The sequence below is a fragment of the Callionymus lyra genome, chromosome 1, assembly GCF_982586985.1.
Source record: "Callionymus lyra chromosome 1, fCalLyr1.hap1.1, whole genome shotgun sequence".
Lineage (NCBI taxonomy): Eukaryota > Metazoa > Chordata > Actinopteri > Syngnathiformes > Callionymidae > Callionymus > Callionymus lyra.
This window is the reverse complement of record NC_141818.1, coordinates 42,172,755-42,313,490: the sequence shown is the minus strand read 5'-3', so window position 1 is coordinate 42,313,490 and position 140,736 is coordinate 42,172,755. Positions and strand designations below refer to the sequence as shown.

Below are 140,736 nucleotides of genomic sequence, written 5' to 3'. Positions count from 1 at the left end.
TCTAACACCGTAGTCACCAGGTTGATAGTCAAAAATTGTTTGATTATAGTTGAAAGTTGTTTGTTTATAGTTGAACTTTTTTTTTTATAGTTGAAAATTGTTTGTTTATAGTTGAAAATTGTTTGTTTATCGTTGAAAATTGTTTTTTATAGTCAAAAATTGTTTGATTATAGTTGAACTTTTTTTTTTTTATAGTTGAAAATTGTTTGTTTATAGTTGAAAATTGTTTGTTTATAGTCGAAAATTGTTTGTTTATCGTTGAAAATTGTTTTTTATAGTCAAAAATTGTTTGATTATAGTTGAACTTTTTTTTTTTTATAGTTGAAAATTGTTTGTTTATAGTTGAACATTGTTTTTTTATAGTCAAAAATTGTTTGATTATAGTTAAAAGTTTCCTTGTTTATAGTTAATTTTTTTTTTTTTTTTCGTTGAGAATTGTTTTTAGTCGAAAATTGTTTGCTTACAGTTGAAAATTGTTTGTTTATCGTTGAATTTTTTTGTTTATAGTTGAAAATTGTTTGTTTATCGTTGAAAATGATTTGTTTATAGTTGAAAATTGTTTGTTTATTGTTGAAAATTGTTTGATTATAGTTGAAAATTGTTTGATTATAGTTGAAAATTGTTGGATTATAGTTGAAAATTGTTTGTTTATTGTCGAAAATTGTTTGATTATAGTTGAAAATTGTTTAATTATAGTTGAAAATTGTTTGTTTATTGTCGAAAATTGTTTGATTATAGTTGAAAATTGTTTGATTATAGTTGAAAATTATTGGATTATAGTTGAAAATTGTTTGTTTATTGTTGAAAATTGTTTGATTATAGTTGAAAATTGTTTGATTATAGTTGAAAATTGTTGGATTATAGTTGAAAATTGTTTGTTTATTGTCGAAAATTGTTTGATTATAGTTGAAAATTGTTTAATTATAGTTGAAAATTGTTTGTTTATTGTCGAAAATTGTTTGATTATAGTTGAAAATTGTTTGATTATAGTTGAAAATTATTGGATTATAGTTGAAAATTGTTTGTTTATTGTTGAAAATTGTTTGATTATAGTTGAAAATTGTTTGTTTATAGTTGAAAATTGTTTGTTTATTGTCGAAAATTGTTTGATTATAGTTGAAAGTGTCTTTGTTTATTGTTGAAAATTGTTTGATTATAGTTGAAAATTGTTGGATTATAGTTGAAAATTGTTTGATTATCGTTAAAAATAGTTGGATTATAGTTGAAAATTGTTGGATTATCGTTTTAAGATCATTATGTTTGATTGACGTCAGATGACAGTCGATGACGCTGAACGTTCAGAAACAAACTCATCATCTAAATATGGATCAAAGATCAGCTCAACATGTTCCAGAAGCAAAAACAAAACGTGTCGAGAACGTGGAGCAGATGTTTACTTTCTTGACTCTCAGTCCTCGTACGTCATCATTAATGCGCCGACAGGCAGAACAATCTGTTTCTTCTCTCTGACTTGATGAATCTGTGAAGAAGTCTGGAGTCAGCAGGAGGAAGAACTGCTGGGTAATCGACACGTTAAGATTCTGCTGCAGGACCTTTGAGCAACGCACTGAAGATTCCCTCCTTGTGTCTGTCAGGCCTGATCTCTTGAACCTCTCTTTTTCACTCCATCCTTCATCCCACTCTCCTCCTCCTCTTTCCTCCTCCTCCTCCTCCAGTGACCTCTGACCTCAGCGACTGTGGGATAAGTGGGAACCTGTTGCTGAAATATGTGAGAGCAACACGACTCATCAGACGCAGTGAAGCTACTTTGGACTGACGTCTGAGCAACGACACACTCGTGTTCACTCACTAAGATTGTTGGATAGTCGCTCAAAAAAGCAGCTTTTGTCAGTAAATGATTAAAAAAAGATTCCGTTTCAAGCACAGATCGAATACTCTCTGTGTTGAACAAGCTTTGTTGTCGTCCGGCGGCCTTAGAGTGTCGTTAGGTAAGGTAAGGTAGGTAAGTAAGTAAGTCATTTATATTTGTAGAGCACTTTTCCAGACCAAAAATACTGAATTAAAAAGCTTAAACACATTCATCTCTGGTTGAGTGGAGCAGTGAGGATGAAAAGCTGCAGCACTTTTGTATTGACAGAAAGAAAAAAAGTAATTTGAGGAACTACGTCTCAGCAGAGACTCTCTCACTGCACCTGAACTCACCATGTTGTATTGCACACAATTCAGCCTCAAAATAATACTGACAGAGTGTGATTGCTATTTTTAGGTAAGAGAAGAATTTTAGTTTTTAATTTGGAAAAAAACACACAAAAATGGAGGACACATTGTATCTTAAATATTGTATTTAATGTAACATTTACATTATTCTTTGAAATTTTTAACCAAATACATCTGGATCGTAACACATACTTTTACTCTTTTACGCTGCTATAATTTTTAAATATTTCTACAAATTCAATTGAGATGCTACCTGGAGAGAAAACACTGTCACATATCAACTGTTTGAAAATCTAATAATCAAATCTAAAATAGAAAAAACACAAAATCACTGAAATTGGAACAAATTAATAAAACAACAAAACTCATACAGTGTAATTCATGGAATGCATGCTGGCATTAGTAGATCTTTTGTGCTGTAAACTGATTCTATATTCTATGGTCACCACGTTTATAGTTGAAAATTGTTTGATTATAGTTGAAAATTGTTTGATTACAGTTGAAAATTGTTTGATTATAGTTGAAAATTGTTTGATTACAGTTGAAAATGTTTTGATTATAGTTGAAAATTGTTTGATTATAGTTGAAAATTGTTTGATTATAGTTGAAAATTGTTTGATTACAGTTGAAAATTGTTTGATTATAGTTGAAAATGTTTTGATTATAGTTGAAAATTGTTTGATTATAGTTGAAAATTGTTTGATTATAGTTGAAAATGTTTTGATTATAGTAGAAAATTGTTAGATTATAGTTGAAAATTGTTTGATTATAGTTGAAAATGCTTTGTTTATAGTGGAAAATTGTTTGATTATAGTTGACATTTTTTGATTATAGTTGTAAATGTTTTGATTATAGTTGAAAATTGTTTGATTATAGTTGAAAATCTTTTGATTATAGTTGAAAATTGTTAGATTATAGTTGAAAATTGTTTGATTACAGTTGAAAATCTTTTGATTATAGTTGAAAATTGTTAGATTATAGTTGAAAATTGTTTGATTACAGTTGAAAATCTTTTGAATATAGTTGAAAATTGTTAGATTATAGTTGAAAATTGTTAGATTATAGTTGAAAATTGTTTGATTATAGTTGGAAATGGTTTAATTATAGTTGAAAATTGTTGTGGAGAGCAAACACTTTAACACATCAAATTTTTGAAAATCTAATAATAATCCAATCTTAAACCATTGAAAAAAACCCACAAAATCACTAAAATGCAACAAATTAATAAAACAACAAACGCATACAGTTTAGTTCGTGCAATGCATGCTGGGATTCTCAGTTAGCCCTTATCATTGTTTCTGAGGAATTATAACAAAATAACTTAAATTGAGGAAAATACTTTTACTGTTGATTCATATCATGTGAATGATTTTCTTTTTTAATGATTGGAAATGAAAACGTCTCTTAAAAATCAATTAATTTGTTCACGTCTCTCAGATAAGATGAAGATTTAAAGATGTCGTATATTTTTAAATGTCAGACTCTGTCAATGAAAATTAAACTGAAAGAAACAGGTTTAAACTCCAGGGATATATTTTCCCGGTAAATCATTCTGCACACAGGTGTCCATGTGTATCGACTTCCTGACACACTGTCATGAGGAAATAGCACAATTTTACTCAATTCTGCCGACACACAAACACAGCAGCCAAAAGGAAGTGAAACACAATTTGAAGCCGATATTACTGCAGGAAACAAACGAGAACAAACTCGGCATGAGAGTCTGGAATCATGTTTTTTTTTCCAACAGAAATGTCGAGCGCTGGATCAGAGTTAAGAAGAAAAAATTGTCCACTCTAAAAATATAATTTTTAGTGTACATACTTTTGTTAATCTATTTTCTTTTAAACAAATGAAATAACTTAAAGTTCATCCAAAATTCACTCAATTTATACTCTCATGTCGACTAATGTTGGATTATTTTCAGAGTAATCTGTTCTTTTTGAGTTATAGAGAAAAATGTTTTTTTCTGTTAGATTAAAATTATTATACACTATATGTATACGCCATACTTACATTAATGCTAAAAGATAATCAAAATATAAAGTATAAATGACTCGCTTCATCTAAGAGCTTAAACGTTTGAATACACACTCACAATCAACTTTGCACTCAGACTGATTCACACTGTTTCGAGGCAAGAATCAGAATAAGAGATACGACACCGGTAAATAAATCTGTTTATCTGCAAATCACACCTTAAACCTCCAGCCGAGAACATTTGAATGATTAGATTACAAGAAAACAAATTAGGAAGTTCTCTCTACGGGAGATCGGGACACAGGGAACTTGAAAGAACCATTTGGCCGGAAAGGGACGACCTCCCGGACCGGAAATTTGCCTTAAATATAGCGATGTTTCTACAGATTGGGACCTTTTCTCCCGGGACTATTGACCTGTACAGTCGCCGGGACAAAGTGTTTAATTTAGCGACTGGAGCTCAGTTGTCTTCGTCTTCATCTTCGTCCAAAAAGACACTTCCACATACAACAACCAAATACTTCCGTACTGCTCGTCTGTAACATCCATCTAGGATTGAAGTCTCCACATGAGGAATTGTTCATGAAAAAACTTAAATAAGTTTGTATTTAAATTTTTTGTAGAATAGGCTAAAAGGCTACACACAAACACTAGTTTGCTACTGAACAACATATTTCAGATGCTTTATCACAACATGTTGTTCGGACAATTCAAAGAGCATAGAAAGTCTCATTATTTTTAGTTGACCATTTTTGGTTGTTTTGTTGGGAGTTTTTGTTGAACTCTTGATGAATGATTGATCAACAGAAGATGATTCAGTCAAGGAGGGTTTCTTCTGATGAGTCAATCTTTCTTCTGATGAGACTCGCGCCTGTCGAGTCTTTCTGGATTTAAAAAAGGATTGATTGATTGATTTTTTTTTTTGCAGAGTGGAGTCGGGTCTTTCGACTTGTGCGTCTGTTGGTGAAAATATAATCATTTAATATATAAGTATTTCAAAGAAACAATGTATAGTTAAAATGAGGTCTATGTTATTAAATCTATTTTAATTAAAAAAAAAAAAATATATATATATATACTTATATATATTTTAATTAAAACAGTACAATAGTAATAACGTTTTTTTGTAGTTGTTTTAACTACACCTTATTCTTAGTTAACTAATAACTCAAAACTATTGATATTTATTTATTTTTTATAATTCAACATTATTATTTATTTTTAAATCAAAATAATAATGTTTTTTAAATATTTTCTTTTGTTTTAACCAGGCCCTATTCTTAAGTAATCACTAAAATGTATACATCTATTCATATTTATTTATTTATAATTTCACAACAAGATGGTTGCGGGTTCACTTCCTGCTTGAGGAATCTTCCTGTGCTTGCGTAGGTTTACTCCGACTTCCTCCCACAGTCCAGAAACAAATGCACAGGAATCACTAGTAGAATTAACATGGACAACAACAGTATAATAACATATATAATTACATTGATCCTAATCATAATGTATGTAATATTGTGACATTATCCTTAGCATACCTTTCATATTTGTTTCATCTATCACTTCAAAATGTTTTTTATATATAGTAAAATATTCCTTCTAATAATGTCTGTCTATCTGGTCTGAGGTTTGAAAAACCAACCCCGTGAAAAAAGCTTGACAAATGAGCGATTTATGATCACTTTCATAGTGTAAACACATCATTCCTCTATAGACGTAATGCACTGTAGGAGCGATCGACACTGTACCAAGATGGCCGCCCTGTATACACACCGCTCTAGTGGGCGACAGCATATGTATATATGTCTATGGTGTTCTCGAGGTGCGTAACCCGCCGTGTCAGGTCGCCTGCTGCGAGTTCTGAGGAGGTTGCGGTCGTCCATCTTCAGTTGTATCGGGTCCAGCTTGGTGTCCAGGAGGTTAAACCATGTTTTAAAGTTGTTAGTTAGTTAGTTAGTTAGTGTTGCGCGATGTTCCTCCAGTAGCGCCGAAATAGCCTCCATGCTCACGCTAGCATCGTCCTTTTTGGATTTAGAAGCTTCAGAGATCGTAAAGTAAAAGGCGACATAAGTTATTACTTCTCAGTTAGCAGGAATTGATCAGGTTGGTTTTCTTTGACGATCACACGTGTCTCACACTCAAGCCGAAGTGAAAAGTCGTAATCGTGTCTGTTCTACTCGTGGCTACTTGGTTCCTCGGTGAAGACGACGTTGTTTATCTGATCCAAACACACAAACATTAGGGAAATGGAGCCATTACTTTGACTCACGCAGCTGTTTTTACCAACACACGCCGGTTTTATTGCGACCCCCGAAAGGCGTGCGCGGCGTCGAGACGCCGTTAAACACTGTTGCCGTGAGCTCCGGGCGCCGATTCCCATTTTCCTGCTGGCGTCTGAGCCGAGGACGAGTGGATCTCATTTGCCTAAATGGTGTCATCATCGGACCTCGCCGCGGTTCGCGCAGCCACTCGACGTGTTGTTTCCAGCGTCACACGCAGATTCTCACTGACGACACAAATAAACGCACATTTGTGTGACAACAAAGTGTGAGTCACCGGTGGATCAGTTGTCATTAGATCCTCCCACAGATTCAACCACTGTTACCCGATGAAATCACACAAACTGCCTTATTTGGTTCCATCCTCCGGAAACAATGCAGTGTATTTTTTTGCTTATATCTCCATCGATCTTGTGGAATTAATTCCCAAAAAATGTGTCAATTTCCTTAGTCTTCAGACCTGAGTCTTTGTTATTCTACGTCTTCAAAGTCTTTGTTATTCTCTCGGTGCTTCAGGGACTCAGCAACACTTGATGAGGTCTGGAGACGCTGATTGTGGGTCTGTACTTTGAGCGAGACCTTTACACTTGTTTTCATGTCTTCAGCCTCGGGCTCTTGTTTTCGCTCCAAATATTTGAAATATTAACATCAGGCCACACAGAGACATTCAGGCTTGATTGAGAACATAATGTTGAAGAGAAATTATTTTCTCTGAGAAACTCGGTCATCTTTGTGTGTGTGTGTGTTTGTGTTTCTACTTGACTTTTATTGTCGTCTTTAATCAGACAAAGTACTACAACATATAAACAAAGCAAAGTCTTGAGTAAATAATCAGACGTTCAAATTAGTTTTGATGAAAACTTATAGTTCACGAGTTTACATTTTTGAAATGTTTGGATCATGTTGGAAGGAAACTTGATTACACACATGAACACATGCCTTCAAACACAAACACACAAACAAACTTGTGAACACACTCACACCAACACACACATGCACACGCATACACAAACACACACATGCACATGTATGAACACATGTATATATGAGCACATATGCACATGCACGGATGTAAACAAACACACATGCACACGTATGAATACGCACACAAAAACATATATGAACACACACGTATGAACACACAAATTCACACACTTGCACACATATGAAAACACACACACATGTAAATGAACACATATGCACATCTACAGATGTGAACAAACACAAAAACACATACACACACACTTGAACACATATGAATACACACACACATGTACACAAACACACACACAAATGTATGAACACACACCGTAGCTTCATTATTATTCATTTCTATGGTATGTTCATGTAATTATTAGTAAACATTTTGAATGTTTATCTTTAGTTTCCCATCATTGTATCTTTCGTGCTCAGTGTAGTTCGGCTTCACTAACGTCAACATGCGTCAACATCGTCTCTCGACCTTCTAACTGGAAACAAAAGCGTTCATTGAGCCACGAACCACTAACTGATGTTTTGCAGGATCTGGATGATTAATGTGTTAACTTATTAATGGTTAAGAAGTATAAAGTAAGAATAATATTTTCTTCTGTGGTAAAAGGGCCCTTTCATATTGTTACTATTTCGACTTATTGTTGTGACTAACCTTGTTTTCTGACCATGAAAAACAAACATATTCTCCCAAAGTCAGAGTGATTTATGTAAATGAAGATATGTCAGCGTTATCTCTGCTGCCGGCGGATGTTTGTCGGACAGTCGGGGGTAAAACCACAATATAATAAAAAACACAATCTGGTTTCATCTCTGGACACAATAGAAAACCTTGAACTCTTTGTTTCGTAGCCTCAAGGTTTCAGATTCAAATGATCCGGTGGAAGTTTTCCTTTTCGCACCAACACGACTGAGACAAGATGTTTTTATTTGTGCGGAACATACAGTTTAATGAGTTTTCCTTGAAAACTGTTTATGTTTGTCATGAGATCATTGGTGGGTGTCATGTGATCATTGATGGGTGTCATGTGATCATTGATGGGTGTCATGTGATCATTGATGGGTGTCATGTGATCATTGATGGGTGTCATGTGATCATTGATGGGTGTCATGCGATCATTGGTGGGTGTCATGTGATCATTGGTGGGTGTCAAGTGATCATTGGTGGGTGTCATGCGATCATTGGTGGGTGTCATGTGATCATTGATGGGTTTCATGTGATCATTGATGGGTGTCATGCGATCATTGGTGGGTGTCATGCGATCATTGATGGGTGTCAAGTGATCATTGATGGGTGTCATGTGATCATTGATGGGTGTCATGCGATCATTGGTGGGTGTCATGTGATCATTGGTGGGTGTCAAGTGATCATTGGTGGGTGTCATGTGATCATTGATGGGTGTCATGCGATCATTGGTGGGTGTCATGTGATCATTGGTGGGTGTCAAGTGATCATTGGTGGGTGTCATGCGATCATTGGTGGGTGTCATGTGATCATTGATGGGTTTCATGTGATCATTGATGGGTGTCATGTGATCATTGGTGGGTGTCATGCGATCATTGATGGGTGTCATGCGATCATTGGTGGGTGTCATGTGATCATTGATGGGTGTCATGTGATCATTGATGGGTGTCATGTCATTATTGATGGGTGTCATGTGATTATTGATGGGTGTCATGTGATTATTGAAGGGTGTCATGTGATACTTGATGGGTATCATGTGATCGTTGATGGGTGTCATGTGATTTCTTATGGGTGTCACGTGACCATTGACGGGTGTCATGTGATCATTGATGGGTGTCATGTGATCATTGATGGTTATCATGTGTTCACTGACGGGTGTCATGTGATCATTGATGGGTGTCATGTGTTCACTGACGGGTGTCATGTGATCATTGACGGGTGTCATGTGATCATTTATGGGTGTCATGTGTTCACTGACGGGTGTCATGTGATCATTGACGGGTGTCATGTGATCATTGATGGGTGTCATGTGATCAATTATGTGTGTGTAGTTTCAAATGCATTTTATTTAAAATCTTCACACCACCAAAATGATTTTCATTTTAAACATGAAGAGGAAACACTGCCAACTAGTGGTGGGAGGATGTCACTTTTCTTGTCAACAAAATATTTAAACGTAAAAAATATCTGATTACAATGTTCATACTTCTTTACCATCTTTAAGTAACATCCATTATTTTACAACAGAAATCACGCAAAAGAACAATGACGTAAGAATATTAAAAACATCAATAAAAACTCAAGTTTTATTAAAAATGTTTTGACACATTAATGCATCTTATTCTGTCACATATTTTAACACCATGGTTTTAATTCTGAATTTAATTACCGTGGCGACAGTAGTTCGTTTATTGTTTTGTTGTTGAATATTTGAACACATTCCTGGTCATGTTTTTGTAAAATGGAGAAGTTGAAGACAATCAGACCTTCATTTATGTCCGAGTTACTTTGAAGAGTTTGTTTTCTGTCAGTTGAAGATCCTCCTCGAAGCTTCCCACTGATAACACACATATACACACATAAGAGTGAGACATGGTTTTCTCTTTTCTTTTTTTCCCATCGAGCTGCTGTTGTTGAGCTTCTACCCAGGAGGTGGAGAAGCATGAAACCTGCTTCGACGTTTGAGTTGACGGTTGTTTTCAGCCGCTCTGGAGTGCTCGACTGAGATGATCTTAATTAAACTCGGAAGCAGACGAGAATATTACACCGGCAGCGACGCTGTAAACTGTTGGATATTCTCGAGTGGTCGCTGAAGAATGTTGCGAGATACGAACACAGTCTGCTCATCATCATCTCTTTGTGACCGAGTGATGCTGGCAGCTCCTGTGTCAGCGGCACATTAATGACCTCCGTGTGGGAGACGCTGAATGTCACAGTAGATCTGCAGCCTCATGTCAACGACAGCGTGTCGCTATTTGCTCACAGAGTAAACAAGCTTGTGTACAGTCACACACACCGATAGAGCCGGTTCACCTTTTTGTGTCATGAAAAATATTGGTGTTCAATTTAAAAGGGAAAATTTTCAATATAATCTTACAAACAAAGATTATTGTAGGCTACATTTTGCAGGGTCAAAGTTATATAATATAATAAAATTGGACATATTTCTATACTTAATGAGTACTATATACTCATTCTGACTGACTAGTGTTATTAGTAGTAATTGTTAAGAATCTGTCGATACGATACATGCCACGTTACAGGGTCAACGTCACATATATCGCGATACCGTCGTAACAAGGATATATTTGTAGTATTGTCGAGTTCTTGACTCTGGTGTTTTGAAAGTGTAGTAACAAGTATATATGTGTAGTATTGTCCAGTACTTGACTCTGGTGTTGTGATAGTGTAGTAACAAGTATATATGTGTAGTATTGTCCAGTACTTGACTCTGGTGTTGTGATAGTGTAGTAGCAAGTATATATGTGTAGTATTGTCCAGTACTTGACTCTGGTGTTGTGATAGTGTAATAACAAGTATATATGTGTAGTATTGTCCAGTACTTGACTCTGGTGTTGTGATAGTGTAGTAACAAGTATATATGTGTAGTATTGTCCAGTACTTGACTCTGGTGTTGTGATAGTGTAGTAGCAAGTATATATGTGTAGTATTGTCCAGTACTTGACTCTGGTGTTGTGATAGTGTAATAACAAGGATATATGTGTAGTACTGTCGAGTACTTGACTCTGGTGTTGTGAAAGTGTAGTAACAAGTATATATGTGTAGTATTGTCAAGTGTCTTTGTCTTGACAAAGTCGTAACTGCTTTTATTTGTTTTCAAACCAAAATATAACCAAATATCAGCTTTCAAAGCTCCTGGACTCACCGTATCCTCCCGTCATTTCAAGATCTCATTCTTCCTTTAGCTGTGGAGGACTGCATTCTACAGGCTTAAGTTTAATTGCAACACAAAAATGAACATATTCTCTGAATATTTGAATGTAAATTGTAAATAAAAAATAAAAAAAATGTATTGAAATATAAACCATTAAAAAAATTATCAGATTCAGAAAAATGTATTGCCGGTGTTGGAATTTTTGTGGAGGCAACATATTATTTAATATTATTTCAATTATATGTTTCTCTTTTCCATCATCACAAACTTTTCCTTCTCTATAAAAAAACACTGCTTGATTTCAGTTCATATAAAATCTTTAATATCAACTTTTACACTCGCTCAGAAGTTTTCCAGGAGGAAACATTAGCGAGACAGAACTAATAACGTGGAGCTGTGAGGTTTTCCATTTGTCACCTGCAGATGATTTCATTACCTCAGGAGGCTTCGTTTGCTGCCACCAGCGTTCGTACTCGTGTGTTTGCTAGTGGGCACTTCAGCAGAAAAAGACACTTTTTTATTGACACAGTTTTATTATCATTTCAAAGCTTTATTAACAAAGGATACTTTGACTAACATTGTATTTGAATAATGGCCACTTAAACTCTTGACGATAATGAAGAAGAAAAAGCTCAGACATAACTTTAAAATATTACCTTTGAAGTTCGTAACATTCCAGCAAAAGTAATTATATCTTAAATGCTGATTTGTCAATCATCATCTGTTAGCACGTCATCTGTGAAAATACAACTGATAATTCTGTATTTAATCCTTTTCTTATACCTAAAACCTAAAAAAACAGACTTTTTCATGACTACTGTGATTTACATTCTTGACATTGGCTTTGAACCATTTGGCTTGTAGCACGATAAAACTGATTCATTCATTGAATGAATGAGACGGCAGCGTAAAGAACTGAATATATACAAGAAGTGGTCAAAAGCTTCAGAGGAAATAAGGATTTGAATCTTCATTGTATTGAATGTAAACACATTTGGGAATGGTGTAAATACAACAGCACATCATCAGCATAAGAAAACATGATGATGGAGAAGGATAAAGAAGTTGTGAAGTAGCATCAGTCGCCAAAGACGAGTGTCAACCATTGATCTGGAAAACTGACTCCACCCTGTTGTTGTTGGTGCGACTTCCTTGTTGTCGAGAGCACAAATGGTCGCGGCTCTGCTAGCATTTAGCTTCCCTAGCAATCAGCCTCTTGTAGATTAGATTAGATCAGACTGTTCAGGTAGGTTTATTTCTTTAGTTAGTTTAGTAGCTGTTTTACTGCCGTGTTACCTTTGGGGAAAACAATTTATTTAATTGGAAATGTATTTGATATAAATGATTCTCTTAGTTAGTTGTTTAGTGGACTAGCTCCGGCAGCTTGTGCTCTACTTCCTTCATCGAAAACCACAAGCTGCTAATTAAAACTGGTCTCCGATGATGATCCCTCGTTGCTCCGACCAGGAACTGCTGACATTTGCCTCGACTCACGAATGAAGGATTTGTATCTGATCGTTTAATTTGGCAGTTTCGATACGAGGAGGCTGAAGCGATCGGTACGTCTTTAACAGACAATAATAGACAACTCGTCAATAATACTTGTTTTTAATTAAAAACATTTTTTTTTATATTTTCAAAATTAATGTTGTTGTTTTTTTAACACAGAGTTTGATAAAGAGTCAATTTTTTTTTTTTCAAAATCAAAATGTTTTAATTCATTGTCTTTTTAATTCAATATATAAATGTTGGTATAATAGAGTCACCAGACATTACCAACAGAGTACAGAGCTTCTTAGTTAATGACATTTTACACTGAATCTAAAAGTCTGAGAAGGATAAAGGATATCGAATTAAAATAAATATTTTTTTAACTATTGGAAGTTCTATACCAGGGTCACAAAGTGCTTTAGTTCTATCCTTAAAAAACCCTTTTCATTGTATTTGAAATCCACTCCTTGTTCCTGACAATACAATAAAATATACAATGAATAATATTAGACTATATTTGTTTATTATTTTCCTCTCTGGCTGACCAGACGTTTGTCAGCGACTGTAAACTTGTCCATACAGTAGACGTCCGTCCAAACACACTGCCGGACAATTAAGTGCCGACCTTTGAGAAGTACAATTATCTCCAGTCCCCTTTGACCCCAGACTTCTGGGAATTATCCAAAGAAAACGGACGTAAGTGAAAGAGCTGCTTCTGACCGACAACAAGGAGCGATAATGACAGCCGGGGGTTAAAGGTCATTTGAAACACCGGGATCATCAGGATTCTTTCATCTTGAGAGAGACGTCCAGACTTTGATTTGGTCGTTAGAGGCTTCCTTACCTTTAATAGAAACGACAAGCACGGAGTCATTATTATTCACACTCACGTCACTGCGATAAACAGACGCCTCCTTGATAAGATGTCAGGAAGTTTATTAGATGTTAAGTATTTGAAATGGAGTGAAAGGATGATGTTATTCCATGTTAATCTTTGTATCCTTTTATTGTGTTATTTTCGTTGATTTATGTTCTTGATATTTGCACTTTGTCATCTCTTGCACTTTGTTTTTTTTTAACTATCGTCTGCTCTGAACTAGAAACCCTGTCTGTCTGTCTGTCTGTCTGTCTGTCTGTCTGTCTGTCTGTCTGTCTGTCTGTCTGTATGTCTGTACGTCTGTCTGTCTGTCTGTCTGTCTGTCTGTCTGTCTGTCTGTCTGTCTGTCTGTCTGTCTGTCTGTCTGTCTGTCTGTCTGTCTGTCTGTAAGTAAGTAAGTAAGTAAGGTCTGTCTGTCTGTATGTCTGTACATCTGTCTGTCTTTCTGTCTGTCTGTCTGTCTGTCTGTCTTTCTGTCTGCTGTCTGTATGTCTGTCTGTCTGAACGTCTTTCTGTCTGTCTGTCTGTCTGTCTGTCTGTCTGTCTGTATGTCTGTACGTCTGTCTGTCTGTCTGTCTGTCTGTCTTTCTGTCTGCTGTCTGTCTGTCTGTCTGTCTGTCTGTCTGAACGTCTTTCTGTCTGTCTGTCTGTCTGTCTGTCTGTCTGTCTGTCTGTCTGTCTGTCTGAACGTCTTTCTGTCTGTCTGTCTGTCTGTCTGTATGTCTGTACGTCTGTCTGTCTGTCTGTCTGTCTTTCTGTCTGCTGTCTGTCTGTCTGTCTGTCTGTCTGTCTGTCTGTCTGTCTGAACGTCTTTCTGTCTGTCTGTCTGTCTGTCTGTCTGTCTGTCTGTCTGTCTGTCTGTCTGTCTGAACGTCTTTCTGTCTGTCTGTCTGTCTGTCTGTCTGTCTGTCTGTCTGTCTGTCTGTATGTCTGCCTTATATTTTATTTTATAATTATATACATATATTTATCTTTGATATTTATGTTATGTATTACTTTGAGTGCATATATTATATATTTCTATGGATATTTCTGTAGAAATATTTTCTGCAAACTGAAGAATAATTAAGAAGGAAAGAAGTTGTTTTCAAACAACTGTATTATTTATTTTATTTCCTTTTTTATTTTGCTTTTATTTATTGGTATTTCTTTGTTTTCGTTAGTACATATTTTGAAGATGTTGGAAATCAATTAAATCTTTATAATTCAAGCCGCGTATTTTAGGATCAGACGTTCTTAACCATGAGAATTTCTTACCAGTGAAAAAGTTAGTTTGGTGCCAAAACTATGAGCCTGATGTTTACGAGGCAACAGTGATTCATCCCCTCGCTGCTCTGGTCAAGTACTCGCTGACCACATGGGAGGTCAGAGGTCACATCCAAACGGACCGTGTGTTATCTTAGCAGAGGTCCAAGCACTCTCCGTTATTATTAGACATGTTCGGAGGGAACGTTCGAAGCATAAATCACACGCGAAGAATTTCACTTCAACACGTTTCTACGGCCTCAAGCTCCGGCTCAGTCTGTTAGCATAAGAATTAGCTCCTCGTGCGTGACTTCGACTGCTTGGCTGCTGTTGATGTGACGTTTGTAACGTCTGTTCCAGCCCCGCACTAATCAGCTGACATCTGCTCCGTATGTCTGGAAATCCTTTAGCAACAAAGCCGAATAGGAAGACAGTTGGAGAGCCGGCGAAGATTACAAACTCATTTGTGTGGATAATAAAAAATGGCTGCTGTCGTCAGAAAGAAGGTGGCGGCGGCTCACTGGGGAAATTAACACAACCTGACGCTCAGGAACGCTTTCGTTGGGGACACAATCGTCTCTTGGACGACGATACTTCGCTGTCGGGAATGTTGACGACTTTTTTTCTGTGTCGATAAAACATCGCGTTTTGTTTTTTTAAATGAGGGATTGAACTCTCGAGGGAAGTCAGTCCAGCGTCATCGTCTGAAGATTTAATATGAAAGAAAACATTTTCTAAATGTTTCCTTTGGAATAAAACAAACATGTTTGATGAGAGCTGTTGAGACACATTATTTTAACACCTGTTCCTGTTTCAAATATGTGACAAAAACAGACAATTTTAGGAGTTAAGTAAGTTTTATATATAACAGACCAACAACAACAAAACTCATCAACTTTACTGACCAGTGGGACTCATCGGTTTATGTTTCCATCAAGAACTAAACTGCAGCCACACAAGAATCCCTTGTGTCCTTCACAGCTTTGTGTGTTTATGTATCTTGTGTGTGTGTTTGTGTGTGTCCTTCCCGCTTTGTGTCTGTTTATCCAATTGAAAAAAAAAGTATTTAGTGTTCGATGGATCTACTGAGTCCTTCAAGAAACATCTTAAGACATTTTTATTCAAGCCTTCCTGATTATCTGGGACTCCTGTGTTTGTCTTATGTGTTCTTGGCATTTTAAAGTATTTATTTTAACTGTGTATTGTTTTTGATTGTTAAAGCGCTTTGTGACCCTGGTCTAGAAAGGCGCCTTAGAAATAACCTTACTTACTTACTAACTTGCTTACAATGAGTTAGATGATCAGGCCTAGAGGCTAAATCTAGCGAAGAATATTAGCTCAAAACATGTGGCTAGAAACTGTTAGCGCGAAGAAGAAGCTAAACATCTGTGAGTTAGGAGGAAGATATAGAAACCTTTTGCCAAAACAATAGCTAGAAACCCTCAGCTAAGAAAATGAACTAGAATCCTGGAGCAAAGTAAATAAGCTAAAAGCTTGTAGTTCCTAAAATGAGCTAGAACAATTATTTAGTCACATGTAGCCAAGAAATTAGCTAGAAACCCAAAGCTAATAAAATTATCTGGAAAGTTATCTAGGAACACATAGCCAATAAAATCAGCTAAAAATAAATGTAGCTCAGAAAAATTAGCTGGAAACCTTTTGCTAAGATAGTCGCAAGAAACTTATCTTAAAACTAGCTGGAAACCAGTAGATAAGAAGATGATCTAGAAACCTGTTGCTAAAAAATAGCTACAAATCCGTAGCTAAGAAAGTTTACTGGAGGCCATTATATAACAAAAAGACCCAGAAACCTGAAGTGAAGTAAATGTATCAGAAACCTAAAGTTTATAGTCCATACACCTGGCAAGAAACTGAGGCTTATACAATTAGAATCAGCGACTAAAACTACTGTATTTTCTTCTGTAAGTTACAAACATTTTAAACCCTGTATGTAGGAATATACGATGTATCCATCACTGAAGACAGCTTTAAAAATTAAATGATAATAAAGTGGGTGATATGCGATGAAGATGATGATGGTCAACATTATTGAAATATCTTCAGTGTCATAAGAATATTGCAAGGTTGAATTCAACAAAGAAAAAGGTTGACAAATGTATTTTTTTTAACACTGAATTACCTTTTTAAATATTTGAAACAAGTAATTTGTAAATTCAAAGATAGAATTCGTTTTATTAAATAATTTAATTAATTCATTTTTTTATATTTTCAAAACTTCTTTTTTATATATATATATATATATATATATATATATATATATATATATATATATATATATATATATATATATATATCTTTAATATGGGTTTGATATTCTTATCGAATAATTCAAAGATAAAATTCATAAATTCAACTTTTTTTTCTTAATTCATAGTCTTTTAAATTCAATATAATATATAATGTTGTCATAATAGTGTCACCAGACCAAAAGAGTACCGAGGAAGTTTCAGCCAATCATGCGACGCGCAGACGATCACATGACAACATAGAAGCACTGAATCGTAAATTCAAATATTGTCCACAAAATGTGATCCTTGTTTTGACATCTAGGGTCTCAAATATCTTATACTGATACCTGTCGTCAGATCCATCTGTCTTATGATAGTTTACTGAAGCCACAATGTCCGTGTAGCTCCGCTGGTGAAGATACTCTTTGTTTGATGTTCTTGGAGGAAGTTTGACCTTGACTTTTGTGTACGTGGCTCGTTCCACGATATATCAAAGTATCTGCGATAATGTCAACACACAAACACACTCCAGTGTGGTGAAGCCACTGTAACGAGAAAACAAACTTACCGTGACTGTTGGAAGAAACTCCCCAAGTTTGACCGCACTTGACTGACAAGGGTTGTATGTTTTGTCAATGAGGTGAGAAACGTTCCCGGAACTCCGTAATCCTCCGTAATTCTCCCCCTTAAGCCCTATTTGCAAGAGATAACTATTACCTGAGTTTTAATCCTGTGTGAATGTCTGTAATGTAATAACTCAAATTACCGACTGTAATTCACCAAACACAGACGTTGGGTGATAATACTAGTCCCGTGTGAATCCAAATGTCTGCGTTTGTAATTCTGAATGCGGCATATTTGTCACTGTGACGGACTTCTAGGCCCTCGCCATTTAATATTTACTTCCGCCGTTTTATTTTGAAGGGGTTGAAAGGGAAGTTGATCGAGTTTGTTGTTGTTGGACGTGTGTTCCACATGACGAAAGTAAAGAAGATGCTGCACAGATACAAACTAAGTTCCAGCCTCGTTGTTTCCCACACGAATACACTCGGTTACACTACTGTAACAGACTGTGTCTCTTCTGTAAGAATAATGTTGGGGAAAATGTATTTGCTCGCTGTTGAGCGTCTGCACAAGTTGAGAAACGAAAGAAAATAAACATTTTATCTTCTCTTAACGAAGAACGCTTGTTTACACCAACTTTCTCGTTCAGTAATTGCTTTTTACATCTGTATCTCTAGGTAATGACAGTAAAAAATACTATTTTACAGACAACGCTGATACCGTGTGAACACCGAGGTCCAAAGGTAGTACTTATCCCGTGCGAATAGGGCTTTAGTAGTACGGTCTGGCCTCGATGAAGAAAATATTAGGTGAAAATGAGTTTCCTTGTTAATAATGTAAATCTTTCTCAAGGTTTCAGTATTTGAAAATGAGTGTTCTTCTCACATAAGTAGCTCGTATTGAAAATGTTATTCGTGTGGGTTTACGCCGGGTACTCTCACAGTCCAAAAGAATACAGAGGTTGATTGAGAATTCAAATCCTCTCCGTGGGTGTGAGAGATTTGAAAAATGGCAAAGAAAGGTCCATTTGGAATTGTGCAGTGAGATAATGACGGGTGTGGAACTCTCGCTCTGACAGAAAACCAAACCGAATATGTCGTTGTTCAGCGCGATGATGAAGATGTGATGAAGATCAGCGGTCCAGGAAAGAGAAGGTGTCGGAGAGGTGAGAACGAGACGCTGTGAGTTGCTAAAGAAGAACCTGCCTGGAATAGAAATGAAACGAAGACAAAAGGCTGTCAGGAGTTGTTACAGTGAAAGACAGAGACCTTTAGAGACAAACGTTATTTATCTTATCAACATTAGAGGCTGAGACGCTGCTGGAAATGAACACATTTTAAAACACAAAATCTGGATAATCATTAATGTCGCTCAAACTCTCAGATAGTTTTGCTTTAACCCAAACTTTTTTGTACCTTGGACTGTTAACATGTCAGGATTATATTGAGGGACCATCGTTCAGATAGAAACATGGAAAAATATAATAGCTTGACATGCAAAAAAACTACAATTAGGTGCAAAAACTTCTTACAATAACGCGTGTTTACATGAACCATGCTTCATAATAAAGTGTTTCATGAAAGATGCTTCTTTATACCGTGTTTTATGATACATGCTTCATGATACAGTGTTTCATGAAAGATGCTTCTTTATACCGTGTTTTATGATACATGCTTCATGATACAGTGTTTACATGAACCATGCTTCATAATAAGGTGTTTCATGAAAGATGCTTCTTTATACCGTGTTTTATGATACATGCTTCATGATACAGTGTTTCATGAAAGATGCTTCTTTATACCGTGTTTTATGATACATGCTACATGATACAGTGTTTCATGAAAGATGCTTCTTTATACCGTGTTTTATGATACATGCTTCATGATACAGTGTTTCATGAAAGATGCTTCTTTATACTGTATTTTATGATACATGCTTCATGATACAGTGTTTCATGAAAGATGCTTCTTTATACCGTGTTTTATGATACATGCTTCATGATACAGTGTTTCATGAACCATGCTTCATGATACAGTGTTTACATGAACCATGCTTCATAATAAAGTGTTTCATGAAAGATGCTTCTTTATACCGTGTTTTATGATACATGCTTTATGATACAGTGTTTCATGAAAGATGCTTCTTTATACCGTGTTTTATGATACATGCTTCATGATACAGTTTTTCATGAAAGATGCTTCTTTATACTGTATTTTATGATACATGCTTCATGATACAGTGTTTCATGAAAGATGCTTCTTTATACTGTATTTTATGATACATGCTTCATGATACAGTGTTTCATGAAAGATGCTTCTTTATACCATGTTTGATGATACATGCTTCATGATACAGTGTTTCATGAACCATGCTTCATGATACAGTGTTTACATGAACCATGCTTCATAATAAAGTGTTTCATGAAAGATGCTTCTCTATACCGTGTTTTATGATACATGCTACATGATACAGTGTTTCATATAAGATGTTTCTTTATACCGTGTTTTATGATACATGCTTCATGATACAGTGTTTCATGAAAGATGCTTCTTTATACTGTGTTTTATGATACATGCTTCATGATACAGTATTTCATGAAAGATGCTTCTTTATAACGTGTTTTATGATACATGCTTCATGATACAGTGTTTCATGAAAGATGCTTCTTTATACTGTGTTTTATGATACATGCTTCATGATACAGTGTTTCATGAAAGATGCTTCTTTATACCGTGTTTTATGATAAATGCTTCATGATACAGTGTTTCATGAAAGATGCTTCTTTATACCGTGTTTTATGATACATGCTTCATGATAAAGTGTTAACATGAACTGTGCTTCATGATTCAGTGTTTACATGAATCATGCTTCGGGATTTAAAGAAAAAGTTTTCATTCAAATTAAAGTTCAGTTTTAAGTCGACACAACACACTTTTCTTTCTTAAGTGTAAGTGTCAGATGTTTGTCCTTTGATCACTGATGTGATCTCATATTGTCTTACAAGTGTTTCTACAATCCCAATCGTAGCTGACTGTAACCTGCTGTTCTTCTGCCGCTTCTCTGCGTCTCCCAGTGTTTTGTTAGGAAGGTTTTCTTCTCCTTCAAACTTCTACTTTTATGTCAAATCAGTTAAAGTCAGATGACAGTTTTCTTGCCTCCTTCGATCCCTTCACAGGTTAAGAAACTATAATCAGATCCTTCCAAACACCAGATTGTAAATTGAATTCAATATTGAAGATTTTTAACTACGTCATCAAAGTGAAAAATAATCAAAAAATCTCTTGATTACATCATAATAACATACTTTTTTGGGTAAAGAATAATGACAAAAACCTGTTGTCAAGTTTACGTGAATCTCTTTTGTTTTCAGTTCATGAATTTCAGATTCACCTGTTGTTCCCGTGAGAGACCGCGACTGACGGACGACGTGACAAGAATCGTTGAACCTGAAGAGCTTTGAATTGGACCTCTGGTCACAGCTAGTCTACTCACGGGGATTTATTAATGGAAACCATATTTAAACATTTTTTTCTTATCAGGAGAATTTCAAAAAGAAGATGTAGCTGCTAAGCTAACGTACGTGTCCCAAACGTTTCAGAATGAATAGTTTTTACCATCAAGTCATTATAATTGAATAGTCAGTTTGAATCGTTTTTATTTCCAGTGATGTCCATTAAGCAGCATAAAAATAAAAGTATGTCTGCTTTATTTAATAGTTTTTCTGGTAAACAAAAATATATTGACGTCACTAGCAAGTGTCATTAACTTCCTGCTTCTCCAGGGACACTTCCATTATTATTATTTTTACTTTAAAAAGTGTTTGTTCCTCATGAAATACCTTCCTAGAAAATATATATATACAATTTGAAAAGAACATAAAAATGTCTTTAACTAGATGTTATGTGGGAAGAAATGGTTGATGAACAAACAGAGACGAATCAGAGTTCCTCGTGTGTTGAATGTCGTTGCTTGGTTTTAAAATATGTAAAACGCTTCATTACTGATTCCTGCGCCAGAGCGTTCTGTCACTGATGGCATCGTTAATCCAATCAAGTCACTGCACAAGAATTACCAGCAAAAGCAGAGATTTAAATTTCAAATGTTTCTTTCAAGCATTTGGATTAAAATACATTAAGTTCTTGTTCATCTTTATTTCAAGTAGTTGATTATTTTTTACAGTTTATTTAAGTATATCCAGTTTCTCTCAGTTCACATGTATTCATTAAATCAATATATTGATCATAATATTGTTTAAAATAATCTAAAATATGAAGTTTGATTCCATTTGAAGGATCAATATTTATTCCTAATACTTTAATATCAAATTATTATTCTCAGATAAAATCTATGTTGACAAAAATATTTTTAAATGCATAATAAAATGGAATTAAATGTAAAATTATGGAATTTTTATAGAATTTTCAAAAACATGTTAAATATATAATTATGTGGGACATTATGGCATTTTAATGGAATTTTTACATAAATAAATGATAATATATTAAATATAATGATGTGGAAAATAATGTTTTTTTTATGATGGAATTTGTAAATCCAGATAATAAATAAATAAATATTATTATGTGAAGATTTATGGATTAATAGGCATTTGAATTGGACTCCTGTCTGTAGGTCATTCTCAGTTATAGGCAAATAGTTTTTCAAATAGTCCATGAAAATAAATGTAGTATTTAAAAAGAATGTTGGTTTAAAAACATGTGTTGACGTCAGTGAAAAAAAACATTGAAAATAATGTAAAAAATGTAATGACATAGAATAGTTTAACTAAATAAACATACATAAATGTGCATTCTAATATAAGAGATAAAATACAAACATTTGAATCTTTTCCTTTGATATGGAGAAAGACTTGAATAAAGATGTATCATCATCGCTCTTTTTCTTTCTTTAAAACCATTAAAAAAACAACAAGATCTCGTTGAGGCAGATGAACAAAGATGTGTCGCACAACTTGCCTGGAGGAGGATTCCGCAGACCTACCTGCAGTGACAGATGGTTTCCATGACAATGATGCACTTTGTGGTATAAATGCAGCTTGAGAACGTGCTCTTAAATATTCCTCCCACCTCCAGGCAGTGAACGCACCGTCCATGCTTTTATCACTCGCTCAGGCGGATGCGAGACTTTTAATTTGCAGTCATAATTGATCGGGCCGACTTCCAAGCATCTGCTTAACAGATGTTTCGTCTTGAGGCATTTTATTCTCACTTTGTCACGTCTGGTTTTCCCTCGTCGTGGTCAAACTATTGTTTACTTTCATGCCACACATCAAAATACAAGTTACATACTCTCAACCTTGAGAGGGTTTGAGGTTTATCTGTAGATTTGAGGAAATTTAAAGTGAAAATAGTAGGTCGTTTTTTTACTAAGGTTGTTCCCCAGGGCTCTGTCTTTGGGCCTTTTTTCCCCTCATCTCATCACTTCCACTCCACAACAGTCCACTCTAGTAAGAGTCTTTAAAAATGCTTTCTTGATAAAACTACAATATTTTCTTTAACCGGAATTAGTACAGAATCTTTGTCCGGAAAAATCCTCATGACAATTAGGGGCCACTTGATGCTAGAGTTAGCTTAGGTTAGGGACTACTAACCTTTTCTTGTCTCAGAGCTAATAAAAGAACTACAGAAAGATGACCTCTTTTTATTAATAATGATGGTATGTGATGATGATTGTTTATCAGGGTCCACACCTTTACTTTTACATTAAATTTGAACCAAGACATTCTGAGCATTGCTATTCATAGAACATGCCTTGAGGGTACCATTAGTGGTCCCTGTGGGGCACCCAGGTGCCCAAGGGCACAACAATCGGGTCCTTAAAAATGACATAATAAGATAGGTAGATAAAACTTGATCCGTCTGGAGGTCTCCTCCAGTAAATTATTTAAATAACATTAACATATAACATTGATAATTGTCAGACGATATGGATGTTGACACAAAGCAAATGAAAATATTATTATGTGGCAAATGATGGCCTTGTTATGGATGTCTTAAATTCATATTAAAATATGATTACATTGAGAATTGTGGGTTAACAGACGTTCAATTCGGACAAGACCATATATTTTTTATTTAATTCGTATTATCCTGTAAACAAATTCCTGTGTCGTGTTTACAACACCAGTAAGTAAAAGTTTCTGATTCTGGTTTTACATCATTTCCTGTTTCTTTTTCAAAAAACACTGGCTTTATATTTTATAATGTTGCTCATAATTGATATTAAACATAGGAAGAGACACAATATTTATCCCAAATGGACTATTTTGCCGCTAGTTGACTTCCTAACGATCACCTGAGAACAAACACATACGCCGATGTTTGCTGTTTCTATGGCAACACAAGTGTCAGCGAGGGTTTATGGTTCCGTGATTCCTAATCTTCCACGTCACGAGAACCAGGCTGAATGATGCTGATGATTATGGTGTTCCTGTAACGGCAGGCAGTTACAGTGGCGCTCTGCTCATCTCAGCATCAAACCTTCAGAACACAACATCTCTGAGTTTGTCTTGATGCTTCCATCTTTCTCCAACAACCATCGTGTGAGTCGTGAACACATGAAGTTATTTCTACACAAATGCTCCAGAGCTTTTGTGGCAACAAACATCTTTTTATTGTCTGGAACTCTTGTTAGAGCAAAGTTTTGTGATGTTTTGTCCCTAGCAAACTCGACCCGGAGGAAATAATCGGTCCCTTTATTTCCTGTTTTGACTGTCCCTTTCATACTTTCTTGTTATTATTACAAACCCCATGTACAAACAAAATACCCAGAACTCCCAGTAATCCAGGACATTAACCATTTTATGATTCCCTTTGAAAACTTAAAAATTGTTACAAAAGAAAAATGTAACACAATTTGGTTCACGAGTTCATTGTTTGTGCAGAAATATTGTCCAGGAAATGTTTCCATAACCATTGCTAGAAACCATTCCATTCAAATGGCCTTAGAATTGTTTTAAATTTTAATTATAGGTGATGTGAGCTACACAAAATGTGTGTCCCAGGATCAGGAGGTGCCTTTTGTCAGGCGGTCCCTTACTTTCAGACCATCTATGGCAAGTTTCTGGACTGTATCTAGGAGATCTTTGCCTTTCGTCTTGACCTGAGCGAAGCAGAACCTAAAAGCAGTTCAGACAGAAAACAAATAGTTCATAGAAGTTCAATATACATTAAAGTAAGAATTAAAAATAAACATGTGAGTCCAATAACTCTAAGTGCAAAATCTAAAGTTTACTAAACTGGGAGGAAAGAAGGAACTACTGAGGGATTCTGGGCAAGAGATATGTATCACGATACAGAGTAAACGATACAATGTATAGTGATAGTGTAGTAAAAAGGATATATTTGTAGTATAGTCCAGTACTTGACTCTGATGTTGTGATGGTGTAGTAACAAGGATATATGTGTAGTATTGTCCAGTACTGGACGCTGGTGTTGTGATAGTGTAGTAACAAGGATATATGTGTAGTATTGTCGAGTACTTGACTCTGGTGTTGTGATAGTGTAGTAACAAGTATATATGTGTAGTATTGTCCAGTACTTGACTCTGGCGTTGTGATACTGTAGTAAACAGTATATATGTGTAGTATTGTCGAGTACTTGACTCTGGTCTTGTGATAGTGTAGTAAAAAGTATATATGTGTAGTATTGTCCAGTACTTGACTCTGGCGTTGTGATACTGTAGTAAAAAGTATATATGTGTAGTATTGTCGAGTACTTGACTCTGGTGTTGTGATAGTGTAGTAAAAAGTATATATGTGTAGTATTGTCCAGTACTAGACTCTGGTGTTGTGATAGTGTAGTAACAAGTATATATGTGTAGTATTGTCGAGTACTTGACTCTGGTTTTGTGATAGTGTAGTAAAAAGTATATATGTGTAGTATTGTCCAGTACTTGACTCTGGTGTTGTGATAGTGTAGTAACAAGTATATATATGTAGTATTGTCGAGTACTTGACTCTGGTGTTGCTGAATTTACAGACCACATGACTCTTGACGAAGTCGTTACTGCTTTAATTTGTTTTAAAACCAAAATATGTCCAAACAACAACTGTATCCTCTCGTCCTCAGTCATCACTATATCCTCTCGTCCTCAGTCATCACTGTATCCTCTCGTCATCAGTCATCACTGTATCCTCTCATCCTCATTCATCAATAATTATCAAATATAACATTTAAAAAAGCATATAAACAATTGACGCAACACTGTTTAATATGATAACGTTATCAAAAAAATATAGCAATGTTTAAGGGTGTCAATATTTTCATATATCCTATCATCCAGTGATTTGTTTTTTCCACGCATCATATTTTAAAAGCGGCTATAATCGACTGTATCCTCTCGTCCTCAGTCATTAGCAGTCATTATAAGTATGTAATGACTGCTGCCTTCTAGCGGTCGGAAGTTTAATAGGATCACAACAATGAACAAATCCCTTGAATATTTTTACGTTAATCTTAAATGTAAAAATGAATGATTTCATTTTATTCACACTTGGTTGGAATATAAAACATAAAAACAATAGAAATAAAATTAATCACAATATTAACGTGTATCAATATTTTCATATTTGATGAAACAATTATTTAGGATGTGATTGGATAAAACTTTTAAATGAATAGAAACATATGTAAAGAGAAAAAAGAGATTGAAATATATTTTTTTGAAGCTGAAACGTGTTTCATCAGTGAAAGGTTCACACTCATCATGGACATGGACAGAAATGAAGCCATAATGGAAAAAAGAAGAAGATGGAGAGTTGAGGGAAATGAAAAAGAAAAAACCCATCAGGTGTAGTTTCATTGAGCCGGAGACAGAAACGAGAGTGAAAAGTAAAAATGTTTTGGACGAATTTCTCCCTCATTGGTGTCGTCATGTAACCAGACTCTCCTCAGCGAGAGTGAAGCAGCCGACGATGATTTACCCGAGTAAACAGAGTGAGATTAATGGAGTGTAATAACACACTAGGGTCTGCTGCGGTGGAGACACTGTCAATGAGGAAGTTATGAATGTTTCACAAGGTGCAGACTGAGTTCATCCCTCCATCCCTGCTGCGATCAGAAAACTCAGAAAGAATCTTTATTTTAGGTGTCGTGTTGTCACACACTGGATGTGATCAGTTTACTCCTTCAGCAAATGATGTGTTGTTCAAATACTTCGCCCCACACAGTCAACCTGCTCCCACTCGTGTCACCGGGAGACGCTCGCTTGCCAAACAAAGCCGCCATCACCTCTGGAGTAGCTGTTTGTGGGTCAATAGGTCCAACTACACAAGCCTACTCTTCGTGTTTTGCTGCTGTTGGAACGTAACAAAACAATTTTGGAGTTTGGAAAAGTGCATCAGTGAGTCACTACTTCAACTGATTCATGCATCGAATGAATTATTCCATTCCCAATTTCATTTACAATTGGAAAACTAAAACAGTACAGTTTGTTTATAACAGGGGTTACGTCCTGATCACCCCCCAAACGCCTCCCCCTGCTATGCCGCCCAGCCATCCAGCCAATCACATCTGTGGATCACTTTTAAAATAACTGCTTTTATTTTATTTGGAACCAAAATATGTCCAAACATCAGCTTTAAAAGCTGCTGGTGTCACTGTATCCTCTTGTCCTCAGTCAACGCCAGAATCTTATTCTTCCTATAGCTGCAGAGGACATAATACAGCAGTAATACAGCAGGATTAAATATTTACCTTTTCAGCCGAGGCAACCATTCAAATAAAATGTAACACTCAAGTAAAGTGCTTTTCTCAGGTGTTTTGATTAAATAAAAATGGATATGATTAAGTAATTGACACAAAATATTTATTAAACCATTTTTTCAACCATTATAATCACCAATATCTGATATTTTGTTTGTAAGCTTACTTTTGATATTTTGTTTTTTAATTAAGACTTTTTCAAGTTACCAAGAATTGTCGCTAACATTTTAATTGTTTAGTAAAAACATCTTCACGTGGCAAAATTGTAACAAGGGAAAAGAGGAGCGCCGGCGTTGCAGTAACACTTTACAAGCACAGGGTGGAGCCAGAAACAACATTTTTAATCGTACGTTCTGTGGCTTTAACATCTTTAGTTATTTTTGATTTTAAAAAATAACAAAAAAAAAAGTTTTTGTTGGTTAATAACAAGTTATTATATTGTATTTAAATGAAATCATCACTTGTTAATAAAATGTGGCATCAATTTGCATTTTAAAGTTTCCTTATTTAGTTTATTTTATTAAATATTCTATGGCTGGTTCAGGTTGATAAAAAGGGAAATGTTAGGGTTAATTTGTTTTAAAAAATTGAATTGTAATGGTGTACGTTACGAGTTGAGGTTAGTGGCAGATTTCGAAAATAAATTATATATTAATAATACAATTAATAAATTAAAAAAAAATGGAAAATTAAAAGAAGAAATTAAAAGAATAGTCAAAAGATTTTAAGCAATTTAAAAACAATTTTTATGGTTTATTTTTTGAACAGAGGTAAAAAGCTAGGGTTATATTTAAAAATAAAATAAAATAAAAATAAATAAGAATGTTAAAACATTCAATTCAATAAATGAATTAACATTTTTAAGAAATGTAATTTGTCGTGGTATAGGGTTAGTGTTCGGACTAGATTGAAAAATGTGATTCAACATTTTAAAGAACGTTAAGAATTTAAATAAATGAATGTTTATTATAGCATAGGGTAAGAATTAAAGCCAGGGTTAGGGTTAAAAAATAGTCCAAAATAAATTAAATTATTTATCTTAACTCAATATTTCACCTTATCTTTACCGCACTTATCTTAAATGCTAACTCCCTTTCTCATGGTTTACCATTTATCTTAGAGGGGGAAGTGAGTTGTTAAGATGAGGGAAAAAAACTATAAAATTAGTTATACAAGAGCTGAACGTCACAAATCTATAAATACCACAAGTTTTTCATCTTATTACGACGATATGATCGGATTTTTCCAGCAGCAAACTTTCAATCAACGTAAAATTTCCACCTGACTGACTGTAGGTGGCGCTTGAACGGACGACTCATCAGGAGCATCTTTAGCCGTGAAATATTATTGAAATCCTTCATCCTTCAAAAGCCAATATTCAAGCTCCAGAGAGCTGCCGATGCCATTTAAAAAAAAAAATCGAAATTCCTGCAGACGTTTGAAAGCAACAGTCAAACAGCCGCAATGAACTTAAACATCACAACTTTAGAGTTTTGTCTTCACTGTAAAACTTAAAAGGAGGTTTTTTCTCCAAGAAATATGTCAATATTTCAAACAAATTATTTTCCGCTAAATTGTTTAGTAATTGACACTTAACAACAATTTCAACTTTTATAATCTCTATTATTTTATATTTAATTTGGAATCTTATTTTTTATATTTTGTTTTTTTATTTGGACTTTTTGAAGTGACCAAGATTTGTCGTTTTGTAAACACATGTGCAAAGATTGTAACAGGAAGAAAAAGGAGCACTGACATTGCAGTAACACTTTACGAACACAAGGAGGAGCCAGAAACAACATTTTAAATCGTACTTAACGTGGCTTTAACATTTTAAAATACATTTGAGTTGTGTTTGAATCTGGACATTTAAAAACAAATGTTGCATCATTTTATTTTGTAATAATAAGATTAGTTTATAATCGATAATCAGTCCTGAATCAAATAATAATAATAATAAGATGAAGTCAGATTGACAGTCACAGTTTTCACTGTTTGTCCTCAGAATAATTTCCCTCAAACAAATTGAAAAGACGAGAGTGAAGATGTGTTTTGCTGAGCATGACTGGCAGGTGTGTGTTCACAGCAGAATCAACTCATGCATAATTGAACATGCAGAGCGACGCAGATGGTGGAGGAAGAAGTAAATCCTCCCTTTTCCATCGACTGTTGTTTTGTCAAACGTGTCAGATTTGAGATTATCTTCAGGAGGAATCGTCAAGTCATCATTTTTGACTACAACTGACAACATTTAAATGAATTAAATTAATTACTTCTTGTCAATCAACAATTAGACATATAACAATTTTTCTTTTTTTTCTGAATCAGGGATCATAACTTGCATCGCTGGGGAAACTTTGTCATGCTTCAGTTTAATAATGAAACTAAATGTGTGGTCATGCCGGGTCATGCCAGGTCATGCCGGGTCGTCCCGGAGCACGAGTAGAAACTCAAACATGGACCAGGATGTTGTGACGAGAGTTAATCCGAAGATCCAAGAAGTCTCCTGTCTACTCAGTGTACAGGTGAAACCTCTTTGAAACTCAAAGGAGGGTTAGATGTTCCTGAGAACGTTGTGAGCAAACAACATTTCCTCCTGTCACAGACGTGGAGGGAGGCGGGACTAGTGGCGGTTGAGTTTGATTGACGTCTCACCATCTAATTGTTTTTTATTAAGATGTGCCTCAGGTTCACCTCTGTATATGTATTTATGGAAGCCAGGGAGGTCGGTCACTTGTTTAAGCGCTTTGTGACCCTGGTCTCGAAAAGCGCTATATAAATAAATATTACTTACTTACTTACTTACTTTGACCCACAGACAATACAAGGGTTAATAATCCCAACAACCAGATCGACCAAAAATGTTGAAGGGTGCATAAGTATTAAGTAGTTCTAGTAGTAGTAAGTATTCCAGATAAAAAGCAGCTTCCATGCTGTAAATTCATTAAATTATTAAATTGTCCTGTTTCTGAGAGAAAGAATGTTTATGGAAGTATAGAAGTTTTTAACGTTTTAAATGTTAGAAAACTTTGATTCGTCTGTTATGAATATTTCTACCTTCAAACAAGTGTTTAGAGTAAACCGGAAAACTCTTTCATCACCGGAACGACAATATTTTTGCGGATTTGAGTCACTGAAAGATCAACCTATGGTTTTGAAAAGAATAAAATAACAGTGAAGAATTAGACTTTAACTTTTTGTACTGAAGTAGAAAAAAAAATACACAAATAAACATTCAAATACAAAACATAAATCAAAACTCATGCACACATTTTAAATTCAATATAAACGCTTAAGAAAAAAACATATATTTCTTTATATATAAAAAGTTATTCACGGATATATAAGGTATAAGGTAATTCATCCCTATATTCTGACACAGGAGGTCAGAGGTCAGAGGTAAGAGGTCGTCTGATTGGCTCTTCAACACGACGCGGAACAAAATGTCGTCTATATTTATCTAATAATGTATCATCACAGACGTTATTGTCACTGAAAGCTGTAGAAAGTGTTGTTGCCGGAGTAATTCTGTTGTGCTCTCCATTAACCTGCTGCTATTTCAGGAGCTACTGGACAAACACGAGCAGAAATAGAAGTTGAACGGATGTAAAAAGGGCCTCACAAGTCCTAATGGCTGGTTATTGATGTGTCGCTCCATTATTCTCTCCATCATCTGCTCGTGTGTTTGTTCACTGATAATGGTGTCGTTGTGCGATTGTTTTATCCTCGACCCTGAGCTGTCTCGTCCAAAACAAATACTTACAGAGACTTGTGTGAAGACGACAAACGAGTGAAAACTAAATTATTGTAAACTGAGATGAGGAAATACTTCATTCATGTAATGCCTTCGATCTTGATGTCCTATCGTGTTGCACCAAGAGAAACAGTTTTATTATTACATCCAACAGGTCATAAACAAACACTAATATGAGTTTGTAAAGAGTGTGTTGATACGCGATACAACGGTGCAATATAAAGTGATATATAGTGATAGTGTAGTAACAAGGATATATGTGTAGTATTGTCGAGTACTTCACTCTGGTGTTGTGATAGTGTAGTAACAAGGATATATGTGTAGTATTGTCGAGTACTTGACTCTGGTGTTGTGATAGTGTAGTAACAAGTATATATGTGTATAATTGTCGAGTATGCTGCCATCTAGAGGCCGGAAGTTTGATTGCAACACAATCATGAATAAAGGTGTGAATATTTACTTGTCAATAAAAAAAAATAAAAAAAAGAACACACACACACGCACACACACATTAGGTGCATGTGTAGGTGGGTGTGTTTTATGAGTGTGTGCGTGTGTAATCTGTGTAGGTGCCTGTGTAGGTGAGTGTGTGTGCGTTTGTGTGTAATGCGTGTAGGTACATGTGTAGGTGCGTGTGTAGGTGAGTGTGTTTCATGAGCGTTTGTGGGTGTTTGTAATCTGTGTAAGTGTGTGTGTAGCTGTGTGTGTTTCATGAGTGTGTTTGTGTGTTTGTAATCTGTGTAAGTGCGTTTGTAGGTGTGTGTTTGTTTCATGAGTGTGTGCGTGTGTTTGTAATCTGTGTAAGTGCGTTTGTAGGTGTGTGTTTGTTTCATGAGTGTGTGTGTGTGTGTTTGTAATCTGTGTAGGTGCGTGGGTAGGTGAGTGTGTTTCATCAGTGTGTGCGTGTGAGTGTAATGTGTGTAGGTACATGTGTAGGTGCGTGTGTAGGTGAGTGCGTTTCATGAGTGTGTGCGTGTGAGTGTAATGTGTGTAGGTACGTGTGTAGGTGAGTGTGTTTCATGAGTGTGTGCGTGTGAGTGTAATGTGTGTAGGTACATGTGTAGGTGCGTGTGTAGGTGAGTGCGTTTCATCAGTGTGTGCGTGTGAGTGTAATGTGTGTAGGTACGTGTGTAGGTGAGTGTGTTTCATGAGTGTGTACGTGTGAGTGTAATGTGTGTAGGTACATGTGTAGGTGCGTGTGTAGGTGAGTGTGTTTCATGAGTGTGTGCGTGTGAGTGTAAAGTGTGTAGGTACGTGTGTAGGTACGTGTGTAGGTGAGTGTGTTTCATGAGTGTGTGCGTGTGAGTGTAATGTGTGTAGGTACGTGTGTAGGTGAGTGTGTTTCATGAGTGTGTGCGTGTGAGTGTAATGTGTGTAGGTACGTGTGTAGGTGAGTGTGTTTCATTAGTGTGTACATGTGAGTGTAATGTGTGTAGGTACGTGTGTAGGTGAGTGTGTTTCATGAGTGTGTGCGTGTGAGTGTAATGTGTGTAGGTACGTGTGTAGGTGAGTGTGTTTCATGAGTGTGTACGTGTGAGTGTAATGTGTGTAGGTACGTGTGTAGGTGAGTGTGTTTCATGAGTGTGTGCGTGTGAGTGTAATGTGTGTAGGTACGTGTGTAGGTGAGTGTGTTTCATGAGTGTGTGCGTGTGAGTGTAATGTGTGTAGGTACATGTGTAGGTGAGTGTGTTTCATGAGTGAGTTTCATGAGTGTGTTTCATGAGTGTGTGCGTGTAATCTGTGCAGGTACGTGTGTAGGTGAGTGTGTTTCATGAGTGTGTTTCATGAGTGTGTGCGTGTAATCTGTGCAGGTGTGTGTGTCTGTGTGTTGAGTGACAGCAGTGTCGGGGGGGAACAGCTCACGGCTGCATGTTAAGAAGCAAGAGTGAGTCCCGGGAGTGAAGCTGCAGGTCGAACATAACGAACAAGTAAATGAAGTGAACATCATTAGTTGAAGCAACAACTTCAAACCTTCATGTTGTCACCACATGAATGCTAAGTAAATATATATTAAAAAAAACATTAATTTGAAGAATATGGTTGTTTTATTTGTTGTTGTTCTTGAGAATCCTAACAAGTCAATTTCGACCGTGTTCACTCCACAAACACTTGACGAGACCAAACTAGAGTTCACAGTCACTCCACTAGATGACAGCTTGCAACACAATGTTTAGGTTTTTAGGATTTTTTTTCAAGGTTTTTAGGGTTTTTTTAACGCAGAAAAATCTTCGATTGTATTAAAATCATATTTTTTGTCCACATTTGTTTATAAATAAAAAGAAAAGAAAAGAAAAATTACATTAAATCATGAATATCGTTGAATTAAATTAAAGGTATTTTGTTTTATTCGTTATTGTTTTCATTATTTACATATTTAATTTCATGTTGCCTTCACAAAACATTTGTTTCACAAAAAACATTTTAAAGATTTTTATGTCTAAATCTTCTCACGGTTATCTGGAACTGACTTTAAAGCAAACATCGCTCACAAAAATAAACTGTTGTTTTAGGGTTAAGGTAAGGTAAGGTAATACTTTATTGCTGGTTAAAGCTCTTTTTGTGGTCTTTGGTTCAAATCCCAGCCAGAGAAAAAACTATTATTGTAAAAGTTTTACGATTTCTGACATCATGATTATCTGTTCTCTTACTTGCCTCCGCTCTTTATATGGATTAACAAAATCCCTTATTCTGTGTAATCCCAGGTTTACGAGGGATTAATGCTCCTCGATTTGTTCGCTAAAGGGCAGCGTCTGCACCAGATTTCCTTGGAATCTTGTAAAAGTGGGAACAATCTGTTCTCTGCAGGGACTGAGACAAAAATAATCCACTTCCTGCACAACTTTAATAGAAATGTATATAAAAAGAGTCTGTTTTTATATTAATGTTGAGGCTACAGATGACAGAGGTCAAAGGTCATCTCATCTTTCATTTAACTCTATTAAAATTTAAAAATATTCAATTTACAACATTTATTTTTTGAGTTTTTTGGGGATTTGAATATCAAACTTTAATTATTCTTTACTTGCCTGTGAATATATATATACTTGCCTTCTTTATCATCCACTTCTCTGGGAAAAGTTTCTTGGTACAGAAATATTTTCTTCTCGCCGGAGGCGCTCTGAGGCAGTGGTGACCTCTGACCTCAGGTTCAGCAGGAGCCTGACAGGAAGATGTTTCCTGCCGCTGTAGTTTGACGAGCCTGCAACAGACTTTAAGAATCAATCATGAAGCGATCGACTCTTTGATCGCAGCACGGGTTCGACGTCTCTGTGAGACGAGGGACGACCTGCGACTTCCTGTGTCTCACTTCCTGGTTTACGCCAGACAATTAACTCCAGCATCGTGTCGACATGTGCCCGAAAAAAGAAAAAAAAAGAAAAAAAATATATATATACATATACATATATATATATATATGTATATATATATATATAATTATCGCATATATATCAATGAACTCAGTCTTTAACTTCAGGTGCAATGAAAAATTCACATTAAAGCATTTGTTGATCTGAGCCAGTTGATCTGAGTCTTTTATTCTCTTTAGTCGGTTAATATGTGTCGGTTAATCTGAGTCTCTTGATCTGAGTCAGTTTACCTGAGTCAGTTGATTTTAGTCAGTTTACCTGAGTCAGTTGATTTTAGTCAGTTTACCTGAGTCAGTTGATATAAATCAGTTAATATGAGTCCGTTGATTTTAGTCAGGCAATCTGTGTCGGTTAATCTGAGTCAGTTAGTTATATAGATAGATAAACTTTATTGAGTTTATCTAACAGTTGATCTCGTCGTCACTAAAAGTCAATAACAAGGTTTGTGAAGGCATTGTTCAGACTCAAGGTCGAGTCGACACTGGAGACACAGAGAGAAAAAGGTTCACAAAGATTTATCTGAACAAAAGACCAACACAAAAGATTTGTTCTTTTTTCTCCTGCACATGTTTGACAAGATCTTTATGTTATAATAACCATATCGTGTTGTTTTGTGTTCAAATACATCTTTACACTCAACAAAATAATTGTGCGTAAATCATTCATGTTTAGTTGAAAAAAAAAACCAGTCGGTCAAGAAAACATCGTCCAGAACTGAAATAGTCTCTGGAACTTTTTCAGTTTCAGAAAAACACATTAACGTCAACCGTAAATGCTAAGTTAGCATTAAACTTCTACAATTATTCTTACAACAATATTCAAGAACACAAACTCCTTTTCTTCACTGTTTAAATGTATATATTGACTTTTTTGATGTACTTGTTTAAAGTGTTTAAATGTTCAGTTGTGAGGAACTTTCTGGACGTTTAATCTGCGTCAATAGAAACAGATTAAACGCTGAATTAATTCAATTTCCACGGAATTCCACTTTATCTTTCATTAAGGACAAAAATGCTTCAGTTTTGAGGGCGTTTTATATTTAAATAAAAAGAACAAAACAAGAGTTTTCAACTGTTTCTCAGACACATCATTTCATTTATTTCAGACAGAAAACCTTTTATTCTACACATTTCATACAAAAATGTTCCATATTACAAATAAAAATGAACATTTGACCATTCTTTAACAGCTTTTCTGTTTCAGTTCACTTTATTATTTTTACATTATTTTTTAAAACAAAACGAATCAATTCAATAAATAATTCGGTGAACAAATGATGTTTGTCCGATATATTTTATTATTTTGATAAACTGAAATAATTGCAAATACTGTCAAAGTAAAATCAATATCAAGTCTGGTGTTGATTCTTCATCAATAACGTCAAATTTTCAAAGATTCTAACCTAGAAAGAAACGTTGCTTGAGCAACAGCGTCTCCTGTTGGACAAACATTGAATTACATTCATCAGAACGTAAATGTTTTTATTTTCTTTTATATATTTTAAGGATATATAAATTAGTTTTGTTGTGAAATTGACCAGGAATGACTCGATGTCCTATTTCTAAATGTCTAAACACTTTTAAACCATCTTTTGAAGATTTTTTTGTTTAAGTTGAGTTAATGTATTCAACTATTGAGCTAATTTTTATCTCACTAATATTTGTAACGGTACTGAGGATAATCTGCAAATATTTAATGGTTGCACTGGTGTGTTGTGATAACAAAATAGCAAAATCAAGAGAAGAGAAGAGACGTCCAAGGATGAACAACATCAACACACACAGGTATCCAGACATACCCGAGGCAGCCAACCAGACTGAAGAACCAATAAAAAGAAAGTCTTCAAGGAATATAAAGTCACCCGATAGACTAATTGAACAAATGTAAACGTTATATTTGTTGATTATAAAGTTATAATGTTAAAGTTAAATAATACTTATTTAAGGGGAATATCTTAATGATAATATTTTTTTGAATGCAAATACTGCAAGTCATTTTAAGTTAATTATTTGGATTTAATATTGTTCATGTAAAATAAGTTATTTAAGAAAAAAATTGACCGTTAAGACATAAAATGAACTTAAACAATTGAAAAGCAAATCAGCCCGCCACTTTTTGAAGCAGCCAATCAGAATATGGCAACCAGGCACTGGCCAGAGCAGCAGCACGACTATAAGAATGTCCGCAGAGCTGAAGCCGGACACTCGGTATCGACCCTCGTCATCATGCCTGAACCAGCCAAGCCTGCGCCCAAAAAGGGCTCCAAGAAAGCCGTGACCAAGACCGCCGTCAAAGGAGGCAAAAAGAGGAGGAAGTCCAGGAAGGAGAGTTACGCCATCTACGTGTACAAGGTGCTCAAGCAGGTCCACCCCGACACCGGCATCTCCTCCAAGGCCATGGGCATCATGAACTCGTTCGTCAACGACATCTTTGAGCGCATCGCCGGAGAAGCTTCTCGCTTGGCTCACTACAACAAGCGCTCCACCATCTCTTCCCGGGAGATCCAGACCGCTGTGCGTCTGCTGCTGCCCGGTGAGCTGGCCAAGCACGCCGTGTCTGAAGGCACCAAAGCCGTCACCAAGTACACCAGCTCCAAGTAAACCTCGCTGCTACAACCCAACGGTTCTTTTCAGAGCCACTCACTGCATCTCATGAGCCCCGTCTGTGTCCAAATATTACTCAGCAACGTGTTCATGATCTATAATATACAATTTTTACCAAAAATAATGTCCTTTTGTGCAACATTAACGGACATGAAGTTTATTAATGAATATATTTGACCCAAAGCAAACGTGAAGTCCTCGTCCGTTATGTCCCTAATTAAATCCATGATCACGCCAGTCTCAGATACATCGCTTTGTCTATTAGGATCTGATAAGGTCGTATTTATTTATGTATCTCCTGAAATTACACTTATTTTAACTTATTTAACAAAATATACGTTTCTCTCTGAAGCTCTTTGACCGTGTGACAGTGCAATATGAATAGAATTTAATATTGTTACTTACACTTTACTCTCCTGTCACAACAAACCAAATTGGATATCAATTCAACTAAACTCTCATTTTCGAAAACACGTAGTAGCAGAGACATTTATTTGAAAAACTGTAGTTATGCCTCAACAACTAAACCATTCAATCAGCCAGCAATCAATTTTTAAACTCATTATAAAATCATTATTAGTTATAATACTAATAATGCTGTTATGAGTTTAAAAATTGATTCTGTAATACTACTTATAGTATGTGATGTGTGTTCTTTTTGTTATTATGAAGCTAATTTTCTTAGACGTATAATCTATAATTGATATGAATGTGAATTAAATGATTTCACTTCTAATAAATCTGAAGTTGATAAATAATTTAAAACATCTTAAAAACGGTCATTGTTACGGTTGAGCTGAGGCCTGAAACCAGTGACGTCATTACATGTTTTGCGCACTTTTGTAAACCACGCCCCCTGTTTTCGATAACGTCCGCTCGGTTTAAATAAGTCCAGCGGCTTCACTGCCGTCTAACATACACAGTTTGAACACTCGAACTACTACGATGTCTGGACGAGGCAAGGGCGGCAAAGGACTGGGAAAAGGAGGCGCCAAGCGTCATCGCAAGGTTCTCCGCGACAACATCCAGGGAATCACCAAACCCGCGATCCGCCGTCTGGCTCGCCGCGGTGGAGTGAAGCGTATCTCCGGCCTGATCTACGAGGAGACTCGTGGTGTGTTGAAGGTGTTCCTGGAGAATGTCATCCGTGACGCCGTCACCTACACCGAGCACGCTAAGAGGAAGACCGTGACCGCCATGGATGTGGTCTACGCTCTGAAGAGACAAGGTCGCACTCTGTACGGCTTTGGCGGTTAAACATCAGCGACAACCTAATGACACAAAGGCTCTTTTAAGAGCCACACACTCCCTTTAAAGAGATCAATCCATTTATCCTCGTTTCAGTTTGTCGATCTCAATCCATTGTGTGATTGAATGAACAAACACTGACTTACCAGTTTTATACAACTTTCATATAGTTTTCAGATCAATGATTCTGGGAATATTGGTTTCACAATCGGTCTGATAAATGATGACCCATCATGTGATCAGTCATTATAGAACGTTTTATTTATTCCAACAGACCACAACAAAATTATTTTTCCACAACTTCATTCAGAAAAAAAATTCCCTCTATTTGAAATGATACATATACATTACTATCGTGAACCATATTCACAATCATTATGGAATCTAAACATAAAAAAGCACATTTCAACTCAACCTTGAACAGGGAGTTGATTAAAACTAAAACTAATCAGATCTAACTAACTTAACCCAAACCTTTATTTAAAATGTATCAAAAAACGATCACTAAATCACTCCCACAAGAATAGAATACAGCCTTTTTGTTGTTTGTATATTTATATGTTCACATTCCGTCAAACACAATGTCATTGAATTATTTATAAAATCTTAAATCTTTTTTTTTACGATGACAAACTTACTTTCTTACAATTACAAAACTTTGACCAAAAAAAATGTAAGAAAGTGTAGTATTTGAACCTTTCAGAAGCTGATGTCACTTGGTTTTTTGTTTGATATAATAGTGTCAATATATCTGTCTTATTGGTGATATTTTTTTCCACTAATAAATTAGTTAATATGTAGAGTTTTGTGTATCTGTTCCAATGTTTTTGTTTTTTTAAATCATTTTCCACAATTTCATTAAGAAAAAAATACATTCTGTTCTCGGTTTGAATGAATACAAATACATGCGATATTATGAACGTGATTCACAAATAACACAAGTTGATTGAAATTAATTAAATGGATCTAAGTGTCAAGTACGTGGTTGTAACATGAACCTTTATTTAAAATGAACAATAATTAACACACAAACAATTTTGCAAGAATAGAAGATACAGTTTCTTTGTTATATCAGTGCATTCACATTATATGTATTTTAATTATATTTTATAAACGTGGTTTTACTATGACCAACTTAGTTTCTTACAATTACAAAGCTTTGACAAACCAAACAAATTCCAGTCAAACTCCTGAACTTTTTAAGAGCTTAATGTCTTCTGTTTTTATATTCTTGTGTGTGAATATATTTGGCTTGATTGAGTGTTTTCACTAATGTAAATATGTACAGTTGTATATATTTGTTTTTATGTTGTGTTTACTGATATTAAATTCATTTGGAAAGAATTCAAGGAATGAATGCGTTTAAAACCGGATTCCTCCAATCAGTAGCGACGTTATGTTCCTGTAGGGGGCAGGCGTGCACAAGTGACCAATCAGGCGAGGAAGAAGGACAAGGCGTCTTAGTGAGGCGCGAGCTCCTGACTGTTTAAAAGAGGAGCCAACGCTGCTCTCGCTCACACTTCTCTGTCGAGGAACACAACTCTACTACAATGGCAAGAACCAAGCAGACCGCTCGTAAGTCCACCGGAGGAAAAGCTCCCAGGAAGCAGCTGGCCACCAAGGCTGCCCGTAAAAGCGCCCCGGCCACCGGCGGTGTGAAGAAGCCTCACCGTTACAGGCCCGGCACCGTCGCCCTGAGAGAGATCCGTCGCTACCAGAAGTCCACCGAGCTGCTGATCCGCAAGCTTCCTTTCCAGCGTCTGGTCCGTGAGATCGCTCAGGACTTCAAGACCGACCTGCGCTTCCAGAGCTCCGCCGTCATGGCTCTGCAGGAGTCCAGCGAGGCCTACCTGGTGGGTCTGTTCGAGGACACCAACCTGTGCGCCATCCACGCCAAGAGAGTCACCATCATGCCCAAAGACATCCAGCTGGCTCGACGCATCCGCGGGGAGAGAGCTTGAAGCAGCACCTCCGTCACAACGGCTCTTTTCAGAGCCTCACACATGTAATAACGAGCTCATGGTTTATCACGTTACTCACGGACTTCATTTACCATCAAAACTTGATTCATATTCGATCTTAAATATCTGTTTTGTATAGATCGTAGGATCTGAACATTAAAGCACAATCAATATTTGGGCTTCAATCAGTTCATATCGAGTAAAAGTCTTCATAAGACTCACATCTACAGGACATTGACCTCATGCTGATTGCTGACCCTTCACTATCACCTACTCTGTGCATAAACTCGTCCTGAAAACCTGCAGTAGATTCAATTGAATCACTTGAGCAGAATGTATGTTGCAACAGTAGAACATTTCATCAAACTTGTAGTAGATGCTACAAAACACCAGTATAAAGTGTATATATCAACTTTTTCAAAGGTTGAAATGATCCAAGACTGCTTCAAACATCAACTTTTGTTTCGTCTTGTTCACATTAAAGTCTAACTCATGCAGCTTTGCATTGGCAAGCACCCGACATGTCCTGCTACAACATTCTCACAACACATACAATACGCTCCAGTAGAAGAACTCACATTTCTCTGATTCTTTAAATCTCTTCACTGGCTGCCAGTTTCTTTTAGAATCTATTAAAAAATTCTGGTTCTTCCTTTCAGATCTATTCATGGTCAGACCTTCCATCAGTAATCTGGTCCAGCTCGGGCTCTGAGGTCAGTCTGTTAGCACTGAAGGCTTCAAGAAATATTTTGAATTAAACTGTAATATCATGTGAGAATCCAATATTTTTTATTTTATTTGTATTTTCTTGACTATAATAAGTTAACATGTGTTCAGTGATCTAACATCACATTTGAGAACATTTAACTAGCGAAATACAAGTGACAAAACTACTTCAGGCACCATAGAATGGCTGCTTTGGTGTTTGATTCTGTTTTTCTTATTGTTTATTTTGTGTTTTCTGTTTTTTTTGTTTACACAAGGCAGTTTATACCATCAGTCCGTCTATCTATCTAAGGTCTGAGACTGATGAACAGGCAAATGACTTAGTTTAATAAAATGTTTGATATATCGAGTATCAGTGTTAATACTTGTGACATCTAATTATTACTTAGAGTCAAAAGTTGTATTTACTATTTAGCAAACATATGTCGTGTAGTCGAGCAGCGAGTGAGTCCAGTATCATCAAGCGGCGCCTGTAAGTGTGTGTTTGATACTTGAATCAAACGTCAAATGTTTCCACATACGTGGAGAAAAGTCACATTAAAGACATTTAGATGTGAGACAAGAAGACGATTCTACCTTAAAAACATGGTTTGAAGACGTTTTTATTCATTTTACAACTTTTATAGGAGAAAAACGAGGAAGAAATCTGCGAGCACGAGCGCTGACGACAGCAAAGAGGTGAAGTTATGACGATTCACAGCAAATATTGAGAATCTAGTTAAAGTTTTCGTGTGTTAAACGTGGAAATAAACATGTCAGCTTTCACTCTTGTTCAGTAAAATAATGATTTATTTGATCCATGTTGTTGTTTTTCAGCTTGAAAGTCGAAGAGAAAACACAAGAGAGCAGCAGTGAGACGCTGCTCGCTGGAGCTGCAGCCGCCTTCACTCTCCACGGTTCTCATGCTGACTTTAAATGCATCCCATTCCCCGCGCATGTCAGTCTAGTCTGACCCGCGTTAGATTGAGAATCTGAGATCATGGCAGAAGTCGCTCCAGCTCCCGCCGCCGCTCCGGCCAAAGCCGCCAAGAAGAAGAAGACGACGAGCAAGCCCGCCAAGTCTGGACCCCCCGTCAGCGAGCTGGTCGTCAACGCTGTGTCCGCCTCCCAGGAGCGCAGCGGAGTCTCTCTGGCCGCCATCAAGAAGGCTCTCGCCGCCGCTGGATACGATGTGGAGAAGAACAACGTCCGCGTCAAGACCGCCGTTAAGAAGCTGGTCGTCGCAGGAACTCTCGTCCAGACCAAGGGCAGCGGAGCTTCCGGCTCCTTCAAGCTGAGCAAGAAAGAAGCTCCTAAGGTCAAGAAAGCTGCACCTAAAGCCAAGAAACCCGCAGCAGCCGCTAAGAAACCAGCAGCGGCCAAGAAGGCCAAGACCGCCGTGAAGAAGACAGCAGCCGCCAAGAAGTCACCGAAGAAGGCGGCAAAGAAGCCAGCGGCGAAGAAAGCAGCAGCCAAGAGTCCCAAGAAGGCCGCAAAGAAGGTGGTCGCTAAGAGCCCCAAGAAGGTGGCGGCGAAGAAGAAGCCAGCGCTCAAGAAATCTCCCGCCAAGAAGGTCGTTAAACCCAAGGTCAAGAAAGCAGCTCCTAAGAAGAAGTAGACGCTCAAGTCTCTGCTGCCATTAAAGGCTCTTTTCAGAGCCACTCAACTCCTCTACAGAGCACCTGTCACTCAACTCCTCTACAGAGCACCTGTCACTCAACTCCTCTACAGAGCAACTGTCACTCAACATACAACATGAAACACGCTGTCAATCACTATTATTCACTGACGTGTGACATGAGTTTAGACTCACGTTCACATGTTGAGTCTTATTTTTACCTTCTCTGAATACATTGATCATTAAATATCAAATCCTACAAAAATGCATGTTTTATATTATAATTATGTATTTATATATATTAGGTAAATGGTGGATTAGAACATATTTAACAGTAAAAAAAAAAAAAAAAAAACATGTCTGTATATATATAGTTAAGAAATCGAACCTTTATAAAGTTATGTAAAATTTACAAAAATCATTATATATATATTTGCTAAAAGGATCATTCATATTTTAGAGTAAAAAGAGATGTATATATATATATAGTTGAATCAAACCTATGTATATTCTTTGCACATTTATTTTTTTTAAATATGTTTATTGAGATGTTAAAAGGAGATTAATTTATATCTGGTGGTAAAAATAAATATCAGAAATGCAAAAAAAACACTAAATGCATAAACTATCAAAACATCAAGTTAAATATAACATGTTACTGTTTTGTGATAAGTTTGATCTATTTTAATGTTACATTTATCAGAATATCCTCATAACACGATTATTGACGTCTAGATTCTATATAAGCAGCTGATGCTCGAGAAAGTGTTTCTCATCTTCATCTTGAAATATAACACTTTTACATTTACGATAAATCTTCGGATTGATCAGTTTATACATGTGTGTGATCAATAAAAACATACAAACGGTCAGTTAGAGCTCATGTGTGACCACGCCCCTCTAAGCGACCCCTCCACAAACTCAGCCTTTCATTGGAGGAGAGGTTAAAGAGTAGGAAAGAACCGCCCTCCACTCACTGATATATAAAGAGAATGTCCGCTTTTCACCAACACATTTCGAACGTTCTTCGACAGTATCCACAATCATGAGCGGCAGAGGCAAAACCGGAGGCAAGTCCCGCGCTAAGGCCAAGTCCCGTTCTTCCAGAGCTGGACTCCAGTTCCCAGTCGGTCGTGTCCACAGACTGCTGAGGAAGGGAAACTACGCTCAGCGTGTCGGCGCTGGTGCTCCCGTCTACCTGGCAGCTGTGCTGGAGTATCTGACCGCTGAGATCCTGGAGTTGGCTGGAAACGCCGCCCGCGACAACAAGAAGACCAGAATCATCCCGCGTCACCTGCAGCTGGCTGTCCGCAACGACGAGGAGCTCAACAAGCTGCTCGGAGGAGTGACCATCGCTCAGGGTGGAGTGTTGCCCAACATCCAGGCAGTCCTGCTGCCCAAGAAGACCGAGAAGGTTGCCAAGAAATAAGTGCAACAACATCCTTGTAACTCAACGGTTCTTTTCAGAGCCACACACGTCAACTATAGAGTCAGTCGTTGTTCGTAACATTTATTTTAGTTAGTGATTTAACGAACTTTAACCACTTCATGGTCAAAGACCAATTTTCCTCTAAAATCCATTATCGATGAACTGCTAGTCCAGCAACATTGTATCGTGTTTAGGACACGAATAAAAACAGTTTAATACTCCGAAACATGGTTCTCATTTCTTTATGAAGCGGTTTATTTACACGGTTCAAACTATATTATAGGACATATTTAAGTGAGATGAAAAGTATGGTGGATCAGAATCTACTGATGGTTCCACACACACTGTTCAGGAGAGAAATCCTTCTAGGCTGTTGCTCCTAAGCTTTGGAACGATCTCGGTGTTTGATGATCTACTGACTCCTTCAAGAAACATCTTAAGACGTTTTCTTTATTTTTCTGGAACTCCTGTTATCAGTTTTATCTTGACCTTTACTGAATACTGCTTTGATTGTTTTAGCGCTTGTGACCCTGGCCTGGAAAAGCGCTATACAAATAAAAAGGACTTATATCAACCACAATTCAATCATTAGTAAAGACTAATATAAATGTATTTATTTTGTGTTATATTTATTTTCCTAATGTGTTCTCTTTACTGCCAGGCCACTCGATCCACAAAAAAATAATTATAATGCATTGATTTGCATAATCTGAGGCAGTTAAGGAGAACAATTATAACACTATCTTTTAAAAATAGATTAATCTGGATGTGTCACTCAACTCCTCTACAGAGCAACTGTCACTCAACATACATGACACACGCTGTTGATAACGTTCATTATTTATTGAAGCTAAGTTTAGACTAAACTCCATCTGTTGATCTATTTTGACCTATATTGACAGAACTAAAAACACGGATCATTAAATATGAAATAATAAAAACATCGTGTGTGTTCGGATCAACTGTAAAGTTCTGGTGGTTCAGTGATCTGGTTACGATTAAGTTACTTGACAGTTAGATTCAATTAGTTTCGTTTTATCAACTCCCTCTTAAAGTTGAAATGCGTTGTGCCATTCGTCATTAATCAACCAGTTAATGTGTTTAGTAGCCCGGACGATTCACAACCGTAATGTACATATCAATTCAAATTGAGAACATGAACTGAATGAAATTGTGGGGAAAAAAAACAAAAAAAAAAACAGTCGAAAACCATAGTAAAAACATTGCATCGTTTCTAAAACATAGGATTCCAACGTGGCCTTGATATGTACTGGACAACATGGACTGCAAATTTAACTTGAGGGTTTCACTGAAGGGTCATCTCGCTTATCAGACTGAATGTGAAGCTGAACAAATTGCTCAAAATTCCCCGAAGTATTGATCTGAAATTATAACTATTGAATGATTGTAGAAGTTTGTTCAGTTGCATTCCATCCCACATTTGACATGTCAGCGATACGAGGAAACACGGACTCATCTTTAAAGGGAGTGTGTGGCTCTTAAAAGAGCCTTTGTGTCATTAGGTTGTCGCTGATGTTTAACCTCCAAAGCCGTACAGAGTGCGACCTTGTCTCTTCAGAGCGTAGACCACATCCATGGCGGTCACGGTCTTCCTCTTAGCGTGCTCGGTGTAGGTGACGGCGTCACGGATGACATTCTCCAGGAACACCTTCAACACACCACGAGTCTCCTCGTAGATCAGGCCGGAGATACGCTTCACTCCACCGCGGCGAGCCAGACGACGGATCGCGGGTTTGGTGATTCCCTGGATGTTGTCGCGGAGAACCTTGCGATGACGCTTGGCGCCTCCTTTTCCCAGTCCTTTGCCGCCCTTGCCTCGTCCAGACATCCTTGTAGTTCGAGAGTTCAAACTGTGTATGTTAGACGGCAGTGAAGCCGCTTTATTTATTTCAACTGGGCGGACGTTATCGAAAACAGGGGGCGTGGTTTAGAAAAGTGCGCAAAACATGTAATGACGTCACTTGTTTCAGGCCTCAGCTCAACCGTAACAATGACCGTTTTTAAGATGTTTTATATTATTTATCAACTTCAGACTCACATTTTTAGAAGTGAAATCATTTAATTCACATTCATATCAATAATATATTATACGTCTATAAGAAAATTAACTTCATGAACGTATAAAGAACACAGTTCATTTACTATAAGTGCTGTTATAATCAGTTTAAAAAATACAATATTAGATATTACCCTATTATGAAGGACCATAATGCATCTTGTTTTCATTGAAACGTTAATAAATTGGTTTTTTTTTTTTTTTTTTAGAATCCCTTATTAGTCCCGCGAGGGGAAATTCAACCATTCACACATACTGATGGGAGTAGGCTGCACACTTGCGCCAAGTTCACCATCAGGAGCAATCAGGGTGAAGTGTCTTGCTCAGGGACACAACGACACAAGCTTGTCTGGAGCTGGGATTGAACCTGCAACCTTTTGGACTGCAGGCAACCACTCTACCATCTGAGCTATGTTGAGGCATAACTACGGATTTTCAAATAAATGTCTCCGCTCCTACGTGTTTTCGAAAATGAGTTCAGATGAATTTATATTTAATTTAATTTGTTTATTTTTTTGTTGTGACAGAGTAAAGTGCAGGGAAGAAGAAATAGTTTAATTCTATTCATAGTGTTTGTCATACATGCTACAACATAGATGCATTTTTTTTTGGTCAATCATGTTATAATGAGTGTCTTATCAGGAGATACAAAAATAAACACCTTTTCGGATCCTAACGGACCAAGCTATGCATCTAAAGAGACTTTTGGAACTGGTCGTGATCATTGATTTAATTTGGGACGTAACGGACAAGGACTTGACTGGTTGCGGATCAAACATTTCATAATCAAATTTAACTTAACATTAACTTCAGGTCCGTTAATGTAGCTGTAAAAGTACATGTGGTAGAATGTACCTTTATTTATTATTTACACAAACGAAAGCTCATGAGATGCAGTGAGTGGCTCTGAAAAGAACCGTTGGGTTGTAGCAGCGAGGTTTACTTGGAGCTGGTGTACTTGGTGACGGCTTTGGTGCCTTCAGACACGGCGTGCTTGGCCAGCTCACCGGGCAGCAGCAGACGCACAGCGGTCTGGATCTCCCGGGAAGAGATGGTGGAGCGCTTGTTGTAGTGAGCCAAGCGAGAAGCTTCTCCGGCGATGCGCTCAAAGATGTCGTTGACGAACGAGTTCATGATGCCCATGGCCTTGGAGGAGATGCCGGTGTCGGGGTGGACCTGCTTGAGCACCTTGTACACGTAGATGGCGTAACTCTCCTTCCTGGACTTCCTCCTTTTCTTGCCGCTTTTGGCGGCGGTCTTGGTCACCGCTTTCTTGGAGCCCTTCTTGGGCGCAGGCTTGGCTGGTTCAGGCATGATGACGAGGGTCGATACCGAGTGTCCGGATCCAGCTCTGCGGACATTCTTATAGTCGTGCTGCTGCTCTGGCCAGTAGGTGGTTGCCCTACTCTGATTGGCTGCTTTAAAAAGTGGCGGGCTGATTTTCTTCTCTTTGTTTGAGTACATTTTATGTCTTAACGGTTCAATTAGGTTGCGTTTAAGTAACATTATTTATATTTCACGAGCGTGTATGAACACATTTATGATTATTTATATTTCACGTGTGTATGAACACATAAATGATTATTTATATTTCACACATGTATAAACACATGAATGATTATTTATATTTCACAAGTGTATGAATATATAAATGATTATTTATATTTCACAAGCAGGTAGGAAAACATAAATGATTATATTTTACGAGCGTGTATGAACACATCAATTATTATATTTCACAAGCGTGTATGAACACATAAATTATTTATATTTCACAAGCATGCATGAACACATAAATTATTATTTATATTTCACAAGCATGTATGAAAACATAAGTGATATGTTGTCTCGCTAATATCACTGGATCTGCTTATATATGGAAATGAACACATCAAGATTAGATTAATCTATTTTTAAAATATATCATCTAATAATTGTTCTCCTTAACAGCCTCAGATTATGCAAATCAACGCATTATAAAATTGTATATTTTTTGTTGATCGAGTGGCAAAGAGGACACATTAGGAAAATAAACTATACAAATACATTTATATTAATGTTCACTAATTAATGATTCGTGGATGATCCACCATGTAGTTCATCTCATTTAAAATGTCCTATAATATCGTTTTGAACAGTGTTAATAAAACCCTCCATAAAGAAATGAGAACAGTATTTGAGAATCATAATGAATTGATGAAACCGAGTTTTTATTCGTGTCCTAAACACGATACAATGCTGCTGGACACTGGTCTGGCATGCGCGTGCGCATGTTTTTTTGGTATGCGCGTGCGCATGTTTGTAACGTGTACTTATGCATTAATGTGTATGTCACTAGTGTGTGCGCATGTGTCAGTGACACTGGTCTGGCAGTTAATAATCATGGATTTAAAATGTGTTAAAAATGACTGACTGACTCTATAGTTGACGTGTGTGGCTCTGAAAAGAACCGTTGAGTTTCAAGGATGTTGTTGCACTTATTTCTTGGCAACCTTCTCGGTCTTCTTGGGCAGCAGGACTGCCTGGATGTTGGGCAACACTCCACCCTGAGCGATGGTCACTCCTCCGAGCAGCTTGTTGAGCTCCTCGTCGTTGCGGACAGCCAGCTGCAGGTGACGCGGGATGATTCTGGTCTTCTTGTTGTCGCGGGCGGCGTTTCCAGCCAACTCCAGGATCTCAGCGGTCAGATACTCCAGCACAGCTGCCAGGTAGACGGGAGCACCAGCGCCGACACGCTGAGCGTAGTTTCCCTTCCTCAGCAGTCTGTGGACACGACCGACTGGGAACTGGAGTCCAGCTCTGGAAGAACGGGACTTGGCCTTAGCGCGGGACTTGCCTCCGGTTTTGCCTCTGCCGCTCATGATTGATACTGACGAAGAAAGTACGAAATGTGTTGGTGAAAAGCGGACATTCTCTTTATATATCAGTGAGTGGAGGGCGGTTCTTTCCTACTCTTTAACCTCTCCTCCAATGAAAGGCTGAGTTTGTGGAGGGGTCGCTTAGAGGGGCGTGGTCACACATGGGCTCTAACTGACCGTTTGTATGTTTTTATTGATCACACACATGTATAAACTGATCAATCCGAAGATTTATCGTAAATGTAAAAGTGTTATATTTCAAGATGAAGATGAGAAACACTTTCTCGAGCATCAGCTGCTTATATAGAATCTAGACGTCAATAATCGTGTTATGAGGATATTCTGATAAATGTAACATTAAAATAGATCAAACTTATCACAAAACAGTAACATGTTATATTTAACTTGATGTTTTGATAGTTTATGCATTCAGTGTTTTTTTGCATTTCTCATGTTTATTTTTACCACCAGATATAAATGAATCTCCTTTTAACATCTCAATAAACATATTTGTCAAACATAAATAGGAATATACATAGGTTTGATTCAACTATATATATATATACATCTCTTTTTACTCTAAAATATGAATGATCCTTTTAGCAAATATATATATAATGATTTTTGTAATTTTTACATAGGTTCGATTTCTTAACTATATACTGTATATACACACTTTTTTTTTTATTACTGTAAATATGTTCTAATCCACCATTTAGCTAATATATATATATATATATGAATACATAATTATAATTTGAAACATGTATTTTTGAAGGATTTGATATTTAATGATCAATGTATTCAGATCAATAAAGTAAGTAAAAATAAGACTTTACATGTGAACGTGAGTCTAAACTCATGTCACATGTAAGTGAATAATAGTTATTGACAGCGTGTGTCATGTTGTATGTTGAGTGACAGGTGCTCTGTAGAGTTGAGTGATAGGTGCTCTGTAGAGGAGTTGAGTGACAGTTGCTCTGTAGAGGAGTTGAGTGACAGGTGCTCTGTAGAGGAGTTGAGTGACAGGTGCTCTGTAGAGGAGTTGAGTGGCTCTGAAAAGAGCCTTTAATGGCAGCAGAGACTTGAGCGTCTACTTCTTCTTAGGAGCTGCTTTCTTGACCTTGGGTTTAACGACCTTCTTGGCGGGAGATTTCTTGACCGCTGGCTTCTTCTTCGCCGCCACCTTCTTGGGGCTCTTAGCTACCACCTTCTTTGCGGCATTCTTGGGACTCTTGGCTGCTGCTTTCTTCGCCGCTGGCTTCTTTGCCGCCTTCTTCGGTGACTTCTTGGCGGCTGCTGTCTTCTTCACGGCGGTCTTGGCCTTCTTGGCCGCTGCTGGTTTCTTAGCGGCTGCTGCGGGTTTCTTGGCTTTAGGTGCAACTTTCTTGACCTTAGGAGCTTCTTTCTTGCTCAGCTTGAAGGAGCCGGAAGCTCCGCTGCCCTTGGTCTGGACGAGAGTTCCTGCGACGACCAGCTTCTTCACGGCGGTCTTGACGCGGACGTTGTTCTTCTCCACATCGTATCCAGCGGCGGCGAGAGCCTTCTTGATGGCGGCCAGAGAGACTCCGCTGCGCTCCTGGGAGGCGGACACAGCGTTGACGACCAGCTCGCTGACGGGGGGTCCAGACTTGGCGGGCTTGCTCGTCGTCTTCTTCTTCTTGGCGGCTTTGGCCGGAGCGGCGGCGGGAGCTGGAGCGACTTCTGCCATGATCTCAGATTCTCAATCTAACGCGGGTCAGACTAGACTGACATGCGCGGGGAATGGGATGCATTTAAAGTCAGCATGAGAACCGTGGAGAGTGAAGGCGGCTGCAGCTCCAGCGAGCAGCGTCTCACTGCTGCTCTCTTGTGTTTTCTCTTCGACTTTCAAGCTGAAAAACAACAACATGAATCAAATAAATCATTATTTTACTGAACAAGAGTGAAAGCTGACATGTTTATTTCCACGTTTAACACACGAAAACTTTAAATAGATTCGCAATATTTGCTGTGAATCGTCATAACTTCACCTCTTTGCTGTCGTCAGCGCTCGTACTCGCAGATTTATTCCTCGTTTTTCTCCTATAAAAGTTGTAAAATGAATAAAAACGTCTTCAAACCATGTTTTTAAGGTAGAAACGTCTTCTTGTCTCACATCTAAATGTCTTTAATGTGACTTTTCTCCACGTATGTGGAAACATTTGACGTTTGATTCAAGTATCAAACACACTTACAGGCGCCGCTTGATGTCACTGGACTCACTCGCTGCTCGACTACACGACATATGTTTGCTAAATACAAAATAGAACGTTTCACTTAAAGTAATAATTAGATGTCACAAGTATTACACTGATGCTCGACATATCAAACATTTTATTGAACTAAGTAATTTGGCTGTATGTCTGTCTCAGACCTTAGATAGATAGACAGATATACGGCATAAACGGCCTTTCCGTAATCAAAAATATTCATCTTGCATGAAATCAATATTCAAAATACAAAGTGTATTAACAAAAGGAATCATCACTACAAGGACGTCTGGTTAAAACATGTATTCTAATAATCAATATCAATAATTCAATGTAGTTTCTTGCTGCTTTTATTTTCATAGATATATTTGTCTTTCTTGGACATTTAAAAATCTTAACCACTCTGACACTGATAGTCTGGAAGTTTGATTTTTACAGCCATAAAAATGTAGAGTATTTAAAAAAAAAACTATAAAAGTGATATTAGATCAATGAACACAGGTGACTAATTGATTTTATAGTCAAGTAAATAAACATTTGTACATTATTAAATAACCAAAGATACGTATGTGAAACTGAAGGTAAGATCTAACTTTGTTCTGTTCACTAGGACTGGAATGTCAACTATATTCCACATAAAATAGTTTTTTAATCATCAAGACTTATTTGAGGATCTATTGTTGGTTCAAAATGTACGTCTGTTTTTTCCTATTTAATACTTCTTTTGACTAGATTTATCAAGTGTATCTATAGTAACAGCAAGAAAACAAAAAAAGACAAAAATACTTAGATGTCATCACTGGAAGGACTTGTAGTTTAAACTTCCAATAATCCAAAAAGAGTTCAACAAAGAGGAACTTTTATTTCCAGTGTTGTAAACATTACAAGGAATAGTTTGTCTCGTTAGTACAGAATAAAATAATGAAACAAGAAAAGACACAAAATAAACAATAGAAAAACAGAAACAAGCACCAAGACATTCTACAGTGCTTTAAGTTGTTCTATGCAACTTTTATTTTGATGGTTAAATGATCTCAAAAGCCTCAGATGTGATGTTAGATCAATGAACACATGTTATCTTGACGTGTTGATAAGAGTCAAGTAAACAAAAAACAAACTATTAAATATGTGACTAAAGATCTATTTCTTGAAGCCTTCAGTGCTGACCTTGGTTCACACAAAGAACATGCATGTGTTGTGAGAATGTTGTAGCAGGACATGTCGGGTGCTTGCCAATGCAGAGCTGCATGAGTTAGACTTACTGTGAACAAGACTAAACAAAAGTTGATGTTTGAAGCTCTGTCTTGCATCATTTCACCAACATTTGAATATGCAACATAAATTCTGCTCAGGTTATAAATTTGAATCTACTGCAGGTTTTAAGGAAGAGTTTATGCACAGAGTAGGTGATAGTGAAGGGTCAGCATGAGGTCAATGTCCTGTTGATGTGTCATGAAATCTTTTCGCTGCGGAACGGAAAAATTTAGAAAAAGCTTCTTTCCTAACCATCAGACTGCTAATGAATTAAAATATGACTTGAGTCATGAAATATTAAAAAGAATATGTATTTATTCCATTTATAACATATTAGCACTATTGCCAACATTTGCATTTATACTCAAGTACTTATATGCAATGTAATTTGTTTTCTGTTTATACTTTAATGCACCTTATATATTGATTGAGTGATATTTTGATGTTCAGATCCCACCATCTACAGAAATGTAAATATTTTCGATCAAACATGAATCATGTTTTGATGGTAAATGAAGTCCGTGAGTAACGCGTGTTAAACCATGAGCTCGTTATTACATGTGTGAGGCTCTGAAAAGAGCCGTTGTTGTGACGGAGGTGCTGCTTCAAGCTCTCTCCCCGCGGATGCGTCGAGCCAGCTGGATGTCTTTGGGCATGATGGTGACTCTCTTGGCGTGGATGGCGCACAGGTTGGTGTCCTCGAACAGACCCACCAGGTAGGCCTCGCTGGACTCCTGCAGAGCCATGACGGCGGAGCTCTGGAAGCGCAGGTCGGTCTTGAAGTCCTGAGCGATCTCACGGACCAGACGCTGGAAAGGAAGCTTGCGGATCAGCAGCTCGGTGGACTTCTGGTAGCGACGGATCTCTCTCAGGGCGACGGTGCCGGGCCTGTAACGGTGAGGCTTCTTGACGCCGCCGGTGGCCGGGGCGCTTTTACGGGCAGCCTTGGTGGCCAGCTGCTTCCTGGGAGCTTTTCCTCCGGTGGACTTACGAGCGGTCTGCTTGGTTCTTGCCATTGTAGTAGAGTTGTGTTCCTCAACAGAGAAGTGTGAGCGAGAGCAGCGTTGGCTCCTCTTTTAAACAGTCAGGAGCTCGCGCGTCACTGAGATCAAAAGATCCTTCTTCCTCGCCTGATTGGTCACTTGTGCACGCCTGCCCCCTACAGGAACATAACGTCGCTACTGATTTACTGAGGAATCCGATTTGACACGCATTCATTCTTTAAATAATTTTCAAGTGAATTATATATCAGCAAACACAACATAAAAACAAATATATACAACTGTACATATTTACATCAAAACACTCAATCAAGCCAAATATATTCACACACAAGAATATAAAAAAGTAAGTTTGTCATATTAAAAAAAAAGGTTTAAGAAATAATTCATTGCCATTGTGGTGGAAGAATGTGAATATATAAATATACAAAACATGTCAGTATTCTATTCTTGTGGGAGTTCTGAATAACTTACAGGTTACTGGTTTTTAGTGATAGTTCATTTTAAATAAAGGTCTGGTTCAAGTTACAAACGACAAGCACAAGCTTGACAGATCAGATTTGTTTTAGTCCCAGTTTTATTTCAATCAACTTCCTGTTGAAGGTTAATTTAAAATGTGCTTTTTGTGTCGCTAATTAACCAGTTAATGTTTAGATTCACAATTGTAATGGACATGTTTCATTTCAAATCAAGAACATGTTTTATGAAAGTTGTGGAACAATTTCCAAAATTCAGTCGAAACCCATATACAACCCTTGCATTGTTTCTGATACATCCAGAAATTAATTCAACGTGGCCTTAACATGTACTGGACTAAATTAAAGCTTGTATAATTATGACGGATCACCTGATGGGTCATCGTTTATCAGACTAAATGTGAAACTGGACAAATGCACAAAAATTCCCGGTATTCATATGAAACCTTTTAATCATTGTATTGAACAGTTTGTTCATTTTCATTCCATCCTATGTTAGACATATGGTCACAGAGAGAAACGAGGAAAGATGGATTGATCTCTTTAAAGGGAGTGAGTGGCTCTTAAAAGAGCCTTTGTGTCATTAGGTTGTCGCTGATGTTTAACCTCCAAAGCCGTACAGAGTGCGACCTTGTCTCTTCAGAGCGTAGACCACATCCATGGCGGTCACGGTCTTCCGCTTAGCGTGCTCGGTGTAGGTGACGGCGTCACGGATGACATTCTCCAAGAACACCTTCAACACACCACGAGTCTCCTCGTAGATCAGGCCGGAGATACGCTTCACTCCACCGCGGCGAGCCAGACGGCGGATCGCGGGTTTGGTGATTCCCTGGATGTTGTCGCGGAGAACCTTGCGATGACGCTTGGCGCCTCCTTTTCCCAGTCCTTTGCCGCCCTTGCCTCGTCCAGACATCGTAGTAGTTCGAGAGTTCAATCTGCGAATGATCAGAATAAGTGAAGCCGCTTGATTTATTTCAACTGGGCGGACGTTATCGAAGACAGGGGGAGTGGTTTAAAAAAAACGAGCAAAACATGTAATGACGTCACTCGTTTCAGGCCTCAGCTCAGTCGTAAGAAAATTAACTTCATAAAAGTAAAAAGAACACACGACACTTACTATAAGTGCTGTTATAATCCCTTTAAAAATTAAATTATATTTTACCCTATTATGAATAACCATCATGCATCTTGTTATAATTTAAAACCTTAATAAATAATTAACGAAAATAAATGGTTTTTAAATAAATGTCTCCGCTACTACGTGTTTTCGAAAATGAGAGCTTAGTTGAATTTATATGTCATAGATAGTAAAGTGTCGGTAACAATGCATTTTATTCATATTTCACTTTTTTTTTTACTTACAAAACTTCAACATCATTTTTTTTAACCTCTTCAAAACTCCAACATTAAATTTTTTTTTTTTTTACCTCTTCAAAACTCCAACATTAAAATATTCCTTTTTTTTACCTCTTCAAAACTTCCACATTGTCAAGTCCACCTCTTGTTCAGGTTCCAAAGGACACAAGGACATCTCAAATGTACAACTCCATCACTTGTTTTTCTTTCGAATTCTCAGTAATTAGGTTGTAAACCTTTAAAGACAGAAACACAACATTTTAATTATCAATTTAAATTAAACATTCTAAATTCATTTTAAATTAACTTAAACATTCAAACATTTTAAATGTATTTAAACATTGGAATATTTAAAATGAATAAATAAGGACTAAATTCTTCCACTACTACTAATTCCACTACTACTTTCACAACTACTAATTCCTCTACTACTTCCACTACTACTACTTATTCCTCTACCGCTTCTATTACTAATTTCACTACTACTTCCAATACTACTAATTCCACTACTACTTCCAAAATTACTAATTCTGCTTCTACTACTTCCACAACTACTAATTCCACTACTACTTCCACAACTACTTCAACTACTACTTCCACTACTATCAATTGTGTGAATGCTGGGAAGTATTTCTTGCATTTTCTTCTGGAAATGCACTCTTTCTAGTTTATCTTAAGTTTGTGGTCGTGGCATTTTTAGATAAAACACTTTTAGCTCTGGCTGTTATTTAATGTCAATTAATTCGCATATTCCCATTAATTCATAAGATGCAAGGACCAGCTAAAAGTGGCGCAGCTTTGTGTTTCATGTCATAATAACCTCAGGAGAGAAGCTATTTTAGACAGAAAAGCTTTTTGTTCTTCTCTGTGTCTCTTATCGCTTTTTGTAGAGCTTAATATTGTTTAATGTATTTGGGTTAACTTTTTAATTTGATGTGAAAAACGATTGCACTGATTTTGATTTGATTGTATGAATTAATAGTTAGAAAATACACACTTCAATGATCTTTTAATGGCAACTAATGAGATAACCCAACTTTCCTGACTCACTCACGTGTCTCAAATGTTTAAGTCTTCCTCTCCAAGATTCAGTAAGACCCTCATCCCGATGATTTGTAGTTATAACTTTGTAAAGTTCTTCCCCCGTCTGAAATCTGGTTGAACGAGAGGTTACGAGAGCAGACTCCATTATGACGTAATAATGGCTTCACTCCTCCTCCAGCCAGCTGTAATCTTGCCCCGCTTTGATTATACAACGAGTCCCTTGGAGGTGGAGACTAAGACTTGATTAAACACTGTGACAAACCTCGGCGATTGACCAATCACAGCAGAGTGGGTGTGGTTATGGTAAACAATTTTTATTCTGCAGAAAACGTGTTTTTTCAGTGGGCGGGGCTTATGCACATTTTCTAATGTAAATATTTAAATGAAAAGAGAGTTTTTACAAACAGACACTGATGAAAAAAATAGAGGTCCAAGATCTATTTAATACACACTTAAATTAAGTATTAGTTGACCTTTAATATTGATGCAGACACAAAACATTCAAAGTTGGAGTCTGAGTTGAAAAAAATGATTTTATTAATTTAATTACATCTCCAGAAAAAACACTGTCTCGTACAAGCCTTGTGGTCAACCCTCTTGGGCCAATCCTGCTGCAAACTCCACAAGTGTGCGTGTTGGTCTCCCAGACATGCCCTTCCTCAGATATGGGATCTCATCTTTGTTGCTCATCACTCCAGCGATATCCAGATGAGCCCAATGAGGGGACGTGACAAACTCTCTTAGAAATGCGGCCGCAGTGCACGCCCCGCCAGACCTGGAGGAAAAAAAAAAAAAAAACGAAAAAAATCATACGAAAAGATGCATGAAATATTCCACCTTCTGCGGCGATACGCACCTGCTGTACTTGCCAACGTTGTTGAGGTCAGCCAGCGCGCTGTCTTTCACCTGTTGGCTGTAGTGTTGGAACAGAGGCATCCTCCAAACTCTGTCACCCGTGACAACGCTGGCCTAACACACAAGATTAGTCACGGCATGAGGCTGCGGTGATGATGATGAAATTGTTACCTTCTGGAGCTGCCCCCACAGCCAATCAGAATTAGTGAAGACCCCCGTTGCTGCCGAGCCCAGAGCGACATCCATCGCACCTTCACAACAAATAAATCACGTTAATTATTTCTTCACTTTTGTGGTATTGTTAAGTGAGACATATCAGAGTTGACGTGTTTTAAAAAAAACACCTGTTAAAGTGGCGACGTTGACGATCGCTCTGGGGTTAAAGGTGTGTCCGTAACAGAGAGCGTCGGCCAGGATGAGTCGACCCTCTGCGTCTGTGTTGTCCACCTGTTAGTAAACATCACACTTAAGTTGGTATTTTTGTGCTTCGGTCTTTTTACACGTTTCTGGGACATTTTCAAATCTTTCCACACGTAACACATCCATCCAAAAAGAAAAAAGACAGACTGATATTTCTCTCATAACTCCTGTTCAAGACGATTGTTGAATAAATAAAAAAAACTTTCCTGGCCAGCAGCTTGGACTAACTTCATAAAATAAAGTTTTACACTAGTGTTTAAGACTATCAAGAACTCATACGTCGATACAATGAGCCCATGTTAATTTTATTACAAGCGTTTAATACTTCATTACATGTGTATTTATGGATGAAAAGACAAATGTTTATCTGACCTGGATGGTTTTTCCATTCTTGGCTGTGACAACATCCCCTGGCTTGGTAGCTTTTCCACTCGGCATGTTCTCACAAAGTGGTGCCAGACCTGTGGGAGGCAATGACACAACTAGCTGCTGAAAACATGAATTAAAAAAACTAAATTAAAAAAACTTTGCTATTTATTCTTACTCAGGGTTGATCTAATCCATATCGTACTCATTTGATGTGGCTGGCAATAGATACAGTATAGTAATACAGTATAAATATAATAGTAATATTAGTGATAGTGACAGTCATTTAAAGTTAACCACAGCTGTGGATGGAAAGTTATTGATTGAAAGATAGGAAAAAAGCTTTTTTAAAGAACGTATGTGCTTTGAAAATACAAATGCTTGGTTTAAATGAATAAATGAAACTGGTGGTGCATCAAAAATCTCTTGAGTTACCAATAATATTGACGGGTAGTTTCAGAGCAGCTGCCGTGACGATGGACGCGCAGACAGTGGCGGCGCCGCCCATATCTGCTCGCATCGCATCCATAGACCCAGATGGCTTCAGAGAAATTCCTCCGCTGGAAAAACAGACGTTTTCACGCTTAGATCTTTTCAGGAGTCGTGTCATTTGTTCGGGACCGTCTACCTGTCGAAGGTGACGCCTTTGCCGACCAACAACAGCGGCGCCTGCGTGCTGTCAGGGGAGCCGTTGTAATGCATCTCCAGGAGAAGAGGGGGCTCTTCAGAACCTCTCGACACACTGAGGAAGGCCCCCATGTTTTGATCTTCTATCCAGGCCTGGGATCTGAAGGGACATCGAAATTTCAATGAAATTTTCCGCTTAAATATGATGAAATGTCTCTCCTTTTCAAACAAACCTCTTATGAAGGACAACCCTTTGAGAAAGATGAGCCAATTTATCCTCAATTATGCTGGCGAAAGTAGTCGGTGTGATGTGATTGGCCGGGGCTTCCATCAGTAGACGTGCCAGGTTCTGGCCTTCAGCATACTGCACTCCTTTCTCCCAGGCGGGTAAGTTAGCGCTGGCAGCAGAGACACACCAGAAGGCGTTACTTAATTGGAACACGTGACCTAAAATCAAGTTCTGCAGCCAATCTGTCAAATACCTTCCGTGTGGCTCGATGGTAACTTTGTTTTTTTTCTTGGATTTTAATTGGTCGTAGTAAAACAGACCCAAAAGTGCGCCCTCTGCAGCCGACTGGGCGTCACCGCAGCCGTCCACCTCCACATGGGTCACGTCCAAGTCCTGAAGCTGTCTGCAGCCGACTGTGAAACCAAGACCACGATGTCAGAACACGAGAGGCCAGATTGTATCACTTTTATTGAACATTTGTATTGTACAGTAAAAGTCACGTTTATATCTTGCGCAACAGATTTATTTAATTTTCACTCAAATATTACTATTCTGTCCAATAAAAAGAACTTGAACATGAACATTTGCACTAGGTGTATTTAATATATATGTTTAGCAAATTGTATTTCAAATGCTGCTTGTATTCATGTGAAAAAGAAAACTTTAGAAATTCTGTGTTGTGCTTTATTGTCAAATGTAAGGATTAATAAATTCTAAATTGTATATAAAAAAAATGTGCAACACAGCCAACAAACAAAAGGCTTTTTTATTTTTTATTTTATTAAATGGACCTGGAAACAACTGAGCATCACTCAGCTACTCACATTTCCTATACTAGAAGCCTGCTTTCATTTAATGGAATACAAGATTGAGAAATTAAAAGTGGAAAGTAAACGTATAAATACCGGCAAAACTGAGCCATTCAAAGGTTCTGGACTTAACTAAAGCTAAATTGAAAGCAACATTTACCTGAAACTGCGTGTCTTACGTTCTCCTTACAGGTGTCCCAGCTCTCTGCTCCACACACACCAGGGCTCTTCTTGTCTAGACCGACCACAGCAACACAAGGGAACTCCTGGGAACGATGAACACAGTAGTAGTCAAGTTATGTTCAACATGCTCTGTTGACAAACTACTCTCTTTACCTCGTGGAGTCCATAAAACACTCTGCTCTTGCCTTTCTTGAGGGTAGGACCAGAGCTGGAAACCAAATGAGTGTGTTAAAAATATTTTTTCCAAGGATCTATCTGAGAACACTAGAGACGTGATGGTTTCGGTCGGTAGACTCGCGGTCCGTGCAGTTGTCAGATGGAGTTGCTTCGTCAAAACTAAACAGTGTCCTGTCAATCAATGTCGTCGGGATGAGTCCGTAGATCATCTCCTTTTGGAGTGTCAAAGGGCAAAATTAATCTGGACAAGATTAAAAAGCATTGGCCTGGAAATTGACATAAAAAGGAGCACCGTAATGTACGGAGTCTTTGAGAACATGCCACAAGAACAAAAAGATTTGTATTGGTTCATAATTTGTATTGTTGCATGATGGTTATTCAAAATAAGGTAGTATCAATTGAAAAACAAATTTTAACAGAACTCAAAGGACAATGGACATGAGTGGAAACAAGTGTAGACAGTGGAGTATTTTAACTTTTTAGAATTGGATGTTAAATTTGTGTGTTTTAGTAATGTATTTACTGAATTGTAAACGCTTTTTGGCTTTTTTGGACATGTTGATTATGTAAAGTTTTATGACGTTGCTGTGTTTGTTATGACTATGTAATATAAAATTAAATTCAATAAAGAAATGTAAAAAGCGAAACCAAATGACATTTAAAAGTTGTTTAAAAAAAATGCATTATAACTTCTAATTTACATCGCGCAGTGACATTTAAAAACGATGTAGGTTCGTAAGCATGAGAAGACATGGACCAGATGGCAGGAGAAGAAGAGCTTGTCGGTGAAAAAATCAATTAAACAGTAAAACTCACATCCGCAGAAGCTCAGACAGTTTTCCAGAAACCGAACGATCAAAAGCATCCGCATCTTCAGTCAGATGATGTCCGCCTTCCTTCTCGAAAACTCCCAGCACTAAGCCCTGCAGAAAAAAAGGAAAGATGCAAAACACGAGTAATAAACCTGAGATCTAAACATGAACTTTCAAAACACGTACTTTGCTTCTTGTCCGCTGACTTGTTGAAAACGTCCTCCTCGCAGCCACAGCTGCAGCTCGACTTGCGAGAAACATGGTCATTCTTACGTCATACAAGAAGTACAAAAAATGAAGCCAGATTTTTAAAACAACTACTCAAAGGTCGTTCACGTGAATGGAGGATGCGAGCTAAAACAGGCGAGGAATGTGACGTCAATAAAAAGCGACGACTGCGATAACAGTAGTCGCCGCCAGGTGTCTCCCATTTTGTACTGTTTTTGTTTTAATTTATGAAAACGTCATTTATTAAAGTCATTTAAATCATTGTTGACTAAATCTTCAAATGTGGCTAAGACTTAAGAAGGTATCATAATTATCCAATTTAACCAGTTTTGTTCATGTATTTGTATCACAAACGTTAAAGGTACATTAACTCATTTAATAAATATTTAATATCAATTGAAAGAAGAATAGAAATATTAGGTTGCTATGAAGAATAGAAATGGAAAATTACAATTCACATGTTATTAAACGAAAAGGTGTGTAAATGTGTAAATATTCAAGTTGACTTTCCTGCCATTCATACAATGTAGGATTTATTAAAAATAAACATAGTTATAAACAAATTTAAAAGTTATGGTGAATACACTTGAATAGGCCTACATTTATCACCTTCATAATAAATAAATAAATACAATTATATATGTACACAATCAGGCCAGTATACATTAAATATTTACAGAAAAAACCTAATGTACAGCAATATATGATGATGTAACAACAACAGTTTGTTATTTACATTCTGAATGTTTAAAATAACATGGCAGGAACTAGAAGAGCTCCTGTTACTATATACAAACATATTAACAAAAAACATATGGCATTCAATAAAGTTTCCTCAATAAAGCAGGTCCAGAGCAGAGATGGTTGGTTCTTCAGGCATCTTCACCTCGGGTTTGGGCAGTTTAATTCGGCTCATTGCGACGACTCCGCACACAACAAAGTGAGTCCCAATGCTGCACACACCGAGCCAAAAAGACCAATCCAGTTTATCGTCCATGACCATGAGGACGAAGAGGTTCTCTCGATAGTTGGCCACTCGCTCGGTCAAGCTGTGGTGTCTCATTGCTGCCAGGAAGCTCAGCACGCCCAGTGAACCGAACACAGCTGAAGACAGAAGAAGTCACAGACCACTGTATTGAGATAATTGTCAAGTTAACATTTGAGTTACTACACTTATCCAAAAAAAACATTTATTATTTATTTGTGATTATAATTCTTATAGGTGTTACTTCTTTGTTTACATACCAGCAATTAAGTTCCACAGGTATATTCCTTTAGGTCCTTTGATGCTCTGGTATGGAACCTTGCGAGCATTATAAATGCAGAAAGACAAACTGACCACAGCAAAGCCGACTGCCACCAGCAGGAAGAGAATCACCATCATATGAAGACCGCCATTTATTGTGTTCACCAGCTTTGGGAAAACTGAGGACAGATATCACAAATACTTTTACAAATACTCTAGACTTCTGGGAATATAAGATTTTTTTAACGATTAAACACTTTTTAAAAAATCAAATTAAATCAAACACATACTGACATTAATGAAATATATAATAACAATCTAAAATAATTTATTTCTTTAATAAAACTTGTTTTGTTTATTTGTTGCAAGACTTGACATTTAATAAGAAAATGAGTTTCAGCGATGAGTGACTGATTTATAAAATCACCAAGTGCTAAACTAGACCAGGGTCACAAAGCGCTTTAACAATCAAGAACAATACACACTTAAAACTATATACTATATAAAACAATAGATTGAATTTAATATTTAAACAAAACAACAAATTCCTAAACAATTAAGTGCGTATTTCCAGAAACGTTAAAAAAGTTTTAATTATAAAATGTTGGATCTTTATGCTAAACATACTGATAATAATGCTCTAAACAAAAGTGTTATAGATATACATTTTTGACACATATTCTAAAAATGCTAATTCAAATGGAGTTTAATTTGTTTATACCCATTTAACAAATGTATATTAATGATACAATACAGTTACGAAGTAACACTAGAATGTATAAGAATTGTGGAAAGAGTAATAACACAAATAAAATTGAAGTATTCTTACTGTAAATTTTGGATCTTCTGTCTCCCAGTCCGCACCTCTTGGTTTTCCCACCCTGAAACAAACCGTAGTAAATGTGCCCGATAAACTTGTCCATCTCTGGGCTGGAAGCATTCACGATCTCTGCCCCAGTTTTACACAAGATCCTGCCAGTGACCCAGCGCTCTGTGGACAGAGCCACGACCAGAAGAACCAGGGATCCAATACAGAGCAAAGAGGCCAATGAGAACGTAAAACGTTTCCAAATTGAAGGCATGTTATGAACCCATGGTGACCCGGGACAGGTAACACGACGCCGGACAGCAGCCGCGGATCAACTCTGGTACAAATCATCAGCTAAATAGTTGAAAAAAAGAAAGAAAAGTAATCATAACCCAAGTCTTTTACAAGCTCTGTCACGGTAGTGTTTCCTGTGCGAGCCACTAGGAAACTGAATCCACAGTGTCAGGGAGCTCTAGAAACTCTATCCGAGTCCTGCTGTCAACCTGACTTGTCCCCTTTATTATTGACAACATTCAGCGTGGCCTTTGAAGTTTATAGTACTATAATTGGTGACCTATAGACTCGCGTAAAACCAGTCAAGTGGAGTGAACAGAGTCGTCACAGTGAAAGATGAGCAACATTGCATTTTTAAAGGTCAATGCATAGTTTAATATCACTAATTCACTTTAGCATAAGGTCCTGTTAGCAGATATATATTTAAAAAAAAAATAGAAAGGCACTTTACAAATGACTAATACTTACTTACTTAACTTACTACTGACTCCTTTAAGAAACATTTTTATTTGTTCAGGCTTTTCCTTGATTTTCTGGAACTCCTGTTGTGTTATCAGTTTTATCTTGACCTTTAAAGTATATAGTTTATTGAGTATTGTTTGATTGTTTAAGCGCTTTGTGACCCTGGTCTGGAAAAGCGCTATACAAATAAAAATGACTTACTTACTTACTTACTTACTTACAAGGTGACAAGGCAGATGTACTAAATCTGCATGAGTTCATTTTCTCCACAGAGGATGGATGGACTATGCATAAGGGATTTGGTTGAAGAGCTCAGTCAACAGGAAGAAACTATATTAACCTTTTACGTCCTCTATATATTAAGGTGTAATACAGTAGGGTATTTCACTACACAGCAGAATTTGATCTTCAAATTAAACGTTTGCAAATGAATAGGTCACAGACGAGGAATAAGCCATCGCTTCAGCAGTTATACAACAGTTTAGAAAGCGTTTTGAAATACCTAAACGCTTAAAATAAATGGATATTTTTTTATTAAAAAATGTTTTTTAGGGCAGCTCTACTACATTTAATTTCTAACAATATCTGTGACAACACCATATTTGAAGATTATAAAAAGTAGTGTTGTTTTTGCCTGTTATAAAAATTATATTATATGTAGATATATTTGTGTAACCATGTGTCGTCTCTCGCTGAAACACTACACCGTACGTGGTGACCTGCGTGATGACGTCACAGCGTGACGCGCGTCTCCCCGGCAGCAGCTGAGAGACCGTTAGGCGAAGATGGCGGACTCGCTGTCAACAGGCCTGAGCGAGGAGAAGGAGAAGGAGAAGGAAGACGGGGAGAGACAGCGGCACGCAGCCGATGCACAGAGAACTATGAACAGGGAAGGACTCACCGAGACGCTGGGCTTCAATGACAAGAAAGGCAACACAAAAGGAGGGAAACGAAACCTGTCAGGTGTTTGGCTAGCTTTGTTGTGTCAGTCCTGCACCGTCGATACAATGTTGTTTTTTTAAACGTTCCTGCACTTTAGCTCCCCTGTACCCCACGGATCGTGACGTGTGTCTCATGTCACGACTTGCAATGCAATATATAAGTTGATAAAACACCTGGACGAATGGAAAACCTTTGGCTAGATGTGGCTAACTGCTAATATTTACCTACTTACCAAGATTCGCTAAAATAAAGCTCCAGTGTGTGTTACTGGTTTATATGTTGTTTCAATGCACTTATAGGCTTATTTTATGTATTTACACTATTATGTAAAATTACGCTGACTTTATTTGCTTCAACGTCTCTAAGTGGTTTTGCAAATAATCCCCAATAAACTGTGATCAGGTTCAGTTTATTTTAAAAGGACAATTTGCAGGTTGGTTTAGGAATGATTGACTTCGTCCTAAATCCTTATTCTGCACACATATAGTTTATATATAAGATAATAAATCTAACTATTAGAAATAAATGCCATTAGAGTCTTCCATAATCCAATATATGATGTGTTACTGCCATATTATATGCTGAGCCGACCAGCCATCACTACCAACCAATACCTTAAAATCAATCGCATCCTCTAATAATCTTCGCATACATTATATCTGTAACTCATTTTCGTGTTTCCTGCCTTAATCCGTAGATCTATCCCTTATACGGTTCATTACTACTGAGCTCACACGGGGGTATTTTCTGGAGCACAATGAAGCCAAGTACACGGAGCGCAGAGAGAGAGTCTACACGTGTCTTCGAATTCCCAAGGAGCTGGAAAAGGCAAGTGAAAAGTTGTAGACATTGTAAACGAGTGTATGTGTTTGACGGTTTATTCCATCTTTCTTCTGTCCTTCTCCATATAGTTGATGACGTTTGGCTTCTTCTTGTGTCTGGACGCGTTTCTCTATGTGTTTACACTGCTGCCTCTCAGAGTGCTGCTTGCCCTTTTAAGGCTTTTTACCTTGCCATGTTGTGGCCTCAGGTGAGACCGTTGGCCTTGTTTCTTTGCCACACTTGTCTAATCTTGACTTTTAACTATATTTCATAACTTGTTCACTTATGACCCCTGTATGTCCAATCCATAGCTCATGTACGTGAGGTGATTCCTAAATAACATGCTTATCTTTGTACCTCGTGTGTTTATGACGAACACAACAGAAGTTAAATCTAATTAAACAAAAAACTAAAACGGATCAATAGCCAATAAATATTCTTATGGAACACACTATTTATTGTTCATTTCGCCTTGGATTTGTGTTTCAGCGACTCTCGTCTGCTTCAGCCAGCTCAGGTGTGTGATGTGCTCAAAGGTTTCATCATGGTTCTTTGTTACGCCATGATGTGTTATGTGGACTACGCCATGATGTACCATCTCATCAGAGGACAGTCTGTCATCAAACTCTATATCATTTACAACATGTTGGAGGTAACCATGTGACGCCCAATTACTTCAATTTTGTTGCAATCTTTCTTTCTTTTTTAACAATACTGTATGTGTCTTCCTGGTGTTTAGGTAGCAGATCGTCTTTTCTCATCGTTTGGTCAGGACATCCTGGATGCTTTGTACTGGACGGCTACAGAGCCCAAAGAAAAAAAGAGGGCTCACATCGGAGTGATCCCTCACTTCCTTATGGCTGTTTTATACGTCTGTATCCTTACCAATATAAATGGGAACAAAATGATGTGATAAAATTATAAATGCATGTTTTTTTGCAATTCAGAGACTAAAAAATATTTATCTACAACTCGATGTTAAAACATTTTTACTTCAATATTATATATTCTGTGTCCAATATCTTTTAAGGTTGATTTCCTTTTGCTCACTGGTGACATCTAGTGTTCAAAGATACGCATAACGCAGAGATCGACTTTCGACTTGTATGTTTACATTTAATATTAATAATTATAAGCTGTTTTTAGTAACAGTAAATTGCATATTTAATCAAATTATCATTATCTTGATTTATATTGATAATACATATATACTATACTGATTCACTGTTAATGTTCTCACCTGTACTGCAATTAAGTTGAATGTCTTTTAACCAAATTAACTTTCTCAGAATTGCTAGATTAGTTTAAGATAAGACTCCATCAGACTCAAACTGATTTTGTTTGGGAAAAAAAAGAAGTTCTATTTATAAATGAAGGGTCTCCTATAAACAATGACCATTATTATAGTTGCTGTCGATATTAGTTCTTTGTTAGGTGGATTTGAGCAACTTTCCCTCAGTAAGGGATGCAGTGGCTCAATAATAAAAGGAAATAGGAATATTGACAGTTGGCATAATGTTTTAATTAAAGCAAACCTAAACACCAATCTTCTTCCTAAACGTCGCTGTCGCCAGTCCTCCATGCCATCCTCATCATGGTTCAAGCCACGACTCTCAACGTTGCTTTTAACTCCCACAACAAGTCTCTTCTCACCATCATGATGTCAAACAATGTGAGTGCTATTGAATGCACATTTAAATGCGGCATTCACCAAGTTTTGCTTCTCTTGCAGTTCGTGGAGATCAAAGGAAGCGTCTTCAAGAAGTTTGAAAAGAATAATCTTTTCCAAATGTCAAACAGTGGTAGGTAGCAAGCAAGATGTTTGTTTCTGATGACAAGAAAGATCATTTTGACAGTATTAATTTAGAGTTATAATACTAATAAGACCCTTTTTCGTTAAAAATACATATATACAATATATATATATATATATATATATATATATATATACTGTATATATTATATATATATATATATACTGATGTGTGTAAAGGAATGTATATTACTAAAGAATACAAGTTGTAATTAGCTATTTCGGTTTGTCGTCGATATATGGTTTGTATTACATATATTTCTAACCTTAGGAAAATTATGTCACAACACGATCTGGAGTTTATAATCCATGTGTTTTTGTCTTCTCGTTTAAGACTATTGTAACAGTTTATTTTGGTGTCTAAACAAGAAGGAGTTGTCTCGCCTTCAGTTAATATAAAACTCTGTAGCGAGAATTCTGACTCGCTCTAGTAGAAGAACCTATCCTAACCTTTGGAACGATCTTCCTCTCCCTCTGTGTTTGATGATCTACTGACTCCTTCAAGAAACATTTTAAGACATTCTTATTTGTAAGTAAGTAAGTAATCTATATTTATAAGGCGTTTTTCTAGACCAGGGTCACAAAGCGCTTAAACAATCCAAACAATACTCAAAAATGCAGGCTTTTCCCTGATTGTCTGGGACTTCTGTGTTTGTCTTATGTGTCTTTACCTTTTAAAGTTTATATTTTAAGTGTGTATTGTTTTTGATTATTAAAGAGCTTTGTGACCCTGGTCTAGAAAGGTGTTTTAAAAGCAACCTTTACTTACTAACTATTTTTTTATGATGTCATTTTAATCTACTATCAACATGGTTAGTTTATGTGGCAGTTTAGAGTATTTTCTGGTAAACCTGTCATTTAGTGAGGTGAATATAAGAGCAGACCAGGCTGCGAGGAGAAAGTAGGTTAATCCTGGATTGATTTTCTTGCTTCTCACAGACATAAAAGAGAGGTTCACCAACTACATCCTCCTGCTCATCGTTTGTCTCCGAAACATGGAACAGTTCTCATGGAACCCAGGTAACTCGCTTACTATACGTGCTGGCAAACGTGCCCGTCCTTGTACTCGCTAAACATTTTGCTTTTGAGGTCATTCTGTCGCTTTATTGGCTTACAAGAAACGCACAAGCCAATTATGTGACGAGATCAGCATCGTGAATGTGCAATGTTTTTGATCCCACGTTCCACGCAAAGTGCGGAGTTACATTTTCCATATTGTGTTAGCGACTGCACAAGTCACAGAACAAAATTGAACCTATACATGGCTGCAATACTTAAATACACATACGTCTATAATGAAGCAATTCCCATCCGTATTGAATTAATTTCAATATACATCTACTATTAGGTTATTGAAAGATGAATTGTGGACAAAGTTTGAACACAATAATAATACTAACATGTTAAATTCACAACAAACAACATTAAATTAGTATCTATTGTTTATGGCTTTAAATATATTGTGGGCTGCGTAAAATGAGGGTAGGCTTTATTTGACCCAAGAGTTTGACACGTGTGTTTGTTGTTCGATTACAAACACGATTGCTACTATTTTGTCCTGCAGACCACTTGTGGGTGCTGTTTCCTGACGTCGTCATGGTGATGGCAGCTGAAGTCACGGTGGACGTTGTCAAGCATGCGTTCATCACCAAATTCAATGACATCAGCGCCGATGTGAGTACTGAAATACCTTTGATACTGGACTCTGCTTTATAGTGTTTTTGTTTTTTTTAATGTATTTTTCCCCTGCACACCGTTTCTCTCTCCCTGTTTAATTCCCCTCGCCAGCCATCGCTTATGTAATGGATCTAAAACAACAGGAAGAGATTAACCCATTTATCTCTACAGTGTCAAACCTAATCAATCACACCTTCAGTACTAGTCGGGACTGTGAGTGGATCTTCTTTGGGGGAGTAAATCCCAAGAGAGGAGTTTATGTGGACCACTCCTATTCTAATAAATGTTATAAATGACACTTTTATGCGTTGTATTCTGGATTAAACGATACAATCCTCAGCTCTTGGAATGACATTCCTAAGACGTTTTTTTCCTGGTGTCCATGTTCTCACCTGATCTGATCGTCTGATCATCTCCCTTTATGGACGGATTCTTGTGTCACTGTGTTCACTTTGTGAACGGATAAAGTAAAAACTTATAAGTTCTGTTATGACTTTATTGTTCACCTTCCGCTTTGTTTGTAATTTTTGTTAATATTTCTTTATAAGTTATTTACTATTTATGTATTTATAATATGTGTCTTGTTAATACGCATGTCTAATCCTTTCCTACTGTAAAACTAATGTAACAACACAAATGGATCCTTTGGAGTCCTATTAGCAGAAGATTTTATATTTGATTCAACACTTGGAAACAAATGCTCAGCGGTTTTATTTCTCATACTGCATTTTGTTAACATTTTAAAGAAACAAAAAGTTTTACTTATTTTGTGCCTGCCACTCAAACTATGTGATTTTTACAGGTCTATGGTGAATATAAGGCAAGCCTGGCCTTCGACCTTGTCAGCAGTCGACAGAAGAATGTAAGTTTCCATCCTTATATTGTCAAAATGCTTCTTATTTGATTTTGAAAAGTTAATTAAGGAAAATAAGTCCAAAGACCTTGCATTGGTCTAGAAGTAACCAAAGCACATATTTTATGTAGATGGTGTTTTGTTGTGAATAACCATATTTCAAGACCCGTGCGGGACTAAATAAAATAAAATAAATAAAGTGGCTGTAATATTTGTTTTTAATGGATGCAAACATGAATTAGTTCCACGTGACACTACCTTGAAAACACAATATATTATGATAAATGTTAGTTCTAAATACAAAGTTTGCATGTTTGAATGTTTTTTTGTTTCTGGCAATTACTATTATCTCTGTATATTCCTCTAAATTATGTTAAAAGGTAATAGTTTGTTTTAGTAACCCTGCATTTCACTACAGCATTACTAAGTAGTTCTAAGAGTTTGTAAATCATCCTGATGATGTTGCTTTTTGTCATCTTCTCCAGGCGTATACTGACTACAGTGACTCTGTGTCCAGAAGGATGGGCTTCATCCCTCTTCCTTTGGCGCTGTTGGTCAGTTTCTCTCCGTCATTTCGTGTTTCTTAATGTCTCGACCCACTTTGAACGTCTGTGTTTGTAGTTGATCAGAGTTGTGACCAGCTCGGTGAAGATCCAGGGTTCCCTCTCTTTCATTTGTGTCCTGATGTTCTACCTGGGGTACGTGTCCGGTTTGGCGACAGTTCTTTTCACACCTAAACATGAACGATAAAGCTTTTTTTCTTTGTGTGTTTCTGAACAGGATGATCACTTTAAAGGTTCTCAACAGCATAGTTTTGTTGGGAACGTCTTGCAAGTTCGTCAAAGAAGCCAACATGGAAGAGAAGCTGTTCGAGCCGCCGCCCTCGGCCACTTCCAGCCGAGTAAACTCCAGAGCTCACCGGACTAAACACATCGTGACGCAGCAAGGTATCACCGACTCCCGCTTTCCCTTGGAATAATCCTTCATTTGTATCCGTCCTCAACCGTGCCTTTTGTCTCTACAGAACCCACTTGTGATAAGTCTGGATCATCACCGTCAACCAACGTTCTCCCGACAAAGGTGGCAGAGAACTCGGCGCCCACACTGCCGACAAGTGACTCGGACACATTTCTAACTACACCCGATGAGGACGAAGAAAAGATCATAAACACTGACACGGGACTAGAGGAGGAAGGACTCCTGCATAGGCCTGTGAAAAAAGACTTGCTGGAAATTGACCGTTTTACCATATGTGGCAACAGGATCGACTGAAGCCCGCCGCAACTCATTTCGAAGTTTCAGGGATCAGACAAGAGCCGCGGAGCAGCTTCGAGCCGCCCCCCCAAAACCTCGCCACGTTTAATCACGAGTATTTATTAATTTATAAGTGACCAAACCAGCAGATGTGAGGCCACATCCGACGCGCCGGCTGGTCCAAAACTTGAGAAGCAAGTGGACTTGAAGTCAGGATCTTGACCTGCAGAGCCTGGCCAAAAGCACTGAGCACATAAATCTGCTCCGGAACAATCCACGAGATGTGCAGCTGGACTGTGTGTGTTTGGTACAATCCTCATCATGTGTTTTTAACCTGAAGACTTTTTTTTTTTTTTTTATAAAACTGGTGATTTTCTAAATATTTAAAATGATTTTTTTTATTACATATTTTAGGATGTTTTTCTAAAACACATTCTACAGACCAACATATGTCTAATTTAAAAGTGTGTTCAGTTACTGATGGTGTCTTCAGTGCAGGACATGAAACTTCACTGATGGTGTTAATATGATGATTCCCACTATGACACTTTATTATATGATGGAAGGTTGAATAACAAGCCATTTAAATAATGTTTACCCTTTAAATTTGTAAGATGAGGCATTTAAGTGTTTTTATCTGGGCATTAATTTTACACACGGGCATTATTCCGTCTTTTTGTTTCAGAGTCACATTGACGCCCGTGTTCTCAAAAAGAATTAACATCTTAAATTATCAAGATTATAGAGAACTTGCTCACAAGCCAAAGGCCTATTTTAACTGCTTCTTTTTCTGATAAATGCCTCTTTTTTATGCTCTCAAGGTCAAATTACTTCATTTTAATGTCAACGTCAAGTCGCCTCACCATGTCCTGGTTGCTACAAGCGTCACCACAAAATACTGAAATGAAAATGCATTTTACATGTCAGTCTTTGTAAAATAAAATATCCTTAGAATATAACGCGTACTTAAAATTTGGGAACCAATTAAAACTTATAAGTATGTGTTGTAAAAAAAAAAAAGAAGCATCAAAGCGATTCGTGGAAAGGCAACGTTAAATGTGTCCGGTCCTTGTGGAGGCCAATTTATTTGTTGGAGGTTTTTACTTGTTGAACAGTTTAGATGCAGCTTGTTTCTTGAATGTTTGATAAATCGTTGCACATAAAATGGATCGAAACTATCGGATTAATTGTTTTTGTTTTTCATGTTTTAAGCTTTGTTTCTTCTTTCCAAAGGAGAATAAAACGAGATTTTGTTTTTTAATTTCTTGTAGTGTGTATTGTTCCGTCCTCGCCAACCAGAAAATCGTATTCACACGTGTCGTAAACTCGTTATGCACCACATAAACCTAACATCTAGGTAAGTGCATTTGATGTGTATCATTTAAAGAAGTCCCACAATGCATTGCAAATACTGAAGCACCTAAAAGTAGCAATGGTATGATGAAGCTTCATGAAGCAGTGTCATGTTGTTTAGAGGTCAGTAGGTGGCGCCATCAGTTTAAAATTGATGTTTCATTAGAACAGTTGTTTAAAACAAAGGAAAATGGTGCAGAGACTGCCATCTAGTGGACTCTGAAAATAATGGCACTGCTTCATGATGCTTCATCAGACCTGATGACTAAAAATAGTGACAATACAATGGATTTCGATGTGTATTTATATAACCTTCAGGACTCTGAGCAAAGATTGACTGCAACTATTACCTGAATAATTAGTTTATCCTATTTTGGAATTTGGTATCAGGAATTGATGGGTATGTTTTGCATCATAATTTTTTTAACTGTAATTTTTGTTTTGTTTGTTTATGGTCATTTTAGACATGATTATCTTAAGTAAGTGATTTATTACGTTTTTTCTTTTCTAGTTGCAGATTTTTCATTTAAAAAATCACAAACATTCTATTTTCTTTTTAAGGAGCGCATGTTTCGACTTGGAAGGGGTTTTTCTATCAATCTCCAGGAGGGTGTACGATTTCTAATAAACATTTAAATTAAATTATTGCTTTAAAATGGACGATGACAGTCATCCTCTGAACACTGTCATCAGTGAGCAGAGAAGCAGAATGAGTGCACGAATGCTCCTACCCAGGTGCAAAACAAATAGACTCAGGGACTCATTCATTCCTCGGGCTATTAAATTGTACAATTCTGAGTTCGGGGGCAGGAGTGGAGTGAGAGTATCTGGATGTTCTGTTCTATGTTAGTCTTTGTATCCTTTGTCTTTGTTGTTTTTCTTTCTTTAGACTTAGATTGTGTCATCTTGTTCTTTCTCTTTATGTTCTTCTTCTTATTTATTTTTTTATGTATTATTTTTTATTGTTTATGAAAAATTGCTGGCTATTGGAGAAAAAAAAACAATTTTTTTTACCTCAAAAATGCTAAAGATTAGTATTGACTGTGGAGGTTCAGGTGAGTTCGAAGTTGTTGCCTTTAAAGCCTCGTGCGCGAGCCGCTTCTTCCCGCGTGCACGCGAGATTATCAGCCCGCGGGCGAGAGTGATCCAGCAGCGGAGAGTCCTTCACCTCGAGCCGGCTGAGAAAGACCTGAACCCCCCTCGGATAATGTCCTCGAATCGTCGAGCACCGCGGGACTAACCAATATTTTTTCGCTTTGGATGTAACTTCTGCCAGTGTTGAGTCAAGAAGGACAGGTGTCTCTCCATCCCATCATACTCCTCGCAGTCCTTTTTTTATTATCCAGAACCCGGACTTCTTTCCTGAGCCATGTTGTGGACACGGTGGCTTGTCCTGGGCTTCTTCTGGGGGGCTGCTGGCGGCGAGCAACAGCCGGAGAAGAGGGACTTCAGCCCGGCTGATGTCGCCCAGAGACAGCGGTCCCCTCCGCCGGTACCGCCGCTGGATTTTGGGTTCGTGCCCTCGGCCGTTTATTCCACCCATGCCTACCACGAACCGGGCGGGATTGGGATCCTTTTCCACATGGTCCACGCTTTTCTGTACCTGGTTCAGCCGCACTCGTTCCCTAAAGGTCAGTCTTTCATTCACCATCTTTAGTTTGATAATTCCTTCCAAATCTGATCATAAAGTTTGTCAAATAAAAATGTAACTAAAAAGGAAATCAGGTTTATTCTATTCTGATACTTATTAATACTCTTTAATAAAGCGTAATATTGTCATATTAATCCAAAAATCTTGTTTACAAATTAAGTTTCAAACCAATAATTCATAGTAAAACAAAAACTATCATATTGCTATCATTGCAACGTTTAATGACCTGAAAACGAAATGTGAAATGCAACATATACTAAAATAACTGCTTTCAGTTTTTTGTTATATATATTCTCATATGTATATATATATATTCATTAAAAAAAGAAAAGAATGAATTATTAATGATATTTAGTTTACATAATATCTCTGATATTAGCTTTAAAACATTATTAATTATTATTTGGTTTATTTTCCCCTAATATGTTGTTAATTGTCTAATAATAAAAAAAGTATTAATATAAATAAACATTAAACTTATTTCCTTGTGATATTTCTATTTATAAACCTATAAAAAGCTTTGAAATATCTACATTTCACGATCCAGCCTAAGAATAGCTTCTAAGCTCCGGCGCCAACCGAAACATTTCAAGTCTTATTAAAGGTTCAGGTTCGTTGGCCTCCGCCGGCATGCTTTATGTCACAGGTAAACAACAAAGTCCACAGCAATGTTCAAAGTTACTCTCGGTTGACAAGTGGGTTTGTCAACATGGATTTGGCATCACATGATCACCACATGATGTCATTTGTGAACCCAATTAATGGACCGTTTTAGTAATCTTGATACTTATATCCTGACCTAAGAAGATGCCATTTAAGGAACATGTATTGTGGATGTTAAGTTTTAAAAGAGACACTTCCATTTGTTCGGCCCCTGACCATGAGTGCTCTACTATTTTGCCCCTTAAATATTTGAGTTCCATTACAGGCATTTACAGTTGTTTTTCGTCGTAAATGTATTTTCTTTCAAGAACCTTAAGAGGCTGCGTTAAAGTGGCCCTTCCTTATTTGTCAATGGACGATTACTGCAGCATCATTGAGAGCCTGGTAGTAGTGGAAAAGCTCCCTGCGATGAGTTAACTTGGTTTAAGTTTGTTGCCTGGATGTTAACTATGATTGGTCACGTTGGAGGATGACATGGTAAAATAGGATTGAAGGTTTAACGTTGCTGCCATTTTGGTGACCAGGGTTAGAGCCACTGGCTGGCTAATCAATTAGCAGATCAGCGATAAGAAGAGGCTTTCTCAGTCACCTGCATCACCGAGTAAGACCTTAATCCAACGGACCATATGCTGCGACCACAGGCTCTCTGTTGACTGTCAACCACTCATAGCTGGACGCCTGCAAGTGACATCATAGATGTTGAGGAACCGCTGTGAAATAGCTGCGAAAACATACGATATTTTATAGATGTAAAAAATGTGATTGATATTAAGGAACTTAACACTTGTGTTATCTTTGAGTCAAGTTGACCCGGAGGCCCAAAAAACAAATGTTTGTAGTATCCCTTGTGTTTACTCTGTGTCTAAGTAAACGACCTAGAGCATCTGGGTCACCTTGACCCGGAGATAACACAAGGGTAAATTTCTCGTTTTGTTCTTTAGATATCAAGAACAAGTATTACTACTCTTTAGTTTAATTAACCAAAGTGTGGTACTTTATTTATCTATAACTGGTGTAACAAATATTTTTATATTTTTTCTTTCTATAATAGTTAATCAATAATATTAAGAAATAAAAAATATTTAAAAAAATTTCATTGCAAAATCTAGCAACAATATGGCCACTTTCACAACAACAACACCAACACATTCTCCTTAAAATTGTTTTGAATATACTTTAATATTTATAACACTTCATAACACTTCTTTTGTGCTGGTCATTATTTGAGTTTCATTTTTGTCTGTAAAACAGCATTGAGTGAAAATGAACCAAAGCTGAAAAATTATACTAGATATACATAGTATGTGTTATATCCAGGGTCACAAAGCGCTTTAACAATCAAAACAATACTCAAAACAGTACATACTTCAAAGATCAAGACAACACCGAGAACAACACAGGAGTTCGAGAAATTCAAGGAAAAGCCTGCACAAATAGAAACGTCTTAAGATGTTTCTTAAAGGAGTCAGTAGACTCCATCAAGCGCAAAGAGAGAGGAAGATTGTTCCAAAGCTTAGGAGCAACAGCCTGAAAAGATTTCTCTCCTCTGGTCCTGAGCCGTGTGCGTGGGGTCTCGAAAAGCGCTATATAAATATATATTACTTACTTACTTACTTACTTATATAGTTTTCTTTTTGTTAGAATTGATCTCATAAGATTGGTATAAAAAAAAGATGCTGTTCAGGAAACTGTATCAAAGTGAAGGTGTCAGTATCAGTACCAGGATTTAAAAGTTATAAATATATATAGCTCTATTTGTATCTTGGCAACGGCTAAAATGGGCTGGTTGGTTATTTGTATCTCAATTAAATACATTTCTTACATGAAGCAGCTGCCAAGACAAGAGGTAGAAAAAAAAATTCTATAGAGAAAGATTGATTGGTTATCAGAGAAATAAATATACCAAATAAAAAATCAATAATCTTTGTTAAATATCAGTTTAATAACCCCCAGATGTTCAATGTTATTGTTTTTTAATTGTTATTGCTGTAGAAGACCCCTCAACTCCCTTATAACTATGTATGTACAAACATAAGATACATCTTCCGCACATTCTCCTTGTGTGTGTGTGTGTGTGTGTGTGTGTGTGTGTGTGTGTGTGTGTGTGTGTGTGTGTGTGTGTGTGTGTGTGTGTGTGTGTGTGTGTGTGTGTGTGTGTGTGTGTGTGTGTGTCTTATCTTCTAGTAAATCATGCTTCTGGGATTCACCTTCGACCCCTGCTCTTCTTTTTTAAATGACATCGTATGTGGCTTGTTTTGAGAGATACTATGTCAAGTTAAAGATACAGTAAGTTCTAATGATTAATGATTAAAGAATAAAGTAGATCAAAAACCCAGACAAGAACACAGATTTAAAATCAACACAAATAATAAACTCTTCTGGACTTTAATTCTTAATATGGAGAGAAAACTGTAAACCCTAAAACTACCCCCTATTTTCATGATGATCACACCAAATGAAATATAATGTTTTAAGTGTTAGTAGATGTAAACACAAGGGAAAAACGCTTTTAAAACTATTTGTGATTCAATGTTATTGTTGTTTACTGTGAATAATATGCTTTCAGACATCCTTATATTAACAAATCATCTGAATTGGCACTGTTTTGTTTATGTTTATTGTAAAAATTAAACTCTTAAACCATGTTCCAAATGTTGTCTTCCTCTCCAATACTCCGATTCAGTTAGTCCCTCATCATGACCATGTTTTGAACTTATTACTTTATAAAGTTCCCCCCCGTCTGAAATCTGGGCGAACGAGAGGTTACGAGAGCGGAGTCCATTATGAAGAAATAATGGCTTCACTCCTCCTCCAGCCAGCTGTAATCACGCCCCGCTTTGTTTACAAAACGAGTCCCTTTGGAGGTGGAGACTTCCTGGACTGATATACTGATGAGTACCATTGAGGTCCAATATCAATTTAAAGTGATAGTTCACCCAGAAATCTAAATGTCACTCATTTTCTACTCACCCTCATGTCGATTTAGAGTTGGGATTATTATTGTTAGAGTAATCTGTTCCTTTTCAAAGTGATAGACAAAAATGTTTGTTAATTTTAATGTAGGGAATGGAGCTCAGTTGTCTATGTCTTCATCTTCGTCCAAAAATACACTTAAAAAACATCCAAATACCTCCAGACTGCTCGTCTGTAACGTTAATCTAGTACTGAAGCCTCATTTAGACACAGTGCAAGTGTCAGTTGGCATTCGCAAGATTTAGGCTGATAGCCTAGAAGCTAATGTAGCAGCTAATCTAGCAGCTAGCCTAGCATCTAATGTAGCAGCTATCCTAGCAGCTAATCTATCAGATAGCCTAGCAGCTAATGTAACAGCTGATCTAGAAGATAATGTAGCAGCTAATCTAGCAGCTATCTTCGCATCTAATGTAGCAGCTATCCTAGCAGCTAATCTATCAGATACCCCAGCAGCTAATCTAGCAACTAGCCTAGCATCCAATGTAGCATCTATTAAAGCAGCTAATCTAGCAGTTTCTTCTAAAAACAAGCTAGAAATCTAGTCTTATTAAAGTTTTTTCATAACAATTCCTCACATAATACAAGAACAACGTTACAGACAAGCAACACAGAGGTATTTGTATGTTTGTTAATTCAATTTAAATGTATTTAATTTTTGCATTTATTTAATATTAATTTTGGAGGAGGATCAAGAAAACAAAACCTGCTAATCACATTATTTAAAGGGACATTTTTGTCTGTAACTCTAAAAAAAAAACAGATTACTCTGAAAATAATCCCAACCGTCGACATGAGGGTGAGGAGAACATGAGTGAACTTTGGGTGAACTATCACTTGAAAAAACACTGAAATAAACACATTAGATGCTGTCGGTTTAGCACCTGTTTTGGACCTATATTACTGATCTGCAGGAAAGCTTGGGAATCCTTTAAAGGAAATTAAATATCATTGTACCAAAATAATGACATTTTCAATAAATATTTTAATTTAAGATAAGGTTGGTTTTAAAAAACGAAAACCTTTAGAATGCTTGTTTTCAGCTTTTAACACAAAACAATCTTTAAAGTAAATCATGTGAATGAACTGAAAAACTTTAAGAAAACAAAATAGGTTATGTTCATGTATATATAATGACCTGTAAGACGCCAGTATTTAAGATAAGATAAGAGGCAGATATTATGGATGTCAACAATAACCGTTAAATAAATAAAGTAAAGGAATTAGTATGGTGAAGAAGGACAAACACAGAGATGGTAAAGATAATCTGAGCCTCAAACAATGAAAGTGCAATCTTGTTTGGCCCCCAGCGTGGACGGCATAAAAGTTTGTGGCCCCTTGTCAGATTAAGTTTGACAGAAATGTACCTATATGACTAATAGAAAAGACAGATTATTTTAAAATGTAATGGTTTTTTTTGGTACAAAATAGAGAAATGTTTTTCTAATAAGTATTTGTATTTTGAGAATTTCTCTTTACTTGATGACGATTAACTCAGCGAAATTTCCAATGTATTATAAAATATCCCAATAATTACTTGATGTATATTATTGTATGGATATGACATGAATATTGTGTTGAACTAGATGTCACCAAATCTTTAAGAGACCTTTAACTGAAGCTTGTCGCGCTGAAGAAATATTTGATTTTTTTTTTTCTCAGGGTTTTCTTATCCGTCCAAGACAGCCAGGGTAGATTAGAGGATTAGCATCTACAGCGGGAATGCTAGCATAAACAGCTACATACTACAGATGGCACTAAGCGAACAGAAAAAAACAAAAATCTGGGTCATCAGTCTTACATTGTTTTCTTTACTCAGTTTTCTTCTTAAAATAAAAATAAATAAATAAACACAACTATGTTCATAGTTAATGTTAAATATTGAATTCTAGTAAATTCCTTTCAGTAGGATTATTCCGTTAAACTACATGATGCAATGAAAGACAATAATTATTAGCAGTGGTTGTGTCACTTGATGTTGCTTTTTTCAATTGACAGAGAGTTTCTTCTGAAGAGTGGCTTTAAGTTCAGAAAGAAAAAGGGACATTTCCTTAATCCTCTTAGTTGTTTGACTCCAGCTTACACAGGTTGTGCAACTTTCCTTAGCTCCTGACGAGAAATCTGTAATACTGGCCGAAGACAATCCTCAAAGTGGTTGTGGGAAATCCCTTTTTTAAAGAAGTAAAGAAATCAAAAACAGTGTTAATTATTGATGGCTGTGATAAGATAAAAAAAAATATGAAGTCCTCGACTGTTAAAAAAGAGACATATAAAATTGAGACATTTCTCCCTTTTTCCAATAATAAAAGAAATAGATTTACAACATTATTTAATTTTTTAATTTTTAGCCATTTAAATTCAACATAATATTACATTTTTTAATATCATTATGATATGTTATGGTGGTATCCACATTTTATACGTCACTTCAAACGGGGAAAAATATCTGTCTAAATGTAATATTTTTATTATATATATATAAATGAGTATATATAAAACTTATTCATTTCCTTTTTGTTTTGTTTTATTACAATAAATATCTCATTTTGTTAAAAGGCATAGCTTTTTTATAATAGCTTATTTAAAACAAAGTAATTTAACCTTTCAATATACAAATTACTGTTTAAGTTATACAACAAATTAAATTAAACATTCCAATGTAGAAACTCTTAAATATAACATTCAGAGATTATTTCAATGCTTGAAAAAAATGTCAATAAAAAAAAAAAAAAATGTTAAACTCCACCATTTAATATTCACATGGCACTGATATACCTCCATACATATACAGCTTGACCAGTTTTTATCTTGAACCCCTGCTGATGCATAACATCTGACAGCACGACAGTCATATTAGCTCTGGTTCAACCTCTGGATACCAATATAGTCAAATGTTTTTTTTCTCCTCCATTCCTTGAGTTTGACACATAAGGTCTACACCACTGGAGAAACATCAAAGTATTGATAATCAACTTAACAATATAACAGTATCTATTGAATTCCATGTTCGTAAGTGAAGATGTGTTAAGGTCGTTTACTAGTTAACACCTATTTCGGTTGAAAGCATCTGAGGTGATGGATGGGTTGCGTAAGGTCTCGACTGTAATCGGCTCTCGAATTGGATCGTGCTCACCTTTATTTACACACCACAACAGCGAGGTTGTAGGTTCTGGTCTCCACTGTCGACTATTAAGGACTATGTAAGAGAATCAACACTCAATCGGGAAAACTATTAACCAAATAAATTAGAATGTTCAGTTTGGATCATCGAGGTCTCGTTGTGGTAACGTCAGTCCATACCCTTACGTTCGTAGTGTCCACCTACTGGGTCACTGAACTAAGCTGTCTAAGCTTAGCAGCCCCCTCTGGCTTATGCTAGCTAAGTAGCCGGGCAACAGCAGGTGGTCCTGGCACAACAACTCCCAACGCGCAAATTTGCTGCATCTGCAAAATGACCTGATACTCTCGCCCGACAGTCATCGAACACTATAAACACCGAGAGTCGGCGTCAGTCGTCCTCGTGTTGAGGGATTTGTTCACGATATTCCGTCGTCGCTCGCCGTATCCTGGTTCACCTTCCGCCATGTTACTGTCTCGCAGATTTTTTATACACACAATCATTCTTTTATTCTGTAGTGCCATGTTGTGTTTACAATACTGGCAAAACAAGTTTCTGATTCTGAGACTGCATTATTAAATATACCGTAGTTCCTTCTCAGTTTTTATAACATTGATTTATTTAAACAGCAGATAAACTTCAACACAACCACATAACCTAATGGGAAGTTTTAATTTCCACACCACAACAAAACAGTGAACTCCCATGATGCCTTTCCAAAGACTGCTTTATTTAGTGAATGCTGGTTCAAATTCTAAGTCTGTGTTGCTAAAGAGAGGTGATTGGTTGGCTGGGCGGCAAAGCATTTGGGCTTCTTTTTAGTTCAGCGTTACTGGGAGGGTTGTGGAGGGAATGTTGAGTTCATAAGATCAAATAAATTAATTTTAAAAAGTGTCAAATTAAAATAATTAGCAGGTTTTGTTAAATGTTCTTTTATGTATATGTCAAAAATGAAGTGTAAGCATTTGTTTAATATATTATAATCCAGGAAGCAGCTGGACTTTTAAGACTTTCTTTTTAACTCATTGAACCACAGCTTATGTTTTACTGTCTTGTTTGTCAAAGTCACCAAATAGGATGATATATTTGGATGATTTGGAAGATTGTTTTGATGATTCTCCTGAAAGACAAACACATGGAGGTAGAAGTATTCTGGAAAATACCTTTAATGACAACAGTGGGTGTGTTGAAGGAGCACAAGACGTAGACATCCGCGACTGTTAATCGTGGAAAGTGAAATGATTGTGCTACTTGTGAGATTAAATAAAGAGAAAGGGTGCGCTAGAGAGCCAGGATATCTTTTATATCACATGCATGTTGTAAGTGTGACCCTTACGCCCAGTCAGCTTTTTTTTAAATTCCTTTCCACTTAATATAGATTCATAATTTCTCGTAACATTTCCAGTTGAAAAATAATACATTCATAAAATGTAACTAATATGATCTTTTTGGGAATATACAAATAAGATTAAACAGTTTATATAAACTGTTGTAATGTTAAATAAATAAATAAGACAAGTTGTGTGTATATATATCCACTGTTGTGGCTCTTTCCATTAAGGAATGACTTCTTTTCTTTTTTTGGTTTTAAAATACAGATTTAATCGTGAAGGTGATTCAACAAAACATGGGCGGGATCAAGATTGAAGAATGGAAAAAGGTATGTTGAAATGTAGGCCCCACTCACTCAGGAGGGAAAAGGAAACGATGCATCACAATATTATACAAAAAAAGATTACAAGAATACTAGAACAACCTTAAATGGTTTTAAGCAATTTAAAGTTATGATTTTTTGCTTTTTTTAAATGTGATTTTTGTTATTGTGAGTAACCTGTACCCTGTACGTTGAGTAAAAATAGAAAGTACAGATGGATAGTAAAGTCATTTTTGTTTAGCTTCAAATTATAGTACTGTAATAAATAGGTTGGAATATATATCGATATGGCAATATATTGCAATATTCTTTTCCACAATACTGAGTTTATATTGAACTGCACTGTACGAAATGTTATTTTTACGTGCAAATTATATTTTATGTATTACCTTTTATGATTTAAAGTTCAATAATGTGTGTATAAAATAAGATAATTCCATTTCTTTATTGACAATTAACATGCAAAGAATGCAGCGGCCATTATGTCGTCTACAGCTAAAGAAAACATGAAAATCTTGCAATGACTGAGGACGAGAGGATACAGTCAACTGTTTCATCTCTTGGACATGTTTTATTTTCATGAAAAATGAAACTTCTTTGAATTCTGCAACACCAGAGAAAAGCACTCAAACAATACTACAAATACATCCTTGTTCTTACAGTATTGCATTATATCGCTTTATATCACAATATATCGTATCGATATATTATCATCATCATATATCTGTACACACCTCTAATAATAAATGTATATTGTAAACTTAAATAAGTTGCTTTTGACACTTCAATAACACCATTTTTATTTTCTACATTCCAATAAAGAATGAGTTTTAGTTACATGTGATTGTTTTTCCTGATTTAAATTGATGTACGTTTGTGTATTATTGTATTTTTTGTGTAATTGCAGCCAGAAAACGTCGTCCTGCTGCTACAGGTACATGCCCCCGAAAAAATTCTTATGAAATCATTAAAAAAAAAAACGGCGAAATAATTTGAAATGATGTTCCATGAAGGGGATCTACTACCAGGCTGGATTCCTGTTCTGCTCCACGATTGGTATCCTGTTCGTGGTTCTGACCCCCATCATCGGTACTTGTTTCTGTGTGTGCCGATGCTGCGAGAACTGTGGCGGGGAGATGCATCAGAGGCAGAGGAAGAACGCCGACTGTCAGCGAGGGTTCTACACCGCCTCGCTTGTCGCCACATCCATCCTTATAATGTAGGTCAACATTTATTTTAGGATATACATTGGTTTTTTTTTTTAATGTATAATAAAAGACTGTCACGTGTAGTAGGAGGTAAATGGCACTTCTTATTAACATTTATTCATCTTTATAAATGTGCAGTTTTGGCGTTGTTATCTCCTACGCTGCCAATCATAACGTCACCGGTCACATCAAAAACACCCGTCGGTTAATCAACACCAACATGAGAGACCTGAGGATGTTCGCCAACAACACTCCGGCGGTAAAAATCACTCTCATAAGATTTAATCATCATTTTAATGTTGCAAATACTTGCTTTTTCCCGCAGCAAATTGAGTTCATGACGGCACAATACACAACTGCCAAAAACAAGTTCCTGTCAGACCTCGATAGTAAGTGGAAATACTTGATTATATTTTAGGTTTTATGCCAACTATCTTCGAATTAAGACCAAGAGAAAATGATGTTTTCGCGACAGATATCGGTCCTCTGCTGGGTGGAAGGATTCACAGTCAGCTTGAAAAAGAAGTCGTTCCCTCGCTGGACACGGCTCTCCGGATGGCTGGAGGTAAAAGACATTTTATGATGTGAATATTTAGAATGAATTAAGTCTTAAACAACCTATTATATTTGTGCTAGTGGAAATAGATTTACAACAAATATATTTGTGGACATTTTGGAATTGTGATTCTCTGAATTCTCTGGAAAAAAAGGGAAATGAAAACTTTTTTTAAATTCAAATGTAAAAAGAAGAAGTAAAAAAAAAGGCCACAAAAGAAAAGTATAGCTTCCGCAAGACTGCAGTACTATGTGAACACTAATAAATGTACGGAAATATGAACATTTCTGAGATGTTAAGTATTAGAAATGAACAAAAATGCAGAAAAAACAAGTTTAATTTCCTAAACTGTTGAAATTATTCAATACATTTCGATTTAAAGATTATAAAAATGCCAAAAAGAACTAAAGTTCATGCCATGGTGAACTCAAAGAAATGTTGAAAATGTGATTTTCACTCTTCATTTGCCACCAGGTGTACTAAAGGTATTATTACCAAACAGAAGGCTTTAGTCTGATTGTGATATTGTACTCTCATCAAATGTATTTATTTGAAGCCTCTGTGAGGTTGTTGACAATTGAACCGTCCGGGTCACATAAAAATAATTTGGCAAGTTTGACACATGTGTGACTCACAACCAATAAATGTTATTATTTTTACTTCCTAACTCAGCTAAAGTCGAGAGCGCCGTCAAAGGTAATTCCACGATTGTGATGTTGTCGTCGTGGTTCAGGTGTTGTTGTGTGAAGTGAATACGTTTGTTGGTGTTTCTGTGACGCGTCTTCATGTGTAGAGCAACTTTTCTATGAAGCTTTACATCTTCGCTCGTAGCTATGCGGGAGACCAAGGAGGCGCTGGAGAACGTCAGCTCCTCCCTGCACTCGCTTCAGGAAGGAACGGCGAGGATTCAAGCCAGTCTGTCCGGAGAGAGAGCGTCTCTGTCCAACACGCTCTCCGATCCCGCCTGCACCAACGGAGCCGTGTCCCCCACCTGCAGCGCCATCCGGTCCACGCTATCCCAGCTCAGAATTAATGCAGATTACTCCACGGTATTGACCAAAAAAAAAAACATTAGTAACTGATTGAAGTGTAACTGACTTCCTGTCCGTCAGCTGTCTGGTGTGGGTCACTCCCTGGCGAATGTACAGACGGTCCTGAAAACTGACCTCACCAACATTGTTCAAAAGGTCAGTATTATCGCAGGATAATCCCATTGACATCAGGAATGTTTCTCTTGATCCTCTTGTCGTCCAACAGGGCTACGCTTCCTTCAACGACACGCCCAAACTGGTCAAAGACCAAACCAGAAACATTGTCACAGGTGAAAAACAACGAAACACACTCAAATGTGTGACTCATTTTTTAAAAATATCAATCTTCTCCCGTTTTCTTCCTAATGCCACCGCAGCTCTTCCACGTAGGTCTTTCGTCTACTTTCATCCACGACGACCACCTTCCACACGGTTCTTCTCTCTGACTCTGACTTTTATTTTGAAGGAGTGAAAAGCATGCTGGATAAAATAAGCGCAGAAATATACACCTTTTCAAAAATGTTCCCCGTGGAGGCGTCGTTGGCAAATTTCACAATTTTCCTGAACGATGGGCAGAAGAATATCGAGGCGTACTACCCGCAGATGGACCAGATGGACTTCTACAGGTTAGAATGCATCATGGGAGAAAAAACAAAAGTATTTCAAATCCTGGGAATAGACTTAAAGTTATCATTCATAGCATATATTTCTTAAATATTACAATCTCTTTGTGTTTGTGTCGTTCGTGCAGGTGGATCGCATGTGTGGCGGTGCTCTGCGTGGTCGTCCTCATCGTGGCCTTCAACCTGCTGGGACTTTTGTGCGGAACCTGCGGGTTCGACAAACAGGCCACGCCCACAACACGCGGCTGTTTGTCGAACACTGGTGGGAACCTCCTCATGGCGTAAGAGAACCTTTTTCAAACATTCTAGCTCATTATTTTGTGCTGTTTTGCTTGTTGATCAATTTAAATTATTTTTTGATTTCTAACAAATCTAATCTGTCAATTAAAGTGTTAGATTTTATACAAATACCAGGATTATAATCTTTGTATTTTGTATTTAAACTTTTTTTTTTCCCATATTTTAAAATGTTTCAGTCGCACTAATCTTTTGTTTTTCTTTAACTCTTTTAATCATATTTTTCTCAACCATTTCGTCTTCTAATCCCTCATATATTTTGCCAACATTATATTTTTAGAAGGTGACGTGTTCACGTTGGGGCGAAGTTCAATTTCCTCAGGGGCCACAATTTATACAGTGGCTGTTGTAAGGGGCCATCGAGCAAAAAATAAAGTATAATATTAAGTATAAAATCAAGATAAATCAGCTTCAATTATTATTTTATTGTGTCCAGTATTATTTTATTTAAAAATCTGATATAAAAACCCTTTTTAAGAATATTCTTAAATATTTTTGTTTCTCACAATAATGAAAAAAGTGCCAAAATAAAAGCCCTATAATCATATTTAGATTCTAGTAGTAAACAAGTCTAAGGTGGCAAATGTATTGATTGATTCACAGCGACAGAGACTCTTTTATTGCTGATAAATGTTAAAATAAAAAAACATTGACGCTCTTTTAAAGCGTGATGTTCTCATTCATTCTTTTACTACTCATTATATCCTTCACTTTAAAGTCAACCCTCAACTTTCTTTCAGGGGCGTTGGCTTCTCTTTCCTCTTCGGCTGGATCCTGATGGCCATCGTCACCGCTCTGTTTGTTGCCGGGGGAAACGTGGAGAAGCTTGTGTGCGAACCGCTAGCAAACAGACAACTCTTCAAGGTCTGAGAACATCTGAGAAATTTTGTCCCAAATCTATTGATCCATCTACCTGGGCTGGGTCGTGGGGGCAGCAGATAGATCTCAATCTATCCCTCACTCTTGAGCAAGACCCCCAGTTGTTGAACTCCCCCAGAAACAATAACAGCTTATTTAAGTACATTGTTTTGCTCTAATTTATGCCTGTTATTGCTTTGATAGATCATTGATACACCGTTTTTAGTCCACCCGTCCAAGAAGAACTTCCTTCCTGGAATGTTGTTCCAAAATCCAAACATTGACTTGACGATAGGAAGCATGTACAGGTACGTCTCTAACACACACCTTCCTTTTTTTGTGACTTTTTTAAGCCTTTGTTTTTGTCGTGGAGTCCATTTTATGGAAGTATATCAGTGCCATCAGAATAATAAATGGTTGAATTTGACATTTCACTTGTTGAGACATTTTATCTGTGTTTTTTCTAAGCATTCAATTATTGTTTTTAATAATTGAGTTCAATATTTCTCTATATCAAATGGTTGTTGTTTTTTTTAAATAAAATTAATATTTAAAAAACGAATATTTTAAAGAGTTTGATGTTCTGATTCGAATGATTATACGTAAGATACATTTTATAAATTAAATATTCTTTCATTAATATCCATTTAAATACAATATAAAAAATATTGTATTTTTAATTATTAAAATTCTTAAAGTCAATGATTTAAAAATTGAATCCAATGCTTAAACATTTCAAATGTTGAATTAAACCATTCTATTTCAGCTAAAAGTGATGTTTTACAAAAGATTTTCACTGAATAAATAACATTTAAATACCATACCAAGTTGATTAAAAACATGGAACTGTTTGTCACTTCTAGAGAGTGCTATGAGAACAACGGCCTCTATCACGCTCTGCAGCTGGAAACAATGTTCAACATCAACACGTTCCTCAACAGGACTGTGGTCAGTTCTGTTTATTTGAAAAATCATCGCGCGACGACGATCATCAGATGATATGTGGTGTTTGATTTCAGTACAACAAGGACGTGGCCAAAGTGTTGGAAGGCGTGCAGGTGAGCTTGCGAGACATTACACTACTGGAGCAAGCTGGCAGAGACAACCTGGTCAACTTTGCTAACTCGGGGATCGGCTCCATCGACTACGATGCGTACCTGGCCGAGGTAGGTCTGGCGTTAAAAGCTTAACCACGAAATACTAGCTTATTCTGAACTATGACTCCACATCTGTTGACTGTATTTGCTTTAACTTACTCTGAATGTCTATCTTCAGGTAAATAAGGGGGTCACGCTGGTGGATCTTCTGACCTTTTCTGCTGATTTGGAGAATCAGGCCGACCAGCTGGTGAGTTACTTTTAAAAATATTTGTATGAGAAAACATCAAGACATAAGAAAAAAAAAGAAGAGATTATTTATATTGAAAGCAAGAATGTCCAGATATGTTAACAGGAAACCATGTGTGTCTTTTCAGCCCCGCGGCGCTCTGGAAAACGCTCTGAAAGGCCACGCCAGCAGCATCAGACAAATCCACAGAGATCTGGTGGTTCCCATGGAGCAGACATTGGTATTTTTTTACGCGTACATTTGCATGTTTATTTTATTTTATATTGGACTAACAATTTCACAATCATTACACTTTATTACCAGAACCTTCTCTCACAATCCTTTTATTCTTCCTTCCTTATCTGAACCAGAGATATGTCAAAGCCAGGGTAAGATGATTGTAGTGATGTTCAGCTTTCTTTTCTGGTCCGTGTGGTGCCGTCATGTGATGTTTCGTCATGTGATGTTTCGTCATGTGATGTATTGTCATGTGATGTATTGTCATGTGATGTATTGTCATGTGATGTATTGTCATGTGATGTATTGTCATGTGATGTATTGTCATGTGATGCATTGTCATGTGATGCATTGTCATGCGATGCATTGTCATGCGACATATCATCATGCGATGTATCATCATGCGACGTATCGTCATGCGACGTATCGTCATGCGACGTATCGTCATGCGCCATATCGTATTGCGACGTATCGTCATGCCACGTATCGTCATGCCACGTATCGTCATGCCACGTATCGTCATGCGACGTATCGTCATGCAACGTTTCGTCATGCAACGTTTCGTCATGCAACGTTTCGTCATGCAACGTTTCGTTATGCAGTGTCATGTCATGCGACGTATGGTCATGCCACATATCATCATGCGACGTATCGTCATGCGCCATATCGTTTTGTGACGTATCGTCATGCCACGTATCGTCCTGCAAAGTATCGTCATGCAACGTTTCGTCATGCGACGTATCGTCATGTGATGTATCGTGATGCGACGTATCATCATGCAGTGTCATGTCATACGACGTATTGGCATGCGGCGTATCGGCATGCGGCGTATCGTCATGCAACGTATTGTCATGCGTCGTATCGTCATGCGGCTTATCGTCATGTGACGTATCGTCATGCGACGTATCGGCATGCAACGTATCGTATTGCGACGTATCGATTGCGACGTATCGTATTGCAACGAATCGTCATGCGCCGTATCGTATTGCGACGTATCTTCATGCCACGTATCGTCATGCGATGTATTGTCATACAGTGTCATGTCATGCGACGTATCGTCATGCAACGTATTGTCATGCGTCGTATCGTCATGCGGCTTATCGTCACGTGACGTATCGTCATGTGACGTATCGTCATGCGACGTATCGGCATGCAACGTATCGTATTGCGACGTATCGTATTGCAACGTATCGTCATGCGCCGTATCGTATTGCGACGTATCTTCATGCCACGTATCGTCATGCGATGTATCGTCATGCAGTGTCATGTCATGCGACGTATCGTCATGCGACGTATCGACATGCGATGTATCGTCATGCGATGTATCGTGATGCGACGTATCATCATGCAGTGTCATGTCATGCGACGTATCGTCATACGACGTATCGTCATGCCACGTATCGTCATGCCACGTATCGTCATGCCACGTATCGTCATGCCACGTATCGTCATGCAACGTTTCGTCATGCAACGTTTCGTCATGCAACGTTTCGTTATGCAGTGTCATGTCATGCGACGTATGGTCATGCCACATATCATCATGCGACGTATCGTCATGCGCCATATCGTTTTGTGACGTATCGTCATGCCACGTATCGTCCTGCAAAGTATCGTCATGCAACGTTTCGTCATGCGACGTATCGTCATGTGATGTATCGTGATGCGACGTATCATCATGCAGTGTCATGTCATACGACGTATTGGCATGCGGCGTATCGGCATGCGGCGTATCGTCATGCAACGTATTGTCATGCGTCGTATCGTCATGCGGCTTATCGTCATGTGACGTATCGTCATGCGACGTATCGGCATGCAACGTATCGTATTGCGACGTATCGATTGCGACGTATCGTATTGCAACGAATCGTCATGCGCCGTATCGTATTGCGACGTATCTTCATGCCACGTATCGTCATGCGATGTATTGTCATACAGTGTCATGTCATGCGACGTATCGTCATGCAACGTATTGTCATGCGTCGTATCGTCATGCGGCTTATCGGCATGCAACGTATCGTATTGCGACGTATCGTATTGCAACGTATCGTCATGCGCCGTATCGTATTGCGACGTATCTTCATGCCACGTATCGTCATGCGATGTATCGTCATGCAGTGTCATGTCATGCCACGTATCGTCATGCGACGTATCGACATGCGATGTATCGTCATGCGATGTATCGTCATGCGATGTATCGTGATGCGACGTATCATCATGCAGTGTCATGTCATGCGACGTATCGTCATACGACGTATCGTCATACGACGTATCGTCATGCCACGTATCGTCATGCCACGTATCGTCATGCCACGTATCGTCATGCCACGTATCGTCATGCCACGTATCGTCATGCCACGTATCGTCATGCGACGTATCGTCATGCGACGTATCGTCATGCGACGTATCGTCATGCGACGTATCGTCATGCAATGTATCGTGATGCGAAGTATCATCATGCAGTGTCATGTCATGCGACGTATCGTCATGCGACGTATCGACATGCGATGTATCGTGATGCGATGTATCGACATGCGACGTATCGTGATGCGATGTATCGACATGCGATGTATCGACATGCGATGTATCGTGATGCGACGTATCGTCATGCGACGTATCGTGATGCGATGTATCGTCATGCGACGTATCGACATGCGATGTATCGTGATGCGACGTATCGTCATGCGACGTATCGTGATGCGATGTATCGACATGCGATGTATCGTCATGCGATGTATCGTGATGCGACGTATCATCATGCAGTGTCATGTCATGCGACGTATCGTCATGCGACGTATCGTCATGCGACGTATCGTCATGCAACGTATCGTCATGCAACGTATCGTCATGCAACGTATCGTCATACGACGTATCGTCATGCGACGTATCGTCATGCGACGTATCGTCATGCGACGTATCGTCATGCGACGTATCGTCATGCGACGTATCGTCATGCGACGTATCGTCATGCGACGTATCGTCATGCGACGTATCGTCATGCAACGGATCGTCATGCAACGGATCGCCATGCGACGTATAGTGATCCGACGTATCCTCATGCGACGTATCGTCGTGTTGACGTTCAATCTTCTGCCGGTGATGATGATGTGTTTGTGTCGACAGAGCACGCTCAGCCAGAGTGTGAAACTGCTCCAGAGAACGTCCAACGACCTGCCGGTGAGTCCACGTTCCATCCGTTTACTTTCACATTGTTGAACGTCCGTCCTCTTTCTCAAAGGTGAAAGTCAACAACATCCTGAGTGCCATCGATGCAGCAGAGTATCTCATATCTAATAACGCCTCACACGTGGTCAAACAGGTGACGACGCTCACTGTCTTCAGATCTTCACAGTCTCTTCCACGGCTGCTTGATTGTGCAGTAAAACCATGTGTTCTGTGTCCAGGAAACCAAAGGCTACACACAGAGTTTGGTGGGATACTTTAAACAGTATACAGATTGGGTTAGACACTCGGTGAGTATTTTCTCCATCAAACCCTAACACGTTATAAAGTTAAAATTTGATCATCTACCAAAGTTCATGAATAGCATGTGAACATTTAGAATGCATGTTGTTAGTGTTCTCGTTAATCTCGTCTGTGGAAGTTTATCATTGGAATATTGAACGATTGCATTTCAAAAGTTTTAACTGTCAATTTTTTCTTATTAAAATGTTGTTTTTTATTGAGAATTGGATTTTGAATTTAAATAATTTAATACAATAACAATATACATTGAATTGTTTATTTGTCTTTTAAAATATAACGATTTTGTACACAAATATTTTGCAATATTAATTTTAATATTAATTGTTCTTTCTAAATTCAATATTGTCTTCATTTTTTAGCCTTTTTAATTCAATGGAAACATGTTGTGATAACAGTGCCATCAATCAGTACTACATTTATAAGGCAACAAATTAAAAAAAAAAGGTATTAAAAGGAATTGGACTTTCAAACTCTATGAGTAAAAAAAATAGATTTTATTTTAATTAATCTGCAATATACACATTATTGAATTACATTTTGGAATAAAACAGATAAATCCAATTATTCTCAAAATAATGCAACACTTAAAAAAACAATGTGAATTAAAATGTAAAACCAACCCTTCAATATTATAATGGCACCGACATCCTTCCACATATTAACTGCTTTTGTTAGTTTTTTGTGTACAGATGTTTTGTGGAGCTCAGTTATTAACGATTGTGTTTGTGATCCTCAGTTAACGTCGGAGGTGGCTCAGTGTAAACCCATCAGTAACATCGTGGACAGCATAGAGATCGTGGGCTGCAGCTTTATCGTCGACTCACTGGTGAGTGTGTGTTTCGAACAGCAATATAAGCAGTTCTTTGACTAGTTCTTTGTGTTTCCTGGTCCGATGCCAATGTACTAAAAACACCTCAACTGTACCTCAACTATTTGGACTCATATAGAAGCTGATATTTACACAGAGATTCTTCTTTCCTCCGAGCAGTTTATGTTTGTTTAACAGATGTATCTTCCATATACAGTACATACGTTCAGTGAGTACATCATGTTCCATCTTAATTTTGAGCATACATGCTAAACTGGGGTTATTTCCACTCTGAGAGAAAATCATCAAGTCTATGAACATTATGATGGTTTGTTGGTCCAAAGAAATGTGCCTTTAGTTGAACCATACATTTAAATAAACCCTTTTCACTCTTTTACTAAGTTATTATCTTATTATTGCTGTTTACTTTTTTGTCAACTTGCCTTATTTTTCCAACATATGCAAACACACACTAAAACACTAATTTGCACTTGCAAAAAACATACAACACACATACACAAACACATAGAAGAATACAAACACACACTCAAACAAAGACGTGTAATCATCCACACACAAAAACACACACTCTCACACAAAAAGAGTCACACACATGTAAGCAAACACGCACACATGTAATTATATTATACACACACTCATGTAAACACATGCAAGCGTACACACACTCTTACACACAAAGAGACAGTCACACAGACTTACACGAACACACACACATGTTCACACACAGACTCGGACACGCTCCGGCAAAGTCACACACTCCTTCTCACATACTCACCTATACAAACGTAGACTTCAATATTTCAAGTTTTGTGTTTAATTTGTGTGCACAACATTGTGTTAAAGGAGCTTAAGAATGATGATGGTGGGGCAAAATTATTTTTTGATTTTACTACCTCATGGCTGTAGTTTGTTTTGTCGGACAAGGTGACAACACAACTTTCTGTCACATGTGTATCCACAAGTTTAAAGAATGTGCAGCACAAAATGCTGATGAATCAAACCTAAAGTTTTTGAATTGTTTAATTTTCAGAACGCATTCTGGTTCGGTCTGGGCGGCTGCTGCATCCTCCTCATCCCGAGCATCGTCTCCTCCATCAAACTGGCCAAATACTACCGAAGGATGGACACGGAGGACGTCTTTGAGGAGTGAGTCTCCCGCTCTTTTTGCATCCGCATCATAATTCGCTGAGTGAATAATCCGTTTTCCTCTTTTCTTCTTGCGTGTATTCTTGTTCCTTTCATTCTTATATCCACATGTTCACTTCATCAGCTCCTCTTATCCGTGGCTGGTCTCGCTCTAACGTCTTTTTTCATGCCTTTAACAATCTGCTGTGAGGTTCTTTAAAAAATCGCTCTTCCATCGACACTCCCTCCCTTCCTTTCCTCGCCATGCATCACTCGCTCTCTCCCCTTCCTCCCCCTCTTCCTTAGTAATTCAGGAAACTAGTGCGATGTCTGATGTATCCGTGGAATCCTCTCTTTGCTCAGGTACAAGCTCTGCAGCTCTTAACTCTCATGCAGCAACAGATCGTCTTCATTCTCGTCGAGACCGTTCAGCTTTGTGTTCATTTGTGTGTGTTTTTTGTGTGTAGTTCCCCCTACCCAGCAACCCCGAACCTGTTCCCTCGAGCTTCTGCACCCCTCAACCCCGACTGGTCCCTCGATTCCAGCTGAAGTACGAAGTCTCTCAACAATGACTATGAAACCTTTCTCTGAGATCATTAGAAGGTTGATCTACGTCAACGATAAAAAGTTCTTGATTTCCATTTTAGGACAAAATCTGTTTGGATTGTTCTTTTTGTCAGTGACACATTGTTTAATATTTTTTAAATAAGATTCATGTGGTTTCCCAAACTGTGTCCCTGCATAGTTTAAAGATTCCACATAACCCACTTGAGGGACGTATTTTTTCCGCAGCTTCGAGAGGAAACTTTATTTTAATCTTTTAAAAACATGATTTCCCTCTTAAAGCAGCACTACACACACTTTTTCTGTGGTGCCGTTACACTTTTACAACGCTAGGGGGAGCCAGAAAAGAATACGTATTGCGTATTACTGCTTAAATAAGTGATGATGTTGACTGTGTCCAGAATAACTGGAATCATCATCTATTATTCATATGATCACTTTACTTCTTCTTGATTTAAAAATGAATTATTTTTCTTTCTTTCTTTCTCTTAGTGGACAAGAAAACTGGAACTGATTTTCTCATCCTTACCAGTAAGTTTGTATCTTTTCTTTTGTAAAAATTGACTGTTAAATCTTGGTATTATTTCTCTCTTCCTGACAGACGTGATCATAAAGGGAACACACGAACTCAACAACAAGAACACACCTATTCAACAAACGCATACATGTAAAAACAAAACAAAAAAAAAAACATGTAGATTTATCTGTAGATAAATAATTTGTACATTTCAACTCAAGTGTACAGTTTTTACACTTTCAAAACTGTTGAAAGTTTTGTATATTTTTATCAACGTCTGTTTTATACGTAGATATTGTATTAGTGGTTGTGAATATTTGGACTGTAGCGGCAGAATCTTTAAAGTGGACTTTAAAAAGAACTGGTTAAGATGGTTGTTGGGGGTTTGTGATTGAGGAAGAGACAACATTTAAATGTGATCTCTGACAAGAATGAACGTACACCCAAAATGTGTTTATTTGGCAGATTTCATTTAAATGATATAGAATTAAATTAAAAAGGTTTTTCTAAAAATGTAGAGTTTCCACGACTGTAACATCCATTTTTATTGCTTCATTCCCTTAAAGACGATCTATGGTTTGTCAAATCCCTGCAAAGAATATACATTGTAGTATCATGTTAACGATAGAAATTGTAATATGAATGTGTAGTTCTCTGTTTGCGGCAGCAGATGGTGCTGTTGCTTCTGCTTCCCTTGATTGACGTGATGCTAGGCTAGGCTAACTTTCCAGACTCGTATCTTTTCTTGAAATGTAAACCTAACTTCTTCATTTTATATATTAAATACAACAAAGAAACCAATGATTTTCAGGGAGTGCATTTTAACACAAACCAATGTGATGAAGATACAAAAGTGTCAATAAAAAACCTCTGAATCTCACACTTTCTTCTTCATGTTTGCGTCTGGTGTTGGTCTGCGGAGGTGAGCGGGGCCGGTCAGCCGGGGAGGTGGGGTGTTGGTTCCACGGTGGTCTGACGCTGCAGCGTCCTATCAGAGAACAGCTACTATGGCCGTGCAGCGTCTGTTCTGAACGCACACACTTGTGTGTTTGCTGTTCGTCCGCGGATTCTCTTTGAGTCGCCTGTTCCTGTGACGTCAAGCTCGGTTTTCTACGCTCGACCAAAAACCCACCTTTGGAAAAGTTCATTTGGATGAAAGAGACTTTAGCAAAGTTTTTCATCGGACGTCATTAGCTGTTAATGCTCTTAGGCATTTGTAACCAAAACACACATGAAAGTCGTACTTTTAATATTTGGAAGCTTTCACCAAAGAACACGTCGAAATGCATTGTATCCGATTGTGTGTGTGCGAATTCTCGTTGAATTGTTTGTGCATTTTAGAGTGGGTTTATAAATGAGAGTTCTGAAAAATTTTGTTTCTTATGTGACCATGTGCCTTGAGTACGTGAAGGTGTGTTTTAGTGTGAATGGTGTTATTAGTGTGATTGAGCTTTTCAGCAGGAATATGTGTGTAGTTGTGTGGATGTGAGTGTAGTTTTGAGATTGGGTTCTATATTGGAGATGGAAGAGTTTGTGTTTTAGTGTTGTGTTTAGTGTACTTTATTGTGAGTAAGTAAGTCATTTTTATTTGTAAAGTGCCTTTCGAGGACCAGGGTCACAAAGCACTTAAACAACAAGACAATGTGTATATGACGGTGTGTGTGTGTGTGTGTTTTAGTGTGATTTTATTTTGCTTAGTAATGTGTTTTTGTGAGAAGATTATATTTGAAGGTGTTTGTCAATGTGTGTTCAAGTGTGGTTTCATAATGAAGGTGTTTTTCTGTGATTTATATTTTGCTTAGTAATGTGTTTATGTGAGAAGATTATATTTGAAGGTGTTTGTCTATGTGTGTTCAAGTGTGGTTTCATAATGAAAGTGTTTTTCTGTGATTTATATTTTGCTTAGTAATGTGTTTATGTGAGAATATTGTATTTGAAGGTGTTTGTCTATGTGTGTTCAAGTGTGGTTTCATAATGAAAGTGTTTTTCTGTGATTTATATTTTGCTTAGTAATGTGTTTATGTGAGAATATTGTATTTGAAGGTGTTTGTCTATGTGTGTTCAAGTGTGGTTTCATAATGAAAGTGTTTTTCTGTGATTTATATTTTGCTTAGTAATGTGTTTATGTGAGAAGATTATATTTGAAGGTGTTTGTCTATGTGTGTTCAAGTGTGGTTTCATAATGAAAGTGTTTTTCTGTGATTTATATTTTGCTTAGTAATGTGTTTATGTGAGAATATTGTATTTTAAGGTGTTTGTCTATGTGTGGTTAATTAAAGAAGGTGTTTTTTCTGCGTAGGAACGTGTTTTAGTTTGTGTTTATGTTTTGAAAAAGGTGTTGTGTGTTTTTTAATGTTATTTTATATTGTAAAGGAATGTGTTTGTGTGAGTGGGATTATATTGTATGTACAGGTTTTGGTTTGCTTTTTAATGTGATTTTACTTTTCATATAAAGGTATTTTGTATATGTTTTAGTGTGTTGTGATTTTGCGTAAGAAGCTGTTTTAGGTGTTTTTTTAGGCATATGAAGGAGTTTTAGAGTGGGTTTTTTAGTTGCGTAGGAGGTGTTTGTTTGTGTGTTTTATCTGTGGTTTATAATGAATATGTAGGTATTTGTTTGTGTTTTGATGTTATTTTATGTTTCATATGACCTTTTTTTCTGTGGCTTAAAGTTTGCGTAACAAAATGTTTGTTGTTGGGTTTTACTGTAGTTCTGTTTTGCGTAAGAACGTGTTGGTGTGTTTTATTGGGTTTTTAATATTGTTTATGAACGTGTTTGTGTATGTGTTATAGTTGTTGTTTTATATTGTATATGAAGGGGTTTGTTTGTTTTCAAATTTCTTTGATGTTGAGTGTTTTGTGTGAATCTTAGTGTGGTTTTATGTTGTATAAGAGGTTGTCTGTTTTTGGAGGGTTTTATTTATTTGTGAAGGTGTTTGTGTTGGTTTTAATTTGATGTAATGCTTCGTTTTTTTCCGTGTAGTTTTATATGCATATGAAGGTGTTTTTTTTGTGTCTTTTAGTGTGGTATTATGTTTTGTAAAGGTTTTGTGAGGTTTTATATCGTATATGAATGTGTTTGTGTATTTTATTTGTGCTGATAAAGTGTATATATGAAAGTGCTTTAGTTTGGTTTTATGTTTTGTAAGAATGGTGTTTGTGTTTGTATGTGTTTTAGTGATGTTTTATATCGACTACAAAGATGTTTGTGTGTTTATATGTTGTGTTTAAAAAAGGTTCAGCCAGTAAGGAGTTGACAAAACCTGATTCCGATGATTGATTTTTGTGTTTTTGACTGAAAATCACGCCAACATCAAAACGGTTCATTCTGGCTCAACTTCTTAACGCCTGGTTCTGTCTGTGCAAGACTTTGTGGGTTTTTTTGTTCTGGCTCTGCAGACCAGGATGAGGTTTTTTGTTGAAACAAGGTCACAGATCAACTTAAATGCTCCGGCAAATAAACGACCCCCCCTCCCCCTCCATCAATGGTCAAAGACCCTCTTATGTGCGATTATATAATGTCTAGCACTTTTTTTTTAGAAACAACATTTGGTGTGTGTACGGTGGTCCCTCCGATCCTTCCCCATCCTCCTGAGCACTCTCTTGACCCCCGCGGGAGCAGCTGGGAGGTGGAGTCAGTCTCCTTCACCTGAAAGCTTTCTTTGTCAGCCGCCGCCTTATAGTTCCCCCTCGGACGCGCTCGGCTCCCCCAGACCCCGACCCTCACACTCCACGACCATGAGACCCTCCATCTCCCTGCTGCTCCTGGCGGCCTCGCTCGCCGCGGCGCTGGCCCAGACCGGCAACAACAACAGCGACGGCAAGCAGCGCGTCAACTTTGACGAGCCCATCCGGTTCAACACCAAGTCCAAAGACGCCTGCACCATGGTGGTGTCCCTGGCGGGCGACTTTACCCGCCTCAGAGTGTCCTGCAAAGGCCAGGACCCGGCTCAGTCCTACTACTGCGACTTCCAGGGGAAGCCCGGCCTGTGCCGGGCGTACGCCAACAACCCTCGCCACTACTTCACGCAGGTCATGTGGGAGATGAGGAAGCTGAGCCACGCCTGCCAGGGGCCCAAAGTCTTCCGCCCGCACATGTGCAAGAAGCTCCCGGACGAAGCCCAGATGACCTTCCTCTCCTCCTGGCCCAAATCGGCGACCCTTAAACCGGTCAAGCCCGGGCAGGAGACCCGGAGACCTGTGGCGCCGTCCCAACCCAAGCCGGCCACGACGGGCAAACCCGTCAAAGCGGTGAGGCCCGCGCCGGGCAAGGGGGGCGCCCAGGCCAAGAAGACCACTTTGAAGCCTGCAAAGACCACTACGGTGAGACCCACGGAGCAAGCCGGCGGCGACGCCAACCGACTCGCCGACGAGTACTGTTGGAAGAGCTTCCAGGGGATCTGCAGCTACGTCATCGGCTGGTTCCAGAAGTGAGGTGAGAGAAAGAAACTCTTATTCCTCCGTCCACGATGGAACCAAAAATGTTTTGCCATCATGGTTTTAGTGTGTGTGGAGTTGCGTCCTGGCTTAGATGAATGTGTCTCTGCAGGAATGCTTGTAGTTTGTATGATGGATTTTTTAAAGGTGTTTTTAGTTTTCTTTACTGCAGGAGTGTGTTTTAAATGGTGTGATCAGATTGAATTGTGATGTGATATTGAATGAAGGCGAATGAGGGTAGGTAAGTAAGTAATTTATATTTATAGAGCGTTTTTCGAGACCAGGGTCACAAAGCGCTTAAGCAATCAAAACAACACTCAATAAAATATATACTTAAAAGGTCAAGATAACACCGAGAACAACACAGGAGTCTCAGAAAATCAAGGAATGTGTTTTGTGTTTGGATGAAAAACAAATGCGTCCCTACTGTGGTTTTCACTTAACACTCTATTGCCCTGTGTAGCTGGGATGAAGTGAGTTATACACTTTCACCAGTTTTCAACAAACCCAGACTTTCTTTCAGGAGGAAAGTGTTCCAGACGCATGGACGACACTGAAGCGTCCGGACCAGGAGTGAAGTCACGACGAACTCTCACCACGGACGATTGTGATTTATGTGTGTTTTTTTGATTTGAGAATAAAAACGAGAGGTTGGACTCCTGGTCTGCCGTGTGGTTCTGTGAAGGACTCTTTGTGTCTGGAGCGGCGACACGTCTGCGGAGGAAGTGCTCCGGGGCCAGACGGCAAAGATAATATGAATGCAGAGCTGAGGGGAGGAAACACAGGAGCTCTTTGTGTGTGTGTAGGTCAGACACACACACACACACACACACACAAGGTATAAACACACCATCATCATTACACACTTATGAACAAAACACTGTGGATGAAGACACAAAGAGTTATACACAAACGTTTTTATTTAACCTGCAAAGACACCACAACATGTTATAAAATAATTTTCTATTAATGTCTTAATAAATGTAAAATTAATCAAATTTAAAATTAATAAACATTTACATTGATACATAATTTGCAGGTGGAATAAGTTACTACTTTACAATCGTAGGAAACGACCTTGTAATAAAAAGTTATATATATATGTCAAAAATATATATTTTATAACAGTTGTCTGCTCTAAAATGAGGGAATATATATATATATATAAAATCAATACAACAAACTGTTCAGAGTCAGGTAAGACATACAGAATAGACGTTTTTTTAAGGTTTAATATGTATTTTTATAGTTTAAAACATACTTTTTTTGCACCGCAGACCAGTTTAATCATGGCATTATATTCACGCTAATACAACTAATATATAATAATAAACAGCGCAAATTAATTTGTGTTTGAGTCAATAGTTTACAGGTTTATTTTCTGAGGAAGCATGACTAAAATTGTAAAAATAGTAGTGAAGTGTCAGAGGATTATGTTCCTTCAGAGAAACAAAATATCTTTTATCCAATACAAATGAATAAAAAAAGATAAAATCTATCAGCTGTTTTTTTCTTTCAAAGCAGTCTGGTAATAAAACAAATGCCCCAAACACTCATACCAGTCTCTGGACCGTTTTTTATTTGTAGTTTAATAAAAAAAAATAGTAAACATTTTGAAAAAAATGTTCTTATGGTTGGATTACATTTGTAGGTGATCATGGCTCTGTATTTAAATTCCTGATAAATAATATAATGAAAATACACTCTATTAAATAAATAATTGCAGTCTCTTGTAAAACCACATGATGGCGACATTGAGCTCTAATTAGAAGTCGAGGTTTATCCATATCCAGATTACTTTTGTACTTTTATATCTTCAGATCAGATATAATAGAATCAGACTATTTTATTTTCAGCGTTGTAAATAATACAATAATTAAATAAGAAGGCACACAAAAAAATACTTGTTCGAGTATTTAAATACGATTTTCTTAATACGCACTAATAAATGGAGCATTTTATTATTATTCTTTTTGTTTGTGGATTGAAATCGAATTCACATCTCATCTGAAAAATAAAAACGATGTGTCTATGAGATCAAAGCGTGTTAAGGCGAGTGTAGAGGGCGTGTGTAAGAGTGCGTGTGTAAGAGTGCGTGTGTAAGAGTGCGTGTGTAAGAGTGCGTGAGAACAAGCAGATGAAGCGCAGATTCACACACAGACCAGCATCACTCCGGTGAGTACAAGTGTTTTCGTCCAAGGTTGTTTTATTTCAAACTTTTAAATGCAGATAGAAGCTTTAATGTACCCAAAAATAGTTTTTTACAAATACTATTTGTCCATTTTTTTCGTTATTAACTTTGTCTTTTGCATCTTTGTTAAGAAAACTAAAAATAATATTTCTAAATCTATACTAGTAGAACACTATGTCCTGTTATACAATATCCACTTTAATTCGATTAAAAGTTTATTTAACTAACTATTGAAGCAATTTAGCAAATGTTAGCAAAGAAATCTTGCACTTTAAAAGATTATTTTGCTCAACAAAATTAGTTGATAACACACGAAAACTAGTTTCTGTAATAGTTCATGTATTTAGTTGCACTCGGACAACATCAATGCACTGAGTAACGGCATCACTGAAGGTCAGCAACTGTATTTTAATAAAGTAAATCAACTTTCAGTGGATATTCTTTATTCATTATGACCTCCTTGGCAGAAGAATGTTGACATCAAAATAATAGGAGGGAAAAAAAGGGAATAAACGGATTTATTTTTGTCACAATACTGTCGATATTCAACAGCACTGCATTGTTTTTAATAAATTTCAAATCATCTTCATCATTTGTATCATAGTTCTTAATATATATTATGTTTTTTGATAAAGTGTGTCAAATAAAACTATTATATTCTAATATTCACAAAGTTTGCTCATTTATGTGTTGCAATTAAACTTCCGGCCACTAGATGGCAGCGGTCATTTCGTCTTTCGCAGCTGTAGGAACAATGAAAACCCACCAAATCTCTGGGATGACTGAGGACGAGAGGATACTTACGACTCCAGCAGCTTTTAAAGTTGATGTTTGGACATATGTTGGTTTCAAAACAAATGAAAGCAGTTACGACTTAGTAAAGAGTCATGTGGCTTTTAAATACGCAACACTAGAGTCAAGTACTCGACAATACTACAAATATATCCTTGTTACTACAGTATCATCAGTTTTGTCCCTGAACAAGTTAATTGACAGATAGTTCCTGAACTAGTTGATATGATGAAAGTGAACTGAACGTAATGTATTTTTCCTGATGAACGCTTCTGTGAACGCTTTCATTCCGGTGTCTGTGAACGTCTCACTCTCTCTGTTCATCTTCGTCCAGTTGTCAGATTTCTACACTTACAAAACACACTGTAAACAAGTATTAATGTAATAAAAAACACCATCTGGCAACACTTTGCCTGCCTTTAAAAAAAAGAAAGATTCTGTACGTCAGGACCATGAACGCATCACTGTTACTTAATAGACATAAATGCTGCCCCGATGTAAATCTGGTGTTAAAGGTTCAAGATCCGGATCATGAACTTTCATTTTCATTCTTATATTCCCACTTTAAGGTGAGAGTCACTTATCTAATTGCATCTTATTCAATTTACATTTATTTAATTTATTCTATTCTGTACGGTATTCAACAACAACACAAACAATTCCTGTTGTTTTCTTACGATACTGACGATACATGTTTCATTGTTTCTGATAAGATGAGGAGAATCCGATGCATATTTTTTTATGTTAAAACTAATTTTTATCATTACTGTTTTTTGTTATATGTAGGCTTCAACAATCATTAAAAAAGAATAGCTTTTAGCAACATTTAAAAAAACTAGTTCATTCTTTTGAACATTTTAAAATTATGAACTATCAATTGAAACCAGTTTAAAATGTGTGAATTAAACTACCGTATTTTCCGCACTATTAGGCGCACCAGATTATAAGGCGCACCTTCAATGAATGGCCTATTTTAGAACCGTTTTCATAAATAGGTCGCACCGAATTATAAGGTGCATAGATAAAAGATACAGTCAAACGTTTGACTGGGGTTACGTTATGCATCCACTAGATAAAGCTGTGCTAAAGGGAACGTCAACAAAAAGTCAGATAAAGTCAAACTTTATTAAGCGTTCTGACAACTTTGTTCACTCCCATGGTAACGATGTTCAAATTATGTTTAAAAGGCTTCAAGCAGCAGCGCCTGAGACTGGTGTTGTGAGCAGACAAATGTTGATCGAGTACCAGAGAAGTTGAGCGCGTGTATGACGGCTAGAGCATAACTGGTTGAATGTGCAGCAGAGTTATATTAAGTGCACAACAACCAAGACGCACTCGCTCAAAACTGTGGCAGTAATCTCACTCCACAGGCGTCCACCATGATTTGTTGAACGTCGTTAATCCCACCCCTTGATGACGCAATGACGTATTCCACCCACGGCGTGTCGGCGCAGAGTCATAAGAGTGTTTGTAAACAAGTCACCCACCAGGTAATGTTCATATATAAGGCGCCCTGGGTTTTAAGGTGTACTCGTTTTTTAAGAAATTTAAAGGCTTTTAAATGCGCTATATAGTGCGGAAAATAAAGTAGTTCAAATAGAAATTGTATTTTCCCAACACGTAGTGCAATATATCCTGTCATTGCCCTTGTATCATGATACGTATCGTATCGCCAGATTCCTGCCGACACGCAGCCCTAATAATGTGTACTCTTGTGTTCCAGGTGTGTTTTCAAAAGATGTCGCTGACGTGGTCTCTCTCCGTCCTCCTGTTCCCGGTCCTCCTCCAGCTCCTGTGGATGTCGGCGTCCTCCGCGGGGAGAACCCAACCTCGGACCCGGGACGCCGGCGCTTCTCCCGTCGGGCGAGGCAAGTTCACCACCAGGGACAAGCTGCGGTGCACGTGGAGGTCGAGGGAGTCCGAGGAGGCGGTGAAGCTGTCGATCAAGTGCGAGAAGCCGGGAGCGAGCGACATCCGGTGCAGCTACGACGGCAGACCGTCGCTGTGCCCGAGCTTCCGCTCGCACCCGCAACTCTTCTGGAAGCAGGTGGCCCGGGCGCTGAAGAGGCTGCAGGGGAAGCTGTGCACGGACGAGCGTGCGCTGGTGAAGGCGGGCTCGTGCAAGCGGGCGCCAAGGGAGTCCCACTTCAGACTGGAAGCGCCGAGCGCGGTCAGAGGCGTCGCCGACGCCGCCGTCGCCACGCGACCGGTGGAAGCGTCCGCACCCACCGCCTGCACCAGGACTCACCGCCAGACGGCGGAGGAATACTGCAGCAACACGTGGGCGAGCGCGTGCACGTTCTTCCTGACGATGCTGCAGATGGAAAACTGTTGACGATAAACGTGTCTTAAACTTCCTCTTATGGTAACACTAGTGTAGTCGGTGACTCTGGAGCTACATTGACACGGAACTGTTGTCTCTTGGAATAGTGGATATTATTGCGTTGATGTCTGGAGCGAATAATAAACATATTTTTAAATATAAATCTGTGTTCTGTCATGAGAGTAACAGACAGTTTAATAACTGTAGCTATGTTTAATATAATATACTTAAAATTATTTAAGAAAAGATGGAATACCCAAAAGTATACGGAAGTGCCATCGGAAGATTAAATGGTTGAATTTTATTCCAGGCTGTTGCTCCTAAGCTTTGGAACGATCTCTGTGTTTGATGATCTACTGACTCCTTCAAGAAACATCTGAAGACCTTTTTATTTTATTTTTATTTTATATATACTTTTAAAGTATATATTTTAACTGTGAATTGTTTTTGATTGTTAAAGCTTTTTGTGACACTGGTCCAGAAAGATCTTTAGAAATAACCTTTACTTACTTACTTACTCACTTAAATCAATGCTTATTGGTTTGAAAAACTTAAAATTATCAAGAAAAGATTGAAGGTTTAGAACTTACATGAAACTTGTTTGATCTATTTTTATTTCTATCATTATATCTGTCCGAAACAAACTTTAGAATCTTTGAATCAAAATGAAAATCAACAGGATATAGAAGAAAAATGTGGGCTAGAATGACTTTACAAGACAGATGTCCACAGTTGGAACTTCCAACATTCCTTGTCCTCTGAAGACGATCATCTCCGCCACGATTCTCATTCCAACATACCAAGTTTGCCAATGACAGATGTTTTTGCAGCTGTTAAGTTGAGAAGGTGCTTTTTCGTCTGAGAGCTTGTCGTTCTTCTAACCTGTCGTCTCACACTGCAGACACCTGGAATCAAAACATTGGTTGCACACGTCCTCACTCTCCATCTGACACCAGCAGAGTCCAATAACAACGTCCCGCTGAGACCAGAATCTTGCTCCAGGACTCACCCCGATTTGATATCTGGGAATAGGATTATTGGGATTCAACTGAGTTCATGTCTCGCAAATCCAGCTGTGCATGTGACCTTCAAGACCTTTGAGCTCAACACTGCCACCATTTAATAAATAAATTCAATAGTTTCTATATTAAATGGTTTATTATTTTATCGAATAATATTGAATTTAATCATTTGTATAATTAATAGTTGATTTTTCTAATGAATACTTTTATAAACTTTATAATTTTTATATTTAAAGGTAATTTATTTTTTAAATCAAAAATTGTATTTTATTCTACAACACAATATATATTAAAATGTAATTTTTTATATTGTATATATATATATATATATATATATATATATATATATAAGGATTGAAAGGTATAAATACAAATAAAAAAAATCCATTTAAGAAATTGTATTTTTTAATTATTGTTATTAGAATATCGAACTCATTCATTCATTTTTTTTATTATTATTTTTTATTTTAAGTAAATTCCTTGAAACACATTTAAATGAAAAATAAATTCAACATTTCAAATGCTCAATTGAATTATTCAATATCCTAATTTCACTTATATATGTCCATACTTTGAAATGATTTGATGCTTTTATCTTGGTTCTATATTAAGTGCAAACTAGACTGTTTTGAACAGAGAGTCATGTTTTTCACCAACATGGGGGGCTTCAACTTCCTGTCCGTTACTGTTGCACATTTAAAGACAAAGGTCAGCAAATTGACTTAGACACGCATGGATGCACAGAAAAAACTTGATCAATAAAGTTTGTGATGTTCCCTGACATGACCTTAGATGGATGGATAAACCTCTTGATCCCTCTGGAGGTCTCCTTCGGGAAATAAGTTTTTCCAGCAACACAGCAACACAGACGATAGATTCATAAAACAAGAACAAAGTGCAATAAAAAGAAAGATGACACAATCTAAATCTAACATGGATCAAATAAATATAACAAAGAAACGGATAAAAAGATTAAAATGGAACAGATTTCAAATATTTGCCTTGAGGACCACACACTTTTAGACTTTAGACTTACATCACTGATCCAGCCTTACACCCCAGCTCGGGCTCTGAGTTCTGTGGATCAGAATCTACTTATGGTTCCTCGCACACGGCTCAGGACCAGAGGAGAGAAATCTTTTCAGGCTGTTGCTCCTAAGCTTTGGAACGATCTTCTTCTCTCTTTGCGCTTGATGGATCTACTGACTCCTTTAAGAAACATCTTAAGACGTTTCTATTTGTTCAGGCTTTTCCTTGAATTTCTCGAAACTCCTGTGTTGTTCTCAGTATTATCTTGATCTTTAAAGTATGTACTTTTTTGAGTATTGTTTTGATTGTTTAAGCGCTTTGTGACCTTGGTCTCGAAAAGCGCTATATAAATAAACATTACTTACTTACTTACTTACTTACTTTCTTTATTGTCATTGCACAGAAGTACACAGCAGTAAAAAACTGGCAATGAAATTTCTTTGCTTGGCAACCGTTTAAAAAACACAGCATAGGGTGATTGTATAAATATAAATATAATGTTAATATTAAGTTATAAATAGTGCAATATTATATAAACAGAATAAATACATGTTTTAAATATTGCAAATAATTAATGTATACAAAAGTATAAATATAAATAAGTTTAAAAAAAAAGTGCAACATATATATATATATATATATATACTGTATATATATATATAAATAGAACAAATAAATAATGTTTTAAATAGCGCGTTGCTTGAAGTTATATTGCATTCATCAGACGGATGGCGTGACACACACAACCTGCTGCATGGATAGAACTAGCAGCTCTAGGAAAACCAAACAACTAGTTTCAAGAGATGAATTTAGTGAATAAAAGTCCGAAAACAACTGCATAATCTACAAAAATACAAGAAAAGATTCTTTCATATGATGCAACAGACTCTTCTTCTCGTCCCTCGTCTGCACCATTTTTTTTTTTTTAGAATCCCTTATTAGTCCCGCGAGGGGAAATTCTGTAGTGCTTTTTACAACCCTCCCTTTGATGTGATCTCACGAGCGTATCCTGACACAACCGGACAGGAAGATTGTCCTGTAAATCCCACGCCATCTTTTCAGAGTAGAAGTGCGGCGGTTCACAAACGTGTGGATGAATCACACACATACCAGATCCAGGATTCCGTGCCTTTGTGAGTCTTTCGAAGGTGTGTGTGCGGAATCATCGGCATGTCTGGTCTCGTCCTTGTCGGATTAAACGTCTTCACAGGAATTATTGTTAGTATCGTAGCATCGACGCGAGTTTTCAAATCTTCCACTTTGTGGGTTGAAGCTAGCAACTTGAGCTAATGTGGCTAATAATGCCAGTCACTTCTTTCTTCCCTGAGAGTCAAGAATGCTAGTTTGCTGCGATGCTAATTGTTAGCAACAAATATCTGACAATAAACTCTACCTTTGTGGGTCTTTACTCTTAATTGTTTAAATTAAATAAAGGAAATATATATTTAAATAAACAATATATGTTGAGTCACAAAAGAAAAGCATTTTTATAATTGTAAAATTGCAAAATGTTTCAGATTTCACAATTAAGAAATGAGTATTATAAGTAACTGCAATCATTAGTTTGTAAGTAAGTAAGTAAAGGTTATTTGTAAAGCACCTTTCTAGACCAGGGTCACAAAGCGCTTGAACAATTGAAACCGATATACAGTTAAAAATACATACATATTAAAAACTCTAAAAGATGTTTCACAGAGGGAGAGGAAGATCCAAAGCTTAGGAGCAACAGTCTGGAAGGATTTCTCTCCTCTGGTCCTGAAGCGTGTTCAGGAACCATCAGTAGATACTGATCCACAGACCTCAGAGCCCGAGCTGGGGTGTAAGTCTGGATCAGATCACTGATGGAAGGTCTGACCATGAATAGATCTGAAAGTAAGAACCAGAATTTTAAAGTTGATCCTGAAAGAAACTGGAAGTCAGTGAAGAGTTTTAAGGATCGGAGAAATGTGAGTTCTTCTACTAGAGCGGATTAGAATTCTCGCTTCTCGAGTTTTGTATCAACTGCAGGCGAGACAGTGAGACCTTCTTGTTTAGACACCAGCATAAACTGTTACAATAGTCTACACGAGAAGACACAAACACACGGATTACAAGCTCCAGATCATGTTGTGACAACATTTCCGTAGTTTAGAGATTTTTCTGAGTTGAAGGAAACAGTTTCTGGTCATTTTTTTGCAGTGTTGTACTAGAGACATGTCAAATTCAACAGGTTTCTCAGGCTCAGTATCCAGTTCATTCTTCACGTTGTCATCATGTTAATCATCTCCTCTTGATCCAAGACCCTATGTTTGTCTTTAAGAAAACGGTTGAATGTCATGGTGTGTGGTGAAGAAAGAGCCGAGCCAAAAGACAGATCTTTGCATTTACTGGTCCATCTTCCTACTCTCATGGGTCATCATAGTAATCATTTCCTCTCCCAAAGAACAAAGGATACAAGATCACTTCAGTCATTTCATTTTTAAAAAGCCAAACTTTGAGCCTCCCTCAAGACTCCAAATATCATTATTTGAACTAAGAATCGAATGGAATGAAAAGCACTTGCAGCAGTTTCTGCAGCAGTGCCAGAGCACGCCTTCAGGAATGTGGGTTTAATGGATTTAAGATGCCACACGCCACTGATTATTCTTAATTCCTCTGGATTTTCATGTCACCTCATAAAAGTAGAAGAAGAAATGTTCCTCAGGTTCCGTGGGAGGGCGCAGACCTCTGCCAAGCATTCCATTTTCACCCACTGCGTAATTAAAAAAACATTGTGCTTTTTCTAACAACTTCAGAAAAAAGCAAGCTAGTGAACGTAAACACTGCTCTAGAAGTCGTCTGTGATATTGTGTGTTCAATATCGACCATAACCACAGCGAACCAAACACATCCCGAAGAACCGGACGAAACTCGCCCATCCACGAAATCTCACACCCCCAAAAAGAGTCGTTAAGAGGAGGAGCTGGACGTATTGTTGTTGCTGTGGCACGAGGTGGTCTGAGCCCACACCCTGTCCTTCTCAGCCTGTGATTGGTTGACCACTGCGGTGACAACCAGGACCAGGGTTGATCCTTTTCTCCCACGTCCTCCTGCCTTCCAGTGACATCAAAGATGGTAGCGCTTGTAGGAGCCAAGGTCACGACACGCACATTTTAATATAGTTTATCATTGTCTCAGCTTAACTTGTGTCAAGTTTATATCTATCACAAGGTCATTTTAAAGTTTTTTAGGTTTGATTTTTTTTAAACTATAATAGTCAAGCGAAGGGAAATGTTTACCCAAATAACTTGCTAGGTAAGCTAGTCGCTAGTTAGTCGTCATTCTGAGGTGGAATATGCAGCTTGTAACACTTTTTGAAGATTATAATTTTATTTCTCGTTGATACCGAATTACATAATAATAATAATAACAATAATAATAATCATTTGTTTATAAGGCGTATTTGCGCCCCCTTGTGTTGTGGTCGGACACGTGCTGAAGAAGTGGCGGTTGAATTATTTCCAGTTGATATTTGACTAAAACGTGGAGATTGTATTATAAGTATTATAGCTGTATAAAACTGTAATATCGTCAACTGCGTCTGCGAATGAACTGATCATGACACATTCTGACTGAAAACATCGCTACAGAGATCGATTGTGATCAATTATCAAAAAATAATGTTTCAATCTATATATTTAAATGCAGATAAAAATACATAAAATGCACGCAGATTATCAATTCACCGCTTATCCATTCAGTATAAGTTAATTTAGCATTTTAGTTGTTTTAATTCAAATAGTGGCTGCTTTACAGTAAAACACAACAGCTCCCTCTAGCGGACAATCAGAAGAGGTGGCCCGGTATTTGTTTTTTCTTTAAACTCCCAGAATCAATACATTTCGAGGTAACAACATTAAATAATTTATAATGCTGAATATCTGACTGCTAGTTTTGCAGCAGCACAAAGATCCGAGGTTCAAGTTTAGCAGGTGAAAGTAGTTGACATTACAGGACATTTTAAATTAACTGTTCGTTTGGTTATTATTATGTTTGTCTTAAAATCTCTGAATAAATGTCTTCCTCTCACAGTACAGATTTGCCGAACTGTATTTAAGGTTTTTTTTTGAAAATGAGTCACTCAGTTATGACAACAGATGAATATCAGATTTAAAAAAATAAATAAAGCAGATCAAACCAGTTGTACTTCATCAGTTGTTTTTTATTTGGTTCTGCCATACAAAGTGCAAACATACATTATTGTTAAAGTTAAACAGGAGTTTCATTCTGAGGAGATTAGCTGACAAGAAAGCGGCTTAGATGTCAACAAACGTTAGCTACCGTTTGGAATGATTGTTTTTTAAAAGACGTCGCGCACAAGTAACTAGTTGTCGCGATGGGACTTTTCTTTTTTTTTTGGTGGTTGTAAAAGAGGCACTTCAGGTGTGGTACTAGTGGTTGCCAACGGTTACGCGTCATCTCCTCCACAGAGCAACAGCAAGGCCTTGCGGTAGTCGCCACCGGTGTCCCCCTGTACAGAGCACACGATGGTACAATGGATGCCACGCATGTGTGTGTGCATGTGTGTGTGCGTACCTTGATCATGGAATGCAGGGAACATCCAAAATTCCTGCGGAACTCCTTCCTGATGTCCATCAAGTCCACCTCACTGCGACTGACCATCACTCTGATCAGAGTGTTGTCGTCAGTTCCTGCTCCCTGTGATACAAACCATCATGAACTTGCTCTGCGTTGCTCTTCAACAAACATCTGAACCAGTTTTTTTTCCCCCAACCAACCTTCATGGCGTAGTAAAGAGTCTCGGCGAAATAGCCAGGAACGCTGCGAGCGCACTTCACTGTAAACCCGAGGAGAAAATAAAATAAACAAAAAGTTCTTCCTCTCCATCCTCGTGCGACTCACCGACGGCGAGCAGCAGGTCTTCCAGAGCCCCCGAGGTCTCCCTCTTGATGGTCTCCTCCATCTCGTAGCCGGACAGCTTCATGTACTCGGCGAAAACTGAGCGCAAACACACAGAAGAGGCGTAAGTGTCGGTTTCAGCGGTGGCTTCAGTCGCCGTCACTCACCGAGCCTCAGGTGCTCCGCGCTCCTGTTGCCCAGGAGGGTCACGAAGGTCTGCTCGTCGGTGCCGAACTTCTCCTCACCCGCCTTGAACAGAACCTGCAGGAACCGAGGAGGAGGAACTCGTTCGGTTACCGACGCCGTGGAATTTTTTTTGAGGAATATTCGCTGTTTTCATGCAGAGATTCTCAGTCAAAGCGAGTGTGTGTTTTTGCGTGTTAGCCGTTGGACACGTTCATCTTGGCGTGGCAAATCAAACACGGTAGTAGAAAGATCCTATTCATGCAGAGAAGCCGTGTTTACTCCTGGCAAACCTACCTGAGCGTCGCTCTGGACGTGCTCGTGCTGGATCCCCTTCTGCTTGTTGGCCTGAAGGAGGAAAGAGTTACTTTTTCTGTAGACCAAAAAAAAAAAAGAAGAGGAAGACATGGACGGAGATTCACCTGGAGGATAATAACCAGGAGCCTCTTGAAGTGCCCGGAAGTGTCTCCAGAGATGTCCTCCTCCAGATCGTCATCATACTCTGAACCACCAGAAATATTTTATTATAATAACATTAAGACTTTGTGTATATATATTACATTTATTTTTCTAATGGCTCATGACTAAAAAAAGCGTTTGTGTCTATGTCTTTTTAATTTATATGATGTTGTTAATAATTGTGTATTTTGCAAACTTTGAAGCAAAAGAATAGTATATATTTAATAATAATGACAATTAAAAGTGAATTATAAAGCAAAATGATATCCTTCAGTCTCAAATGACTCTTTGTGTATTCAAAAGTCAAAAGTATCCAATTTTTCTTAATTAAATTTCTCCCAATACAAAAAACATATTTTTTTCTAATGTATGTCTATTTTATAATTAAATAAAATGTTTAATTTGATGATATGTGACTTTTAAAATGTCATGATTGTTAATAATAGTGTATTTTTGCAAGTCGTCATCATAAACAAAAAATATTAAAACTTAATATGTGTAGGTTTTAGTCTATAATAGGATTGTTGACTTTTATTCATGTGCTTCTATTAAATAGTTGTATTAACATCTTAGAAATGAGTAAAAATAACACTGTAAAATATCTGGATTCTCATAAAGACATGTGTAGAAAAACAGATTCTATGTTTCATTCATGAATTTATGAAATGTAACTTTTAAAGTATGATACTGATAATAATTTTGTGTTTTTGCATAACATACTTAGAATAACAAAAAAGAAAACATTTTATTGGTGGCAATAAGATACGTGACAATGAAACATAACTTATAAATAACCCTTTCTTATATAATATTAGTTTACAAAGTATTTTTTTAATGTTTTATCAACATTTTAAAGTTCTTAAAGGAATGTGTTTTTGAACTCTCCTAATGATACATAACAAAAGCCAGTGTTGGAGTCTCGGTTTAAAATTATTCTTTGAAAATTAGTTTGTAGTTCTGCAAAACGGCCACCAGGGAGACCACTCAGCAGTCACGTCATTGAAAACTTTCACCTTAATAAGAATTTTAATTGATAACAAATGTTGGTGTTTCCTACCTTGCCTGTAGGCGGCCACCATCTCCTTCACCTGCTGACATGTTCTGGAGGAGAGAATCTCCACCAGCACCTTCTCATCTGTCCCAGCTCCCTGAAGAGTAAACATGGAAACATCTCACGTTACTATTAATCTTACACATCTCGTAGTTTATTTATGTCTTTTTTTATCACGTGCTTTCATTTCCCAAACGTCATGTGGATTCAAACAAACCTTGATGGCGTCGCGGATGGACTTGACGTCGTAGGCAAGGGGAGGAGTCATCAGGGCCACGACCAGGGACTCAAACTTGCCGCCCAGCTCGGACTTCAGATTATCGATCAGATCCTGGAATTCATAACGTGGATATTTGTAGTATTGTCGAGTACTTGACTCTGGTGTTGCAGAACATACAGACAACAACTAAAATATAGTATCCTCTAGTCCTCAGTCATCGCTGGGATCATGCGGGATTTCAATGTTCCTTAGCTGTGGAGGACGTAATGACAGCTGCCATCTAGTGGCCTTAAGTTTAATGGCAACACAAAAATAAAAATAAAACACAGTTTTTTTTAATTTTAATTGTAAATAAAATTTAAAAAATCGAATTATTTTATTTTGAAACACACTTGTAAACCATAAAAACAAAAAAAAATTGATTTTAAAGTGAAGAAAATGGTTGATATATAGTGTGTGTTGATCTTTTCAAACACCCCTAACAAACTAATGGATTGTTCTTTGTTGTTTTTGTTAATAAAACGTGTTATTTCTGGATCTGCACAAACCTTTCCGAACAGAGTCTTGTAGGTGTTCTTGATCTCCTGACGCTGAGCGTTGCTGCGAGCTATCAGGAGCTGCAAGATGGCCTCCTCATCGGTTCCTATGGCGACAAATAACACGTTTACCCAGCTGTTCATTTTTGTTGTTCGCGCTCACGATAATCACATACACACAGAACGACCATCGGCGTAAACACGCATCAGCTGCGGAGAAGTTCTAAACAAGAGTCTCATATTTCATTTTGGCTCGTGAGCTCACAGTCAGCTGATGGTAATCGTTCAGTCTTGATGCACGACGGCTCTTTACGAGTTTTTCTAAAACTACCTTGAGGTTAAAAATTCTCCGGAAAACCTTCAACCGCTTACAACTTCCCCTTTTAAACATGACGTCATCAAACAGTCCTTAAAGATACAGCGTTTAACTTGGATACACTGATGAAGAAGAACAATAGGAAGCAATGTTTCAACCGTACTTTTTGTTTTTAACCTCAAAAGAAAGAAAATATCTCACCGAGTCCCTTCATGGCCTTGTGCAGCACTTCAGCATCTGCACTGGCGTTGAAGTTTCCACTCGGTCTGACTGTTCCCCTGTTGGCCTGCGATACAAAACACATGCCTTTGGATTCAAGAGGCAGGAAATCCTCACATTTTTAAGCATTGATAGGTTCTTTTTTTAAGGACAGTCCAATGCTTAGTTACTATGTAGCTCAGACATGCAGGCCTTTTGTAAAACTATAAATTGAATTTATCAATATATTTTTGTCATTATTCATCAGTAGTCATAATATATTTAACTTCTATTTATCTTCCTTTTTAATTTAACTTGTCAAAGTAAATCCAAAGAAAACAAAAAAACTTTGAATTTTGTCCAACAGTTGAAGTATTTCAAAACTCAGTGCTGCAGTTAGATAAATTAACTAACAATAACAAGTACAATTGTCTGGATACATTTAAAAGAAAACTGTTTTCTTTGAACGGGAAGATCGTAAACTTTAATAAGAAATAGTAATTTTTTACCATCATATGCGTGTAATGTTATCATTTTTTTAATCATTTTATTTACATTATTTTAACGTATTTATCTTTTCTTTTTTTTTAAATTTCAATCCATTACATCATTCCGTTATTTATGTATTTTAGATTTGATTAAATATGCATGTGTGTATGTATTCATGAAGATATATATGTGTATTTGTATGTGTACATTGCGCTTTTTATTATTTTCTTGTAATAACAATGTGTTACAGGGATTTTTTTTTGTATACAACTTTATTTTTGAATGCTGGTCCATCTTTAAGCTTTAAAATCAATTAAATTGTCCCTTAAAAAATCCCATTAAATAAAATAGATTAAACATGATTTTAATAAAAATGATTGTGTAACTGTTAAAGGAGTAATCACATCATAATGAGCTTTTTATTCTATGAAAAAATAACTCTACTCCTGAGAGGATCAACTCCAGGAAGCAGTTACAACATCAATACTTGAAACAATGGATGTGAGTGAAGAGAGACAGCGGTCGATACGAGAGGGAGATCATTTATCCGTGATCGACTTTTAAAGTGAGATAAAGCAGTAAATATTGATTTTTTTTTTCTTCAGATGGTGAAATGTGACTCAGACACTCCCTTCAACCGTCCCAGGGTGGGTCGTGTTATTCCACAGGAAAACCTCGAAAATTCTGGAACGAAAATAATCTGGTTTCTATGTCTGACTATCCGTGGTCGTGGACACGCGGTCGATCTAATCAACCCACGGCTGTTTGGAGGGAGTTTTTGGAGAGAAAAAAAAAAAGGAGGCTGGATTGTTTCAGATCCACTGGAATGTTTGACTGCAAGTTGTCATGCGGGTCATATGTGGACGAACAAGCTCGGACTAGACCTGAGGGGGTCGGGGTCTTTATGTAAAGAGACGGTGACAGCATCTTATCTACCTTTTTCTTCTCCACCTCAGGTTCCCATGGTTACCGGCCACATAGTTATTGTCCTTCGCTATCGAGTCGGTTTATTGCTTTATCGGCTGTGATAAGGATATTTTTTAATTATTAACTGCCCACCGTTATGATGCTGTCGCACAGACCACACCTCACTAAAGGTCATTTTATTGCATTACTTTTACCTTTATTTATGACTTTTATTAACAAAAATAAAAGCTATAAATACATATAAAAGACATTTTAAAATTGGAATAGCATATTTTGATTAAATATACATGATTTGATTTTTATTTAAATAGAAATATATACAAGTATGTGCCCAAATATGAGTTTTAAATCCATGTATTAATGTTTCCTTGTCTGCTTCCCATGAGCCTCTTCTTTTCCACGAACACCTTTGCAATCACAACATCCACTAAAGAGCCGACAACAAAGAAGACGTTTGCCTTACATCACCGCTAAATCCCTATTTAAACATGGATTATTGGCTACACTTTGGATTATGGTACACAAATTACTATTACTAAACACGTTATTTAGAAGTTTAAGCGTCATAATAGCCCGTCATAAATCATAAAAACAAATACTTAAAAGGGTTTATTCAATACTAACCTAGGGTTCACTCAATAAACCGATTGTCGTCATTCAATAAAAATATAAATAGTATATTAAGGGTTGATGTGTGGGTTTAAACAGCGCATGTTTATGACACACAAGTCAATCTGTTTCTCTTTAAGAGATAGACGCCAGACACAGAGGTTTTACACCAGGGAACCACCCAAAGGAAGAGAGTCCACATGAGTCACACTCACAACTTCAAAACTGCACTCAAAGAGGCTTTTGTGAGCATGCGCAGAACTGTCAAATTTTCTTTAAAACAATAAACAATTTTAAAAAAAATTAAAAATCCCTTTGGTTGCGTAACTTAACACATCAGATTCTTGCACCAGTGAAGACACGTTGACTGGTACCGGCTGTCAAGCGGTTTATGAAGCAATAATGTGGGCGTTGTCGCTTTACTCTTATAGACATTAGCATAAATAACGGATTGTAGCTGCGCCTCGACGTTATTACGGTACATCCAGACCATCGTCATACGAGGATAAAACTCACCATTTTTTGGACGAACTTTTTTTCAACAACAGGGAGAAAAAGGGGTGGGTTTCCTGGCAAAGACAATAAAAGTGCAACAAGTTTAGTTGTCGTGTTTCGCTCCAGGAACTGAATCCACAGGTAAAAAAAAAAACTCGTCACGTCTCACCTGAAGAGTTTTCAGCAGGTAAAGAAAGTTGAAACTTACCGTAAAGATCTCGGTGACAGAGAGAGAGAGAGAGAGAGAGAGAGAGACCCGGCGCTGAGCAGTTGAAGAGGAAGAAGGACGGAACCTCCGGGTCGGCTCGGAAAAAGGCTGTGCGCGTGTGCGAGCGAGCGCGTGTCCGTGCCACACCCAGGTGGGCTCAGTGTGACGAAGTGAAGGATTCTGGGAAATGTAGGTTCTGTTTGCACAGAAGAGCAACGTGAACTTTACATAAAAAGGGAGGATACGCCCCTGTTAAAGTGAATATAACGTTTTAAACTACTTCGTAAAATGGAATATATGTTGTAAAATGTTAGATTTATTAATTGAAAGATACATTTGCAGTGTTTTCAATGACCTTTATTACCCTGAAAGGTCAACTAACGTGTTGATTTAAGTGTATCTTAAATATATGTTGGACTCTATTGTATCATCAGTGTGTCTCTTTTCATTGAAATATTTACATTTGTAAATGTGTTAAAGCCCCGCCCACTGAAAACACTTTTTTTTCTTCTTCTGGAGATTAAATCTTGTTTACCATAACCACGCTCTCTCTCTGCTGTGATTGGTCAAATATCTGAGTTTGTCACCGCATGTAAGTAAGTAAGTAATTTTTATTTATACAGCGCTTTTCCAGACCAGGGCCACAAAGCCCCAAAACAATCAAAAAAATATTCAATAAAGTATATACTTTAAAGGTTAGGATAAAACTGATAACACAACAGGAGTTCCAGAAAATCAAGGAAAAGCCTTAACAAATAAAAACGTCTTAAGATGTTTCTTGAAAGAGTCAGTAGACTCCATATAGCGTCATCAATTCCGTCTTGCCTCCACCTCCAAGGGACTCGTTGTAGAAAGAAAGCGAGGCGTAACTACAGCTGGCTGCAGGAGGAGTGAAGCCATTATTACGTCATAAAGGACTCCGCTCTCATAACCTCTCGTTCGCCCAGATTTCAGACGGAGGAGAACTTTATAAAGTTCAAAACATGGTCCATTTTACTTCATCGTGGAGGGGAAGACTTTTGAAACATGTGAATAAGTCAGTGAAGTTCGGTTTTCACAATAGTTGCCCCTTAACCCTTGCGTTATCTCAGGGTCAAGGTGACCCGAAGGCCTGGAAACAAATGTTTTTTGAGGTATTCCTTCCGTTGCTTCTGGATCAAGGTACATATGCAATTGTTGGTTAAGTTGTCAATAAAAATATATATTCTGATGGTTCATTAGTCTCGAACAAAGATTTTATTTAAAGGTAAAATGAAGAGTAGAATAGAGGCAGTAATTAAAAAAAATAATAATAACAGCACAATTTAATCTGAGTGATATTCAATGAAGTTTAATGTGATTGTTATCAATACAAAATTCAAGACTTTTTATTTAGTGGATTTCATTTATTATTATATTTCAATTATATAAAAAACTATCCATACAAACTCACATTTAAACACAGATATAAGGCCATATTCAGGTTCGATCTGGTTTTGACGGTTATTAAAAAGTCATGAACTCTTAATGAGTTCCTAAAAAATTCATTAACATGTTTTAAATAATGCACAACACAACACATGCAGCTGCCTAACCTGTGTCGTCAAAGACATTATTGACTATAGGTAAAGTGTCGGCGTTGACTCTGGATTGTAATGTTGACATGCGCTCATGAAGCACAGTCTGAGCAAACAAAAGTGTGATTCAGGTGTAAGAAGGGACAATGACAACATACCAGGAACCTACCGCTGTTGACAATATTGATTAAACTGAGACAATGAAGAATTCATTATCAATGATCCGATTCTGTTTCCCTCCGGCCTGGCACGCTTGGAATTTGAAAGACGTTCTATAAAAAAAAAAAGGGTCAGCATTTGGCGAGAGCATCACATCGGTCAAGTCACAATGAACAGCCAATAAGAAAAAGTTGAATTTTAAATACTTTATCTTGTTTAAAACTGCTTGATTTCAGTGACATTCCGTGCATTGAGATACTTTTACTTGACTTTATCTTCAATAAGGTTCTCTAGAGAAGAAACAAATTTGCCCTGAAAACAAGTTGATAAATATACAGTTTGAATAGTACTACTTGTAAAAACTGTTTGGTTAAGTTAAACAATTACAATTTAAAGGATATTTATTTAATGAAACAATGTAGATTCATTAAAAAGTAAATTCAAGTGACTTGCTGTTCAGTAGGGGGCGCTGGGGAGCGGCTCATGCTATTGTTTATAAAGCCGAATGATGCACGTTTTAAATGAACATTCTATCACGTTTTAAATGAACATTCTATCACGTTTTAACGTAAATAACGAACAGTCATTAAGTATTTTGAGTAGAAAAGTGTTCACTGTGAGTCTTAAAGTGCCAGCTGTAAAAATAACATTCGTTTTATTTTGAAGGAACAGCTTCCTTTTCCATCATAAACCAAACACCAGACGTGGAATGATCACATGGCATCAGACATTACATCCGGGTACCTCTTGACTGACTCCTACACTCAACGAAGCTGGTTTCAATAGTCATTTCTTGGACCCACCTTTACATTTTCTTAGATCCCCGTGTTAAGGTTCATTGTAAATGTGTTTCAAGTTCATTGGAGATGATAGTCCTGGTGGCTACTTGGATGAACTACACCCAACTATCGTGTGTTTTTCTGGGAGAGGATACAATCTATTGATGGACGGTCTCTGTCAAATTATTTAAAATGTTTTGGCTGAAAAACAAAGCTTCCCCAAGTATTATTTAATTGATTTGTTTATTTGTTTATTTTTTTTAATTATGAACATTAAACTTAACTTGTGAAATAAAAGTACAGTGTGTACCACATCGGCTGCACAGTGACGTTGCAAACAGCGAGTAATAGTATTATTGTTGTAGACCACCATCTAGTGGCAAATATACGTAACTACAGTAATAGTACTTGTTATCTATCTATGCATAAAGAAAACTTTATTTAAGTTGTCAAATGTTGCCAAGTCGATACTGAACAAATGTATTGGAAAGAAAAGAAGAACGAAAAAAAAGGTGTTATGAGTAGAAGTTACATCATCCACGCAGAATTAAAAGTAGTTTAAGGAATATTGTGAGGGGAAAGGAAAATAGCTGAAACACAAACTTAACGTTGTAATGTAAGTAAATACCTCCCTCCATTTTTGTACCAGGAGGGAATAATCTGGAATCGGAACAAGTAATAAATGACCTCTTTTTTAACCTTAAGAGTTAGAGCAACTTTGTATTCTTATTCTACCTATTTTTTTTCTAGTAATAAATCAAGGAAAAAATGTTGACAAAACAATAAATATGAATTGAATTGTAGTTCTACCAATCAATATTCCGATGGTACTGATATACTTCCATACACGACTCTAGTGATAGTAGTAAACATATAAACACTCTTGGTTTCGAAACTAAAATACGAAACGTAATTAAAGATACAAGAATATATCATTTTTTATAAACGATGTAAATCCAATCAAATTAAAATACAGCCTGTTCCGGCACAGTGGCACAAGTCATTATTTTGTTTTTACAACCTTAAACAACAAGACATCTAGTATATATTTAAAATGTATACGTTTAAAAAAAAAACATTTTTATCAGTTAAAAAATATTTTTGCAAAGGCTAGCTTCCATACACGACTGTAGTAATTTTAGTAAACATATAAACACACTTGGTTTCGAAACTAAAATACGAAACGTAATTAAAGATACAAGAATATATCATTTTTTATAAACGATGTAAATCCAATAAAATTAAAATACAGCCTGTTCCGGCAAAGTGGTACGAGTCATACTTAGTTTTTAAAAGCTTTAACAAAAATATATTTACTTTATATCAAAGAGGTTGTACGTGTGTAATACTCAAAACAAAAATGCATAAATTAAAAAAAAAACATTTTCATCAGTTAAAAATATTTTTTGCAAAGGCTAGCTTCTCAGCCCCCCCCCTCCCCCCTCCTCTCTGCCAGTGAATGGTATGACCCAGATTCGATGACGTAATCGCGCTATAAAAACATATAAACTTGAAATCACGCCTGAGATGAGAACAGGTCGCGAGAACCAAACTGCGTGACTAGAAGAAAAAAAAAAGAACGCTTTCAAAATGGAGTGGGCTGCTATGGAAATAAACCCCGAGGTAAAAAAAATAAAAATAAAAAACCTTCATCATGTATTTTGAAACTCACCTGCTGCTGCTCTTCATGTCGTTTCAGATGCTAAATAAGGTGAGTTAGCTCGAGGAGAACCAGTAAGTTGAACCGTTTTATTGCTTTAAATCAATTTAATTCCAAGTCTGATTCAAATTTATTCAAAAATCATTTTTTAAAAAACGGTATTAATAATTCAAGGGCTCTCAGTGTGCGGGACAGGGTGCTGGGTGTGGCCCTCAAAGCAGATGATAAGAAAAAAACATGTTTAAATCAGAAGTTATCTTTTATGTTCTGTCCCTCGTGTGCAGATGATGAGTAAGCTGGGCGTGAGCGGAGGCTGGCGTTTCGTGGACGTGCTCGGTATGGCGGACGATGATCTCACCGCGGTGCCTGAACCCTGCTGTGCCCTGATGCTGCTGTTCCCCCTCACCCAACAGGTACCACCAGACTGCTGTCTCCTTCCTGGGTGGGTGAGGCCAGGGGGAGGGCGGGGTGAGCCAGTGATGCGAGGGGGGAGTCTGGGTGGGGTGATGTTGGGGTGTGGGCAGGGCTAGAGGATGTTCCCCCTCAAATCAATATTCATTCCATGCTATTATCCACTGATTTATCTTTTATTGTAGTTTTTATGCGCAGTTTTCTTTATGTGGGGTCGACTTTAGACTCTTTTAGTCTTTATTCTTATCTTTTTCACTGCTAATGTGTTTGGCTGGGACGTGGGGACGCTGGATTCCATCCCAGCTACCTCGGGCAAGAGGTGGGGGACACCTGTATTGTCGCAGAACCCACAGAAACACACTCACACTAACAGCTACTGAATAACTCCTCAATATATGTTTTTTCCCAGATTAAAAGCACATACAAACTCCACTTTTATTTATATTATTATTATTATTATTATCTCTCTGTTTTTGCCAAGAAAGCAAACCTTAATTGTTTCATCTTTTTTATATATCAGCCCCTTTAACAAATATTCAGCCGATTTATGACAGATTATTAATCAAATTGATTATTTTAAATCATTAAAATAAAAGACATGTTACTATTGATGCAATGATTTTCCTTAAAGGGACAATAATGTGTTGATTGAAGTTTTTCTTAACTAGATCTGTTTGATTTAATTGTTTCTTAACTAGATCTGTTTGATTTAAGTGTTTCTTAACTAGATCTATTTGATTTAAGTGTCTCTTAACTAGATCTGTTTGATTTAAGTGTTTCTTAACTAGATCTGTTTAATTTAAGTGTTTCTTAACTAGATCTGTTCGATTTAAGAGTTTCTTAACTAGATCTGTTTGATTTAAGTGTTTCTTAACTAGATCTGTTTGATTTAAGTGTCTCTTAACTAGATCTGTTTGATTTAAGTGTCCCTTAACTAGATCTGTTTGATTTAAGTGTTTCTTAACTAGATTTGTTTGATTTAAGTGTTTCTTAACTAGATCTGTTTGATTTAAGTGTTTCTTAACTAGATTGAACTGCGCCCGTAACCTCTCGTTCGCCGGGATTTCAGATGGGGGAGAACTTTATGAAGGTCAGTCATCGCGCGTCATTAATCCCAGAAGTCTCCACCTCCAAGGGACTCGTTTGCGCTCGTAACCTCTCGTTCGCCGGGATTTCAGATGGGGGAGAACTTTATGAAGGTCAGTCATCGCGCGTCATTAATCCCAGAAGTCTCCACCTCCAAGGGACTCGTTCGCTCTCATAACCTCTCCTTTGCTGAGATTTCAGATAGGGGAGAACTTCAGGAAGGTTGTTCATCGCACGTCATTAATCCCAGAAGTCTTCACCTCCAAGGGACTCGTTCGCGCTCGTAACCTCTCGTTCGCCGAGATTTCAGATGGGGGAGAACTTTATGATGGTTGTTCATCGCGCGTCATTAATCCCAGAAGTCTCTACCTCCAAGGGACTTGTTTGCACTCGTAACCTCTCGCTCGCCGAGATTTCCGATTGGGGAGAACTTTATGAACGTTGGTCATCGAGCATCATTAATCCCAGAACTCTCCACCTCCAAGGGACTAGTTCACGCTCGTAACCTCGTTCAAAACATGGTCATGATGAGGGACTTACTGCGTCTTGCCCTTCAAATAAAAAATGTATAATGTTGAAAATATTGTTTACGGCTCCCCCACTGTCAAAACTGTGTAATTGCAATGTCCACAGAGCAGTGGTGGTTATGTGAGCCTCACAGACTCTCTGGGCGTGTCACCCAGAAAAAAAATAGTTTAGTTAGTTAAAGTGCTGCTTTGAGGTATAGAATTATTGATGTGTTTTATTGTTGTCTGTGTTGCAGCATGAATCTTTTAGGAAGAGCCAGTCCGGCAAAGTGGAGAGTGCCTCAGATGCTTATTTCCTGAAGCAGACTATAGTCAATTCCTGCGGCACCATCGCTCTGCTGCATGCGATCGGAAACAACAAAAGCAAACTGACGTTTGGTAATTGGCTTGTATTGATTTTTAGATGTGCACAATTGAACTTGAGCTCAAATTACCGTGTTTTTATTAATTCAATAAATGTGAAATAAACCTATTTGCTGGCTGCTCAACTTGTTTTTGTCTTCACAGAGGATGGCTCTGCCCTGAAGAAGTTTCTGGATGAAACCGCCAACATGTCAGCGGATGATCGTGCGAAACGCCTTGAGGCGAACCAGGTGAGATTTTACCTTTTTTTCTAAAGTCCTGGTGAGGAGTCGTGGCAAATACCTGGAGCTTCATTTCACATTTTAAAAGAGTAAAGCAAACCACTCGTGTTGATAAGGGGGTTGTGTTGTATCTATGTTTTTTAAACTAAGATTTAACCACCAGTGACACAGCTCCCTAAATGTATTTGTTTTGACAAATAACTACCACTTGGTGGCAGCAGAGGTGTGTGCACTAGTATGACGGGTAAGATGCAGAGACTGAAGCGCTTTCCAGGGAATCCTTCATTCACCCAATTTGGGAGAAGAATAATGTAGTCATAGTAGTTAATACAGGGGTCGGCAACCCATAACACTCATAGAGATATTTGGACCTGTGTCCTACAAGAACCCCCCCCCCTCTTTTTGACTTTGAAAATTGAATATAATTCCATATAATGTTCACTTTCTCTGTTTGCCTTTATGCTATATTAAAATAAACTATAAATAAAAAGTTAGTGATATTTCACCCAAAAATTCAAACTTCTCTCATTTTCTACTCACCCTTATGGAGTATTTTCAGAGTAATCTGTTATTTTTAGAGCTATAAACAAAAATGTATGTTTATTTTATTGTAGCGACTAGAGCTTGGATGTCTTTGTATCCATCCTTGTCCAAAATGACCCACTTAAAACACTCAAATATGAGGACTAGTTCCAAAAAAATCCAAATATCTTTGTGCCATCAGCATCAAATCTCTCATGTCGAGGCTTCAATACAAGATGGAGGTTACAGTCGAGCAGTACGGAGGTATTTAGATGTTTTTAAGTGTCTTTTTGGACGAAGACAACTGAGCTCCAGTCACTACATTAAAATGAACAAAAATGTTGTCTATAACTCTAAAAAGATACAGATTAATCTGATAATAATCCCAACCCTTGGTCGACATTTGGGTGAGTAGAAAGTATGTGAAATTTGAATATTGGGAACCAATCCTCTAAACAATGATAATTACAATGTTTTCTATATTTAGTACAGTTTGTCCTAATTTTATAACAATGTACAAGTCTGTAACTGACTGACTTGCTTAAAATATATAATATTATCTATTTTGGCTCAAAGACATTAGAGTTCACCAGGTCTCGGTCTGCACAAAAATTTGAAATTACATTTTTTTTTAACAAACTAAAGTCAAATTCTACAGCGTTGTCGTGCGTGTTGTTGTTCCTTTAAGACTGAGACAGGTGAGGGAGGGGCGAGCGAGGAGTTATGTCCTAATCTAACGGTTTTTGTGAAATAAAAGGTCAACTAAAGCATAGAACTGCTCGTTTTTCATTGGAAAAATGCTTCATAAAATAAAATAAAAATATCCATATTTATACCAATACTTATTTTGAAAAAACTCTGTTAGCCGTGGGTTGCCGGCCCCTGAGTTAATAAGTAAATGGATGCTTGTGGCGACTGAAAAAGCAGTGCATTGTATATTTAATATAAATTGAAATGCTTTTTTCTCAGACTGAAACATTTTTTTTAAGTTGTTTAATAAAATAATTATTTGTATATCTGAACTTTTTAAACAAGTAATTGTGTTATGTTCAGTCATATAACTCCATCAGATTAGTCTCCTCTGGTCATAATTTAAATATGGCTTTATTTTATTATTTATTTGGAAATGTTCTTTTCATGGATGAACTTTATAATCTTTTGTTCCAGGTTATTCAAAACATGCATAAAGATGTAGCAGGAGAGGGTCAGTGCAGGGTAAGCTCTGACACATTTTGATTTATAAAAAATTATTTTGTGAAATCTTTAATCACACCCTTTATTCACTTTTTTTTTACAGCCAGAAGCAGACAAAGTGAACTTCCACTTCATTGCTTTTGCTAATATAAACGGAGTGCTCCATGAATTTGGTAACATATATACACTGAAATGAACCATTTCTGTGTGATTTATGACATTTTAAGTCTGTTTTTGTTGTGTTGAAGATGGTAGACTGGATGGCCCAGTTGTCCATGGATCCACAAGTGAGAGTTCCTTTGTCAAGGTTAGTGACCAATGTATTTAAAAATGTGTTTAGATCGGCCTATGGGTGTTTCAATTGCTGTTTTATTTTCTTAAATCAATCACATTAGAGTTTAATTCCAATCAATATTGATTCCAAATATTAAGATAAATACTTTATATTCAATTGCTGTTATATTTTCTTGAATCAGTTACATTAGAGTTTAATTCCAATCAATATTGATTCCAAATATTAAGATAAATACTGGATATTGAGATAATATTATTTATCAATGTTAGGTTTTTTAAACTATTACTCATTTAGAATAATATATGTGCATTTGCTCTGAAATTGTGTGAGAAACTATAAAAAATTGTGTCATAAGTTGACTCCAAGGCAGTTTAAAATCGTTTTTAGAACAGAATACATTAGTAAACGCCGTTAAAACGTATTGAATTAAGATTTGTATTCATTGTTATTGTTGTCACCTAACTGCAGTTCACACCTTACAACACTAGAGGGCTCTGCTGGGAAGCATATTTTGTAATGCTTCATTAAAGTGCCAATTATTAGTTATGTTTTTCTTCCAAAAATGTAATAAATGCATTTGTAAGGGCTTAATAATCTCGGCAGAGGGAGAAGGATTCACCCTGGGCAGTGTTCTTGAAATTGCTTCTAGAATTAAAGAAACTATAAAGCAGATGATGAGATTACAAATTAAATAAAACTCTTACTTTCAGTCATTTATGTTCAAAAGAAAAAAAACAGTTTTCTAAATGCCCTTTCTATTATCCACGTAAAATTGCGACACTGAAACCTTTATTATTATCTTTTATTTCTGTAAAGTGTAACCATGTATTCAAAGATGTGAATCAATAATAAAGTAATGCGTTATATTTTCAGGATGCAGCTGCCGTGTGTCAGGGCTTCATGGAGCGGGAGAAGGGTGAAGTGCGCTTCTCGGGTGTTGCCCTTTGTCGTAGTTAAACCATCGGGCGAGGACAAGAAGCAAAGCCCGTCTGCAGCTTTCATCCCAGGCAAACGGGTCACTCATTTTCACCCCTCACTCCCACCCGTTCACAGTTCTTCAATACTCCGTTGCTAAAGCGTGGATGGTTGTATCTGCTCCGATCAATAAAGCTTCACATTCCACCGGCTTTTATTCGTCACCTTTTGTTGACTTTCAGATGTTGAGTTTGTAGGTAAGAAAGTAGTCGGAAGTACTGGGCATCTTTGCTGGAGCAGCCGGGGCCACATCAGTTTTCTCAGGGGACACATTTTGTACAGTGGCTGTTGTGAGGGGCCATCATGCAAAAGATAAAGAAGCCTAAAAATATATATAAATAAGGTTAATATGCAAAAACTGTATTGGATTTTCATATTTTATTACTATCCTCTGTTTATAATTTTCATCCGTTATATTAAAGCCCATTTCCGCCAAATATTTATTGAATATTCACATGTTTTTAAGGAGCAATAAATAATGGCAAAGTACAAAAAAAGAAAAAAAGAAGAAGATTGCAAAAGCACTGAAACAAAAATAACTATTTTATATTATCAGGGGCCACATCATTATATTCAAAGAGCCGTTTGTGATACTAGAACACACTCTTGCCATGGTCTGCTCCAGAGAGTTTTGGATAAAAACATATAAAAACAAATCATGTATTTTGTACAAATATAATTGTAACATGATTCTTGATTTTTCTGGAACTCCTGTTGTGTTATCAGTTTTATCTTGCCCTTTAAAGTATATACTTTATTGAATATTGTTTTGATTGTTTATGCGCTTTGTGACCCTGGTCTGGAAAAGCGCTATACAAATAAAAATTGCTTAATTACTTACTTACTTACATTATTTTTCTTGTCTATTTTGGGATTTGGTGGCTAAAAACAAGTCTAAAAGTAAAAATATCGGCTATAAATTTAACCTGTGAATAAAAATTTTAAAAAATGTTAGGACATTTAAATAGTGTTTAGTTTTGTATTTAGTTAATATAAAAAAAAAGTTGCGACAAAAGTTATTTTGGTAAATCATTTCTTTTTGCGCACTCGAGAAAAATAACAGAATCACGGTTGATTCAGTTTATCTCCCATTTTTTAAACTCATTGTCGACTCATTGTTCGATCTCTTTATCTCCCTCTCTCTTTATCTCCCTCCTCTATTTATCTCCCCCTCTCTCTCTCTCTCTCTCTGTCTCCCTGGACCTCCCCCGCATAGATTCCAGTCTGCGCGTTCACGCGAGCGTGATCGAGCACGTTGGCGTCGTTCTCTGCGGCTCTTGCGCAGAATCTTTGATTTCTAAGAGGCTTCTTTCGGGTCATTTTAGCGCGTTTTTTTTATTCCCATCTCCCTCGGATTTAACGACAGAAAGAGGAGAGACCGTTGCTCGTGTGTTTGGAGGAGAAAAAAGGAAGGAAAGCATCGCTTTTCATCAGCACCGGCCCCGTCAGGAGATGGCTAGCCGGGACCCGGGACCAGATGCCCCGGACACTCCGCGGGACCCGCCGAGCCGCCCGGAGCCAGCGTGTCTGGAGGCGCAGAAATGGATCGAAGTGAGTCCAAACGCACGATGCATCTCCTGCTCCTGCAACACATTCTCACGGGGGGGACACACCAGCGACATTTTTGTCCCAAATACATAAATAGCCCCCACAGCAGCGACGGGTCACCTGTTAGCCCGGGGGGGGGGGGCTTCAGTGTCGGGTTACTTAGTGGGACACATGCGATGACTGGCAAGTTTTCACCCCAACTTTTAAACCCGCATTCGATTTAAAAACGAACCCACAAAAAAAATGGGGTTTGTTTACTAAAGAGTTGTTTTCTTCATGCTAGCCTCAGAAACGCCCCCCCCCCCCCCTCGTGAGTGGGGGGTTTTGGTTGCCATGGTTATGAAACCGGGCCATCGTTCACGCTAGAGATGCTCCGGGTTGAACCCTCGGTGGTTCTGGATTATAATTCCTGGTCTGGTTCAGCATCATCTGCTGGGTTGGATCTCGCGTGAATCCTGGTTCGCCCGCGGAGCTGCTTCATGTGTTCATTTGTTCATGTGTTCATCTGTGACCCACTTTACACTCGAGTGACTTGGCTCGAGTGGATACACACGAATATAATAAGATTATTGTTCAGTTTAGGGTTTCATAGTGCACGTTTATAAAGTATACTTTAGTATTATTACTCGTGTATTACTTACAGAGGTGGGGAAAGAACCAAACAATCTACTCAAGTAAAAGTACCGGTTTAGAAATCTACTCAAGCAAAAGTAATATTACTCTTAAAAATCTACTGAAGTAAAAGTACCTTTAGAAATCTACTCAAGTAAAAGTAACAGTTTAGTAATCTACTCAAGCAAAAGTAATATTACTATTAAAAATCTACTGAAGTAAAAGTACCAGTTTAGAAATCTACTCAAGCAAAAATAATATTACTCTTAAAAATCTACTGAAGTAAAAGTACCTTTAGAAATCTACTCAAGTAAAAGTACCAGTTTAGAAATCTACTCAAGCAAAATTAAAATTACTCTTAAAGATTTACTCAAGTAAAAGTACAAGTTTTTGAAATCTACTCAAGTAAAAGTACTAGTTTAGACATCTACTCAAGCAAAAGCATTATTACTCTGATTTACCAGTTTAGAAATCTACTGAAGTAAAAGTATCAGTTTAGAAATCTACTGAAGTAAAAGTACCCGTTTAGAAATCTATCAAGTAAAAGTAATATTACTCTGATTCACCTGGTTAGAAATCTACTTATGTAAAAGTAATATTACTCTGATTTACCCGTTTAGAAATGTACTAAAGTAAAAGTACCCATTTAGAAATCTACTCAAGTAAAAGTAATATTACTCTGATTTACCCGTTTAGAAGTCTACTCAATTAAAAGTACCCATTTAGAAATCCACTCAAGTAAAAGTACCTGTTTAGAAATGTTCTCAAGTAAAAGTACCCGTTTAGAAATCTACTCAAGTAAAAGTACCCGTTTAAAAATGTACTCAAGTAAAAGTACCTGTTTAGAAATGAACTCAAGTAAAAGTACCTGTTTATAAATCTACTCAAGTAAAAGTACCTGTTTAGAAATTAACTCAAGTAAAAGTACCTGTTTAGAAATATACTCAAGTAAAAGTGAGGAGTTACCTTTGTACATTGTGACAAAACAAAATATATATTTTAAATCCTTCAATATCAGTGTGACTTCTGCACCAGTTCTCCTTACCCATAATCCACTAGAAACTGCGCCTGAACTATTTAACTATTTATTACATATAATCTTTTTAGTACATTACTTCCACCAAAATGTGCTTAAGTAGAAGTGAAGTATAAAAATTGCTCCATTAATGTTAGTTATGTTATTTTCCACCTCTTAAGGGTCCCACGTAGTCTTTTTCACTTTCTGACTCAAGAATAGAATACTTAGTTAATAAAGATGTATATTCTGCTCTTAACAAAAGTATTACCCATGAAGATATTCCCGGTTTCTACTTTGCTCCAAAGACAACATACTGTTAAAATAAACCCTATTAAAGTAAATCAATAAATGCAGACAAGACTAAAAACAAAATAATTTTTCTACTAAGGATTTGCAACTGTTCCATTAGACCAGCAATCTATCACAATTCTGGTGAATATAAAAACATTATTTCTCTGAGGATGGATCCTTTTAACATCTTGTAAGCTATATTTATAAATAACTTTGTTTGTCCAAAATGAGATCAACATTGTTTTTTAAGAAATTGTAATTAAAGTGTAAATAAACTCTTATGAATGATAAAACAACTAAACAGACTTTAAACCTGTAATGGGGAAGAAAAGTTTGAAGATGTTTTCACTCGATTACTTGCAGGCTGATGCTGCGTCTTTTTTATCTTCCCGACTCTTTCTTTAGGGGTTTTTCTTGCAGGCACATCCGTGGGCTTCTATTTCTAGTGGTTTATTTTTGCTCTCACAGGTGGAGATGCTTCATTTTGAACTGGGCCACTCTACACTGCCGTCTATATTTTCACTCCTCTTGTGTGCGGCTCACAGAGTTTGTCGGAGTATGCAAAGCGTTTGTGTGCTATGCATCATACCACACACACACACACACGCACACACACACACACTTGCATTGGACACACCCAGGTTGAGTGACACTGGTCACTATGGTTACGTAGCGTGTCCAAGACTCTCAGGTGACACTGTTTCCAGGGGGTGCAGAAGAGCAGTCGATCATCACCGTGTGGAGTTTGATACTAACTTTTAAGTTGTAGTGTAGTAGTTAAAAGACAACTAACTAGACTCAGTCACATGTTTCAAATGTTGAAGTCTTCCTCTCCAAGATGCAGTAAGTCCCTCATCATGACCATGTTTTGAACTTATTACTCTATAAATTTCTCCCCCGTCTGAAATCTCGGCGAACAAGAGGTTACGAGAGCGGAGTCCATTATGACAAAGTAATGGCTTCACTCCTCCTGCAGTCAGCTGTAATCACACCCGCTTTGTTTGTACAACGTTTACATGTTAAGAAATGTACTCAAGTAAAACTAACCTTTTAAGAAATCTAATTAAGTTAAAGTACCCGTTTAGAAATCTACTCAAGTGAAAGTACCCGCTTAGAAATCTACTGAAGTAAAAGTAATAGTACTCTAATTTATTGGTTTAGAAATGTACTCAAGTAAAAGTACATGTTTAGAAATCTACTCAAGTAAAAGTACCAAGTAAAAGTAATATTACTCTGATTTACCCATTTAGAAATCTACTCAAGTAAAACTACCCGTTCAGAAATATATTCAAGTGAAAGTACCCGTTTAGAATTCTACTCAAGTAAAAGTAAAATTATTCTGATTTACCGGTTTAGAAATCTACCGATTAAAAGTAATATTACTCTGACTTACTGGTTTTTAAATGTACTCAAGTAAAAGTACCTTTTTAGAAATGTACTCAAGTAAAAGTACCAAGTAAAAGTAATATTACTCTGATTTACCCATAATAATGGCTTCACTCCTCCTCCACGAGCTGTAATCACGCCCTGCATTGTTTATACAACGAGTCCTTTGGAATGTGGAGACTTCCAGGATTGATGATACCAACCTCCACGTTTGACCAATCAAACCCAGAGTGGGTTTGGTAAACAAGATTTCAGCTCCAGAATAACAGTGTTTTCAGTGGGCGGGGCTTAAAATCATTTTCTAATATTTCAATGAAAAGAGAGTTTTGTACAAACAAACACATACTGATGATACAATAGAGTCCAACATCTATTTAATATACACTTAAATCAACACTTTAGTTGAACTTTAATGTGACTTAAAGGCTCATGTTGAAGTGTGTCTTTTGTAGTTGGGTTTCATTCAAGAAGTTTTCATGGTGGTTTCAGATGGTTGTCTTAAAATCGAAGTAGATTATCGTTCATGTCGATGTGGTGACCTATGAAGATGCTGGTGTGTAAGATAAGATAAGGGACGGGGATTATTGAGTGTTCATCAGTCTCACATGTTTAAGTACGATTTGTGGTACATGTCACTTCCAAAGGGAGGTCATCTTCACGTGCGTGTGATTCTCTGGCCAGATGTTCGTCTACGACCAGATTAATTTAGAAGGTCACAGACGGGCAGCTGTGCAGGGGCGAGAGGGGATAAGAAATATGGAATCAAGGTGACCATCAGAGGAGGAGGTTATTCTACATGTCTAGCTGAAACTAATAATGTTTATCAATTATTTATAGTCATTTAGAAGTGATTTAAAAATGGGCAATAATTTCAAAAGATCGTCAGCAGCTTGAATTGATTGAAGTCCAAAGGAAAAGCAACACATTTATTATTTAAACAAAAAAAACCCACAACAATCATAGCACCTTCTTTTCTAATAGTTAATCTGATTTATTAATCTACCAAACGGGCTCCGCGGTCACGAGACAAGCCACTCTGATTGATTACTTTTGTCAGATTTAATGCTCGACGAAAACCTTCCGATGCAGCTGGATTACCACTTGATCTCTCCGTCTGCTTCCTTCTTTTGTTTTGTTCTCCATCGTGTCCTGTTTTGGTCGATCACATGGTCCAACAAAACAAGTCTTGTGCTTTTGATTTTTTTCTATCATTAATCCAAACCTAGTCTGATCATTGGTTGGCATGGTAACAGGAGCTGCTTCTTAAAATAGGATATACATATATATATATATGTATATATATATATACATGTACATATCTATATTACAATCCCAAATCTATCAGCCAGAGAATGTTTTTATTTGTATTTTTATATCAGGATGTTCGTTTTAAACGAAAATGTCAATCATCTTTTTTCACGGTATAACAGATTTTATAATCGTCAATATACGCCTTAAAAATATCCACAAGTCCGAGAGACTTTTATATTTTCCTTTTACTGTCTTCAAATGGCTATTGCGAGCCATACTCTGACTTTATTATTATTTTTCTTCATTGTCTTTGTCATGATGCTATATATGGATCCACTCCTTGTCAATAGAATGACACATTTTCATCATTCCTTCTTGAATATTGTCATGTTTTCATGGTCATTTTGTTATATTTTGGTCTTTTAATGGCATTGTTCAACTCCTTTAAGGGTTAAGTTAAATAGTTTGTTGGTATTTCAGCTTCATTTTTGTTGTGAATCTAGTACTTCAACTGTTAAATCAGTACTTAGTGTCGACTACATGGGTCTCCACACAGCAGGCAGTCATTGGTGTTCGCTTAAAGGGAGCAAGAACAGGGTCGGATTACTTTTGCTTCCCCTAAACGCCCTCAAGACCTTTCTTACCAGGGTAAAGCCGCGCCTCGAAGATGAGTCCAGTGCATTCTCCAAAGTATTTTTCCCCTCCTGAAACTTTAATGAAGTGCCTACCAAAAAAAAAACACTTCCATCTCTGTATCTAAGAGACGAACCATCTTTTGTGGCTGTACCGTTAAAGATGGTCCACTGAGTGCAAACTCGGTCACCGGGACTCGACTCTTGCTTAGTGAATTAATAATGTCGGAACGTGGTGTAAATGTTTCAAACGGTCCGACCCGGGGTAAACAAAGCAGATGTGTGTCACGGTAATGGACAGTCAATGGGAAACATCTGCTTCTCTCTTATGTAATAATAGAAAATATGTTTTTGTTCCTGCAGATGTTGAGATTTCTTACTCTTAAAGATCTACCTCGACCTTTTCCCGGAGAATATTTAAGTTTTGAAATGAATCTCTTTATAGGTAGTATATATCAGGGCCATCATAGTAGTGGAACGTTACATTTTTGTACTATTATACAGTTAACAGTTTTATGTTGAATTTAAAATAATTACATTTTAAATTATTGGAATTACAAAATCAAACTCTGTGGTTGGAGAAAAATCAACAAAAACAAGTTCAATCTTTTAATATAGAAATGATTAATTCATTTATACACAAAAATACATTGTTTCACTTCTGTTCTTTCAAGAATTAATCGAGGATTAAATATTTTTAGAATAAAATATCAAACAGTTTGTTTTTTTAATCAAATTACCCTGGAAATATTGTGCTTAAAAAGCTATTTATATGTTTACTGAATTGCAATACATTACCTCACATGGAGAGAGAGTAGCTTCACAATGTCAAGGGTTTGGCTGTTTACTGTAATCTCTGCTAATCTGGATTACACATCCAAACAAGAATCCGTCCAAATTCTCTCCTTTCCAAGCTCTTCTTTATCGGCTGGTCAGAAAACCCCCGACGGAAGCTCGTATTTGTGTTTTCTCCTCCTGCTCTCGTATGCAGACGATGGATTTACCAATGTAGTCCAGTCCAAGAGATTAAGATTATCTAGCTATGATTGCACGTTTTCTAGCGCTGGACTCTTAGTGACGTTGCATTTTTTTGTGGGGGGAAATAAAAATCATCTTTTGGCTTTGCTCTGGTCACGGTAGCTTATCTTGTACTGGAGCAAATCTTTGAGGACGAAGGAGACGATGAACTGGTCAAGGCTGCACAACGAGTAGAAGAAGATTAATATGAGTTTTACCGTCGCTTCCATATTCAGCATCTGTGCGGTCATCAGAGCGCGATCATCGTAGAACCTGGATCGGCTTGTTCCGTCTGATCATGCGTTGATAACACGTGAACAAACAAACTAATGACCGACTATAGAAGTGATGTAATTCATGCCCATATGGTCTTGTTGTGATTGTGTAATTCAAATTAACAAGATGAACGACCATTGCACTTCTGTTTTTAATACATATATATATATATATATATAGTGAGCTCATGTGACATCTCAACTGGGTAGAATCAGAGAAAAGCAGGTCAACATGAAAGTATATGGAATGCATTCAATTATTAAGTTAATTCAATTTAATTATTATGAATATGGAAAGGTTGACGTTGTCATTTGGAATAATGAAATAAAAAACATTATTAAAATGAAATGAAAAAGCAATTACACGTTGATTTTGATATTCTATGTTCAATAATCCAAAAACACATTTAAGTGTGGCTGAACGTTTGATCAAGTAGCTCAGTACTCCTTTGTTATGGATTTTTAATTCAGTATAGAAATTATTCAATTTGATTATAAAAAAAAAAGATTTTAATAAAAAATATTAAGACGTTTTTATTTGTTCAGGCTTTTCCTTGATTTTCTGGAACTCCTGTTGTGTTATCAGTTTTATCTTGACCTTTACAGTATATACTTTATTGAATATTGTTTTGATTGTTTAAGCGCTTTGTGACCCTGGTCTGGAAAAGCGCTATACAAATAAAAATTACTTACTTACTTACTTACTTACTTAAATTCAAGGTTTCAACATTTTAAATGTTAAAATCAACAATTTATTGTTCAGAGTTACTGATTTAATTCCATACTTTCTATACATTCCTAAAATTGTAGGATAATAATGACTTCAAATATTTAATACAATCGATCTTGTTAAATAAAACATACAAGTACAAAAACTGCCATGTTAATGCACAATACTAATATAAAAATGTTTGCCAGATAGACATTTTCATACGAAAATGCATGTTTAAGGCAATTTCAATTTGATTGACATCTCGTCTTCCTCAGGCTGTGACAGGGAAGAGTTTCAGGGAGAAGGACTTCCGCAGCGCTCTGGAGAACGGCATCCTGTTATGCGAGTGAGTGTCCCGACTTCCTCGGTGGAAGGTGGCGGCTCCTGCATCCATTAATCTGTTCCTCCCCCTCCTCCACGCAGGCTGCTGAGTGCCATCAGGCCAGGCCTGGTCAAGAAGATCAACAGACTGCCAACCCCCATCGCCGGCCTGGTAAGTGGACACTCTCCAGAGCGAGACCCCGGGACCACCACCCCGTCCATCAACGTCTTCAAATCTCACAGGACAACCTCTCCGTCTTCCTGCGTGGCTGCGAGGAGCTGGGCCTGAAGGGCTCGCAGCTGTTTGACCCGGGGGACCTTCAAGACACCTCCATGAGAGCCAACCTCAAGTAAATCTTGTTGACCCCACTGTTGCATTATGGGAAAAGTAACACTCATCTCTCTTTCCGTAGTAGTTCTGACTGTAACCGCAAGCTTAAAAATGTAAGTTTTGTTTTCATTTTATAAATCTTTGAGATGATTTGAGGTCAATTCCACTTCCTGTCTCGCTCAGGTGCTGAACACGCTCTTCTGGCTGGGGAAGGCGGCGAGCGGCTGCGCCTCGTACGGCGGGCCGACCCTCAACCTGAAGGAGTTCGAAGGTCTCCTGGCGCAGATGAAGGTGGTGAGTTGATTATAACGGATGACGAGGAAGAAGAGGAGACAGATAACAGCAGGGAGGAGGCGCGAGGTCGTGAACTTCCTGCTTTTGTTGGAGGATGCAGAGACTTGTTTTTTCATTTTCACACAAAGCTGACGCAAATGACGTCATTATTTTCTGGTCATGAGGTTAAATGACACGTTTTTATCTCTCAGTAAAAGTTCTGACCCGTGTGTTCATCTCAAGAAAGAATCATTTATCTAATATTTTCACCATTCAAACTGACTAGTTTTAAGAATCCTGTGAACTCCAAAAGACATTTGTGATCTTTGATATTTACCCAAGAGTTTTACTTTATTATTATATTTATTTAAAATTAATACAACAAATGTATTTTAGTGCATTTTTTAAACATTTTTGTTAATGGTGAAAATAATAATAAAAATATATATACTTAATAATAACATACATGAGCTAAATGATTTGAATAAATACATTTTTGCTTTAATTGAAAATGTTCCAAAATCATCAGTAGGATATTGAAAAATGTTGTAAAGCTTCTATAGTAATTACTTGGTTTCCTTTGATTTTGAAAAAAGACAAGAACAAAGGGGTTCATGAAGAGTGGCTGGAGACAAAAGACTGTGGTCAGGGAAGGAGAGGTTCCTGCTCAGACAGAGGTCAAAAGTCACCCATAGAAAGAAAGACGAAGGTAAATAATTAGCAAGTGAGGACTGGAAAGGTAGTCAACAAAAAGGGGACACAAACTGATTGCCGACTTATCAAGATGATATAATCAACTCGTCTGTGCCTGATAACTACTTTTGATGTGTTGTAAAAAAGTGTTTTGTTACAGATGTGACATGTTTTTGAACTGGTCACTATACATTTCCTATGACGCAACAACACGAGTAACAAACGCTAAAGCCTTAAAAATATGAACCACAAGTCCCGTTAACCAATCAGAGCCCTGGTTTTAGAGTAATGCTAGCTATAAGAAGAAAGAGTAATTATTCGTTTTTTATCCGCATTATAAAGGGATACTATTACAATTGTGTTGCTCTCTTCCACAACACTCCACTGACATTAGACCCCTGCCCGAAACATTGACCTACTTTTTGATTTTTAACACAAGAGGACAGCAGGAAGTCCTTCTGCCTTTAAAAAAAAAAAAAGCAACCACTTTGGTCCCTATAGTGTGGGTGGTGTCATCGAAGAAGAGCAGAAAGAAGGTGATGCACTAAATAATTGGCAAGAATCTGGCGACACGATACAGCGAGAACAAGGATATATATGTGTAGTATTGTGTAGTAGAGTACTTGACTCTGGTGTTGCAGAATTCACAGACCACATGACCACGTCGTAATCACTTTCATTTGTTTTGAAACCAAAGTATGTGCAAAAAATCATCTTAAAAAATTAAAAGCTGCCGATGTCGACTGTATCCTCTCATCCTCAGTCATCGCTTGGATCTCAGATTTCAATGTTTATTTAGCTAACTATAAACCCTAAGAGAAACTTTGTTAACAGATGAAATATTATTTGCAAGTCAAAATGAAAAATTCAGTTTAGTGTAGGTAGTTTTATTTTTTCATAATCTATACGTTGCTGTAAACTCATAGCTCTCGCCTGCAGGAAAGTGACGACGGCGGCGACGGCTCCCAGAAGCGCAGCGTCCGAGACAGTGGCTACGACTGCTGGGACTCCGAGAGGAGTGACTCCCTCTCTCCACCGAGACACACCCGTGATAACTCTCTGGACAGGTGATCGGCAGAAACACACTCAGACTCCAACCATCCTGGCCAATGACGGTTTAATTTACGTTTTTTTTTCTAACCGTTTCAACAGCCTGGATTCTTTCGGCTCGCGCTCACAACACAGTCCGTCTCCCGATGTCGTGAACCGAGTCAACGGTGATGGTGTGTATTGAGCTCAACTTGCTTACAAGCAAAACTATTTACTAATTAGTTCAGGGACATGATGAAGACTTGACAAAGAAGGACAGCGACTCTACCCTTCTCAATAGCAACGCCTCTATAAATAGCCTAATGGTGTGTTGTTGTCAGTCTAGCTTTGGACAACAGCTGACAGTGTGTGTGTCCCAGATGTAACAGCTGTTCGTCTCAGTATCAAACACTTAAACCTGGGAAATTCAGCCTGAGGTCTACATCCTGTCCGTGATATGTGAGTGTATGAGTGTGTGTGTGGGTGTGTGTGTGTCTAAAGTGGCTTTCAGGGCGACTGGATGAGTGTCGATCAAAGACATCCTGTTTGTGTTTTCGCCCTAATAACGAACTGAAAAATCAACCCTGCAGCTGTTGAAAGACTTTCCTGACATTGTCTTTATTTACCGCCTCTATCTCATGTGAGTGTTTTAAAACTGTAGACAACGAAGTAACAATAAATCTTCTCTTTATTTTTTATTATTATTAACCTTTTGAGATCTTCATATACACTTTTGCCTTTCAATACACTGATACTATCGGCCACATTCAGGAACACTATGACACTAAAGATAAGAAGTTAGAAAGTGTACGAAAAAAAAAAAAAAAAAAAGGTTTGACTGTAATGTTTTACTCGGAATGTTGATAAAAAATGTACAAACTCTGAAACAGATTTACAAATTTGTGAGGATAAATGAACAAATCCTTTGTAGTCTGAAGTTTTAAAAACATTTAAATGTGAAAATTGTTTTTCAATATCACAAGAAGAAAAATAAATGTAATGAAAAAGTTTTTACAAACAAGAGAAATGCAAAAAGTACTTCTTCTAAAACATGTTACAATTAACAACTGTTGTGCGAACAGAAACTAACTATGATAACAAGTTTAAGGTGTGAGGAAGTGCGAAAAAATGTTGGATGCTATCGAGTCCATTGACACAACATTTTAGTTTTTTGAGTTTCAATACTTTTGACCACACTTCTTCAAAGCCACCGTAGTGTTTTGTAAAAAAAAGTTTTTGTGGGGTAGATAAACGCTATTTTTATTTATTTAAAAAACGTTTATTGACTACAACGGGATTTTCATTTAAATTGCCCAAAAATATGGGTTATCTAAACAAGTAGATCCCTGTAATGTTTTAAACATATGTTTGTTATATTAAAGAAGTGTTCAGGTGTAAAAATAATATTAATACAATCAGTGGTTCTTTATAAACTAAGAAAATTAAAATTGTGGTACAGCAAGGAGGGGCAAATTCTGGTACAAAAATCAAAGTTCAAGTTATATTATTTACAAAGCCGTTATAACGTATATCGTATTTCATTCTCCACAATCTGATTCATTACCTCATCGGTATCCATCCTTCATTCAACCAATAGAAGTCTGGAAGCAGAAAATTTGTCCAACTGCTGCAAACTGGGACATGGCAACTCATGGAAAATGTGGTCTCCCGTCATGCTAAACACTACCACTTTAGTCCACTGGCGTCGCTAGACTTCAAATTGCATAGAGCTGCTTTAACGAAGGAATTCTATAACCTAAAGAAAACACAAAAAACACAACAAAACAAGAATTCATAAATCTAAACGCTTGATGAATAAAAGGCTTTATACCAAAAGATAAACCAAAATTCACACAGCTGTCAATACAAGTG

General features: G+C 37.2%; 20 protein-coding genes across 23 annotated transcripts in view; 11 read left to right on the top strand and 9 right to left on the bottom strand.

Annotated features, from left to right (window-relative positions):
- The first annotated feature begins 36,788 nt into the window (after window positions 1-36,788).
- LOC148089564 (histone H2B-like) lies at window positions 36,789-37,170 on the top strand. Its single transcript, XM_087784411.1, has one exon. The coding sequence runs from the start codon at window positions 36,789-36,791 to the stop codon at window positions 37,161-37,163; it is 375 nt and encodes a 124-aa protein (XP_087640537.1). The 3' UTR covers window positions 37,164-37,170.
- Window positions 37,171-38,099: 929 nt separating this feature from the next.
- Window positions 38,100-38,423, top strand: LOC148089563 (histone H4). The gene has a single exon (XM_087784399.1). The coding sequence runs from the start codon at window positions 38,112-38,114 to the stop codon at window positions 38,421-38,423; it is 312 nt and encodes a 103-aa protein (XP_087640525.1). The 5' UTR covers window positions 38,100-38,111.
- A 1,538-nt stretch (window positions 38,424-39,961) lies between these two features.
- On the top strand, window positions 39,962-40,386 carry LOC148089562 (histone H3). Its single transcript, XM_087784387.1, has one exon. It carries the CDS (start codon window positions 39,965-39,967, stop codon window positions 40,373-40,375), a length of 411 nt encoding a protein of 136 aa, XP_087640513.1. The 5' UTR covers window positions 39,962-39,964; the 3' UTR covers window positions 40,376-40,386.
- A 1,692-nt stretch (window positions 40,387-42,078) lies between these two features.
- Window positions 42,079-42,698, top strand: LOC148089561 (histone H1.4-like). The gene has a single exon (XM_087784376.1). It carries the CDS (start codon window positions 42,081-42,083, stop codon window positions 42,696-42,698), a length of 618 nt encoding a protein of 205 aa, XP_087640502.1. The 5' UTR covers window positions 42,079-42,080.
- Window positions 42,699-43,743: 1,045 nt separating this feature from the next.
- LOC148089560 (histone H2A-like) lies at window positions 43,744-44,265 on the top strand. Its single transcript, XM_087808278.1, has one exon. It carries the CDS (start codon window positions 43,744-43,746, stop codon window positions 44,125-44,127), a length of 384 nt encoding a protein of 127 aa, XP_087664404.1. The 3' UTR covers window positions 44,128-44,265.
- A 1,377-nt stretch (window positions 44,266-45,642) lies between these two features.
- On the bottom strand, window positions 45,643-45,993 carry LOC148089559 (histone H4). Its single transcript, XM_087808317.1, has one exon. The coding sequence runs from the start codon at window positions 45,974-45,976 to the stop codon at window positions 45,665-45,667; it is 312 nt and encodes a 103-aa protein (XP_087664443.1). The 5' UTR covers window positions 45,977-45,993; the 3' UTR covers window positions 45,643-45,664.
- Window positions 45,994-47,131: 1,138 nt separating this feature from the next.
- On the bottom strand, window positions 47,132-47,518 carry LOC148089558 (histone H2B-like). Its single transcript, XM_087808304.1, has one exon. The coding sequence runs from the start codon at window positions 47,516-47,518 to the stop codon at window positions 47,144-47,146; it is 375 nt and encodes a 124-aa protein (XP_087664430.1). The 3' UTR covers window positions 47,132-47,143.
- Window positions 47,519-48,681: 1,163 nt separating this feature from the next.
- LOC148089557 (histone H2A-like) lies at window positions 48,682-49,065 on the bottom strand. Its single transcript, XM_087808290.1, has one exon. It carries the CDS (start codon window positions 49,063-49,065, stop codon window positions 48,682-48,684), a length of 384 nt encoding a protein of 127 aa, XP_087664416.1.
- A 1,090-nt stretch (window positions 49,066-50,155) lies between these two features.
- Window positions 50,156-50,775, bottom strand: LOC148089556 (histone H1.4-like). Its single transcript, XM_087808266.1, has one exon. It carries the CDS (start codon window positions 50,771-50,773, stop codon window positions 50,156-50,158), a length of 618 nt encoding a protein of 205 aa, XP_087664392.1. The 5' UTR covers window positions 50,774-50,775.
- Window positions 50,776-52,954: 2,179 nt separating this feature from the next.
- Window positions 52,955-53,581, bottom strand: LOC148089555 (histone H3). Its single transcript, XM_087784362.1, has one exon. The coding sequence runs from the start codon at window positions 53,561-53,563 to the stop codon at window positions 53,153-53,155; it is 411 nt and encodes a 136-aa protein (XP_087640488.1). The 5' UTR covers window positions 53,564-53,581; the 3' UTR covers window positions 52,955-53,152.
- A 984-nt stretch (window positions 53,582-54,565) lies between these two features.
- On the bottom strand, window positions 54,566-54,945 carry LOC148089554 (histone H4). The gene has a single exon (XM_087784350.1). It carries the CDS (start codon window positions 54,935-54,937, stop codon window positions 54,626-54,628), a length of 312 nt encoding a protein of 103 aa, XP_087640476.1. The 5' UTR covers window positions 54,938-54,945; the 3' UTR covers window positions 54,566-54,625.
- A 1,998-nt stretch (window positions 54,946-56,943) lies between these two features.
- Window positions 56,944-61,251, bottom strand: lap3 (leucine aminopeptidase 3). The gene is made up of 13 exons (XM_087784336.1): window positions 61,089-61,251; window positions 60,907-61,013; window positions 60,067-60,121; window positions 59,891-59,996; window positions 59,175-59,334; window positions 58,926-59,090; window positions 58,694-58,852; window positions 58,501-58,625; window positions 58,072-58,160; window positions 57,624-57,726; window positions 57,451-57,530; window positions 57,281-57,393; window positions 56,944-57,199 (listed from the first exon to the last, which is right to left on the bottom strand). Exons 1-13 carry the CDS (start codon window positions 61,167-61,169, stop codon window positions 57,013-57,015), a joined length of 1,530 nt encoding a protein of 509 aa, XP_087640462.1. The 5' UTR covers window positions 61,170-61,251; the 3' UTR covers window positions 56,944-57,012.
- A 714-nt stretch (window positions 61,252-61,965) lies between these two features.
- On the bottom strand, window positions 61,966-63,458 carry clrn2 (clarin 2). Its single transcript, XM_087784324.1, has 3 exons — window positions 63,206-63,458; window positions 62,376-62,555; window positions 61,966-62,234 (listed from the first exon to the last, which is right to left on the bottom strand). Exons 1-3 carry the CDS (start codon window positions 63,456-63,458, stop codon window positions 61,966-61,968), a joined length of 702 nt encoding a protein of 233 aa, XP_087640450.1.
- A 1,254-nt stretch (window positions 63,459-64,712) lies between these two features.
- On the top strand, window positions 64,713-72,543 carry tapt1b (transmembrane anterior posterior transformation 1b). Its single transcript, XM_087808255.1, has 14 exons — window positions 64,713-64,903; window positions 65,580-65,710; window positions 65,794-65,912; window positions 66,194-66,356; window positions 66,444-66,579; window positions 67,279-67,376; window positions 67,437-67,506; window positions 68,457-68,537; window positions 69,082-69,191; window positions 69,997-70,056; window positions 70,533-70,601; window positions 70,669-70,745; window positions 70,828-70,994; window positions 71,072-72,543. Exons 1-14 carry the CDS (start codon window positions 64,726-64,728, stop codon window positions 71,317-71,319), a joined length of 1,707 nt encoding a protein of 568 aa, XP_087664381.1. The 5' UTR covers window positions 64,713-64,725; the 3' UTR covers window positions 71,320-72,543.
- A 946-nt stretch (window positions 72,544-73,489) lies between these two features.
- On the top strand, window positions 73,490-96,244 carry prom1b (prominin 1 b). 2 transcript variants are annotated; one of them, XM_087808234.1, is made up of 26 exons: window positions 73,490-74,285; window positions 82,655-82,716; window positions 83,618-83,644; window positions 83,724-83,929; window positions 84,057-84,177; window positions 84,244-84,307; window positions 84,394-84,483; window positions 85,306-85,523; window positions 85,587-85,661; window positions 85,732-85,891; window positions 85,972-86,131; window positions 86,257-86,409; window positions 87,166-87,289; window positions 87,488-87,591; window positions 88,147-88,231; window positions 88,303-88,449; window positions 88,559-88,630; window positions 88,758-88,850; window positions 91,967-92,020; window positions 92,082-92,162; window positions 92,248-92,316; window positions 93,066-93,155; window positions 94,189-94,304; window positions 94,751-94,833; window positions 95,340-95,378; window positions 95,449-96,244. In XM_087808234.1, exons 1-24 carry the CDS (start codon window positions 74,024-74,026, stop codon window positions 94,830-94,832), a joined length of 2,715 nt encoding a protein of 904 aa, XP_087664360.1. In that variant the 5' UTR covers window positions 73,490-74,023; the 3' UTR covers window position 94,833; window positions 95,340-95,378; window positions 95,449-96,244. The 2 variants fall into 2 exon arrangements, with proteins under 2 accessions (XP_087664360.1, XP_087664368.1); XM_087808242.1 differs by lacking the exons at window positions 94,751-94,833; window positions 95,340-95,378; window positions 95,449-96,244 and having other exon boundaries at window positions 94,189-94,308.
- A 2,841-nt stretch (window positions 96,245-99,085) lies between these two features.
- On the top strand, window positions 99,086-100,455 carry fgfbp2b (fibroblast growth factor binding protein 2b). Its single transcript, XM_087784313.1, has 2 exons — window positions 99,086-99,799; window positions 100,325-100,455. The coding sequence occupies exon 1, from the start codon at window positions 99,103-99,105 to the stop codon at window positions 99,796-99,798; it is 696 nt and encodes a 231-aa protein (XP_087640439.1). The 5' UTR covers window positions 99,086-99,102; the 3' UTR covers window position 99,799; window positions 100,325-100,455.
- A 1,494-nt stretch (window positions 100,456-101,949) lies between these two features.
- On the top strand, window positions 101,950-105,270 carry fgfbp1b (fibroblast growth factor binding protein 1b). Its single transcript, XM_087784301.1, has 2 exons — window positions 101,950-101,976; window positions 104,508-105,270. The coding sequence occupies exon 2, from the start codon at window positions 104,523-104,525 to the stop codon at window positions 105,117-105,119; it is 597 nt and encodes a 198-aa protein (XP_087640427.1). The 5' UTR covers window positions 101,950-101,976; window positions 104,508-104,522; the 3' UTR covers window positions 105,120-105,270.
- Window positions 105,271-111,317: 6,047 nt separating this feature from the next.
- anxa5b (annexin A5b) lies at window positions 111,318-117,863 on the bottom strand. The gene is made up of 13 exons (XM_087808221.1): window positions 117,728-117,863; window positions 117,541-117,593; window positions 115,003-115,087; window positions 114,498-114,592; window positions 113,947-114,060; window positions 113,736-113,826; window positions 112,642-112,721; window positions 112,517-112,567; window positions 112,204-112,297; window positions 112,040-112,135; window positions 111,916-111,974; window positions 111,713-111,835; window positions 111,318-111,647 (listed from the first exon to the last, which is right to left on the bottom strand). The coding sequence occupies exons 2-13, from the start codon at window positions 117,541-117,543 to the stop codon at window positions 111,585-111,587; spliced, it is 954 nt and encodes a 317-aa protein (XP_087664347.1). The 5' UTR covers window positions 117,544-117,593; window positions 117,728-117,863; the 3' UTR covers window positions 111,318-111,584.
- Window positions 117,864-121,546: 3,683 nt separating this feature from the next.
- Window positions 121,547-127,627, top strand: uchl1 (ubiquitin carboxyl-terminal esterase L1 (ubiquitin thiolesterase)). 2 transcript variants are annotated; one of them, XM_087784279.1, is made up of 9 exons: window positions 121,547-121,844; window positions 121,921-121,932; window positions 122,166-122,294; window positions 124,142-124,283; window positions 124,413-124,498; window positions 126,179-126,226; window positions 126,309-126,378; window positions 126,454-126,512; window positions 127,374-127,627. In XM_087784279.1, the coding sequence occupies exons 1-9, from the start codon at window positions 121,812-121,814 to the stop codon at window positions 127,455-127,457; spliced, it is 663 nt and encodes a 220-aa protein (XP_087640405.1). In that variant the 5' UTR covers window positions 121,547-121,811; the 3' UTR covers window positions 127,458-127,627. The 2 variants fall into 2 exon arrangements, with proteins under 2 accessions (XP_087640405.1, XP_087640415.1); XM_087784289.1 differs by having other exon boundaries at window positions 121,548-121,844; window positions 121,921-121,955.
- Window positions 127,628-128,756: 1,129 nt separating this feature from the next.
- Window positions 128,757-140,736, top strand: part of LOC148089545 (LIM and calponin homology domains-containing protein 1-like) — a 30,839-nt gene continuing 18,859 nt past the window's right edge. For both annotated transcript variants that reach the window (XM_087808208.1, XM_087808199.1), the window contains exons 1-8: window positions 128,757-129,026; window positions 136,493-136,563; window positions 136,641-136,710; window positions 136,782-136,888; window positions 136,952-136,982; window positions 137,053-137,163; window positions 138,775-138,902; window positions 138,988-139,058. In XM_087808208.1, the coding sequence (XP_087664334.1) occupies window positions 128,928-129,026; window positions 136,493-136,563; window positions 136,641-136,710; window positions 136,782-136,888; window positions 136,952-136,982; window positions 137,053-137,163; window positions 138,775-138,902; window positions 138,988-139,058 (688 nt within the window). In that variant the 5' untranslated portion in view covers window positions 128,757-128,927. The remainder of the gene's footprint in view (window positions 129,027-136,492; window positions 136,564-136,640; window positions 136,711-136,781; window positions 136,889-136,951; window positions 136,983-137,052; window positions 137,164-138,774; window positions 138,903-138,987; window positions 139,059-140,736) is intronic.

Coding starts and splice junctions, on each gene's coding strand:
- LOC148089558 (XM_087808304.1), bottom strand. CDS start 47,518: ATGCCTGAACCAGCCAAGCCTGCGCCCAAGAAGGGCTCCAAGAAAGCG.
- anxa5b (XM_087808221.1), bottom strand. Junction 112,298..112,516: donor ACGTCCAGAGCGACGCTCAG/GTAGGTTTGCCA, acceptor CGGTTCCTGCAG/GTTCTGTTCAAGGCGGGTGA. Junction 111,648..111,712: donor CCCTGCATTCCATGATCAAG/GTACGCACACAC, acceptor TGCTCTGTACAG/GGGGACACCGGTGGCGACTA.
- uchl1 (XM_087784279.1), top strand. CDS start 121,812: ATGGAGTGGGCTGCTATGGAAATAAACCCCGAG. Junction 126,227..126,308: donor CAGGAGAGGGTCAGTGCAGG/GTAAGCTCTGAC, acceptor TTTTTTTTACAG/CCAGAAGCAGACAAAGTGAA. Junction 126,513..127,373: donor GTGAGAGTTCCTTTGTCAAG/GTTAGTGACCAA, acceptor TTATATTTTCAG/GATGCAGCTGCCGTGTGTCA.
- LOC148089559 (XM_087808317.1), bottom strand. CDS start 45,976: ATGTCTGGACGAGGCAAGGGCGGCAAAGGACTGGGAAAAGGAGGCGCC.
- fgfbp1b (XM_087784301.1), top strand. CDS start 104,523: ATGTCGCTGACGTGGTCTCTCTCCGTCCTCCTGTTCCCGGTCCTCCTC.
- LOC148089564 (XM_087784411.1), top strand. CDS start 36,789: ATGCCTGAACCAGCCAAGCCTGCGCCCAAAAAGGGCTCCAAGAAAGCC.
- LOC148089561 (XM_087784376.1), top strand. CDS start 42,081: ATGGCAGAAGTCGCTCCAGCTCCCGCCGCCGCTCCGGCCAAAGCCGCC.
- tapt1b (XM_087808255.1), top strand. CDS start 64,726: ATGGCGGACTCGCTGTCAACAGGCCTGAGCGAGGAGAAGGAGAAGGAG. Junction 66,580..67,278: donor TATGGCTGTTTTATACGTCT/GTATCCTTACCA, acceptor CGCTGTCGCCAG/TCCTCCATGCCATCCTCATC. Junction 70,995..71,071: donor ACACATCGTGACGCAGCAAG/GTATCACCGACT, acceptor TTGTCTCTACAG/AACCCACTTGTGATAAGTCT.
- clrn2 (XM_087784324.1), bottom strand. CDS start 63,458: ATGCCTTCAATTTGGAAACGTTTTACGTTCTCATTGGCCTCTTTGCTC. Junction 62,556..63,205: donor CAGAAGATCCAAAATTTACA/GTAAGAATACTT, acceptor ATCTGTCCTCAG/TTTTCCCAAAGCTGGTGAAC. Junction 62,235..62,375: donor CCTGTGGAACTTAATTGCTG/GTATGTAAACAA, acceptor TTCTGTCTTCAG/CTGTGTTCGGTTCACTGGGC.
- fgfbp2b (XM_087784313.1), top strand. CDS start 99,103: ATGAGACCCTCCATCTCCCTGCTGCTCCTGGCGGCCTCGCTCGCCGCG.
- LOC148089554 (XM_087784350.1), bottom strand. CDS start 54,937: ATGTCTGGACGAGGCAAGGGCGGCAAAGGACTGGGAAAAGGAGGCGCC.
- LOC148089562 (XM_087784387.1), top strand. CDS start 39,965: ATGGCAAGAACCAAGCAGACCGCTCGTAAGTCCACCGGAGGAAAAGCT.
- LOC148089560 (XM_087808278.1), top strand. CDS start 43,744: ATGAGCGGCAGAGGCAAAACCGGAGGCAAGTCCCGCGCTAAGGCCAAG.
- LOC148089563 (XM_087784399.1), top strand. CDS start 38,112: ATGTCTGGACGAGGCAAGGGCGGCAAAGGACTGGGAAAAGGAGGCGCC.
- LOC148089555 (XM_087784362.1), bottom strand. CDS start 53,563: ATGGCAAGAACCAAGCAGACCGCTCGTAAGTCCACCGGAGGAAAAGCT.
- LOC148089557 (XM_087808290.1), bottom strand. CDS start 49,065: ATGAGCGGCAGAGGCAAAACCGGAGGCAAGTCCCGCGCTAAGGCCAAG.
- LOC148089556 (XM_087808266.1), bottom strand. CDS start 50,773: ATGGCAGAAGTCGCTCCAGCTCCCGCCGCCGCTCCGGCCAAAGCCGCC.
- lap3 (XM_087784336.1), bottom strand. CDS start 61,169: ATGACCATGTTTCTCGCAAGTCGAGCTGCAGCTGTGGCTGCGAGGAGG. Junction 60,122..60,906: donor CTGTCTGAGCTTCTGCGGAT/GTGAGTTTTACT, acceptor TTTGGTTTCCAG/CTCTGGTCCTACCCTCAAGA. Junction 57,200..57,280: donor AACGTTGGCAAGTACAGCAG/GTGCGTATCGCC, acceptor TTTTTCCTCCAG/GTCTGGCGGGGCGTGCACTG.
- prom1b (XM_087808234.1), top strand. CDS start 74,024: ATGTTGTGGACACGGTGGCTTGTCCTGGGCTTCTTCTGGGGGGCTGCT. Junction 86,410..87,165: donor GGTGGGAACCTCCTCATGGC/GTAAGAGAACCT, acceptor ACTTTCTTTCAG/GGGCGTTGGCTTCTCTTTCC. Junction 92,021..92,081: donor GAACGTCCAACGACCTGCCG/GTGAGTCCACGT, acceptor TCTTTCTCAAAG/GTGAAAGTCAACAACATCCT.